This window comes from Heloderma suspectum, chromosome 5 (assembly GCF_057233095.1).
Source record: "Heloderma suspectum isolate Gila_16-S chromosome 5, 16-S_ref, whole genome shotgun sequence".
NCBI classification, from domain to species: Eukaryota; Metazoa; Chordata; class Lepidosauria; order Squamata; family Helodermatidae; genus Heloderma; species Heloderma suspectum.
In genome coordinates, this window is record NC_139462.1 from 2,120,229 (window position 1) to 2,229,923 (window position 109,695).

Sequence of the window (109,695 nt, forward strand, 5' to 3'; positions counted from 1 at the left end):
GAAGTAAGTCCCACTACGTTCACTAGGATTTACTTCCTAGTGAATGAGTTTAGAATTGCAAGTTGCAACCTTTCTTTTTCAGGAATCTACTGCCAATCAAATTCATTGGATGATCCCAAGTTCTAGTATTATAAAACATGGAATTTGCTTTTTTCACAGCCGTCGCACACCGGGTAGACATGTTGATCTAGCTATCCACCACAACCCTAAGAATGGTCATTCACTGCCAGCTCAAATCCCATCAGCATATATGTGAATTGGGGGGGGGGGGAGGTGCTTCAACATGTATCGTTTTACACTTACTTAAAACTGAACTGCATTGCCATTTTGAAAAGACTCTCCAGTGATGGTGACCTGCAAGGTCTGTGCCATGTTTGTTTTCTTGCCTGAGATCAACATGGCCTACATGTGCAACAAATGCAAGCTGATTGCACTGTTGGAAGAAAAAGTAAGAGGACTGGAGCGGCGAGTGTTGACCCTCCAGGGAATAAGAGAACACGAAGAGTTCTTGGACAGAATGGTGGAACTACAGCAGCAAAGTGAAGAACAGAAGCTAGAAGAGCAACAGCAAGCTGAGGCAGAAAAGGAAAATGCTGAGGCAAGGAAAAATGAAGTAGAGGATACTCCTTGGAAAAGGGTGACAGGAGAAGAAGAACTAGATGCCACTCTGCACCAATGGAAGCAGTGGAACTAGGGAACTGTTTCCAGGTACTTGAGGATGAGAATGGAGGACAGCCTGCAGAGGAAGAATTACAGGGGAACCTGCATGAGAGCGAGCAAGAGGCTGAACGTCAGTCAAGCAGAGGTGATGAAACCAAGGCCCACAACAAAAAGAGTAGTAGTAGTGGGAGACTCCTTGCATGGGAGTCATCCCACCAAGTTTCAGTTACACCTATCAAGTCATAATTTCCCTCCTGTATTAAGAGTTCAAGTTCGTTCTGTTTGTTTCCCATACTCTGGGCATTAGCGTATAGACATTGAAGACCATGTGCTTTATAGTCTGGCTTTCTTCCTACATGTTTCTGAAGACTATTATTGGGTGCTATTAGAGCTGTTCTCTCCGTTGTGGTGCATGAGCCTTCACCCATTGTTATCCCCAACTTTATGCCTCCCTCCCCTGTAGGATTCAGTTTAAAGCCCTCCTGATGAAGTTCATGCTGTGGCTAAACACATTCTTCCCAGCCTTTGTGAGGCGCAACTCATCACTTGCCAACAGTCCATCTTCCAGGAAGTATAGCATGTGGTCCCAGAATCTAAATCTCTCACGCTGGCCCCACCTTCGTAGCCAGTCATTCACCCGGAGTATTTTTCTTTCCCTTTCTGTCCCTCTTCTAGTTACTGGAAGGATGGATGAGAAAACTATCTGGGCCCCAAAGTTCTTGAGTTTCCTTCCCAAAGCTTCAAAGTCTGACGTGATTTCTTTGTAGCTCTGCTTGATGGTATCGTTTGTTCCCACATGGATGAGAAGAAAGGGGTACCTGTCAGTGGGCTTTATGAGTGCAGGTAACCTTTCAGTCACGTCTCTAATCCGTCCTCCTGGGAGACAGCATAAGTCACACAAGGCAATTCTCATTCATCTGACGCCATATCCCATGGACCTCTGTAACCCCCACAAAACAAAACACCCTTACCAAGTGCTTAAACTCTTGACTGTCTCTTTAAAGGCAGTATCCCATCAGCCAAGGCAGAATTGTCCTACAGGCAGCTCCATGCTGAGTCCCAGACTTAGAGATTTCAAAAGGTCTCTTACCTTGGTGCACGCTTCTGGGATGTTGAGTGGCAGTCCAAAATGATTCGATTCTCCTCAGCTTTTGGGATCTGAGTCACGGCACCAAATTGTTAAGGAAATATCCAAGTCAGGTTAGGTTGAACAGTCAGAAATTTATTAAAGCACATTGCAGCTGAGGGAGAGACAGGTGACCCTGTGCCTCACCAAATAAAAAGAAATAGGATGCTTTTATACAGACTGAAAGTTGGAGAACAAGGAAAATGCACTTCACATGCTCAAGAGCTCCTTTAGCTCAGCAACAGTCTTACCAACACAGCTGCCTCTTCAGGGATGAGCTACTTTGGTGAATAGGACTTTCCTGCTTATAATAAGCGAGTTACAATTATGTGCTCAAGGTCAGACACATACACACACTCTCAATCCCATCAGGCACCTTGGTTGGTTGCTTGAACTAAACTACTCCAGAGGCCTAGTCAGGCCTATCTTCACACTAAGAATTCCTAGGATGCCATTAAGGAGCACAGGAAGCTGCCTGATGTTGAATCAGACCCTTAGCTCATCTAGCCGAGTATTTTTGACATTGACTGGCAGCAGCTCTCCAGGATTTCCAGCACGATTCCTTCCAAGCCCTACCTGAAGGTGCAGGGGATGGAACCTGGGACCTTCCGCATGCAAAGCAGGGGCTCCGCCACTGAGCCACAGCTCCGCCGCACTGCTCTGCTGCTGCACACGGAGTTCATGCTTTCACTGAACTATACATTTATATTGAATCTCCTCTGGCCTGGTATTTTGTTGCCTTTTGTCCACTTTGAAGAGATCCATTTGGAGCGCATTACAGTCTGCTTGAGTAAATGGGTTACAGCAGTGCTCAGCCCTGATCATGTATGAGTATTAGATAGCACCAGGTCCAATGCAGTTCTTGAGAAACCTCATTGCTTACTTCCCTCCCTTGTGAAAACTGTCCATTTATTAATATCCTCTACTTTAATCAGTTACCAATTCATGGGAAACCCCATCCCCTTATCCTGTAATAGCTAACTTTATTCATGAGCCTTTGGTGAGTGGCTTTGTATAAACCATTTTTGAAGAACAAAAACAAGTATATAACGTTCACCAGATCACCTCATCTGGTTGCTTGTTGACAGTTCTCAAAAAACTCCAAAAGGCTGATGAAGCAGGACTTCCCTTTGCAGGAGCCATGTAAATTCTCCCTCAACAAAGCCTGTTCTTTCATATCTTTAGAGCGAGGACATTAATCATGCTTTCTATCCCTTTACTCAGGGCAGACATTAAGCTAAACATTATCCACAGGATGACTGTTCAGACACAAAAAGAACTTCAACAGGCAATAACAGCATGGCTGTTCTATTGGGTTGGTGATCTGGAGCAAAATTCCAGTACCTGGAAAAAATAGGACCCTTTCTTATCCCCCAGCCTGAAAGCAGGGATCCAGTCTGCATGGCCTGTGCTAGACCCACAATCAGCCCTACTGCAATGCATGCTTCTGCAAAGAGGGGCCAGCGTGGAATAGCACCCTAAGTTGTTTGAGGCACACAGTTGTAATGAGATGAGAGATTCTAGAAGAACTAGTTTGAGGTGAGGGGCCAGGAAGTATGGCAATAGGCTATATAAGGGAGGAAAGTTTTGCAATACACTCTGATTTTTCACATTTGTTTATTTGCAATACGCTCTTGCCAGAAAAGATGAAAGTTCCACAAGGAATTTTGGTGCCAAAAATGTACAAACACAAATGCATGTTAAAACACGACAACAGGCTGAACGTAGACTGATGCTACACATTCCTGTAGGCTTGGCTGGGTGCTCTGAGGCAATTCCCATTTCCCAAGTGGGTGAAGTTGCAGGTGAGCTCAGGGCTTCACTGCCATGGAAGGACCAATAAAGGACCAAGACATACTAATAAAAAGGAGCATGTGTAGAGTACATTTCTATCCTCAGGTCAGCTTGACTAATCACTGTCATTTTCCTCCAAGAATCTAACCACTGGAAGCCATCACCCCAGAGAACCAGTGTGGTGTAGTGGTTAGAGTGTCAGACCAGGACCAGGGAGACCCAGGTTCAAATCCCCACTGAGCCACAGAGTCCACTGGGTGGCCTTGGACCCGTCACTCTCTCTCAGCCTAACCTAATTCACAGGGTTGTTGTACAGATAACAGGAGGGGAGGGGAAAACCATGTATGTCACTCTGAGCACCTTGGGAGGAGGGTGGGGTAAAAATAAAATCTTGCATGGGAGCTGGGGCTACCCCATAGTTGTACCACTCCAGACATATTATTTCTTTCCCACTCCTGCCTCAATGCCTCTTCCCCTGATTTGTGTGTAGGGCTGACCTTGTTTAGTCCATCCCATGCAGATGGCAAAAGCCCCCCAGTGGGGTGCAGCCACGGCAAAGACTGCCCGCCATCACCGCTCGCTGTGTTAGTCACAGCAGCAGCAGGCGCTCCTGCCTAAGGCTGCACTCTTGCACCCTGGGCATTAACTCAGTGGGGCTTATTCGGAGCGACATGCTGCCTGCTTCCCACTGTTTTCCTGCCACCAAATCTTTCCCCGCTCCTCTTTGGCCTGGCTAGCAAGGCGTGATAAGATCAATGCCTGCAGCAAAGGAATGGGCGTGTGTGGCTGTTCTCCAGCTCTGAGCTGGCACACATGGGCGTGGAACGGCGCAGACTTGCTTGTGCCCTGAACACTGTGTAACCCACAGTATTTCTTGGAAAAGTCTGAGACAGGCAAGACGCTGCTTTTCCCTCCTTGTGCATGGCAGGCTCAGACATCATCCGCCTGTCTGGGGAGTTCTTCCCCTCAAGGGGTTTCCCCCATGGCCTCATGTGCAAAGCAGGGACTGCGCACGCGCACACACTGCAAGACGCTCCAAGCATGAGGAGGGGGGGAAACAGTCTCCCTGGTCCCCATTTTGAACGCTGGAGCTCAGCTCTGGGGCACGTGAAGCAATTCAGGACTAAAGGCTTGCTTTGACTGTATATTGCATTATGTCTTTGTCAGCCGTTGTGTGAGGGTTTACCCTCAAAGGCAGGGCATAATAAGGCATATTAAATAATGCCTCTGCGCATGTGCAGAGAGCACACTTCCTTTCACAACCCCGTATAGCCACAGCCATTCCCATATATCTGGGATGAGGAAAAGGCTTGCATGTCGTCTGCTTCTGCCTCCTCGTCCGCCTCACACAGATGCTTGGCTAAGAAATAACATGTCGTGATGGGGGTAAGAGCAGCACCTCTCGCCACCAGCCATGGAGGAAGCCCCGTCGGCTTCCTTGCGGGCCTCTGAAGTGGGCAGACACAGGGCAGTGAAGGAAGGCGGAGGAGCACACCTGCGGGTGCTGTGGGGGAAGTTGGAGCCACCTCCAGGGCAGAGATCAGGGCAGCTCACACAGCCAGCGCAAGGCAGCTTGATGTGGGAAGGGGGGGCAGAGGAGAGAGGAAGCAGAGAGGCGCTGGGGGCTGGGGCCCCCCACCTGGAAAGCCTCTTCCAAACTGGGCCTGTTCATCTCCTGAGTCAGACCATCGGCCCCTCTTGCCAAGTATTCTCTACCCCAGCTGGGAGCAGCTCTGCAGGGTCTTTTAGGTGGGGAGGGGGCTCTTTCCCACCACCTGCCACCTAGATTCCTCTTGCAGGAGAGGCCACTCCCAGGAATGGAGCCTGGGACCTTTGGCCTGGAAAGCAGGGGCTCCACCGCTGAACTATGGCCCCTGCTACGGAAAACGTTCCAGCCCTAGGTCACTCTTCCCATGGCAAATGCAGGATTAGAACCCACAACACACAGAGCCCGTTCCAAGCACACCCACTGGACTCATGCCACTGAGCCAGACATTTCTAGCCCGAAGCATATGTAAAAGGTCACAGCAAAGATCTATAGAAGTCCCATGCTTATTACCACCTATTAAAGATGCTCCACTTGCCCCGCCCCTCTCCGCCGAGGCTGGGAAGGCCTCCCACTCTCGGGGCAAAGCTCGGCAGTCGGCGGGGCTCCTTTGACCCGAGGCGGGCGCACGGGGGGGGCGTCGAAGGAGGCCAGGCTGAGCGTCCCCCTCCCCCTCGCTGCCGGGAGTGACGACGCCGGGCTCCCTGGGCTGCCTCCGCCTCCCGCGACGGGGCGGGGCGGGCAGAAGCCGCGGCACCGCCCCCGCTGCTCTACACCGCCCAGGTGCTGAGGAGGACCGGCCGTCGGAGGTTCTGGGAGGGAGCCGCCCCAGCCAAAGTTCCTTTCCCGACGCCCCGTCGCTTCGAGGGGCTCCGGAGCTGCCCTCGACGACCCGCAGGCACTCCCAGCTGGTCTCCGGGTCGGCGCCCAGGCGCCACCCATCCTCGGACCATGTTCCAGCGGCACCACCGGAGCAGAGTGACAGTCGCGCGGGGCTCAGCCCTGGAGATGGAGATCCGACGGGGCCGGTTCCGGCTAAGCCTTCTCGGGGACACCGAGCAGGTAGGCCTGGGGGAAAGCCGCGCGCCGCCTCCCGCCCCAGCAGCCGCGCGTGGAAGCCGCCGCCGCCGCCGCCGCCGCCGCCGCCATCACGGAGTTGGCCCCAGATCACACGGCGGGTTCTGAGCGCAGTTCGGGACGGCCGCGTGGGTGGGGACACAAACCACAACGAGCCTTTTGGCCCTTGAAAAGATCGCGGATTAGCCCGCGGTGCGGGGGCCGGGATCGGGGGGGCTTCCTGGGGCAGAGCGATAACTGTGAGACCCACCCACGCCCAGCCCCGGTGGAGACGCGAGGCGAACGGAGTGACCCGTTCCCAAGAGCAGCCACCAGGGAGGAGACACGCGTCTGGTCGCTGTGGGACGCGGAGAGCGGGTCGTAGCAGCGCTCCCCCGGCGCAGCTGGTGAGCGATCGGTAGATGAGCGGGTGGGGGAGCTGCCCATGTTGGCAACGTGCGAGAAGCAAGCATGTAGCCCACCTGCGGGGAGACTGACTTGCCTACAAGGGGTGGGTGGGAGAGGAGCATAGGGCGGTGAGGGGGACGGGGCGTGACACGCAAGGGCTGGGCTAGAGAAGGAAAGGCACTTGTTGGCAGTGATGGGGAGGGGGGAGTATCTCCCATCGTTTGGGACTAGAATAAATTTCCTCTAACCCTTAGAGAGCTTTGGGGCAAGAAGGCAACCTTGGCCAACTCACCGTTCAGATCATTTCTGCGGAAGATAAAAAAGCACCAGTCCTGATACAGAGCATTGGGGAACCCACTGTTTACATTCCTCCATTGGAAGAACTGACCATTTATTCCTCCTCTCAGCTTGTTCTTTAACCAGTTACTGATCCAGAAGAGGATCTCTTATACCATGACTGCTAATTTTACTCAGGAGTCCTTGGTGAGGGACTTTGTCAAAAAGCTTTGTCAAAAGAATTCTAAAATGTTAGCAAGACAGGACTTACCTTTGCAGAAGCCACGTTGATTCCTCTTCAGCGGGACTTGTCCTCCCATATTACTATTATCTATTACATTTCTATACCGCCCCATAGCTGAAGCTCTGGGCAGTTTACAAAGATTAAAAACCATTAAAAATACATTATACAAAGTTTAAAAACCATTTACATAAAAACACACAAACAGACAGTGGATACATAGACAACATATATCTAAAACAACGTGAAGCAATCAACCATGACCATAAGATAAATCCAAGACCAGATTAAACTCATCATGCTGCGAAATGCTGCATGATGAGTATGCTGCGAAATGCCGGAGAAAAGAGAACGGTCTTGACCTGGCACAGAAAAGATAGCAATGTTGGTGCCAGGTGGGCCTCGTCAGGGAGATCGTTCCAAAATATGCATAATAATGTATCTTTAATAACAAGTTCCACCAGTTTACTCAGGACACACATTACACTAACAAGCTGTCAGTTCCTGGATTCCTTTTCCAAAAATTGGCATTAGGTTGGGCTCTTTCCAGTCCCAGAGTACAGAGGCTTAGGGGCATATCTTCAGACTCATAGACTCATAGAATCATAGGGTTGGAAGGGGCCTACAAGGCCATTGAGTCCAACCCCCTGCTCAGTGCAAGAAGCCCGATTCCCAGGTGGTTTCCCATCCAAGTACTAACCAGGGCTGACCCTGCTTAGCTTCCGAGATCATATGAGATCACCCCAAGCAGGTGTGGTGTATTCAGTAGCTAATATTGTGGATAGAAGTTCACAATTTTGGATTTGAGTTCTTGAAGAATTCTCAGACGGATACCATCTGGACCTGTTGACTTGTTTGTTTTCAATTTGTCAATAAGGTTGAGAACTTCATCTCTTGCCACCCTATTTGCTTTAGTTCCTCAGACTCCTTTCCTGAAAGCATCTGTTCAGGCACAGGTATCTGCTCTACATTACTACCCCTTTAAGGGCGCAATCCTATCGGGGTGGCAGTAAGCTTCCAAACTCAGAGGCTGATGGCCATCCAATGCAGAGCTGGAGGAGCAGCGGAAGTAATCTTTACCTCTGTGCTCCTCCCGCCCTGTATTTGAGCTAGATGGGCTTTTTTGTCTGTCTAGCTGCGGCTCTGCAGAGCAGAAAGGAAGGGAAGGAGGCTGGGGAGGCCTGAGGGCATACTGTAAGCCAGCCTCCCCAGTCCCTCCCCTCCATGCCCACTAGCATGCCCGCTTTCCCTCCTCTCCAAGGTTGCCTTAAGGACCTCAGAGAGGCAGCCGGCATGGTTCTCTCCATGCCGGTGGGGAGGGGGCAGGAAGCTTGGACTCCTGGCTCCAAGGTCAGAGTACTGTCTGACCTCAGATCCAGGAATCCGAACTATACTATGGCCCCCAGACTCTGTCTAGGAGCCACAGGATTGCTCCCTAACTGTCTTGACATCCAGTGGCCTAGCCATGTCCCTAGCTGGGTTTCTGCTTCTAAATAATTTTTATTGTTCATGTTAGTAGTGATATGCTCCTTGAAATACCTTTTTGTATCTCATATTGACTGCTTGCATTTCCTTTGTGCAAGTTTGTGTTCTTTTTTGTTCTCTTTGTTTGTGCAAGACTTCCTGTTTCTGAAGGAAGTCTTCTTTTCTCCAATAGCTTCTTTAACACTGCTTGTTATGTTGATGACATTTCCTGACCTGTGGTATACATTCTAGCTCAGCTTCTATTATGGTGGTTTTGAGTAACCCCCAAGCATTCTGGAGAGATTTGACCTTCTTGGCTTTCCCTTTCAACTTCTCCCCCCCCCCCCCCGCATCTCCTTATTTTAGAAAAGATCCTCTTTTGAAGTCAAAAGTGACTATGTTTGACTTCCTTGACAATTTCCCACTTCAAGATCACCTAGAGCATTTTGGTAAGGGGGGGAAGTGTCGTGTTCCCAGTACTAAATTACTTTTAGGGCCTGGTATTGTCACCCACAGCTTAGCTTTGAATACTTATAAATCCCCTGTTTGTAGCCCTTACCTATTCACAGCTATTGGGAATGATCACCGCTATTATGAAGATAATTGAGAATAAAACTGCCATTATCATACTGCCTTTATACAAATCTATGCTGTGACCACCTTAGAATACTGTGTAGAGTTCTGGTCACCACACCTAAAAAAAGATATTGTAGAGCTGGGAAAAAGGCAGAAAAGGGCAACAAAAATTATCAAGGGGCTGGAGCATCTCTCCTTTGAAGGAAGGTTACAACAGCTAGGATGGTTTAGCTTAGAAAAAAGGGAAGTAAGGGGAGACATGACAGAGGTGTACAGAATTATGCATGGCATGGAGAATGTGGATGTTGTTGTTCAGTCGTTCAGTCGTGTCCGACTCTTCGTGACCCCATGGACCATAGCACGCCAGGCCTTCCTGTCCTGCACTCTCTCCCGGAGCGTGCTCAAGTTCATATTCATTGCATCGGTGATGCTATCTAGCCATCTCATCCTCTGCCGTCCCCTTCTCCTTTTGCCCTCAGTGTTTCCCAGCATCAGGGTCTTTTCCAGAGAGTTTTCTCTTCGCATTAGGTGGCCAAAATATTTGAGCTTCAGCTTCAGTATCTGTCCTTCCAATGAGCACTCAGGGTTGATTTCCTTTAGGATGGACTGATTTGACCTCCTTGCAGTCCAGGGGACTCGTAAGAGTCTTCTCCAGCACCACAGTTCAAAAGCATCAATTCTTCGGCACTCAGCCTTCCTTATAGTCCAGCTCTCACAGCCATACATTACTACTGGGAAAACCATAGCTTTGATTGTGATTGTGGATAGGGAGACCTTTTTCTTCCTCTCTCATAATACTAGAACCCAATCGAATCATCCCAGGAAGCTGATGGGTGGGAGATTTAGGACAGATAAAAGGAAGGACTTCTTCACACAACGTGGAGTTAAACTCTGGAATTCACTATCACAAGCCATAGTGATGGCCACCAATTTGGATGGCTTTATCATAGAATCATAGAATAGTAGGGTTGGAAGGGGCCTTTAAGTCCGTCGAGTCCAACCCCCTGCTCAATGCAGGAATCCAAGTCAGAGCATCCCTGACAGATAGCTGTCCAGCTTCATCTTGAATGCCTCCAGTGTGGGAGAGCCCACCACCTCCCTAGGTCATGGGTTCCATTGTCGTATTGCTCTAACAGTCAGGAAATTTTTCCTGACGTTCAGCCGGAATCCAGCTTCTTGCAACTTGAGCCCATGATACTGTGTCCTGCACTCTGGGATGATCAAGAAGAGATCCTGGCCTTCCTCTCTGTGACAACCTTTCAAGTACTTGAAGAGCGCTATCATATCTCCCCTCAGCCTTCTCTTCTCAAGGCTAAACATGCCCAGTTCTTTCAGTGCCTCCTCATAGGGCTTTGTTTCCAGTCCCCCGATCATCTTTGTTGCCCTCCTCTGAACCCTCTCCAGCTTGTTTGCATCCTCCTTAAAGTATGGTGGCCAGAACTGGACACAGTACTCCAGATGAGGCCTAACCAGTGCTGAGTAGAGAGGAACTAGTACTTCCCGGGATGTGGAAGCTATACTTCTGTTAATGCAGCCCAAAAGAGCATTTGCCTTTTTTGCAGCCACATCACATTGTTGGCTCATATTCAGCTTGTGATCTAGAACAATTCCAAGATCCTTCTCACTTGTAGTATTGTTGAGCCAAGTATCGCCCATCTTGTAACTGTGCATTTGGTTTCTTTTTCCTAGGTGCAGAACTTGGCATTTATCCCTATTAAATTTCATTCTGTTGTTTTCTGCCCAGCACTCCAGTCTGTCAAGATAACTTTCAATTCTGTTTCTGTCTTCCAAAATATTAGCTATCCCGCTCAATTTTGTGTCATCTGCTGATTTGATCAGCATTCCCTGCACCTCCTCCTCCAAGTCATTAATACAAATGTTGAGCACTGGGCCCAGGACTGAGCCCTGCGGTACCCCACTCGTTACCTCTCCCCAGTTTGAGAAGGTCCCATTGATAAGCACTCTTTGAGTCTGATCCTGTAGCCAACCGTGGATCCACCGGATCGTTGTTTCCTCTAGCCCACTTTGAGCTAGTTTGCTCATCAGGATATCATGGGGCACTTGGTCGAAAGCTTTGCTGAAGTCGAGGTATATTCTGTCCACAGCATTCCCACAGTCCACAAGGGAGGTGACCTGATCAAAAAATGAGATCAGATTAGTCTGGCAGGACTTGTCCTTGAGAAATCCATGTTGGCTTCGAGTAATCACTGCATTATTTTCAAGGTGCTTACAGATGGATTGCTTTATCATCTGCTCCAGAATTTTCCCAGGCTTTAAAGGGGATTGAATGAATTAATGTGGGGAAAGGCCATCCATGGCTACTAGTCCTGATGGCTATATGCTACTTCCAGTACCAGAGGCAGCGAGCCTATGTACACCATTTGCTGGGGAACATGGGTGGGAGGGTGATGCTGTGCTCATGCCCTGCTTGCGGGTTCCTGGTCGACAGCTGGTCGGCCCCTGTGTGAACAGAATGCTGGACTAGATGGACCCTTGGTCTGATCCAGCAGGGCTCTTCTTCCGTTCATATGTACTGACCTTTCTCCCTCACAAATTAATTGAAGGAGTCGGAAAGGGGAGAACATAACGCCGAAGCTCAGCCTTGGAAAACAGAAGTCATGAACACAGCTGGGCAAGGCAAGCATGCCTGTCCTTCGCCACCGAAGGGCCCCCCAGGCTGGGTCATGGCCTGAGGGAATTCCTTCGGCATGGCCCACTGAGCCTTCATCCATTCTTGTGGGCTTTGTCCCTCTCTAGGCCACCAGGGAATCTCCCATGTAATGCTTGCCCATGATGGGGTTCCACACTGGAAGGCCTCCGCGTTTGGGTCCCGGCCCACAGGATGCCTCCAGGCCCCGGGTGGTGGGGCAGGGCAGCGTGGCCAAGCAGCCAGCCAGCACACACCCTTCAGCATCTGAGCGTGTGAGTGCTTGGCAAAGCAGGGCAGCCTGTCTTCCGCCACCCCCCCCTCTCTGTTTCCAGTGCTGAATGTTGGAACTGGTGATGTGGGTTCCTGCACCTTGGCCGCAGGAATGATGAATGCCAAGGCCCCCCGCCCCACAACTGGAGGGAACAATGGGTCTCTTATCCTCCTGGCTGGGGCCTCCTCCTGTGAGAGAAGAGGCCCAGCACCTGCACCCCGCCCCACCCCCCAGCCGCAGGACTGATCCTGGGCCAGACTTCCTCAGATCTTGGGGATCATGACCCTGTCCTACTTCCTCTGGCCTGCTCCAGCCCAGACCCAATGCCTCCACCTGTCCCATGCCAGGCCCAAGATGCCTGCACCCTGGGTCTGGTCTGTCTGTCCATCTGTGGGTGGTTACCCTCCTCTCCTGCAATTACTAGGGTGGCCCCACTCCTTCTGACAAGGCTGCTGTGCCATTGTGTTCCGCCCAAAAGGCAGGAAATTGAACTGAAGGTGCTGGGCCCACTGGGGCTGCCTCAGAGTTCCTCACTTGGGGGACCAGGCAGGATCCAGAGTAACGCTGGACGTAGAGATCAAGAATGCAAAAGACGGCTGCATGTGAATGCAGCACTGCGCACTTTATCCAATCTGTCCCAGAGCCGTTGGTGCCCAAATACAGGATCAGCCTGTCCAAACTGGTGTTTAATCCCCTTGGCGGCAGTTTTTAAATAGGCCATTCAAGTGGCAACCAGGCCAGCTTAAACTGCTGAGAATCAAGGTCTTGAGAGGACAGCTGGAACAACCATTTGTTGATGTAAATCTGGAACATTTGGGGCACTGCAGTAAGACTCACCTAAATAAATGGATGGATTTTTGTGGAGAGGGAGATCAGTACAAATAAATGCATGATCTATACAGACATGCACACGTGCAGCATACCAGGCCTTCCAAGAACAGTCCTTCTTGTTACTTTAAGCAAATAGATGGTTTGCTCTGGACGGTCCTCTGGGGATCCTGGGTCAGCCTGGGTCATATTGCATATGCCAAGCTACTGTTGCTAAACTCGGAGGGAGCTTTCAGTTCCCCAGATCTTCCATTGTGTCCTTCTGCCTCTCCACTGACTCAAGCGATGTGGGGGGCAGATAGAATTGATGATCAGATCCCCACTGTAATATACAGAGCGTGACTGTATATTACTGGAGCGGACACCAGGTCTTGCAGTACTAGCCTCCAGTTTAATGCCGCCCTCACAGTGGGAGGAGCTCCGAGGGCGGGCAAGAGAAGCTGCTTGAAGCGCAGAACTTTGACCCAAACGGGCATCCTTACGTTCCGTAACTCAGTGGAGTGCAGGGCTGCCTGGGGAGCCCCTGGGGAGCGGCTGCCAGTCCAGAGACAGCAGCAAGCGAGATGGACTAGGGGTCTGGCGCCCTAGGAGGCCGCTTCCGCTGACGCCAGGCCATTTCCACCCTCGAGAGAGGAGGGCTGCCATCTCTCGCTCTCTTTGGAGTGCTGGGGGCCCAGGAAGGCATTCAGCAGCCGGGGAACACCTGCCAGACCACCGGCCCTTCATCGAGGACTCTCCCAGCATTCTGGCTGGGGCGGGACCTGGGGCCTTCTCTCCTCCCCCCGAAGTGAGGTCACCTCAGCATCTCACCGGGGCAGCGGCTTGAGCCCCATCTCCTGAGTTCCATCGTGCTGCCCTTTTCCATGGAGCTCCGGTTAATGTCTCCAGCCCTCCTCGGCGCACGTGGACCGGGGCCGCTGTTCCTCTCCATCTGCCTGGAATAACCATCCCCCGCTCTCCGGCGTTCGTGCTGTGAGTGCTGCTGCCTGTGTGGGCGACTCGGCCCCATCAGCACTCGGGCATCAGCAGGCTGGGGAGGCCCTGGGTCTGCCGAAGTGCGATCAAGAACAGACATTTCACAGGCGCTCCCGAAGAGCCCCGCTGGGCACGCCCGGTGACTGGCTGCAAAGGTGTGTGTGGAAACGCGAGAGTGGGACGTGGAGCATTGTGGAGCGAGGCCTTCCTGGCTGGAACCCTGGGACGGGAGCCCTCCCCGCTCCCGCCTTTCTGCAGCGCCCGGTTGTTCTTACTGTTTGGGGGCCTGCTTCCCCGTTTCCCAGAGGCCCAGCGGTAGTCTAAGATGCTTTCAGGCAGGGCTGCTGGAGGACTTGCATTCTGGCTGGAGACGGGGGCCTGGCCAACATCCTGTGGAACGCTTTGGTCAAGAAGACTGCAGTTGTCTCGTTAGTTGGGTCAGCCATAATTTGAATCGAACCATTCTCCAGAGGGCTTATTTCCCACCCTTTCAAGTGAGACGTCATGGAATCTGGTGTATGCCGGAGGTGCCCATAGAAGAGAAGGGAAACAGAAAGATAGACTCCAAAATCCATGTTAGAATAACACTCCAGATCTCTTCATCAAGCAAGATGGTACAAAAAGCAGGTGTGTGTGTGTGTGTGTGTGTGTGTAAGTAATAGGAGAGGGGTGGAATCATGACTAACATTAAGTCAGCCTTTTCTCCTTCTTATTCCCCCTCACTTTCCACTGCCAACCTGCTTTTTGAATTTTTTTAATGGCCAAAACAAACACCTTTGCTTTTAGAAAGATTAAAGAACAAGAAGCTGAGAGTAGGGACAAATGGTCCATTCTTGCAGTGGAATGATGTAAACACTGGGGTCCCTCAAGATCTGTATTGGGACTGGTACTTTTAACTTGTTCATCAATGATCTGGAGTTAGGAGTGAACAATGATGTATCAAATTTGCTGATAACACTGAATTATTTAGGGTGTTTAAAACAAAAAAGGACAGAGAAGACCTCCAAATGGATATCTCCAAAGGGGGGAATGGGCATTAAAATGGCAAATGTGGTTCAATGTAAGCAAGTATAAAGTGATGCACACTGGGGCAAAAATTCCTAACCACTTATTTGCTAACAGGGTCTGAGTTTGCGGTGACTGACTAGGAAAGGGATCTTGGGGTTGTGGCGGATAGCTCCATGAAAATGTTGACCCAGTGTACATATGCTATGAAAAAGGCAAATTCCATGTTGGGCATAATTAGAAAAGGAATTGAAAAAAACCCTGCAAATATCATAGTGCCCTTATACAAAATGTTGGTGTGACCACACTTAGAATACTGGTACTTAGTTTGGGTGACTGCACCTCAAAGGGGTTCTTATAAAGCTGGGCGCAGAAAACAGTACCTAAAATAATTAAGGGGCTGGAGCATCTCCCTTCTGAGGAAAGGTTACAGTGTTTGGGGCTTTTTAGTTTAGGAAAAAGGTGAGTAAGGGGGGGTGGCATGATAGAAGTGTACAAAATTATGCATGGTATGGAAAATGTGGATAGGGAGAAACCCCTCTCATGACACTAGAACCCAGTGGGGTCATCCCATGAAGCTGCTTGGTGGGAGATTCAGGACAGATGAAAGGAAGGGCTTCTTCACACAGCGCAGAGTCAAACTATGGAATTTGCTACCATAAATGTGGTGATGGCCACCAATTTGGACAGCTTTAAAAGAGGGTTAGACAAATTCCTGGAGGAGAAGGCTATCAATGGCTACTAGTCCTGTTGGCTCTATGCTACCTCCAGTGTCAGAGGCAGTAAGCCTATGTATACCAGTTGCTGGGGAACTTGGGTGGGAGAGTGCTCTTGTTCTCATGTCCTTCCTTTGGGCTTCTCAGGTGCATCTGGTTGGCAGCTGTATGAACAGAATTCCAGGCTAGATGGGCCCCTGGTCTGAGCCAGCTTCAGGGCTCTTCTTAGGTTCTTAAGGGAGCAACTTTAAAACATATATTCTGGAGGTGCCCCGAATGGCACCATGCAAGGCCAGCGTTTTTCCGCACATCAGTCTCTTGCTTAATGCCGTGTGCACCTACCTCCATGCTGCCTCGCGCTAATTTCAGATTCCATTCCAATGACATGGGCAGTGTCTTGATGCATAGGCAGCCTCGCTCTGCATAGCTTTCAGCGTAGCCAAGCAAATTATTCTTAGGCATTGGAAAGTCAGACTCTGTCTACTTGAGGATCATGACTGGCTAGGCAAACTTTGTGAACTGGCAGCCAGGGAATGGGGTAGCCTATCTAAAAGCTCAGCCCGAGCTCTGCCCTGTTCTCTTATCTTTCTCCAGAAGTCTTGCTTCTTCATTCTCCCACAGCTTGAAGGCATCATCCCTACAAAACATCTAGAGGGGGGGAAAGAACCCTAAAGATGGGGACCTCCAAAGCAGCCCCACATGGACAGTGGCCACAGAAAGCTGGATGACCATTGGAGGGAGAAAAAGAGAAACCAGGGGTGGGAGGATGAATGGTGTCTCCCAGACTAGGGCTTGAGTGGCTAGCTGGAACACTGAACAGGAGCGCTCCCCATGCACTGAGACAGCTTCTTGCAGGCCCTTCTTATAGTTGATGGACGTCCCTGTTGCAAGATGTAATGATGGCAAGTGGATGAGATGGTTCTACAAGGGAATGCAACAAATTTGTGGGAAAAGCAGAGGAGTCTATCAAGCGACACAGTTTTTGGGATCCTCCATGCTCAAAGGCCATTTATCTCTGAATACAGAGGCGGAGGAAGAAACGGGGAGGATCCCAGAGCCACCTGGCTGGCCTGGGGGCAAGAAGTGTCTGGAAGAGGTGGGCCTTCTCAGACCCAGCAGGGCTCTCCTGCTGGCCTCCATTTGGGTGATTTGGCAAAGGTCTGCTGAAATGGGCTCTCTCTTCTTTTTACCTAGGCATATATTTATTTATATTTATTTATTTTTTTTATTTATTATTAAATTTATTAATTGCCCATCTGGCTGGTCACCCAGCAACTCTGGGCGATGTACAGCATACAATAAAACAGTTTAAAACAATAAAATTCTACAGTAAAAACATTTTCTAAAATACCCTAACCCACCCCAAATGCCTGCCTGAACAACCACGTTTTTAATGCACAACGGAAGCTCATTAAAGAGGGGGCATGGCCGAGTTCCCTAGGGAGGGAGTTCTACAGAGTGGGGGCCACCACAGAAAAGGCCCTCTCCTTCGTCCCCACCAGTCTAGCTGTCCTGGCTGATGGGACAGAGAGAAGGCCATCCGAGGCTGATCTTGTTAAGCGGCCTATCTGGTGCTGCTGGAGGCACTCCTTAAGATAGGCTGGGCTGGAACCATATAGGGTTTTAAAGGTCAAAATCAACACCATGAATTTGGCCCGGAAAACAACTGGTAACCAGTGCAACTCCTTCAGCACTGGAGTGATGTGATCTCGCCAGCGGCTGCCTTTAATCAGGCGAGCCGCCGCGTTCTGTACCAGCTGCAGCTTCCGAACCGTCTTCAAGGGTAACCCCACGTAGAGCGCATTACAGTAGTCTAAATGAGAGGAGACCAGGGCATGTACTACCGATGGGAGCAGATGGTCAGGAAGGAAGGGGCGCAGCCGCCGTATCAGATGGAGTTGATGCAATGCTGTCTGGCTCACAGCTGACACCTGAGCCTCCATGGACAGCTGGGAGTCCAAAATGACCCCCAGGCTGCAGACCTGGTCTTTCAAGGGTTGCCGTACCCCATTCAACACCAGGTCAACATCCCCCAACCTCCTCTTGTCTCCCACCAAAAGTACCTCGGTCTTGTCAGGGTTCAGCTTCAGCTTATTCCTCCCCATCCAGCCACTCACCGTCTCCAGACATTTGGACAGGGATTCTACGGCCAACCTTGGTGAAGATTTGAATGAGAGGTAGAGCTGCGTGTCATCCGCATATTGATGACACCGCACCCCAAACCTCCTGATGATAGCCCCCAGCGGCTTCACATAGATATTAAATAGCATCGGGGAGAGGATGGAACCCTGTGGCACCCCACAAGTGAGTGGCCATGGGTCCGAAACCTCCTCTCCCAGTGCTACCCTCTGGTACCTGCCGGAGAGGAAGGACTGGAACCACCGCAATACGGTGTCTCCAATGCCCAACCCCTCCAGGCGGTCCAGGAGCTGAGAGGTCGAGGAGAAAGCCGCTGAGAGGTCGAGGAGAACAAGGAAGGAGCATTCACCCCTATCCAGAGCCCTCCTCATATCATCCACCAAAGCGACCAAGGCCGTTTCTGTCCCATGCCCAAGCCTGAAGCCCGACTGAAATGGGTCTAGATAATCAGTTTCTTCCAAGTGTGCCTTCAACTGCATCGCCACCACCCGCTCAGTCACCTTGCCCCAAAATGGCAGATTTGAGACTGGGCGAAAGTTGTTCAAAACTTGGGGATCCAAGGAGGGCTTCTTCAAGAGCGGTCTTATCACTGCATCCTTGAGGGCTGATGGCATCACTCCCTCCTCAAGGGGGGTGTTCATCACCGCCCTGATCCCCCCACCCAGTCTCTCTCTGCAGCCCATAATGAGCCAAGATGGGCAAGGATCAAGTAAGCAGGTGGTCGGCCTTACAGATGAAAGCACCTTGTCCCCTTCATCAGAAGGAAGAAGCTGGAACCGATCCCACAAAACCAGTTTGCCACAGGCCACCTCTTGCTCACTAACTGTATCCACAGCGAGCGGAGTAACGCTCCTAATCTGATCAATTTTATCTGCATCGTGCCTTGCCAAGGCCTCACAGGAGGCCTTAGAATGCTCCAGTGGTTCCAGAGCCACAGGACCAGGCTCCGGACCACTTGGAACAGCCTCCTGGGACAGCACTCTGCAGACGCGGTGGAGGCAGCATAATATTCCTTTTTTGCTGCCTTCACCACCACGTGATAGGCCGAAGATACAGCGCTAGCCCGTGTCTGATCGTCTTTGGAGCGAGATTTCCGCCACCGGCGCTCTAGCCGTCTCACCTCCTGTTTCAGAGCTCGCAACCGCGGATTGAACCATGGCGCAGTCCGAGCCTTGTTCAGGGGAGAGGGTATTTCGGAGCCACCTGACCTAATGCCCCAGGGATTGCAGCATTCCAGCCACCCACCGGGGTCTCGACCGAGTGGCCGTTGGCGTGCCCCAGAGAATCCCCAAGCGCGTTCAGGAATCCATTTGGATCCATAAGACGCCTGGGGCGGACCATTTTAATGGGTCCTCCACCCCTCCGGAGGGGTTGTGGAACCCAGAAGTCCGACGTTACCAGATAGTGATCTGACCATGACAAGGAGGTGGTGGATATACCCCCGACTTCCAGATCACTCCCCGCTTCTCCAGAAACAAACACAAGGTCTAGTGCATGACCGGCTACGTGGGTGGGCCCAGTTAGAATATGGTGCAGCTCCCAGGAGGCCAGGGTCTCCATGAAGTCCCGAGGTGCTCCCGTGAGGATGGCCTCCGAATGTACGTTGAAGTCCCCCAACACCAATACGTTAGGGGACTGCACACGCGCATGTATTTATTCATTCTCCTTCCTCCTCGCTTTCGGATTCTCTTTGATATCATTGCAGTTTGTGGAATGTGCGATGCTTAACCTGAATGAAGTTGTCGGTGGAACATGGAAATGGGCTGGGTGGGCTGAGGTGGCCTGAGGGGAGGCTGTAATAAGACTACAATTTGTATATAGCTTGTTTATACTCTGAATGTTTTGATAAACCACTGGATACGGCAAAAATTATAGAATACTTTTCCTTTAAAAGGTAGCTGGTGCTGCTTTTTCTGTCACTGAAGCTCAAGCTAAGGGGTGGGGGGTGGGGATGCATCTTTTCAGTTTCTGCTTCTTGTGTAGCTCTTCAATGCACAGGAGCCAGAACAAAAATGGTAACACTGCCCAATGGAGGCAAATTTCATAGAAGGTGTGGGTCCCCCAGGGCCCAAGAATGCCTGTAGAAGTGAAGCTGCTCTCCATGGATGTCTTCCCTGTCTTAATCCCAGCGAAGGAAAGCTGCCTGGGTTTGCATTCTGCAAATGCCCAAAGGCTCTGTGCTCTCTTTTGCACTTCAAAACCCCAGGAGTGAGTGGCAGTGGGCCCTGGTGCTCCCGCCTGCCTCACTTTGTCTGACAGATTCTAGGGTGGGAAGGGAAGGTGGGTTCTGTGTTCTTCTATACTTGGGTGGGACCTTGCAGATGGAACACACTGAAATAATCGGTATCGTTTTTGGTCATCTTGGGCAAGTGCCTGGTTGTTCCAGGTTGATCACCGGGGGAGCCCCACAGGCTAAAGCAGTGCCACAGTAGTCTTTTGTGCATTGTCCCAGGGAGCGCCAGGCTGGGCTGGCCTGAACGTGATGCAGCCGAATGAGACAGTGGACTGGGCTGGGCTGTTTCAGACTGCGGAGGGAGCTGCCATTTTAAATGCTCCCCCATCTAAAACACAAATGCAGCTCCTTCAAGAAAAAACCCCAAACCTCGCGTGCATTGGAGAGAAGAGGGGGATCTAGTCCAGCTTGTCCCCTGTTGTGCTAGCACTTATTTCAGATAGGAGAGCATTTGAAAAAAAAAAACTACTACTACTACTGTTTCTATACCGCCCCATAGCTAAAGCTCTCTGGGTGGTTTACAGAAGTTAAAACACCAAATACAATATAAAAATTTTAAAGCTATTTACATGAAAGCACAGACAATATCCACAAACAACATATAACTAGAACAACTTTGAACTGTCAGTCATAACTAAAGTCACATCCAGGACCCATTAAAACTCATCAAGTGCTGCCAAATGCCTGGGAAAAGAGATAGGCCTTAACCTGGTGCCGAAAAGATAATAATGTTGGTGCCATGTGGGTCTCTTGGGGAGCTCATTCCACAGATGGAGGGCCACCACTGAGAAGGCGCTGTCCCTCGTTGCTGCCCCCCGAGCTTCCCTTAGAGGAAGAAAAATGGCCACAGTGGGAACAGAATGCTGGGCAAGAGAGGGCGTTGGTCTGATTAGCATGGCACTTTTTATGTTCTTTGGTAATATTGCATAATACTGGCCTTCCTCTTAAGGCTGGTTTAAGAATTACTAAAATAATGTCTACATTAAAAAACAACAACACCTTGAATGTACTATATTAATGCTAAGCTTTTTTAATGAACTGAATCTTGGGGTGGGGGAACTGAGTGAACCCCCAGCAAAGCAGGTTCGATTTGATCCTTGTTTTCTCTGCTTTTCGCTGCCTAGGCAGCAGGGGGCAGTAAGGGGCAATTTCATCTCTGCGCCTTCTGGTTGGTTAGGGACGTGGTCTGGCCTGGCCTTCGACTGAGCCAGACCAACCCACCCCCTGCCCACCTAGCCCAGCGTCGTCGACACTGGCTGGCAGCCGCAGCTCTCCAGGGCTTCAGGCAGGGCTCTTTCCCAGCCCGCCGGGACTGAAGCGCAAACTTCTGCCTGCAGAGCGGGGGCTCTGCCATGGGGCTGCAGCCCCTCCTATGTTTCTGGCAGGTTGTCATTTGAGCCAGGTTAAACTGGGCTCAGCCCCTGAACCTGTTTCTAGGTCCAGCTCAGCCTTGGGACACATGTAATAACAGCACAAGAAAATGCCTCTGAGCATGTGCCAATTTCATCTCATTCCCCACTGGCCATTCTCTCTGTAGTTAGTGGGACAAGATAAGACTTCTGAGTCAGAGGGGCGACTGGGGCGGGCTTGAGTTGAGCTCAGCATCCCTGCTCCTTTCATAAGGGGCTCCCTGCTTGCCAGCCCAGGAAGGGCCATGCCTGAGGCATCCTTCCTGCAGCATCCTCAAGCACAGACTTCTCCAGGCACAGTCAAATGTCCAGCGGCAGTGGGGCTGGGTCTCTCCACTGTTCCAGGCAGAAGGCAACGGGGGGGGGAGTGATGAGAGAGGCCCCTGAGCGGCCCACCTGGAGGGGCTTTGCTCGCCCTCCATCCCAGATGCTAGGCGCGGTGGGGGCACCTGGCTGCACTTGCTTTTCTCCTTGGGTGGCACACACGACAGAGGCGGGTGTGGCAGCTGGCAAGAGGCAAAATTGCATCACTGCGGGGGTCGGCTGGCTTGTGCTAGCAGGGCCTGGGACTGGCAGAGGGCCCCCGGTGCCGGCTTTCGCATGGCCTGTGGGCACTGGCAGTCTGCTGGGGCACGCTCAGGTCCAAGTTGCCCCTCCGCATCTCGAGGCAGGCAGACTGGGATGTGTCCGTGGGAACTGGGCAGCCGGACTGGGGCTGAGGGTGGCAGTGGCTGGCATGGAGAGCCCAGAATGACGCAGCACTGAAGCATGGACTTGGCCTGGAGGTGGGGGTGCCGGCTGGCCCTGGGCAGCCCCTTTCGCCCAGAGCCCAGCCAGGAGTGTCCACGTAGCCTGGGTGGTGGGTGCTGCGCATGCCATGATGGGGTGGCCTGGGCTTCAGCCCAGCAGTGCGTTGGGGCACACTGTGCAGGAGGGATGGGCTGCATGGCACAGTCAAGCAGGCCCAGCTCTGGGTCAGAGCCCTGGCATGGTCTGAGGAGGGCACAGGAGCCTGCCTGTGGCCTGCTGGGCTGGGCCAGGCAGGGCCTGTTCTACATGGCTCTGGCTGTCCAGTGCTGTGCTCTGCCTGGGTGTGCCTCTTTGCATCGGGCACTCAGCTGCTTTCAAGGCATTTGGGTCACGGGCACTGTCCCTTGCCGCGGGCGAGCATGCGTGTGTGTGAAATTGGCTTGCCCTCTTCTTCCCTTGAGGCCAGAGTCTGGGATGAGGGGCTGGCCGCTCCCCTTCCTCCCCGTCCCAGCTAGTGGGAGGGGACGGGGTCTGAAGGCGGCTGCTGGAGCGGAGGCCAGGCGCGCGTTGGCCAGCTTGGAGGGGCGGCCCTTGTAAGAGGAGCTGGGACAGGAATGCTGGGCTGGGGGAGGGGAGAGGAGTCAGACAGATTTCCTGTCTATGGGGAAAGGGGCTTGGGACTGGAGCCCACGGGCCAGGAAGGACGGGGCAAGTGAGCTCTCGGGAGCGGAAGGTGCGGGGTGACGCGGCCAGGCCTGGCTTTGCTGAGCACTCAGCTTGGGAGAGGCAGCCCGGAGACTCCGGCAGGCACTGGGCAGCAGGGGGCAGCGTCTGCCAGCCCAGGGCATCGGGGAGCTGGAGATCCGAGCACAGACCTGGGCACCGGGCTGTTGCCGGCCAGGGCTGGCCCCTGTCTGCTTGCCCACCGGCCCCTCCATCTGCCCGGGAAGCCCCCCTCCTGGTGAAGGGAGGCCGCCCCATCTGCCGCTGGAGAGTGTGTTGCCAGGAGAGGGCTTGGAGCGGCCCCTGGTGCGGGCTGCAGAGGAGCCTGGTCCTGCCCTGCCTCGCGGGGTGCTGCCTCGCGCTCTGCCTCCGCAGCCAGGCCTGCCCTTTCAGGCACAGTGGCTGCTTGTTCTGCGGGTGGGAGTTTGAGGCACCGGGCTGGCATGAAAGAAAGGGCCTATTCTCTCCGCAGCTGGGCCGGGGGTGCGGAATCTGCTGACAGAGAGCGGCACAGCCAGGGGCGCCACACAGCAAGCCCACCCTGCCCCGCCGGGCCCCCCTCCTCTCCACCTCTCTGGGTGCTCACTTGGCTTCCTGGCCCCAGAAGGCGCCGGAGTTGACTCCAGACGGGGGCCTTGCAGGGGGCCCCTGGCGAGGCCCTCCTGGGGCAGTAGCTGCACACACAGCCCCCCACCAGCACATGGAGACATCGGGGAGGGGGTGCTTCACGAAGATGCAGGACAAGCTGCACATCCTGGAGGACCTGAACATGCTCTACATCCGGCAGATCGCGCTCAGCCTGGAGGTAATGCACCTGCGCAGTGCCTGGCAGCCTGCCAGGCAGCACGTTGCTGTCTAGCGCACCCAGGGAGTGGCGGGGATGGGGCTCCAAAGGTATGCAGACTGTGTGCGTGTTGCAGACTGGTGTGAGTATAGCGTGTGTTGTCCAAAGATAGTTAGAAAAGAAATGCCATTATAGCTTTGGTTCCCCTTAGATACTGCAAAGTTGCGCCAACTCCCACATTTTACAGAACTCTTCATCCAGCCACAACTTTAACCATGCTTGAGAGTCCTGTGAACCTCAAAAGCTTGCATTCTCCTGCAGCAGGCTAACTTGGCTGAGTAACAGTGAATGTATTTCTGTATTACTCTGGATCTCCTGAATGTTTGCTTGAACTTTTTGGTGACTCCTAATGGGCATCGTGGTGCCAAGAGGTGGATGAGGGAGGAAGCCTTAAGTGGAAAGGTGGAGAGCTGGGGCTGGTACAAGGCATTCAGCCATCCCAAGCAGCCTTGCCTTGGAACTTTGTTCCAAGAGGCGTGCCCCGGGACACCTTGCAGCGTGGCACCGGGGGCAGAAGCGATCCAGGGACCCTGTCCTGCCTTTGTCCTTCTTGCCGTTGCTACTACATATTTATACAGCGCCAGCCGTGCACACACATCCCGCAGGGAGGCTGCAGAGTAGTCTGGGCGCACCTCTTGGGTTAGGCGCAGATTCTTCGGCACTTCCCCCAGGCGCTTGCTCTGTTGTGTGGTGGGTCAGCCCTAGACAGAGACCGCCCGCGCCTTTGGAGGCATCCAGCATGCTTTGGCTTGGCGCTTGTGAGTGCGTCCCAGACATTGCATTTCGGGCTGCTCTGTGTTCTTGGCGCTTTGGGGCATCCCGTGCCTGTACTGTAGGTCCCCTCGGAGTGGTGGCTGTTGCTGCTGTTCAGCCTCTCTCCAGATGGTGGTTTGGGGGTAGCTTTGTGTGTTTCAAGATTTACGTTTGCCACAGTTCATCCTGTTTGATGCACAGAAGTATGCTTATGAAACAACTTGGTTGCCAGAATTCACTAGCCAAAGCAAAAAATGAAGGACTTTCTGCCTGAGCCCTGTGAAGTGCTGGCAAGTGGTCCTCGCAACAATGTGGGTGTTGGGAGCAGGGCCTCCCTGCGCAATGGAACGATGGGCTTGGTCGCCGTTTCCCGCCCACAGCTGCTATGGCTGACTTGGCTTGCCGGGGCTGTCTCTGGCAAGGTGCTCCAGGGAGTGGGCTGGGTGGCCAGCCAGGAAGCAGCACTGCTCGCAGGCTTCAAGGAGGGGGCCGTGGGCCCTGCCAGCGTGCAGGGCCAGCACATCTGGAGGAGGCCTCCCTTTCTGATTGGTGAAGTTTGGGAACCCAGGAACTGTGCCTTCCGAGAACAAGCCTGCTGCATGGGGCAGGGCAGGAGGTGGCAGCAGCAAAGTGGGGCACCTTCGAAGTCTCTCTTCCCCCCCCCCCCCCGCCGGTCTTGTGCAAAAGTGGACAAGTTGTGTCCCTGCTGGCTGTTGCGGATCATGCGCAGAACAGTGAAAGTACCGGGGGGGGGGGGCTTTGCAACCTGGAGTGGCCCTCACAGAGCCAGGGTGGGAGCCCTTTCCCTGCCTCAGGGCAGCAGGGCCTGCCCTGTGGGCCCATCCAGGACTCCCCAGCATAGTGTTGGCCCTTGCTGGAGGAGAACCCAGGCTCACTGGCATGTCCCAGGGAGGAGAGCCTCCCACTCCCGCCCCAAGCCTGAGGCGGAGCTGGGCAGAATGGCCGTCGGCTCTGCATGCCAGTCAGGGCAGAGCCGATCTGGCAGGCGAAGGGGCCCAGTTCCCTAGGCCTTTTCCCGCGCAGGCCTGCCCAGTGACGTGAGTGGGAGCAGGGCTTTTGCGAAGGGCCCGTTGGTCTCGGTGGGGCTGCCCTGCCTGATGCTGCCTGTGGCTGTTGTGCCAAGCACAGCTTCTACCTGAGCACCCAGGGCCGGGACTGGGAAACAGGATTCTCCCCCCCTACACACACCCCCAACATGACAAGAAGGGGGGGTGCTCAGCTTCTGAGCGACCCCTGCTTCTCTCTGCACTGGGAAGCTTCAGTGGGGCCAAGGGATGCTCTGCAGAGGAGGCCGGGGTGGGGCTGGGGCTGCAGCTTTTGTCCAGGGGGGTTGGACTTGGCCTGGGGGGGGCAGCTGGTCTGAATCCAAGGCCCTTGCGGCTGAGGGGGGGCTGTTGGGGGGAAGTGGTGGGGGTGAGCAGTGAGGCAGGGAAGGCACAGGGCAGGGGGGCGCCCGCCCCCGCCTCTGTTGCGCTTCCTCTCCGAGGCTGGACTGGCCATCGCGCCCAGTGCGGGGAGCCTCTCTCACCCCAGAGGCTCTTGGACGGCTTTAGTTGCTCAGTGCTGAAGGAGTGGCACTTTGCCTGTGCGCAGAGGCACTGTTATTATTCCACACTGGCGCTGGAAGGAGGCTTTGGCGCTGAGTGTGCAGAATCCTGGGGCGGTGCAGGAAAGACACTCACGGGCCTGATGAGCGCCCACCTCACCCCCATCCATCCATGACTGTCCTGCAAGCACCATCCAGGCCTCGGCTTCTCGGCCATAAGCTCCTGGAGGCCAAGGCAACGGCAAGTGCCACAAGCTGATTGGCCGGGGGGGGGTCCGTCGCGAGCTCCCCCCTGCCCGGCCCCCCAAGCCGAGCCCCCCCTGCGGCCCATAAGGTCAGCCCGGGGGCCCCAAAGGATGGAGGGCAGATCCGCCGCGACCCTCCCCCGGCGGCCCCGGGGACCGGAGGTCCCGGGCGCACCGCGCCCAGCCGAGCAGCCCTCAGCCGGCGGCGCTGTCGGCGCTTCCTCAGCGGCCGCCGCGCAGCCCCTGCCCGGGCCGCGCCGCCTCGCCTCGCCATGCGGCCGCCGGCCCGCCCCTTTGGCTCAGCTGTCGCCCGCTCCTCGCCTCGCCCGGCCGCGGCGTCCGCTGGGCCGGCTCGGGGCCGCGGGGAGCTGGGGCCCGCGCCGGCAGCATGGAGCCCGGCGCGGCAGCCAAGGTGAGCGCCCGCGGGAAGGGCGGCGGGCGCGCCGGGGCCTCGCGTTCGTCGGGGCCTCCCGGAGCCTGCTCCGGGGCAGCTTCCTCCGCCTTCGGGAAACGCCGAGTTTTGCTGCCTCGCCCCGCGGGCGCCGGCCATGCTGGCGCATCCTCTGCTGACGGGACGGGGGGCTGTCGCGGAGGGGCGAGCGGCGGAGGGCGGCGGCGCCTCCTTGGCCGGGACAAAGGCCTCCGGGCCAGAAGGAGTCGCGGCGCCCTCCCCGCACGGCCGCACCACCCTGAAAGGAGCCCCCCCGCTCGCTGTGCGTGACTGGGAAGAGGTGGCGGGGCTCCCGCGCCCCCAGGGAGCTGCAGCCTCTTCGTTGTTGTTGTTGTTCAGTCGTGTCCGACTCTTCGTGACCCCATGGACCATAGCACGCCAGGCCTTCCTGTCCTGCGCTCTCTCCCGGAGCGTGCTCAAGTTCATATTCATTGCATCGGTGATGCTATCTAGCCATCTCATCCTCTGCCGTCCCCTTCTCCTTTTGCCTACGGTCTTTCCCAGCATCAGGGTCTTTTCCAGAGAGTTTTCTCTTCGCATTAGGTGGCCAAAATATTGGAGCTTCAGCTTCAGTATCTGTCCTTCCAATGAGCACTCAGGGTTGATTTCCTTTAGGATTGACTGATCTGACCTCCTTGCAGTCCAGGGGACTCGTAAGAGTCTTCTCCAGCACCACAGTTGGAAAGCATCAATTCTTCGGCGCTCAGCCTTCCTTATAGTCCAGCTCTCACAGCCATACATTACTACTGGGAAAACCATAGCTTTGATTAGACGGACCTTTGTCGGCAAGGTGATGTCTCTGCTTCTTACTATGCTGTCTAGGTTGGCCATAGCTTTCCTCCCATGGAGCAAGCGTCTTTTAATTTCATGGCTACAGTCACCGTCTGCGGTGATCTTGGAGCCCAAGAAAGTAAAATCTGTCACTGCTTCCATTTCTTCCCCTTCTATATGCCAGGAAGTGATGGGGCCAGATGCCATGATCTTAGTTTTTTTAATGTTGAGTTTCAAACCAGCTTTTGCACTCTCCTCTTTCACCCTCAACAAGAGGCTCTTTAGATCCTCTTCGCTTTCTGCCATTAGGGTGGTATCGTCTGCATATCGGAGGTTATTGATAATTCTCCCAGCAATCTTAATTCCGACCTCTGATTCATCCAACCCGGCATTTCTCATGATGTGCTCTGCATATAAGTTAAATAAGCAGGGTGACAATATGTAGCCTTGTCGTACTCCTTTCCCAATTTTGAACCAATCGGTTGTTCCATGTCTGGTTCTTACTGTTGCTTCTTGACCCTCGTACAGGTTTCTCAGGAGACAGGTAAGGTGGTCTGGTACTCCCATCACTTTAAGAATTTGCCACAGTTTGTTGTGATCCACACAATCAAAGGCTTTAGCGTAGTCAATGAAGCAGAAATAGACGTTTTTCTGGAATTCTCTTGCTTTCTCCATGATGCAGCGAATGTTGGAGATTTGATCTCTAGTTCCTCTGCCTCTTCTAAACCCAGCTTGTACTTCCGGTAGTTCTCGGTTCACATACTGCTGAAGCCTAGCTTGTAGGATTTTGAGCATCACCTTGCTGGCATGTGAAATGAGCGCAATTGTGCGGTAGTTTGAACACTCTTTGGCGTTGCCCTTCTTTGGAATTGGAATGTAAACTGACCTTTTCCAGTCTTGTGGCCACTGTTGAGTGTTCCAGATTTGTTGGCATATTGAATGCAGCACTTTAACAGCATCATCTTTTAGGATTTTAAATAGCTCGGCTGGAATACTGTCATTTCCGCTAGCTTTGTTGTTACTAATGCTTCCTAAGGCCCACTTGACTTCACTCTCTAGGATGTCCGGCTCAAGTTCAGTGACCGCACTATCATGGCTATCAGGGACATTCAGATCTTTCCTGTATAGTTCTTCTGTGTATTCTTGCCACCTCTTCTTAATCTCATCTGCTTCTGTTAGGTCCCTGCCTTCTTTGTCCTTTATCATGCCCGTCTTTGCACAAAACGTTCCCTTGAGATCTCCCATTTTCTTGAAGAGATCTCTAGTCTTTCCCATTCTGTTGTTTTCCTCGATTTCTTTGCATTGTTCATTTAAGAAGGCCTTCTTGTCTCTCCTTGCTATTCTCTGGAACTCTGCATTCAGTTGGATATATCTTCCCCTTTCTCCCTTGCTTTTCGCTTCCCTTCTTTCCTCAGCTACTTGTAAAGCCTCATCAGACAGCCACTTGGCTTTCTTGCATTTCTTTTTCTTTGGGATGGATTTTGTTGCTGCCTCCTGAACAATGTTACGGACCTCCGTCCATAGTTCCTCAGGCACTCTGTCTATCAGGTCTAATCCCTGAAATCTATTCCTCACCTCCACTGTATATTCATCAGGGATATGATTTAGGTCATACCTGAACGGTTTAGTGGTTTGCCCGACGTTCTTCAATTTAAGCCGAAATTTTGCAAGAAGCAGCTCATGATCTGAGCCACAGTCAGCTCCAGGTCTTGTTTTTACTGACTGTATGGAGCTTCTCCATCTTTGGCTGCAAAGGACATAATCAATCTGATTTCGATATTGACCATCTGGTGACGTCCATGTGTAGAGTTGCCTCTTGTGCTGTTGGAAAAGAGTGTTTGCTATGATCAGCGTGTTCTCTTGGCAAAACTCTATTAGCTTTTGTCCTGCTTCATTTTGTACACCAAGGCCATGCCTGCCTGTTATCCCGGTGATTTCTTGACTTCCTACTTTAGCATTCCAATCCCCTATGATGAAGAGGACATCTTTTTTTGGTGTTAGTTCTAGAAGGCGTTGTAGGTCTTCATAGAACCGATCAACCTCAGCTTCTTCGGCCTCAGTGGTTGGGGCATAGACTTGAATTACTGTGATGTTGAATGGTTTGCCTTGGATTCGTACTGAGATCATTCTATCATTTTTAAGATTGTACCCCAGTACTGCTTTTCCCACCCTTTTGTTGACTATGAGTGCTACTCCATTTCTTCGAAGGGATTCTTGCCCACAATAGTAGATATGATGGTCACCTGAATTAAATTCGCCCATGCCTGTCCATTTGAGTTCGCTGATTCCCAAGATGTCGATGTTCAATCTTGCCATCTCATGTTTGACCACCTCCAGCTTACCTTGATTCATTGATCTGACATTCCAGGTTCCTAAACAATATTGTTCTTTACAGCATCGGATTTTCTTTTCACCACCAGACACATCCACAGCTGAGTGTCCTTTCGGGTTTGGCCCAGCCGCTTCACTCTTTCTGGCGCTACTTGGAAATACCCTCTGCTCTTCCCCAGTAGCATATTGGACACCTTCCGACCTGAGGGGCTCATCTTCCGGCGTCATCTCTTTTAGCCTTGTGATACGTTCCATGGGGTTTTCTTGGCAAGAATACTGGAGTGGGTTGCCATTTCCTTCTCCAGTGGACCACATTTTGTCAGAACTCTTTGCCATGACCTGTCCGTCTTGGGTGGCCCTGCACGGCATAGCTTATGGCTTCACTGAGTTACGCAAGCCCCTTCGCCACAACAAGGCAGTGATCCATGAAGGGGCTGCAGCCTCTGCCCCCAAGCTTTTCTTCCTAATCCCCGGATGGCTGCTTGTGTTAACATGGGGGGGTCACTCAGCACATGCTCTTTTGCATAATTTCATGTATTTGAAGAAGGAGAGCTGTTGGTGATGTGAATGCCCCATTGGGGGATCTGTGCCGGAACCCCTTAACAGGCACCTGAGGGTGGCTGTGCCATTTCCCACCTGAGTGGCCACGCCAGCCATGCAGCTGACTCAGGCTTCCCGTTCCTGATGGCCAAAGTGGGCAACATCCTGCTTGACCCCCTCCCCGCTCAGAATCAGGAGGGGCCTAAGGCTGGCTTCTTGCCCCCTCAGGCACCCCCGAGGTGCCCTTCCGAGGCAGGGGGATCCACCCTAGTCCCTGCGGCGAGTGTTGGTGAATGCAGCCGGACGGGGGATGCTGGTGCTGCCGGGCTGTGAAGCTCCTCAACCCGTGTGTGGCAGCTGGCTGTGCTGCTTGGGGAGGAGGATCCAATGAGATCTTTTCCGAAAGAAGGGATTGGTGCTTTGTGTGTCCCAGAACTGGCCTCTGACAGTAGGTTCTGGGGCCATGCCTAGAGGTGGGTTCTGGAGCTAATCATCTCTGGGACCAGTGTCCTCCTGGGGTGGGGTGCCATGGGACTTTGAGGGAAGTGTTGCCTTTTTTGTCATGCAGACCTTTTGGGGTTTTAGGGGGAACCCTCTGAGCTTTATGGAGCAGTGGGTGCAGGTGTTTTAACACAAAAACTCGGGGGCTCAAAACCTCAGGGCCAGGGGCCAAATCTGGCCCTCCAGGCTTCCCCGGGGGTCATGCCCCCACCCCAGCTTTTGTGCAGCCCCCCCCCCATTCTAAAGGCTGAAATGCCTCTCCCATGGCTTAGTGACTGGCGGGAAGAGCTTAAAGCTAAACCCTGCTGGTGTTTCTGGTATTTCTGCCCCCGCCCCTTTTGCCTTTGGTCCCTCCCACAACTGGAATGCCTCCCCCCCTCCCCAGTCTTCTCCAGAATTGAATTGGGCCCTTGGGCTGAAAGAGCTCCTGCATCCCTGACCCACATGAGCTGATGAGGAGGACCTCAGCCAGTTCTGAACACCCTCAGGCATAATTTGCCCCCACCCCCGGACTCTTTTCTGTTAGCAGAGGCAGCAAAGCTTCCCCCCCTGCCTGGCAGAATGGGGCCTTCCCTGCAGATGGCCTGGAGTACCTTTCCCCTAATCCCAGAGGGATGATGGAGCGAGAGCCCTCTGCACATGCTCAAGGCATTCTCCTTTTGAACTTTACTTTGCCTGAGACCTGCCATCTAAAGCAAGTGGCTTAGCCATGACTCAGAATAAGACCTGCTTGTCTCCCAAAGGACTCAGCTGCTGTTGAAGCTGAGCTACACACACACACACGCCATTCCTGTGAGTAGACCAGGGCGGGGGGTTCTTATATGTGACACACATGCACACTGCCACCAATGCTGTTCCGAGCCATTCTGTGTCACTCCCCAGGGCATCTAGGTTCTTACTCCATGTACAACAAGAATGATCTCACATGGCTTTCCCTGACCTCACGGCATCTTCCAGAACCCCTCCCCACATGGTCAGAGCCCCACCCAGCACATGCCCTGTCCCCATTTCAAGGGGTCCTTGAGCTGTCTGCCCCAGTCTTATTGGAGCCCCCACCTTAGCTCCATTCACAATGCCCCCATCTCTCCCCCCACCCCACCCAGGGCACAGACATCCAGAAGAAGATCGACCATGAGATCCGCATGCGCGAAGGGGCTTGCAAGCTGCTGGCTGCCTGCACCCAACGCCCACAGGCGCTGGAGGTCACCAAGAGCCTGCTGGTCTGCAACAGCCGCATCCTGGCCTACATGGCTGAGCTGCAGCGCATGAAGGAGGCACAAGTCATGCAGCACATGGCCCGACGGTGAGCACGTGTGAGAGAAACTGAGAGAATACAGCAACCAGTTAGCAAAGGTGGCAGTGCTTAACTGCAAAGATGAGCGGTGCTGTACTCAGGGTTGGTTGGGCGCCAATCGCCATACATTGAGGCTCTTTTCTAGTGGGCCGGCACTCTGCACAGGCTCAGAAGCAATCTGGGACTGCAATCTAGTGAGGTCTGGCTCTGGAGAAAAAGCTTGGGGGTAGTAACAAGGGGGACTCCAGCGGGGAGGGGGGGTGTTGGGCATCGGGGAACATACAGGAGCCAGTCCTAGGGGCAGGAGCCACCGGGCTGCTTCAGACAGTGTAGTGCAACACTGCAGAACCAAATGTTGCTGAACTACGCCTCCCATCATCTTTGACCATTGGCCATGCTGGATGGGGCTGATAGGAGTTGGACTCCCTCGACATCTGGAGGGCTGCAGGGTCCCCGCCCCTGGTGGGAAGGGACTTGCCTTTGCCCTTCATTTGTGCCACTGTTTTTGGACTCTGGCTTGCTGCTTTGAAAATTGCCCCTGCAGCTTTAGCTTTTGTTTTATTGTGTATTGCCTTTTTAAAAATTGATTTGATCAATTTTTTCCCTGTTTTGTTAGCAGCTCTGAATGTCCTAGAAATGAAAAAGTCACAGCCTTCTGGTGCTTTTTGACTCTTTGCATACATTTTTTCAGTCCTGTGAGGTAGTACCCCCTGAGTTGTGTAGTTCTGGGCCATTACAACTCTCTGGTTAACAAGTAATATATATAGGTAAAATATCCTGTACATAAATCATAACTCCAAAATGCTAACATGGCCAGATGAGGCCACCATAAAAATGAAAGAAACCAAGCAAAAACATCAGCAAATATGTAAGTTGTACAATTTAAAAAGCAAATTAAACAATTATCCACAACAGTTATCTTAAAATAAAGCCTGCCACTACTTTAATGTCAGACTAAAACTCTTGGAGAATTTGCCAGTGTTCCTTTGAACACATTTTTTGCCCTGATTTTGGCTGCTGATATTGTGCATCACAAAGTGGTTGAGACGAAGGCTAGATGGTAAACGGCAGAAAATCTGGGACAGATGCAACTGAACATGGCTTAGTGCTCGTTTGAGAGCTGTTCCGTGGCTGTGTTGAAAAGAAAGAAATCTTACCAGGATTGCACCAGGGCTGCATCTGCAGAATGTCATCCAGCAGAGCTATAAACGGTGGGCGGGGTGCTGGTGCAGCTGGCCAGGCACGATCCCTTGGAACCATCTGCTGCCCACTGTAACACGCTTGCACGGCATTTTGAAGATCAAGTTGGTCAGATCCACCTTGACTTGGATGCCAGGTTGGGTGTGGAGTCTGTATAACTTTATTTATTTAAAAGATTTGTATCCCATCCTTCAACTTGAAAATATTTAAGGTGTTTCACAAAACAGTATTAATTGACAGCACAGTCCTATGGATGTCTGCTCAGAAGTAACTCCTGTGTTAGCCTAAAAGAGCAATTAATAATAATAATGATGATGATGATGACGACGATGATGAGGCCATAATGAATGGCTGTGTCAAACATTAGAGCAGCTGCCGAAATAAAGCTTCGCTGATTTAAAAGGCCTGGGAAAATGGAATCTCCACCCAGCTCCTAAAATAAAGCAGATTGTGCGGCTGCCAGGCAGGCCTCCCTGGGGAGGGAGCTCCCAAGAGGGACCCCTGCCAAATAGCCCCTCTGCAGCCCCTTCGCTCCTGCTGGCTGCCTCAGCTGCTTGGACGGGGCTCCGTTGGTCTTGCCCAAGGGTGGTCTTGATGGGCGCAGGTGTCTGGAGACCGTCCGCTCAGACCTGGCCTGCTCTGTCCCCCAGGCCGCCGGGGGGCTCTGGCTGGCTGTGCTGATCTGGCCATCAGTGCCCCCTCCTCTCCAAGGCCCCTTGGAGGAGGTGGCCCTGGGGTTCTTCCCCCCAATGACACTGTGCTAGAGAGACAGGAGCAGTGTGACCCTCTGGCATCTGCTGGACCTCTCGGTGGCTTTCAGCACCATCCGCATGGTGTCCTTCTCGGCCGCCTGGCAGGACTAGGAGCACTGCACTGCTGTGGTCGCGCTTCCTCCTAGAGGGCTGGAGCCAGGAGGTGGTGCAGTGGGACTGCTGTGGAGTCCCTCGGGGTTCAGTTCCTACATGACACCGCTGGCAGAGATTGTCGGGGGACCGTGCTGAGGACACCCAACGTGTTTCCTCAGAGTAGGGTGCTGTTACACTCATGGCCTGCTTGTGGGTTTCATGGGCGGCTGGTTGGCCACTGTGGGGACAGAATGCTGGACTGATCCAGCATGGGTCTTCTTAAGTTCTTTCTGTCATATGCATTTATTTTATTTAATGTATTCCTTGGCCACCTTTCAAGACCATGGTCTTCCTACAGTGGCTTACAGTGGGCCTGTTCATGCATCACTGTGCGTCGGACAGCGCTGCGCCACCTCCATCTGATGCAGCGGCTGCACCCCCACCTTCCCAGCCATCTGCTCCCATTGGGAGTACACGCCTTGGTCTCCTCTCATCTAGGCTACTGTAATGCGCTCTACGTGGGGTTACCCTTGAAGACGGTTCGGAAGCTGCAGCTGGTGCAGAACGCGGCGGCTCGCCTGATTAAAGGCAGCCGCCGGCGAGATCACGTCACACCGGTGCTGAAGGAGTTGCACTGGTTACCAGTGGTTTTCCGGGCCAAATTCAAGGTGTTGGTTTTGACCTTTAAAACCCTATATGGTTCTGACCCAGCCTATCTCAAGGAGTGCCTCCAGCAACACCAGACAGGCTGCTTAACAAGATCAGCCTCGGATGGCCTTCTCTCTGTCCCATCAGCCAGGACAGCTAGGCTGGTGAGGACGAGGGAGAGGGCCTTCTCTGTGGTGGCCCCCACTCTGTAGAACTCCCTCCCTAGGGAACTCAGCCATGCCCCCTCTTTAATGAGCTTCCGCCACGTATTAAAAACGTGGTTGTTCATGCAGGCATTTGGAGTGGGCTAGGGTATTTTTAGAAATACGATGTTTTAAAGTAGTTTTGTTTTAAAATTGTATTGCTGTACATTGCCCAGAGTGGCCAGGTGACTGGCCAGAGGGGCGATTAAGAAATTCAATAAATAAATAAATAAATAAATAAATAAATAACAACAGCCCACTGTGGGTTAATTTACCCTGCAGGGGCTGTCACGTTGTGCTGGGCACCTGCAGGTGCCATTTTTGCATGGCGCCCGTGGGCACCCAGCTTGCCATGGCTTGTGTCATGTGAAGGGTTTGTTTGAGGGTTAGACAACCGTCAGCCCCCAGAGGTAAATTAAGCCACTGTGGGCCATCATGAACCAAGTCACTCTATAACAGTAAAATTAAGTATAAAATTAAAATTTTAAATATTTAACATTAGCCAGTACCATAAACCTTCTCAATTAAAAGTCAGGAAGAGAAGATGTGTCTTTAAAGAGCCAGCGTGGTATAGTGGTGAGAGTGTTGGACTGGGAGTCAGGAGATCCGGGTTCTAGTCCCCAGTTGGCTATGGAAGCTCACTGGGTGAATTTGGGCCAGTCAGAGACCCTCAGTCCAACGCACCTCACAGGGTTGTGGTTATGAGAATAAAATGGAGAGGAGGAGGAGGAGAATGTAAGCCACCTTGGGTTCCTTGCAAGAGGAAAAAGGGTGGGATATAAATGCTATAAATAAATAAATCCCTCTTAAAAGCAGCTACAGATGGGGCCAATGTCTCTCTCCTGGGAGGGATTTCCACAGGGTTTCCAGGGGCCACCCCTGAGAAGGCTCTCTCTCTAGCGCCCACCATTGTTCTCGACCTTAGTCGTAGGCCAGTAAGTTGGGCTGCTGAAGATGGTCTTGAAGCATCAGGGGGTTCATATGAGAGTAGGTGGACCTGCAAATAATCTGAATCCAAACCGTGTAGGGCTTTAAAGGTCAGCACCAGCATTGGGCCCCGAAAAGTGCTGGTAACCAGTGCAGGATTGGTACAATATGATCTGGCTGCCTAGCTCCAGCAAGGACATGAGCAGCTGCATTCTGTACCAGCAGAAATTTCTGAGTCGTCTTCAAAGGCAGCCCCACAAAGAGTGCATTACAGTAGTCAAGTCTGGATATAACTCAGCCCTAGTTACTTGGGGATGCATAACTGAGGCCAGGTCCATTTGTTCTAGATAGGATAGATGGCAACAAATATGTGAATTGTACAGTTTTTAAAAGCAAATTATTCAAAGCAGATATCCAGGTGAAGCAGTGAGATCTCTGAACATGTAACTGGAATCTTGAGGAATGTCTGCTCCCATATGAGCCCTCCCGTTCCCCCCGCCACTGGCTTGTAATATCTGAAAACCCTGCTGCAGATACTATGTTATGGAGAAGCTAGGCTAAGCCTCCACCAGGAGCAGGGCTTTTTTTGTGGCAGCCCCAGGGCCGTGGAACTCACTTCCAAGAGACACTGATTCAGCTTCCTTCCTGTTGCCCTTTCTGAAGCAGCCGAAGCATTTGCTTTCCCAGAAGGCCTTTGATTTATTATTTTTGTTGTTGTCAGTCTTGCTTGCTTCTGTCTTTTTTTTTTCCTACTATTTTTCTACTATGGAGGGAGCAATCTGATGGCCGCTAGACACTGTCTAGAGGGCCATAGGATATGCTGTTTTCCAGGTACCGACTTCAGAGCCCGAGGTCCGAGGTCAGTTCCCAAAAAACCAACCTCCCCCCTCGTCCACACTGCCTCAGAGGCAGCGCAGAGAAGCCTCTTCCTCTGTGCTCGTAAGAGGAGCAGAGTGACGGAACAGGGGCGTTCCAGGGGGCATTCTGGGGCAGGGAGACCAGAACTGCGCAAACGACACATCCAGTGTGTCGCACGGCAGCTTTCTCTCCTGGTCGGGCCCCCTGCCGCTAGACAGCCGGAAATGGCCGTCTAGCGAAAAACAGCAAGGCGGGAGAGGCACAGAGGGAACGATCCCCCCGTGCCTCTCCTGCCTTGCTTTGGATGGGCAGTCACCTCCGAGGTCACAGCTGCCTGTGTAGTTAGGATTGCGCCCTAAATCTGTTTTAATGGGATTTTGTTGTTTTGTTTGTTTATGTTTTAAATTTGCAAACCATTATGAAGGTGTATGAACAGCAGCATAAAAATCATTTAAATAGATTAAATTATAAATAAAGAGTTCAGCTGTTCTAGTAATCCTGTTTCCCCTACTTTCTAACAGATGCTTAATTTTCTCTTTTGCCAATAAAGGATACAGTCATGATCCTTGACTGTTCTTTAACTTTTGGTCAGTGCAGTAAATTGTGTGCTTGTATATAGAATGGGAGTCCAGCAGCAGAAGGGTTTTTTTGACAGTGCTCTATTTCTGCCCCCCCCCCCCAATAGCCCTTCAGACGCTGGGCCCATGGGTGATCGCTTGCCGTGTCGGGGCAGAGTCTGCGTCTCAGGTGAGGAGCCCCTGACTGGCCAGGCAGAACGTGCCTGCCTGGCTCAAGCCCTGTGTCCGCACGCATGTGTGAGCGAGTGTTCGGGGGGGAGAATGCAAGGGGGGGAAGGGGGAAAGAGCACATCCAGCCCCATTCTAGGTCCAAAAACTAATGAAGGAGGTGGACTGCAAGCAGCAGTGCAAAGTTCTAAAAATACACTGATGCAGTTTCTAGAATGGAAGGACTGACTTGGATTCCTGCATTGAGCAGGGGGTTGGACTCGATGGCTTTGTAGGCCCCTTCCAGCCCTACTATTCTATGATTCTATGACTCTACAGCCTCAGGAAATATGTAGGTCTTCACCTGGTACAAGGTAGGCACCAGGCAAGCCTTTCTGGGATGGGCATTCCACACTGGGTGCCACCATTGATCAAGCTGGCCTGGCCCTGTTAATAATCTTCTGCCCTTTTTTGGGCCAGCTGAAGTTTTAGGACCATCTTCAAATGCAGCCCCACATATAGCACATTGCAGTAATCCAAGCAGGTGGTTACCGGAGCATGGATAACTGTGGGTAGGCGGTCTCTATCCAGAGAGAGTCGCAAATAGCTGGAGGGGGAGGGGAGCTGAGTGACTTTAAATGGAAATACAATGCCTGGGAAACTCCAGGGCCCTGATCTGAATTCCTCCAGCTGTTGTTTGTGATTATGATGATTTAAAGCAGTTTCCACCACTGCACTCTTCTGTCAGTTTGCAGCCTGGGTTCCCGCCAGTGCTTTCGAAGGCACCCAAAGATGTAAACATATTCTTAACTGTCCCACCAAAAGCAAAGCCTCCTTGTTAATATTGAGTGTATTGACTACAGCAGCTGGAGCTGGGATAATAGCTCAAAATGGAAAGCAAGAGCTTCATACTCCTGTCTGGACCAGACATGCTCGGAATGCATCAGAAGAGAATGAAAGCAAATGGTTATTTAGATGGTTGGTCTCCATGTATGCTCATCTTTGAAATGCCCCCTCCCCTGGATGTCATTCATTGGAAGTATATAAGTGGGGTAGAATGATTCTTAGGACTGCACTGGTAAACCAGTCAGCTTTTAGTCACTGCTAATTGTGTACGTGGTATTCATAAGAGGCTGGCAGACTTTAACTTTCTTCCTTTTTCAGATCTCCGGATCCCCCTGATGTGGAAGGACACAGAATATTTCAGGAACAAGGGTGGTACGTCCTTCCTGGTGGTAGCCTCTCAGCTGGTGTGTCTTAGTCTAGCCCCTGCCTCCAACTTGTTTTGTATATGACACACTTGATGTGGACAGATATAACATTATTTGAAGTGTGTGGTTGCTCTGGAAGCACACTCGCCATCTGCTGTTCAAGCAAACTGCTACCAGGACTGAGCTTGGGAAATACCTGGTTCTGTAAGTTCGCAGCAGAAGCCGGAGAAGGTATAGCACTGATTGTCTAGTGCCTGTAATGTCACAAGCACACACTTGCCCTCCCCACTTACGGAGCAGTTTTGTAACTGACTCTATATTGTTTGTGTTTTAAAAAGGGAAAGAAAAAAGGATGAAAGTTTAAATGAATAAATATACCTGTGGCACTTAAAATAAAAAAGGCGGGCAGCCCACCTGAAGCATAGGGGGAAAGGCAAGATTGACTTCTGAACCAGTGTTTGATGTGTTGCTGGTATGTTTTGCTCACATGATGAGGATGAGAGGCATCAGGACTGCCCCCTGGGAGCAAACCCTGCTCTGCTGCCTACTCTAATGTTCCATCTGTGCAGCCCTGGCTTTGCCTCCCCCAGGGATCTGTGCAGTTCTGGAGGGCCCACGTGGGCCCCTGTGTTCTTTCCACCCTGGCCTTTGCATCCCAGAGTTCCTCATGCATCTAGGGCACAAATGTAAATAAAGCTGGCTGTTGTGATTCCCAGCTGCAAAGGAGCCCTGGTAATGGTCATGCTGCCCAGAGTCTGGGGATTTGAAGAGGTGCTGCCTGTGGGTGCAAAAAATATCCTTTCTTTCCTTGCCAGATTTGCATCGTTGTGCGGTGTTCTGCCTGCTACAGATTGGCACAGAGATCTATGACACAGAGATGGTGCTGGTAGACCGGACGCTTACCGACATCTGCTTTGAGAACACAATCCTCTTGTGAGTCGCTGCCCCGCCCACCTGCCCGCCCATGCTCTCTCTCTCTGTCACACACACTCAGACACACCCCTACCTACCTTTTTGGGCAGCGCTGGAGGGAAATCTTTCCCATTCTGCAATCTGGAAAGAATGGATCAGTGGGCAGAAATGTTTGCACAAGGTTCATGTTACAAAAGTTTGGCTTTTGAAGAGGAATTGGGCATTTTTTGGAGAAGAGGGGAAAGGGGGCTGAGAGGGAAGAAGGGGAGACAATGAGAGGCACGGCAAAAGTCTGAGGCCCGTGGGACAGGACAAGCAGGGAATGAGCATGCAGACCTGCTTGCCTTGAACTGAACCCCTCCAAAGCAGTCTCTTCCAACTGGCTTTTATACAGATCTTATCGTAGGACAAGCTGGACCCTTGTCATTTTTCTGGTAAGTCTCAGCCCTCTGTTGAGCATTCTGTTTGGGGGTGGTGAAAACACTTGCCCAGTCTGTCTTGGGCTGAGCTGCGGGGAGGGAGAGAAAAGTGTTTCAGTGCTAATTAAAAGATCATTTTTTTCAAACACAGCTGTTAAGAATGGCAGCCACTACAAAGGTATAGTGAATGTTAGTTGAGCTGTGATAGGTTCAGCTGTCTGATAAGTCATTTCCTACATCAAAACCATGCCTGTTATACACACAGAATAGCGCTAAGCTCACTGGTGTGGATGGAACACAGATGGAAGTATACACAGGAAACGCACCCACCTTCCAACCGCCTGCAAAGTCCACTGCAGTGCCACTCTAGCTTACCGTGGAAGAGTGATTCTTTGCCAGCGCTAGGAGCTGTCTGTCTGGAAGCACCCTGCTCACCCAGAGGGTCTCCCAGTTTCACAACACGTCCCGCATCCTGTGCTGCGGCGCTCCCCCAGGCAGCTGGGATTCCCTCGGACAAGACGATGGCGGCTCTGCGGCCCAGGGGGCGGAGCATCTCCGCGCACCATGGCCACGCTGGGTTGCCCTTGGGCTTCCTTCACGGCTCCTTCCCTCTCTCTCTCTCCCCAGCACGGAGGCAGGCCCAGACTTTGAGCTGAAGGTGGAACTGTACAGTGCCGGCCTGGAGGAGGACTCTGCACTGGGCAGCACCCCCAAGAAGCTGGCCAGCCGCTTGAGCAGCTCTCTGGGGCGCTCGTCCGGGAGGCGGGTGCGAGCAGCCCTGGACGGGGGAGGGCCTGGCAGCCCTACGAGCAACGGCGGCAACAGCCCCCTGCTGCTGCCTGCCCCCAGCGTGGCGTGAGTACCTGGCCGCTGCCCACCTGCTCCTGTGGTGCACGCCCCCCCTCCCGCACCAGGCTTACCTGCTCTGCCTGTGCTCTCTTCCAGGGGGCCCAAGTATCAGCTGCTGGCATGCACCACCCTCCGCCTGGCACAGGTCCAGGATGCCTTCCGCACCCATGACCTCATCATCACTGGCAACGGTATTCATGGCAAAGAGGGCCTGGGGGTGCAGGTTGAAGGGGCTTTGAAGGGGCCCCGTGCTGACAGGAGAGGTGGGCCCCTTTCCCTTGTCACTGGAGGAGCTGCGGTGCCCAACTGACGGTGATGGAGAACGCTTCCGATGGCCTGGAAGGCCGCTCTCGAGAAACGGGGGGGGCGGTCACTGGGGGTTGGGGCATGAGGAGAGGGAGTTGCCCTCCTGGAGCCTGGGCCTGCCTGCTCCAGGAGACGGGCGGTGTCCTGTGCCCCCCTTCCCTGGGCTCCAAGGCTGCTGGGGATGCTGCTGCTCAGCCCTGTGTCCAGCTGACCCTGCGCTTCCTTCTCCCAGAGGAGAGCTCGTTCTGGCTCCCCCTGTACGGCAGTGTCTGCTGTCGCCTGGCGGCCCAGCCCAACTGTGCACTCCACCAAAGGATGTGCGGCTTCCTGAAGGTGCAGGTAAGGGCTCTGCGGGGGGGGCAGTTGAGGAGCAGGACGCCAGGCTGTGAAGTCCCATGTCCCCACTGGGCGTTACATTGGATGGTGGGCCCAGGGCCAACCGCCCTCCCCGACAGGGCAGTTCTGAGCCTCGGGCCACTGCGAAGGCTTGCGATGGACACATGTAGCTTGTTTCCAAGCTGCATGAATCCATTCTAAGCCACTGTAGCAGTTTGCTGACAATCTTCAGCGGCAAACTGCAACTTCCTGCTTTTCCTGAAAAAATTAAACTAACCAACCGCAATAGGGGGCGGAGGGCCTCCCCGGGGCCGCACACGTGGCCTGCGTCCTGCGTGCTGCTCGCCCTCGCGATAGCCTGGCAGCCAGACCCGAGGCCTCTTCTCCCTCTCCGGCACCCCTGCTCCAGCCTGGGAGCGGGATGGGGTGGGGCTGGGGCAGCCGGATGCAAGCTGAGGCTCCCCCCGCGCCTCCAGGCCCTTATCTGTCAGACGGGCTGCAGCCTGCCTGGGCCTGCTTGGGGGGGGGGGGCAGCACAGGGACCAGCAGCAGGCTGTCTGGACATCAGCATTCCTCTCCTCCCCCACCCCGCCTGTGCAGCAGGGGCAGCCGCCCGGCTGGCTGCGGCTCTTCTGCCTCCTGCGTGGCTCCAGCCTCTTCTGCTACCGGCACCCCAAGGATGCAGAAGGCCAGGAGGAACCAGCCTTCACCATTGCCATCAACAAGGTACGTGGGCGGGTGGTGTGGGAGCCCCAAGAGCAGGCTGGGAGGCGAGGGAGGGGCGCCTCAGCTCCATGGCTGCAGCGTCCGTCTCCTCCACAGTCGCAGGTCGAGCACCTCCCCCCCACGCGCGCTTTGCCCGAGTCATCCCAGGGCCCACCACCTTCTGGCCACAGTTCTGCACGGCCCTTGGCGTGACTCACCCCTCGATGTGATTCGCTCTAGAATCTGCTGTAGAGCGATTCCTCACCCCCCACCCTTGCAGGGTTTTTGCTTTTTGTTTTGTTGACATTTTATGATACCAGCAAGTTCCAGAATGTAGCAGAAAGAGATCAAAACCAGAATAAAACAGGAGAGCAATACAGCATTCAACTTTCCTCTAGGTAAGCGTAAGATCACTCCAAGGCCTGAGATCAGAGTGCCCTTCCAAAGTGGCGTGTGGAGAGTAGAGACCGAGTCGCACGTGTGGAAGATGCTGCCAAGCTGTGCAGGAGGAGGCCCCTGTAGCCACACCTCTGATCGTTCTGATCAGTGTGTCCCTTTCTTGGGAAGGGATCAGGATCACTTTGCAGTGAATGTGCCCCCGCTGATGTCCAGTGCTCTGCGGTCCCTGTGGGCGCTGCTGTTAGAAGGAAAGTGATGAGGTCTTTATGAAGACCAGTTTTGTGTTCAGGCCCCTAAACTGAGAGTACAGCTAGAGTGAGAGCTGGCTGCTTGTGGGTTTTCCAAAAGTAAACATTGGGTCCTTGGCCCCAGCTGTGGTCGTGGGAAGAACCCTTTTGGAACTGTACCGGCAGTGGCGCCTCTGCCCTGCCCCTGCCTTGCCTGCTCCAGCTTCTTCTCATTTTTAACAATCGTGAACCTGGCTGGTAAATAGGCAGGTGTGCAGACCAGCTCCATATACAGAGGGGAGGGGAGGGCTGGGCCATTGTGTTGCCCCAGCCGTGGGCTTCGACCTCTTAATTTAGAGGTGCCAAGATAGTGATAAATCAGACCCGGGTTTACTTACAAGGAGTACTTTACTGAGTAACTTACAGCACACAGGCGTACCCAATGGTTGGATCAGACAGCTTCTCTGAACCCAGAGCTATAGGGTACAATGGGTTTTTTACCATACATGTTAGCAATCAGGCAGCATGACAGCAGCAAGTGCCCCCTAGCGTTCATTCCCAGCTTAGACTAACCAGGCTTGGTTCTCAGCACAGCCACCTGTAGCTTTAAGGTAAAGAAACTTTGCTTCCCAGGCAGAGTGCTTGGTAACACTCTTACTCATTAGTATGGAATGTGCTAGACTGCGCTATTGGCCCTTTGACTCATCTCCACATGCTCAGAGGCTTACTAGCAAGGGAATTGCATTAATAATGAGCTTAAGCAAGCATTATGGATCTCTAGGCCCCTCTAGCACTACAGGTGACTTGATTACGCTCCTGGGACCAATACATTCCAGCCCTAGATAATCAAAGGACAATAGCAGTCTATGCGTCACAATCTCTTCTTACCCAGAGGGCCAGATCTTCTTTGCCCTGCCGTTTGATCACCAGGGCGTTGACATCTACTTAAATGTATTCTTTAAAATGTGCCAGCCATATTGGCAAGCACACAAAGCTATAAAGCTGCCAATAACAGTCAGAATTATTGCAACCACTCACTTCCACGCACCCCTCCCGATTCTTTGAAACCAGTCTGAAATCAGTTCAAAGAGGTACTCCCCTTCTAGGTGATATATCTTCTCACTTTGCACATACAAAGCCTTTACACCGTGATTTATCACACTCTGTCATCTTTATCTCAATGGCTTCTAGTGCCTCAGCAGTGTTGTTCAATACCATTTCCATTGTCCTTCTGAAAATATTCACTTCATACATTATTGTGGCTACTCCACCCCCGGGTACCCCCTCTTTTTCTTTCTCTTTGTCCACTTCTTTTCCCTTCACCTGTTCCTTCTCCTTGCCTTTCTCCTTCTCCCTCTTTTTATGTCTGCCACTTTCTCTTTCTTTCTTTCCACTTTCTTTGTCCTTACTCATGGATTTGTTTGCCTCCTGCATGTTAACTTTGAAAGCTCTGTCCCGGGTGGCACCACCATTAAACCGCTGGGAAGCACGCTCAGTGTCATTCAGACAGTAAAGACATATGCAAATATTACATAGTATTCAAAAAATCATAAAATGCACACAACAAACTTACATTGAAATCTAACACCATGACTGGAAAACACTTCTTGCATGGTGAGGCATGATGGAGCGGATCCAGCAATCATACTGCTCCTCCAGGCCACATGGTCGGCCCCTCAAGATCAAGGAAGGGGCATGCTCATGCATGCAAAGACTTCCAGGCCACCGCTTTTGCATCGGCAACTCCACGCTGCATGAGTTCTGGCAGAGGGAAGTCCAAAACTCACGGATCAAACTCGGCCTGCCGTACACTGAGCTGACTGCAAACACAGACACACAATCCACAGCAACGAGAGTTCAAGTCCACGAAAAGCCTCACAGTACTTTTCATGGCAAGTCCTTAACAATCTAGAGTTCCAGTCCATGTGCAGAGTGTCTCTTAAAAGCCCAAACGATGATGGATCCAAACAGAGCAGGCTTTGGGCAATAAAGACAACATGTTTCCAGCAAAGGCTCATAGAATCATAGATAGAATCAGAATAGTAGGGTTGGAAGGGGCCTACAAGGCCATCGAGTCCAACCCCCTGCTCAAGGCAGGAATCCAAGTCAGAGCATCCCTGACAGAGGGCTGTCCAGCCTCGCCTTGAACGCCTCCAGTGTGGGAGAGCCCACCACCTCCCTAGGGAATTGGTTCCATTGTCGTATTGCTCTAACAGTCAGGATGTTTTTCCTGATGTTCAGCCGGAATCTGGCTTCCTGTCACTTGAGCCCATGATTCCGTGTCCTGCACTCTGGGATGATCGAGAAGAGATCCTGGCCTTCCTCTCTGTGACAACCTTTCAAGTACCTGAAGAGCGCTATCCTATCTCCCCTCAGCCTTCTCTTCTCAAGGCTAAACATGCCCAGTTCTTTCAGTCTCTCTTCATAGGGCTTTGTTTCCAGTCCCCTGATCATCTTTGTTGCCCTCCTCTGAACCCTCATCCAGTTTGTCTGCTCCGGCCTTTGCATCAGCTTAAGGGGGAAGGTGTGATTGTACACCCCTTCCAGATCCCTTGACAGACAAGGGCTTTTAGCCTTTCAGCCAGACATCTGCCTAAACAGAGCGGCACTCCTCAGCTTTCTAGCAGTGACACTTCAACCTGGGCAACCTTTCTGTAAATCTCGCTCTGCCTCTGTCAGGTTCCCATAGACAGCTTCCAGCCTCCCTGCCCACCAAGGCTAGACTAGTGGCGGACCGGGAGTTGGGTGACTTCCCTGGCTCTGCTCTGAGAACACCGACAGAGATAAGCTCACACAAACTCTGACATTCTAAAAACTGAATAGGCCTAAACTCTTCTAGGCTACTTTTAATCATATCTTGGCTATAACGTTGCTCTCATAATGCTTCTTCACTCTAAAAATTTACTCCCCTCCCGCCACACTGTCTCGGCTTGGTTGCTCAGAGATTGGTGAAGGGAAGCAACTGTCTAACCTAGGGAGCGTGTAAACACATTGCCAGTGCTTCTAAGCTTTCACTGAGTCTACTTGAAAATCTAAATCTAAATTATTTCAAACACATTAAAAACAACAAAACCATCTCTTTTGCAAGGAGAAAAGGAGAGCTCTATGATCCCCTCCTCTTTGCAAAAGTAAACTTACAGTTAAAGGGCAGTTTTGAACTGCACAGCTCTTAACACCAAGGGAACAACAATTATACCTTTACACGCTTCTTAAACATGGACTAAGGAAACTGAGGGTTGTGTGGGCGGAGGGGACTTTTGGGGCTATCAGTCACTAGACAGGCTAGCCAGGGATTCACAACATGATACACACTCCCTTCTTTTCCCTTAACCTGGCACGCAAAACAAACTGCCAGAACTTAGGATGTTGCAGGGAGATGGGGGGCTGCATTATACTTGCATTATACTTGCAGCCATCCATTTTCTTTAGGAGGAAAAGAAGATATCGTAGTGGCCGTCTATGATTTGCAGGACTTCAAAGTAAAACTTTACAGTTTGTACTTGTAAATCCCAAGTTCAAAACAAGACACAATGAGGTATAGGGCAACCAAATCTTTGCTTTGTCAGGGGCAACAAATGACTCAGGTCATCTTTTTCTGCTGGGGTCTCAAACAGGAAAACAGTCTTAATTTGCAGTTGTAACATCACCTACAGCATCAGCCAGCCAGCTATGCCTGTCTCAGTGTTTTTGGAGACAGCCACTACGATATCTTCTTTTCCTCTCAATCAGGTTGGGTCTCCCAGCTTACAGCTTGTTGGCAGCTTGCAGGAGCATAGTAGTAGCGTGTTTTTGGCTTGGCCAGGAATGTATTGCCAGGTTTCTCGATCTCTTCAATGCACACACTCAGGCAGTCCAACACTGGACACTCAAATCAGTGAGATTTCATTGCAGGGAATCCAACGACAAAAGTTTAAGGGTTACACTCTTCAGAAATCATATAGCTGATGGCCGGTAGCTACAAGCTCTATGAAATTCTAACACAGTTCAAAACTAAACACTGTTACCTTGACAGAGATCTTCAACGTGGTCTCTCTGCTTCATTCTGCCTTGGGACCGTCCTCTGGCGCACTTCCCACTCTAAGAGGGGTCTATCCCGTGCCCTGGGCACTGATTCTTCACCTTTACTCCGTTCCTCGTCTTCATCTTCTGGGTCTTCATCTTCAGTTTCCACTTCCTAGGGATTTCACCCCAATTAGGCGAGGTGATGATGCTGTACACTTCAGAACACTGGGGGCACTTCTGAGCTTGGCGTACCAGGCTAACAGCTACGTCTTTGGCTTCACGCTCCCACGCCGCATTAGAGGCCAGGCTGTCCTGCAACGTTTCTCTAATTAACAGCCTTAGATCTTTCTCTTTTTCCAGCTTGGCCTTGAGCTGTTCTGCTGTTTCCTCTCTCCGTTCTGATTCCTTCTGCCCGACAGCTCTTAAAGCTGTCAGCATTAACCATGCTTGAGGTCCTGCATGTCGCTTCTCTTTAGCTGACCACGTTTCCAGCTGCAGAGATTCCAATGCAGTTTCCAGACCCACTGGTGTGCTGTCCTCTTCGACCTCTGGCCATGCAATCGGGCCACACAGGACTGCCAGTTGCTTTGTGGCTGGACCCCACAGCTCCAACGGTGGCCAGCCCGGGAGTCGGTTTAACACGCCGACCCCCCGATCCTCCTTCCCTGGGAATCTGAACACAGCAGTATCCTTGGCGCCCTGCTTGCTGAGTCAATTGTGTTGCCCCGGCCGTGGGCTTCAACCTCTTAGTTTAGAGGTGCCAAGATAGTGATAAATCAGATCCAGGTTTACTGATAAAGGAGTACTTTATTGAGTAACTTACAGCACACAGGTGTACCCAGTGGTTGGATCAGACAGCTTCTCTGAACCCAGAGCCATGGGGTACAATGGGTTTTCTACCATACATGTTAGCAATCAGGCAGCATGACAGCAGCGAGCGCCTCCTAGTGTTCATTCCCAACATAGACTACCCAGGCTTGGTTCTCAGCACAGCCACCTGTAGCTTTAAGGTAAAGAAAGTTCACTTCCCAGGCAGAGTGCTTGGTAACACTCTCACTCATTAGTATGGAATGTGCTAGACCGCGCTATTGGCCCTTTGACTCATCTCCACATGCTCGGAGGCTTACTAGCAAGGGAATTGCACTAATAATGAACTTAAACAAGCATTATGGATCTCTAGGCCCCTCTAACACTACAGGTGACTCGATAACACTCCTGGGGCCAATACAGCCATCCCACACATGGCTTTTTGTTTTGTCCAGGTTTCACAGGCACACCCATTTTGCGTTCTGGTTTTGAGACATCTTTTCGATGTCTCTTCCCCATCCTTCACCCCATCCACACACTTCTGGACACCGTCACCAGCTAAGGGTGGCTGTGGCCATCTGGCTGCGACCCAATTTGGCACTGTTTTTGGATGGCCTGCCTTTCCCCTCTGTACGAGGGAGGATGTGGAGAACCCTGCACGGGCCATACCTGGGTGCAGTGCCCAAGCCCATGCAAGAGGCGGGTTGGGGGTCACCACGAGCAATGCACGGAGGATCATCACAGCACTGTGGGCCAGCATAGGAACCCCCTGGGCTGGTCCTGGATGCCCAGCATTTTCTCTGTGCTGTGCAGGCTGCGCCCTGCCTTGAGTAGGGCAGGGGCTGGACCATCTGCAGGCCCTCCTCCACACTCAGTTGTCAGGTCTGGGGCTTTTCTGGACCTGCAGCCTCTTTGCACACAGGAGACACGCATCCGGGCCACCGAGAGGGACCCCAAGTATCACTTGCATAGCATGTCTGTAACGAACCGCTATGGGGGTGAGGAAGTGACCCATATGCTGCTGGCTGAGACCCGGGCTGAGACCCAGCGCTGGATGGAGGCCTTTTGGCAGCACTTCTACGACCTGAGTGAGTGGAAGGGGCCCTGGCTTTGTGGGCAGGCCTCGCAGGCAGGCAGGCATTTGTGAGGGGAGGCTCTGGGGGAATCTCCCACCACTCTTCCTGGGGGAGGGGCTGCTTTGGAGGCATTCCCAGGGGGGTGCTTGAACAATCACAGGGGTAGAAGCCATCGTGGCTTCTCCCCCTGCCCATGCTGCGCACCCGCCCCCTGCTCGCACCATTACCTATGCTGCAGCGTAGGTTGTCCTTTTGCCCGAACCCAGCACGCGGCCGGGGGGGGGGGGGGGGACACTTGGTACCCACCCTACAGCAATTCATGGCTTGTAGGGCAGGTATTAAGCAACCTCTGCTATGCCGCGTGTCGGGTTCAGCAGCAACCTGTTGGGTTCAGCAGCACGCAGCATGTGCAGGGGCGGGGGGAGAAGCCACGATGGCTTCTTCAACCCCCGTGATTGTCTGAAGCCAGACGCTGTCTGTGTCTTTAAAAGCAGATGTAGAAGTAAAGACAGATGGGGACTGACAGTGCAGGCAATGAGGTGGGGTGGTTCGAGTGTGATTGGGTGGGGGCATGACTTGGAGGCCCACGGAGTGACCCAAAAGGGCAGAACTGACCAAGAGTCTTGTAGCACCTTAAAGACCAACATGCCTTCATTGCAAAGATGCCACAAGACGCCTGGCGGTGTTTGCTGCCCTTCCAGAAATCACTGCCCCTGGGGGAAACACAGCCCAGGCGCCCACACAGGGCAGGCGCAGGCTGCGAGCCAGGGAGGGGGCTGCCATCCCCGACCCATCATGTGCGTCTCCTCACAGGCCAGTGGAAGCACTGCTGCGATGAGCTCATGAAGGTGGAGGAGCCGTCACCACGCCGCCCGCCAGCTCTGCTGCCCAGGCAGGGATCCCTGTACCACGAGATGGGTGCGTGCCCGGAGACGAGGGCTCTGCTGTGGCCCAGAGCGCCTTCCATATTGGCAGCCTTGATGCTGCTGCCGCCGCTTGGTGCTGCGCCCACCCCTGCTGTCTGGGCACAGGCAGGGTGGCACATGCCCTGTGCGCGCCCATGAGGAGACCCAGGCCTGCTCCCCAGGGCAGCTTATTCCAGCCACCCGAGAATTGGCCCCCATGTCAGAACACCCCCGCTTGAGAAGCCTGGAATTGGGCTGGGGGTGGAACAGAACACAGGAAGGCCTCTAGCCCCCTCTGGTGAGGTGGGTTTCCCTGGAGACCCTCTGACGGTACCACGGTCCTTGGGGAACTGGAGGTGGGGGTGACCAAAGGGTCTCTGTCTTTTCTGCCCCTCCTTCCAAGTGCCCATCTCTGGGGGCCCGTCTTTCTCTCTGGTTTCCGTGACGCCCACCGCGCCTGCACCCCTTCTCCAGATATATGTGTCTGTAACTCTCTGCTCTCCTGCTGCTTTCTCTCTGCATGTCTCCCTTTTCTGTCTCTTCCTCTCCGTCCTGCCCTCCCTGCTCGCCCCAGCTCTCCCTGGCCCTGGGGGTCCACCCTCCGGCTGCGAGGGGCTCCTGTTGCAGGACAACGCTGTCTCTGCGGAGATTCGAGCGCTGCTGTCCTCCTATTACAGTGAGAGGTGACGTAACCCCTCCCAGAGGCGGGAGGTAGACAGGAGTCCTGTGAGCCCCCCAGGGGGCCCAGCTGGCAGGGAGGAGGGCTGGAGCAGTGCTTGGTGGGTGGCGGGGCAGGGTGGGGCCGCGGACCCTGCAAGGCGTGGTGTGGCGGTGCAGCCCCGGCGAGCTTCTGCGGAAAAGGAGCCCTCTGCTGCGGGACTGGCAGCCTCAGCATAGGGCTGGGCGGGCGGAGCAAGCGGCCCCCGTGAATGTCTGGGCCAAGCCCCTGCGGCACTGTAGGCACCCTGAGGAGCACCTCCCGCCTGCACCACGGTAACCCCCCTCTCCTTCCAGCTATTGAGCCTGTGGACGACATCGAGGCCGTGACGGAGATCCTGGCGCGCCGGGTGTCGGGCCTGGGTCGCCCCGCATGGCTGTCTCTCTTCGAGGGCTCCACAGGCAGCGTGGCTTCGGACAGCGACAGCAGTGCCAACGCCAGCCCCTGCCCCCCGCGCCCGCCCTGGGGCCGGCCTCGCACCCTCTCCCTCGACGCCAAGCTCAGCATGCTGAAGGGTCGCTCGGACCGCCCACCACCACCCCCCGCCCCCAGGCCCTCCGGCTCCTCCAGCAGCGGCAGCCCAACCCCTGAGGCAGAGTGGCCCCCACGGCCCCACACCCGGCCAAGGTTTGACCCTCACTTGTGGCTGCAGTCCCAGGTCTGAGGAGGCGACCCGGCAGGGTGGCAACTGGACAGCAAGGGACTGAGGGGCCAGCTCCCTCCTGCTGCCGACCAAGGAGCAGCTGCCCTGGGCCAGCCCCCCGCCTCCCCCTGCTCTGCCTTCCTGCAGGGCAGGGCCCCACTGGAGAGGTGGAGGCAGCTCCCTGGAGCAGGTGGGAGCATGGGTGCTGGGCTTGTGCCAGCCATCCAGCAAGCTCTCAAGACTGCTCCATGCTTCCAGGACAGCTGTGGCCCAACTTGAAGTGAGTTGGGGGGCAGAGGCCCATGCCTGAGGGCCATGATCCAGTGGACTGACCTGAGAAGCACCCCCCTCCTTCCTCCCTTGGTGAGAAACTGGAGTGCCGCGGTCTGGAAAATGTACGGCACCGTGGGGCAGGGCCTTTTGGAATCCCCGAGAGCAGGCAGCTCACACTTGCCCTGTCCCGGAAGGCCTCCTCCCCCAGAACGAGGGGGGCCCAGCCTGGCCTCAGAGTCCCGCACACACTCTTTCTCTAACCATCTCCCTGAGCTTCAGGGATCTGTACCAATGCAGAGGTAGCGGAGTGGGCTGGCTGGCAGGCAGGCCCCCATCCCCGGTTGGTCCGTCTGCGCCAAGGGGCTGGGCCAACTCCTCTTTGGTATGCATTAAAATGTATTTAACAGTTCCTTTGTCCATGCAAGCTGGCTTGGCAGGAGTGGGGGGGCTGGACAGGGTCGGTGGCTCTTCGGAGCTCGTGGCCTTTGAGGTCAGGATCACGGATCAGGAGCACCGCAACTGCTGAAGGGCCGAGCGCAAGGCCGCTGGGGAGGCCAAGAGATCCCTGAAACCTTCCTGGGAGCGTTTGCTGGGGCAGGCAATGGCTGGTGCAGGCCGTGTGGCGCCTCGAGGAGGGGGCTGAACCAGTGGCTGCTTGCAAGGAGCACCATGCCAAGAAGGGCGGGGCGGGCGTGCCTGCCCTTCCTGGGGCAGGTGCTGAGCAGCCGCATCACCATAGCACCCAGGCAGATGGGAACGCTCAGCCCAGCTGAAGACAGACCAGCCAGGAGCCTGGCAGGAGCGACTGCCCCAGGCATGTGTGCTGGCTGGGGCCCCCGCCCAGGGACAGGTGCTGCTGCTCTCCCCTGGAGCCTCCCCTCATGACATGCTGGGGGGGGGGGGTGCTGTAGCATTGGCCTGCAAACTGAAGACACACACACACACACACACCACCCTGCACTGCTCACGCCTCCAGCAAGGAAGGAAGGGGCCTCCCCGGCCTGCATCCTTCCCCCTCCCTCGGCCTGCATTCCCACAGAGACCCGCAAACAGCAGGCTCCCGCCTTTGCTTTATTGGGGGAGGGGGGCTGCGTCTTGGAGCAGGGGTCCGCTGCCCCCAAGTCAGAAGTGCAGAGGGGCTCATCCAAGCAGAAGCTCAGCTGGGGACTGCAGGTGCTGGAGTCGGGCAGCTCTCATCTCTGCGGGTGGAGGGAGGGATCCCCAGCGTAACCTCTGTGTCCCACCACGGCCTGGTTGCCTGTGTGCGCCTGCTCACCTGGGGAGAGACGAGCCATTCGGCGGAGGCCGGATGGAGGAGAGCTTCCCCACCCGACTGGGTGCAAGCCAGGCCAGGGAGGGGCAGGGGGCGCAGAGGACAGGGCAATACCTGCTCCAAGGTGGCACGATGCTTCTTCTGGGAGTTTGGCATCAGCGGATGAGTTGCTCTGGAAAAGGAGCCAAGGTCACTGAAACAGATGCCTTTGGGCCCTGGCGAGGAGGGGCCCCTGATGACTCATCTCCTATGCCCCCCCCCAGTGGACAGTTACCTGGCCTGGCTCTTGGCCTCCTCTGTGCCAGCCCCCCTCTTCCAACGCTGCCACCCCATCAGGTCCAGAATGTGGGACTGTTACAGGCTGGCTGGGAGCAGGGATTGGAACGGGCGCATCAGCTGGGGCAGGGAGGGGGGAAGAGACAGCGCTGAAGGCTGTGCCCTCACAGCCGCCCTTCCCACCCATCCCCAGGCCAAAAGTGGGGGGGGGTCAAACAGCCACATGCCAGTTCAGGCAAGCCACACCTCACCCCCCCAGCCCCCCCATGAAGCTGGCTTGTGGCCTCTGGGGCTCCAAGATTTCCAGCAGAGAAAGCTCCCCCGCCCCCCGATCCCACTCAGGGCCCTTTGCAGGTGAAGCAGGCACTGTCTTCCCACTAAGCTACAGGCCCCCCCACCCCAAACAGCCACAGAGCCTGCCAAGGGTCAGGAACTGGGAAGGGGCTCTGGTGGAAGAGTGGGAGAAGGCTGAGGCCCCAGGAAGGAATACCCCTTCAGGCCTGGGGGGGGGGCATGCCCTGATGTGGGTTTCCAGATTCCCACATCTAAAGGAAATGGGGGGCATACCTCTTGTGGGGTTCTCTTCCAGTAGAGGCACATTTGTGGGGGGAGAACCCAGGCTGGGCTCCCCCCAATTGTCTGGGCTGCAGAGAGAGGAGGTGTCTGTGGAGTCAATGTGGGGCAGGGCTTCCTCACAGGGAGCAGCAAGTGGAGAGCAGGCAGAGGAGAGGGGTCCAGCTCTAGGCAGAGGGGGTTCAGTTGGGGTCACAGGCCTCATTTCAGGGGAGTGGGCAAGGCTGGGGGGCTGAGGCGGGATTGCCATGGCACGGGACCTTGTAGGGGGAGGGCTCCCTTGAGGGGGGACACTTGTTCTGTGGGGGCTGGGAGGTCTGCCAGGGGAGGACAGCTCCATGCCAGCAGCGTGGCCATTGGAGGGCGGGGTGGGGTGGGGCAGGCCCAGCCACGGCGGGGGGCCTCCAGCCCCAGGCGTGTTGAGCAATGGCGCTGCTTGGGAGCCGGCCCCAGCTGGAGGAGGGGTGGTGGGGTGGGTGCTGGTCCTGGATGGGGCCCCCAGGGCCAGCAGGGTGGGAGGCAGTGGGCCCCTGCCCTCAGGGTCCCTCCTCTCTGGAGCTGGGGTGGGAGACCGGGGTCCAGCCCAGGGTTTGGTGCTGACAGCGGGTGGGTGCTTAGATTGATGGGGGCTCGGAAGAGGAGCTGCAGGAGGAGAGCGGGGCAACACCGAGGGCTGGAAGTCTCCCAGCAGGGGCGCAGGGGCAGGATCCGGGCGGCGGAAGATGTAGGCCGATTCCGTGAGGCTGCGCTGGTAGCGGAGGAAAGGCCGCCGTGGCGTTCCTGATCCAGGACAGGGGCGGGGGTGAAAGAACAAAGATACACCGGGTCCAAAACTGAACAAATTGTGCTTAATCTTTTACATTTCCTGGAGGTCAGGGGGAATGGGAAATTTGGTGGACAAACAGACTGGAAATGTCACACTATTTACATGACCTAACCCAAAACAAGTACAATGAAGGTGCCCAGAGGTTATCCCACCCATGGGAATGGGCTTCTGCTTGCCAAGAAAACGCCCCTCCAGCCTGGTTCTTCGCAAGAGTGTCAACTCTTCAGTTTCCACCACCAGGAACCCACTCCCCCAAAGGTCAAATAATAAGGCCCGGCGAGGTTCTCCCAAGTTCCGGGGCACAGCAGCCACACTGCTCTGGGCCAGCGCAGGGAGCTCTGTGAGTGGTGCACACGAGGGCACTTTCATTGGCATCCTGCAAACTCCCAGGCCTCCCCACGGCGGGGGGGGGGGGCCACACGGCCCAGCACGTGGCACAGCTGCCATGGCCCTGGGGAGGGCCCCACTCACCTGGCTGCCCCCCCGTGGAAGATGGTGGTTCCGAGGGCCCCCCCGTGGGGCCCGACCGTTCCCTCTGCTGGAAGAGGCCCCATGGATTGACTGAGCGCTGTGCAGCCAGCGCACCTGCCTCCTGCCAACGAGAAGAGCAGAGGCCCGCCACAGTTCCAAGTGCCATCCGGGGCGGGCTGCAGGGAGTGGCACGCTATCCGGCCCACGGAGGAAGCAGCCAGCCGGACCCCCAGAGAAGCAGGGTGTGGGGGCAGCCCCCTGCCACTGTTTGCACCAGCAGGGGGGTCTCCTTTCTCTGGCAGGAATATCATGGAGCCATCCTAGAGCTAACCTGCATGTCACCACAAACCTGCCCCGTCAAATTTGTCCTGGTGTTTTGGGGGACCCCCACTGGGGCAAGGGCCCCTCTGCACTGCCAACAGCCTAACCAAACAGCTGGCCCAACCGAACCTTTCTCACGTGCTCAGTTTAAATCACAGGAGTTTAGCGATTGGACCCAGCACGGATGTGACGCGCGGTGTGCCTGGCTGCGGCTTCAAAGTCGGGGGGGGGGGGTGTCTGGATTGATGGCAGGCGCAGAACTGACAAAAGGAAGCCCTGCCCCGCACAGCCCACCGTTCACTGAGGGCAGCCGCCCCCAACTTGGCACCCTCCAGATGTGTTGGACTACAGCCAGGGATGATGAGAGTTGTAGTCCAACACATCTGGTGATTCGACTGTTGCAAGATGCACCAATGGCCCTGAGCTTCAATGGGTTTGCAAAGGGGCATCCAGGAAGAGAGGCCAAATCTGCCAATGCAGCCATCAGCCATGGTAGCCAAGTGGGGCCTCCGTGTTCAGGGGCAGCCCACCTCACCACCAGCTGGGAAGGGGCCATCATGCCATGCCTGCAACTCCTAGACAGACAGCTGGCTGGCTGCTTCTGGGGATGGCTCTGGCCTGGATGGACCACATCTGGGCTAGCAAGGCAGCCCTCCTGTCCTTGAAGGCTCCCAAGCCATGGAAGCATGTCCCATCAGCCTCCACTTGGGGGTCCAAATATTTGAACCCCCCCCCAAGATGTCCCTTTGAATCTTGACCGCAGCTGTTCTGCCACAGTATCTGTGGGGGACCTTTGCTCCATCTTAGGAGAAGGGGCATGGCACACGTTCTCCCCAGGCCCCTTTCACTCACCGTGGCCTTTTCTGCAGAGCAACTCTGAGGAGTTTGTTCAAAGAGTGGCTTCTCTCGCACCCAGTGCTGCTGCTCCTGTTGGAGGAAAGAGACTGGAAATCGGAGAGGTGGACAAGGCTGCAGGCATACATTCCACAGGGGAAGCGCCTCCCACCTGTGTGATTCTTGCCTGCCAGTAGGGCTGGTAAATCCCGCAAAGGCAGCCCCTTCTCTGCCTGGATCCCTTGCTCCTCCATGGGAAAAGGCCACGCTTTCTCCCCCCCACCACCAGCGGCACAGCCACAGGCTTCCAGACCCAGGGGGTGCAACCTGAAAGAGGGACTCACCCACTGAGCCTCTTCCCGCCTGCGCTCCTCGGCCTCCAGCTGGGCCTGCCGTTTCCTGGGGGGAGAAGTCGAGGCGACTGAGCCAGCTGGAGCGGGAGGGAAGGAAACGCGCTGGCGATTTTCTTCAGCGTCTCCTCGGGTTGGGGCTTAACCGAGGGTGGGATGCTTTTACTGTGGGCTGCTGGATGGCTGGGGCTGGGTTTGTGAGGTGCCTGTTTGTTTCTGCAGGGCCTTTAGCCATGAGTATGGGGGAAGTTGCTGATCATCAGCGAAGACTGAACTGGGGGGGGGGGTATCCCACTGCAACATGCCATTCCACAGCGAGACAAGGGCCTGGCAGAATCACCAGCTCCCTCCACTGGAAAATCCCAAGAGCATTCAGGGATCTGCTGGATTCCATTAGTCTCCTGGGGTGGACCATTCCAGTGGCCCCCCACCCCCACCCCTCTGCCACAGGGCAAAGCCGGCACTGCAAGGCCAAAAGTTACAAGGAAATGGTCTGACTGCAACAACAGGGCCATTTCACACCTGTGCGTGCTATTTTTGGACCATCCATCTCGCCAAACGCCAAATGAAGGATGCGCCCAGCTTTATGTGTGCAGCCGGTGACCAACTGAGGCAGTCCCATGGCTGCCGGCTCGGCGAGTCCCAAGCCGGCAACCCAGAGGCACCCTTGGCATGCCTAATAAAGCCCCCCAGAACTACCACCCTGGGTGCCTGCGCACCATGCCTGAGCTGACTTCGGCCAGGGAGGTTGTTGGGCAGTGGGGTGGGCGGCACCCCCAGCCCATTTTTATGGCTCAGCACAAGGTGGGATGGCTTCCTGGCAAGGGAGACAGAAGACCTATGGACCACAGCGACACCCCCCACCAGCCCACACTGTGCTGCACCGAGGACCCAAGAGGACAGAACTGGGTCGGGCCAGCTCCACCCAGGCCATCCAACCAGGTTGCAGGGACTCACGCCTGCCGGCTCCTCATCCATGATTAAGTCATGGATGAGCACGGTCTCATTATGGGCCAATCTGGCATTTAGCCACAGTGCTGCAAGGTTGGGAGGGCCAGTGGGGAGCTGCCAGGGGCCTGAGAACAGGGGGAAGGCACAGAAAGAGAACAGGGTGCAAACCCTTGTGAGTCCTATTGTCTGGGGGACCCCACAGCCCCAGCCTGCCGTATCTCACTCGCCCCAGTCACTGGGATAGAGGCACCGCCCACACACAGGTCCCCAAGGCAGCAGCATCCAAGCACATCGTCACTAGACCCCACTTCACCCCCCAACACTCATCCACCATAACAGCAGCAGGCCAGGCAGTCACCATCTCGAGTGCATACGCACGCACACCCCCTCGGAACACTCTTCCGCGCCCAGCTGAGCCCCACACTCCCCATGCTCTCCAGCAGCATCCACGTTAGAATGATGGGCTCTACAGCCACCGGCAAAACCAGCGCCAGGCTTGCTGCCCCACTAATGCAACTGAGGTCAGCTCAGAGCATCACCAAGGGCAGCGCTCCAGCACCACACTGACACGCCTGCCGCTACAGACCCCCACGCCATCACCCCCCCTGCAGCCCAGCCTCTCAGCCAGGAGGACCCTCCCCCACTGGCCCCCACCAGACTCACCCTGGGTGGTGGCGGCAGCAAATTCAACCTAAACTGACCCCCCATACCCCGCCTCTCACTTGGGGCAGCTGGAACTCAAACCCCACGCACAGCCCTTGACATCCGTCTTCATCAAGAGGTCAGTGCACCTTCCTTACGCTGGGATTTGGTTGCTGAGAAAAAATAACCAAGGGCAGAGGAGGGCAGAGGAGGGCCGAGCAAGGGGCTCTGCAGGCACGTGGGCCCAGCCCTGAAGGGCCACCCCGGAGCACTGCCGCCTTCCTCCCGCACTCCAGGAGCGCAAGGAGTGCAGGCAGCGGCCATGTCTGTGCACAGAGCCCGGCAGGCTGGTATGTGCTCTGGGGGAGCATAGCCGGAGCCTGGAGGTCGCGGCTGCTTGTCTGTGGAGAAGCAGGCAAAGGTGCCCCTGCCCGCAGGCTGCCGGGGACGGGATGGCGCCAGGCCAGTGCCGCTCACCGCTGCTCCTGGACCAACTGCTCCTGCTCCTGGGCCCGCTGCTCCCGCGCCGCCGCCTCCTGCCGCTCCTCCTCCATACGCTGGCGCTCCCAGCGCCGCCGCTCCTCCTGGGCCCGCCGCCGCTCCTCCTCCCGCCGCTCCTCCTCTTCCCTCTAGGGAGGTGTGCATGCGTACAGGGCAAGATGGGCAGGATGGGCCCTCCGTCCCCCTCGCCCGTCTCTTCCCCTTGGCACAGCACAGCCCCACCTCAGGCTGCCCATCCACAGGCCGTTCCCGCCGTTCGTGTGGCGCGCCTGGCAGCCCTCAAGGCTGGGGGAGCTCAGCTGCTTCCTCCCAGAGGTGCCCCCCAACAGCCCACGCACACACCCCTCACCGCAGCCTGTGCCCAAAAGGAGCTCCTCTTGGTGCGGCGGATCTCCAGGGCCGGATTTGTCTTCTTGTAGTTGGTGCCCTGAGGAGAAAAAACTCCTGTCAAAGTGGGGCGGGGGCAGAAGAGCAGCTCATGCCCAAGCTCAGTCCAAATCCCTCTCTCTCGAAGCGGGGGGCGGGGGAGGCACCCACACAGCCCAAAGCGCTTCCAAAGGGGCCAGGGTGGCCTTTCTGCGGGAGGCAGAGTGGAGGGGCTGATCACTCTGCCTGCCTGCAGGGACTGGCACTCCATGGCCTGCTGGCTGCAACTGTCATCCAGACGCCCTGAGGGGCTGTGGCAGAGTCCCTGGCAGTTTGGCCCCCTTTCTGCAGGGCTGCCAGAATGGGGGAGCGCTTGACAGACCCAAAGGCAAAGCGCAACCTTGAGACCGTGCCAATGGGCTGCACCTCCAACCCAGGGAACTGCCCCCAGGTGCCAAAGAGAAACATCTGCCAGGTGGGAGAAGAAGCGCTTTTGAAGCCAGGCCCCGCTGCCCTTCTGGCATCTCCCCCTCCTCCAGGTGCCACAACTGGCTGGGCTGAACAGAGCCCAGGACAGAGGTCTACAAAATGATGCCTGGTGTGGAGAATGTGGACAGGGGGACATTTTTCTCCCTCTCTCAAAATACTAGAACCCAGCGGGGTCCTCCCACGGAGCTGCTTGCTGGGAGCTTCTGGACAGATAAAAGGAAGGGCCTCTCCACATACTTATGGGATTCGCTACCACAGGATGTGGTGATGGCCGCCAATTTGGATGGCTTCAAAAGTGGGTTGGAGAAATTCCTGGAGGAGAAGGCCATCAATGGCTACTAGTCCTGATGGCTATGTGCTACTTCCAGTGCCAGAGGCAGTGAGCCCATGTACAGCAGTTGCTGGGGCACATGGGTGGGAGGGTGCTGTTGCACTCATGCCCTGGTCGACAGCTGGTTGGCCACTGTGTGAACAGAATGCTGGACTAGCTGGAGCCTTGGTCTGATCCAGCAGGGCTCTTCTTGTGTTCTTATGAGCCCTGTTCCACTGGAACCAGGGAAGAATTCATAGAATCATGGAATAGTAGGGTTGGAAGGGGCCTACGAGGCCATCGAGTCCCACCCCCTGCTCAGTGCAGGAATCCAGGTCAGGTTGCTCCCCTCTCTTCTCTGGGCTGGGCTGACATAACAAAAGGGCCCAGAGTCTAATGTTGCTGATGCTCCCGACACACACATTGCAAGATCGCACGAAAGAGACAACCCCACTCAAGCAGTAATGCTGGACTACAACCCCCACCACCCCCATCCAATGGCCATGCCAGGGCTGATGGGAGTTGGAGCTGAGCAGCATCCCAGCACTTGCGACATGGACAGAGCTCCATCCTCACTTGACGGGACTTGGGGCTGCCGCTGGCTGCTTCCCAGCACCCCCTGCTATGCCTCCTGCTCGTGTCCCTCTTACCACCAGCTCCTGAGGGTCACCAAGCGGCACTTTCTTGCGGGCGGCACCCCCTGCTGGAGCAATCAGGGCCACCATGTGCCTCAGTCCATCCTGGGTCACCTCCTCAGCCCGGCTGGCCTTCACCACCAGGTGGGCTTCCTGCAAGGGAGGGGGAGGTGAAACACCGCTGTTCTGCTCCGCAACACTGATCTAGCAGCAGCGGCAGACTAGGTGCTGCTCAGCACCACAGGAGGGCGGCATGTCCGGTGAGCTAATGTTAGGGACGGTGTGCGTGTGCATGATTGTACACTCGGACTTCCTCTCTGGAGATTGAGCGGGCTGCTCCTGCCCGGCTGCGCTGTCTCGTTCCCTTTAGATGAGCAGGGCAGGAATAGGGTGGGCAAGGGGAGTGGAGAGCAGGACGCTGGGCCAGGCAAGGCCCAGGGGGGATCGGGGGGGCTGCTGGGAAGAGGGGCGGTCTGGCCACCTGAGAACAGAGGGCCATTCCACGCCAGGACGCAGGGCGGGAGCAGCAGAGAAATGACCGGGGGGGGGCATTCCGTCCTGGGAAATGTGAAGATAGTAGTGCCTTTGAACATGGGCAGAGTGCACTGCCACGTCTCTTAATACTACTCCCGAAAGCCTCCTTTGCCTGGGCTCAGGCTCTCAGCTGCTCCTCCCTTTTCCCAGCCACGCAAACTGCCCCCTCATCAGGGAAGGCTTCCAAAGTGCCTGCAAGGTAAGGAGCAAGAGAGTGAAGCTCATAGTGGGCCCCATCCACTGCCCCCGCTCTCTCTCCATGCCTCTCTCGCTGAGTGAAGCCCTGCAAACCCCTCCCCACCCCCAAGCACCCAACCCCAGCCTCCCTCCCACCCATGGGCCCAGGTAGTTGCCAGGGCAATGGAGGGGGAGGGGGCTGAGAAGAACATAAGAACGAAGCAGTTTCCACCCCCCACCCCACCCCACCCCTGATCTTTAGTTCCTGGCCCCAGATTCCTGGAATGTGTCAGCTCTTGGGAACCAACAGGCTGCAGCTGGTTTTCCTCTGGCTGCCGGGACCAGAGGAGGCTGGGAGGCACGCTGCAGCGTGGGGGAGGAAGGCAGGCGTCCAGATGGCAGAAGCAGCCCTGGTGTGCAGAGGGCCAGGGGATGGAGGAGCAGCGCCTGCTCTCAAGGGCTGAGAGACGCCGTCTGCCAGGGCTGGAGGTGGCATGACAGTGCAGCCCCTGGCCGTGGGGCAGGGAAGGCAGGAGGAGGGCCAGGCAGCTGCTCCCAACCCCACTGAGGACTATTGCCAGAGCGGCCAGCACTCCTCGATCCCTCCGAGGGCGCGAGGCACAAGAGAAGGGACATGTCCAGAGCAGCTCAGCACCCTGGGGAAGGAGCCAAAGGTTGCCAGGGCACTCTCGTAGGAAGCCTGGCAGAGAGCGAGAGCAAGGGGCGCAGGCCAGTCCCTGCTCTCTGGACCGCCCACACACAGGCCCAGCCAGTTCTTGTGTCAGGAACCCACCTTAAAGAAGGTCCGGATGGCCGGCAGGTGGCCGGCACATGCTTGACGGCGCAGCTCCGAGACCGTCTCACCAACCTAGAGCCAAACAGAGAACTTAGTCATCACTGCACGTCTGCCCACCTTCTCCTAAAGGCTCTTGGGGGCAGCGGGGTGGGCAGCAGCACATTCTTAAAGCAGGAGGCCCAAGCTGGTGGCTCAAATGCGCAGCTGTGGCTTCCTCATGCGCAGGCTTCCCACCCCCAACTGGGCTTTGTGCACAGAGTTTGTGGCACGATATCTAGTCTCAGGGTCATGCATTGTGGGGTGAGGGTGGTGGCACAGGATTGCTGGGGGGGGGCAGCTTGAGTCAACTAATTCTGAGGAAACCCAGATGTGACCCCCCCTCGTGCTCTGTTTCCCCCAGCTTCAGCTCCAGTGAGGCAATGCAGCGGGGAGGGGATCTTTTCTCTGCTTTGAGGTGGTTGTTCTTTAAACTCATGGTGTCTGAGCACACCAGCAGCTCTGCAGCACGGTGCACGGCTCCTGGCAATGCTGGCGTGTGCCCTTCTGACTCAACAGTTTTTTAAGAAAATGAAGTCCAAAAGTCGGGGAGGCATTCGTGGTGGGGGTAGGGCCACACAATACTTTTTGGGTGGAAAATCCAAATCCTCCCCCCCACACACACACCAGCCCCCCAGACCTGTTCCTACAAATGAACAATCCAACAGGATGTTCTCCGCTACGTGCCCCACTGAAATAAAGGCGCCGCAAATGAGCCCGTTTCCTTCTGCGGGGGTTGTGGAGGAGAGCGGCTGAGGCAGGGCACTGTGCCCCATGGCTCGACCTGCCTGCCTTCCGCTCCTCTGCTTGCAGGGGCGGCCCCCCTTCGCCCATGGTGGGCCCGTCTCTGGGTGTCCCGCACACGCCAGCTGGGCCATCTCAGCACCACCCCCAGGCACGCTGTGCTCCGCGTCCAGGATGTTTGGCCTTCTCTGGCTGTGTCTTTTCCTCTCAAGGAGGAAGGCACAGGAGGATCAGAGAGACCCTCCCAGAGAGCGGGCGGGAGGTGGGGAAGACAGTGGCGCTGTGGCAGGAGCGGATTCCAGAGGTGGAGCCACCGCACCCGCGGAGACTCCTTTGGTGGGTTCTGTGGGGCTGCTCCTTCCCGAGGACCACCCTCCTGCGTGGGCTGGCCGCGTCACCCTCCTGGAGGGGAGTGAACCACCACAGTCTCCGCAGCCACACTGGGCGTGTGGCCTGCGCCTCGGAGAGGTAAGAGCTGCCCCAGGGGGCAGGAGGGGCAAATGGCTACCTCTGCTCTGTGGGGCTTGCTGAGGCATCGCCCCTCCTACAACAGCCCCACACACACACACACACCCCGCTGCACACGCATGGATGCGCTCGCATGCCACTCACCCAATGGATGAGGACCACATGCTGCTGCCCTGTAGTGGCATCTGGTAGGCGGCACAGCCCATACATGATGTGGCTGCTCTGGAAGTGCCTGGCAAGCTCATCGGGTCCCCCAGCTGGAGAGGGAGATGGGGTGAAAGGGGGAGGGGCTCGCACCGCCTCCAGCTCCTGCCTCTAGCCAGCCAGACTGGCAGTCGCAGCGTGCAGCCTGAGGCCTTCCTGGCACGGTGCAGGGCCAGAGATGCCAGGGCCAAGGTGGCACACAGCCCTTGGCCACTGCTTGGACCCATGGCCAGGACAGCGGGTTCCACATGGCCACTGCCTGAGGCAACCCAGCCCTGCCCAGGACTAGAGCCACCGATCCCTCCCAGGGTTCTTTGGAGAGCCAGGGGGCCACACGGGCAGAGGCGACAGAGAGGTCAGTGCCGGGACTCCCACGTGGCATGTAAAAAGGTCCTCGGCCCAGTCCCTGGCAGAGTCCAGAAAGACCCCTCTCTGCCCGAGACCCTGCAGGCCATCAGCAGCAGGCAACGCCAGTCATACTGAGGTACATGGACCCGGGCAGTCTGGCTTGGAAGAAGGCCGCTTCCGGTGTCCCTTCTTCCCGAGACACCCGGACTCTGCTCTGAAGCGGGCTCCTTGGGAGGCCCTGGGCAAGTCCCTCAGGCTCCGCTGCCCATCGTTCCTGTGGAGGCAAGGCGGACGGTGGCATGGGAGTGTGAAGTGTCTCACCTCCAGAGTCCAGGAGCTTGAGCTCGTTGGATTTTTCATATGCAAAGAGGGCCCTGGTGGGGGAGAAATAGGGGCCCTGATGAGGTGCTGAGGACAGGGACTTGGGATGACCTTCCTCTCCGCCTCCCCTTTGCCGCCCATAAAGCTCCCCAGGCCAGGAAGGCACCAATGTCAGCCTCACGGAGTGCTCTGCAGGCCCCACGGCTCTTTGGGGCCCTGTGAGCTCCCACTCCCCCCCTCCTCTGGGCATGGGGCTCCACTCTGGGGCACAGGCCAGCTTCTCTGAGGCTTCTGGCAGCCTGTCCCGAGCCCAGCACCCTTCTCGATGCATGACAACTGGAACCGGAACGCCGCCCCTAGGCAGACACGCTGCGGCCTCCTCCCAAAGAGGACCTGCAGGGCACGGCCAGGGCTCTGGCAACCCCACCCCGCCCCCACCCCATCCAGGTCCGCCACCAAGCTGACCGCCTCAGTCCCACCGGGGCTTTGCCTGCCTTGTCTGAAGACCCTCCGGCCTTGGGCAGCTCTGGCCATGCCTGCTCCCACCGGGGTGCGATGAGGAAGGAGCTCACAGAATCCAGCCACAGGGGACTGGCATGAACTCCTTGTCTGGTGGGATGTGGGGTGGCAGACGCGTTCAAGGGAGCACCGCTGCGTCTGCAGGGGTCCGTGTCATGCTGCCCACCCATCTCGCCAGCCCACAGCCAGGCTGGTCCCTTGGGCAAGGCAGGCAACGGCAGTTCCCACACTCAGCCCCACCAAGTCTGGGTGACACAGCAGGGGAGGAGCAGCCTGCAGTCACAGCACACCCAAGGCACGCGGCTGCAGACCGGGCAATGGGGCAGCGCAAAGGGAGGCAGCAGGGCTGCACCCAGAGGCGTCAGGAGGCTGGCAGGGACAAGCCCCAGCACTGGTCCTCAGCCCCTCCCCCAGTGCCTGTCACTCTGGCAACCATCTGAGAGCCAGCATGCACTCGCTCCCCCCCGCCGCATGGCTCCTCGGTTGGCTCGCCACTGTGAGGCCTGGCCCAAACTGGGAAGACCTCTGTCTGGCTAGGCCACCGTTCCCCACCTGGGTGCCCTCCAGATGTGTTGGACCACGCCGCTCAGCACTCCTAAGCATGGGCTAGGCTGGCTGAGGCTGATGGGAGCTGCAGTCCAAAACATCTAGAGGGCACCAGGTGGGGGACAGCTGAGCTGGGCCAAGTCTGCTTCCCCCCCGCCAATGCCCCTCCCCAGCTCCCAGAGGGGCTCCCTGCCCCCAGACCAGCCTCTCCAGGAGAAGGCCGAGGAAGCAGTGCCAGGGGCGGGGGGCACACACCAACAAGGCTGCACCAGGCAGGGCAAAAGAGCTGGAGGCAGAAGACAAGGCCCAAAGCAGCTGGAGCTGTGCAAGAGAAGTTCCCTCAGGATTGTGCCCCATGCAGACCTGGAGCAGCAGCAGCAGCAGGGTAATGGGGATTGTTTGGCTGAGGCACCCAGACAGCTTCAGCTGTCCCTGTGGGGGGGGATACACATGGGGGCGGCTCCGCTTAGGAAACAGGCAGCAGGGGCGGGGGCATGGCAGGGGCTACAGCGACACGAGCAGTGGGCAGGGAGACTGTAGCCGCTTCCTCTCAAAGCATGGTACTCTGGATTGTCCCTCTGGTTTTAGACAAACACAAGGAAGTCCTTTTTCACCCAACACATCATTAAAGTTTGGGATTTGTTGCCTGGGGACCTTTTAACGGCTGCCAGCATCATAACTGCCTTTCCAAAGACATGCTTTAGTCAAACGTCAAGAGGAGACGGCCAAGCAATGGCTCTTAGGCACAGCAGGTAAGTGGAGCCTCCAAGATCTGAGGCTGTCTACCTCCAAGGACCACTCCCAGCCCCCTGCCTGGGCTTCACAGCCCATCAGCGGCCCATCACCTGCCTGCCCTGCTTGTGGGCACCGCAGATGCGCTTCCCACTGGCCTGGGCTGAGAACGAGATGCTGGCCAGGTGGGCCCAGCGCAGGCAGGTCTTCTGCCTTGGCCGGCCTGCTCCCTGCCCTGCCGCTCCAGCAGAGCGCCTGCTTCCTTGGGGGGGGGGGGGGCTCCTGCAGAAGAGGGGCTTGTGCCAGCAACACCACCCGCCCGCCCCGCCCCCTCATGCTTGGGCTCACAGCCGTCCGGGGAAGCCCGACAGACCGGTCCCCCTCCCCTCCCCGCCCAGACTCGGGCGCTGGATGCATGAAGCGGCCTCCACTCAGGACGAAGGGGCTGTGGGCCGGGCTCCGCCCTCCGCCCAGCCACAGGGTGCCCAGAAGGGCCCCAAAGCCACCACGCCAGGGAAGCCTGGGAGGGCGCCCCCATCCCAAGCATCTCTTTGCATGGGGGCGGCTCCCCCTGGACTGAGAGCCCACACGCTCCCTCCTCCCTCATGCCTCCCTATAGGGTCGGGCCCTGCTGGCCAAGATCACACTGCAGCCACAGCTACTTCAGGGCCCAGTGCTGGAGCTGGCCCAGGATGAAAGAGCGGCTGGCCCCTCCCCCCTCCTGGAGAAGCCCATCCCCGCTCCACCCCCCCCACACACACTCCTGCGTCTCCCCTGGCTCCTGTCACACACACCTGTGGCGGCACGCACACCGGCTGGCCGTGTCTGGGCCCAGCCACGCTGCACATACCACCGGGCAGGGGGTGCTCCTCTGCCAGAGCAGGGCTAGGGGGAGCGGGTGCAAAGTACTCCAGGAGAGGCTCCAAGGAGAGCACCTGCCCAGATGCCCCACGGCTGAGGGCAGCCCCACACCACTCGCCAACTGTGGGCCATGCCACGGGCTCCCTGTGCAACACTGCAGCCAATGCAGCCAATGCTGGGGAGCTGCGCTGATGTCGCCACTCAGGTCAGCTGCCTAGGCACCCAGGCCCTGGGGGGATGGAGCCTGCGAAGGGTCCAGGGGCCTCTGCCAGGAGGGAGGGGAAGGGTCTTGCCGCTGTCCTGCCTGAAGGGGACAGGGCCTCCACACCACAGCCAGCTTTCTCTTCTGAGGAGCTAACCAAAGGGGTCAGCGGAGGAGGGGGCCACGTCTCCCACAGCCTACCCCTCCCCCGCCAGCCCCTGCCCCTCTCCTTGAAGTCCCCTCCCCCCAGCCCCACCCTCCTGCTGCCTCTGCTGACATCACCCTCAAGCAAAGGCCGAGGCAAAAGGCAGGCTCAGCCAAGCCGGGTTTCCTGCTGGGGAGGGGAAAGAGCAGGGATGTGCTGCTTGCAGAGGGGAGGGCAGCAGGCTCAGGCTTTCCCCCAGTGCACTCACAAAGGGGCAGGGGAAAACACAGATGAGAAAGACATTCTGCACATGCTCAGGAGCACGCTCTTCCTGGAGCTCTTGTGCTGCACACAAGTTTTGGGCTGAGCTCTGGCACAAATGCAGCCCTGCATGGGTGCCCTCCCTGCATACTTTTTGCATTCTGATTGGAGAAGACCATGGCAGGATCTCTGCTGATCACCAGCAAATGGCTCCCCAGTTCGGACAACTTTCATCTCTCTGCTGCAGCAGCAGGCAGGGCAGAGGAGGGCGTTTTATTTTCCAGACCAGGGCAAAAGGTGAACATTTAGCCCTTGCCTGGGTAGAGACAGCTTGCTGCTTTCTCCAGTTATGAAGACTCTTCACAAGCTACAGAGAGGCAGGTCTTCTTCTGGACACTTCCAGACATGCATCTTAAGCACACCTGTCAGGAAAGGTCGTGCAAGAAGCGCACACATTTGCTTGCTCGTCCTGCTAGGAATGGGAACCCCGTCCTGCTGAAGGAAGCAAGCTAGTCCAGATTCCACCCTGGCCTACGTCCTGGCTCGGACATGCAGCTGGGCAGCAAGATGGTGGCAAAGAGCTTCTCCTCCACCTGAAGTCCAGGTGCCGGGGATCCTGGCTAATCTCCTAGAAGCCCTCAGCCCAACCAGATTCCGTACTGCACAATCCTGAAGCTGAACGCGGGGGGCGGGGGAGCCAAGAGCCTTCCTCCAGGACAGAGGCTTCCTACTGACTAACCATCCCTCCTCCAAAGACGACCACTCCCTCCCTGACATGGACACCTGGAAGGAAGGAATCTGCAATGACATTGCAAGCATGTGTAGCCGCGGGGCCCTTGTGCCTGAAGAGAACCCCTGTGTAGCTCAGCAGGTCTGGGTCGGGGTCCTACCTGGAGGGGAAGGTGAACTGGGAACAAACAAGCAGCAGAATCACCCCGCCTGCAGCTGCCACGCCTCGGCTCTGTCCCTGAAGGCGCTGTGCACAGGATCCCGCTCTCAGGGGGCAGCATGGCTGAGGAAACGGGGCTGGCACAGCTGGCTTCCCTCCCCACATCGGAGGATTGGGCAGCTTGTGGCCCTCTGAGTGCTTTTGGCCAACAACTCCCATCAGCCCTAGCCAGCCCAGCCAATGGGGAGGGCCAACGGGAGCTGTAGGCCAAAACAACCAGAAGACCACAAGCTGCCCACCCCGTGCTGGGGGAAGCCAGCTTTGTTCCTGTGGCAGATGCCACCTGCTCCACCTCTTCCTGGCCGCTGCTTGGTCCAGCCAAGCTGCCCCCTCCCCGCCCCTCCAGTTCTTTGGGTTTCTGCAGGTTGGAAAATAAGTCCAAAATCCACCCATGTTTCATAACCTGCGTGCTGCTTGTCCTCCCCACAACAGTCCCCACTGCTGACTCAGTCGGATCTTCCCCTGGAACATGACTGGAAGGCAGCAGGATTAGGCAAGAGCTGCGCTAGGAGGGGAAGGGCTAACAGCAGCCATGGTGATGGCCCGGGGGAGTGCAGGTGGCCGCCAGGGGTTATGCGGTGACAAAGGGAAGCTGACATTTACCCAAAGGGCTGAGAGAGGTTCCACTCCCTCCTCTGGGGAAAGGGCCTGGGGGGCAGGTGCTGTGCCGTGGAATCTCCTGGGACTGGATGCAAAGGGGGGCCAGGCACCTCCTGGCTGGGCTGGCAGCCAGCCCTTTCCCCTCCCCACCAGGTCCATGCTGCCACAAACACCCTTGGCCAGACTCACCCACCAAGTCGTGGAACCTGTTGAACTGACAAGGGTGAGGTGAGTGGGAGGGCAGAGCCCAAAAGCAGGACATCCTGAGAGACCCAGGGCCCTGGGTCCTTGCCGGCCTTGCCTGGCACACCAGGGCCCCGCTGCATTCCACCCAAACCGGCCTGGAAGAGGGGCTGGCTGCCAGGATCTGGGGCCCCTATTCCTAGCTCAGATTCCCCCCCCCTTGCATTTACAGGGGAGGTGGGGGAGAACCACAGAAGAACCACACTCTGCAGCAGCCACGTTTTGGGGTTGGGGGGGTTAAACACACACACACACACACACACACACACACACGAAAAGCAGCCCATGACCAGCACAGGGGTTCCTTTCCTGCTCAAAATAGCCCCCCCCCCCGCGCAGCTACTTTTCTCCTTGGAGGGGGAGGGGTCATATGGGGCCAACTGGAGGCATCGCCAGGATGCCTCTGTCTGTCTCCTGCTCTGGGGCAAGCGAGGAGCGGAACCCCAGCAACTGGAGGGCAGGCATGCCCTGCGCCTGGCAGCAGCAGGGATGATTCTGGATCCTGCCCTTACTTCCCAGCAGTGAGCCCCGACATCCAGGCAGGACCCAGGCCAATCTCCTTGCGCCTCTCAGGAACAGGTCTCACGGGGTTTGCGGGGGAGGGCTCCGGCTGACCTTGGCCGCGGGGCTCGCTTCCCTCTTCTCCTTGCAGGAGAGGGCGGGGTCCCGATCTCAACGCTTTGCCTACCCCCAAGGAGCCCTGCTGCCTGCCTGGGGCTGGGGACCACCCGGGAGGCGCCCGCCACCAAGTGGCGCCGTCCCTCCGCGGGGGAGGCGGCTTGGTCCTGTCCCGGAAGGCTCCACGTGCCTGGCCGGCGGAGGCTTCGTTCAGCGCATGGGTCTGAAGGAGAGGCCCGGGCCGGGCGGGGAGTCGGGGGGCTCCCTGCTCGCGAAGTCAGGCTCACCCTGGGGCAGCCTTCCCCGACCTGGTGCCCCCCCCCCGATGTTTTAGACCACAGGTCCCAGCATTCCTGGCCACTGGCCATGTTTGCTGGGGCTGATGGGTGTTAAAAGTCCAATAAAACGTTTGGAGAGCACCAGGTGGGGCGACGCTGCCCTAGGGTGGGATGGAGGGGGGGAGAAGGAGAAGAGAGCAGGGGACGACACCCCCACCCACCCCGACGGGATGCCGCTGGGGATTCTGACCAGCCCGGGGAGGGGAGCACTCGCCCAGGCCGCGCTCCCCCTCGCTGCCCGCGCGCCTTTCCCGGCCCACTCACCAGCTGGCCGCCGCTCGCCCGCTCGCCACGTCGCCCTTGGCGGCCAGCAACGCCAGGCTGTGCTTCTCCAGGTCCACGGCGCTGCTGCCCATCTCGCGACCCCGACCGACGGCCGCACCGCCTGGCTCTCCGGACGCCCCGCGCCGAGCTGGCGGCAGTCCGGGAGGAACACGCCCTAGGCGGGGCCACTCCCGCCCAGCCCACCACGGGGAGGGCGCAGCCCAGAGCCTGCCTTTGGCCCGCCTCGTCGGGGCGCAAAAGGAGCCCGGCGACGGGGAGGTGCCAGGAGCGGGGCGGGGCGCTGCAGGAAACTCCCAGCCAGAGGCCTCCCGAGCGCGGAGCGCCTGCCTTTGCCCCAAAGCATGGGCGGGGGCGCCTCCGAGGATGCGCGGCGTCCCTTCAGGGGACAGCTTCCCCTTCACGCGTATGCCCCTCTTCGGTTTGGGCTCAGAGTTCGGCTGCGTGGACTGGCACGCGCCAAACACACCGGGCAGCGGAGACACTGCGTATGCATCGTCTCGATTTTGCACGTTTGGCTTGTGTCTTTCACTATCTTGCCCTCGCCCTCTGTGTTCACACGATACGGAAGTCACTTGATTCCCTCACTGAATGGTTACGGCCCTGGACAGCCGCCCGCGGTGTCCCAGACCGCTGATTTGCAGCCCCTGCGAAGAACCCGCGATGGGCCTCTGCAGGTGGGCCTAGAGACCCCGGGGTCCGCTGCGCGCACGGCTGAGGACGAGGGAGCGCGAGGCCTGGGAGAGCGCAGCGCGTGTGCGCGCAGGAGGAGCCGCGCCGTCTTCCAGCAAGTGTCCCGTGTTGCGGCCCTTTGCGGAGGGAAGAATAATGCTGAGCCCGCCCTGCATGGGAAAGGCTTTGACCTAAAGAGTTCAAAGAGTTTAGGCCTCGCCCAGCAGAGGCTGCAGCAAATGAGGCATGATGGCATGGGAACAGGGGCACTAGCCCATTTTTTATTAAATAAGTAAGCTTGGGCACAAACAGCATCACTTATGTCCAGCCGACACAAGGGCCACCTTGACATCCAAAAGATCAGCCCGGGCAACTTCCCCAGGAAGAGACTTTGAGGCATCAGAGGAAATCAGACACACTGGAAATTGCCACCTCATCTTGGCAGGAGGAAATAAGCCACAGTGCACACACACCAGCTGCCAAATACTGGCCATGCAGGGTTTCCTTTGGCTACCGTGTGCTGAAGCGTTGGTCTCAATAGGCTCTCACTCTGAGAAAAGCAGTCCTTGCAGCAGCACAGCCACAGGGGAGCAGGAAGATGCCTCCCTTCCCATGATGCCTCCTTTCCTAGCTAGGAAGAAGATGGGTATCTTTCATTCTGTGGTTGGCTACTGAGTGAGTAGCGATGTTACAGAGAAAATGCCCTTTCTTAGGCGTATGCATGTCAGTCATGAAAATGTGTGAGTGCGTAAGAATGTAAGCAAACTGTGCACACCCATGGTCAGTATACCTCAAGGGCAACCAAAATGTAGAGGCTAGCACAATTCCCCTATGAGGAAAAGTTGCAACATTTGGGACTCTTTAGCTTAGAAAAAAGGCTAGTGTGTGTGTATGTGTGTGTGTGTGTGGGGGGGACACAATAGAGGTATATAAAATTATGCACAGTGTGGAGAAAGTGGATGGAGTTACCTTTTTCTCCCTCTCTCATAATATTAGAACCCAAAGGGGTCATCCCATGAAGCTGACTCGTGGGAGCTTTAGGGCAGGTAAAAGGAAGGAGTTCTTCACACGGCTCATAGTTAAACTATGGAATTTGCTACCACAAGATGAAGTGATGGCCACCAACTTGGATGACTTTAAAAATTAGACAAATACATGGAAAATAAGGCTAGCAATGGCTACTAGTCCTGATGGCTATATGCTGCCTCCACTATCAGAGACAGGGTGCCTCTCAATATTACCTCTTGCTGGGGGACATGAGGGTGCGCTAGATTCTGGACTAGAGAGGCCTTTCATCTGATCCAGCTTCAGAGCTCTTCTGATGTTCATCACACACACACACCCCTCACAAATGCACAGATACAGTGTTGGCTGGATGGGGCCAGTGAGCAGCTGCTGTGCTGAGTTGGCAGTATTAGTTATTGTAATGCAAGCAAATGTTGCGGATTTGGCTGACCAGGGAAGTCCAGGGGTGGCATCAATGAGGAAGTCCTCCATTTCCTGCCATTCTGTGCACTCCGCCCTCCAAAAGCCAGTAACTCACACACTGAGGCTTGTGCTCATCTGGGGATGCACTGTGTGCGTGTCAGCAAAAGCATGCTGTGAAGGGAGTTCTGCCGAGAGGGGGAAGGCGCATGGCAGGGCAGACAGCAGCCTTTACGATTTCTCTCACCTTTCCCCAATATTGTGACTGTGATAGTAACCGCCGCTGTTGGGCCATGAAGTAGTCTGTGATCTGGCAAGGCCTGTTCTGAGGGCCGGGCGTTTAACACCCCATGTCAAGACATGCGCCTGATCACCATGCAAATGCGCGGAAAGAGGCCTCTGGGGAGGTGGGCTCATGTATCCTCTACTGCACTTTAACCAGCATGTGATCGTACCACCTCAGCAGTTAACGCGCGACAAAGGAGGGCGTTCTTTTCCTGAAGCCCCGACGGCAGGTCAACAGCCGTGCGGCCCGGTCGGCCGCAATGAGCAGGGGGCTCCCGCCCAGGGGGAAGCTGGGAGGCTTCAGGCAGGGGGCCAGGGCGCCCCCTCGGGCCCGGAGCCGGCCACAAGCCGGCGGGGCGGGGGCCACCTCCGGGGCCTCGCGGCAGCTGAAGGAGGGGGGCGAAGGCGCTTCCGCAGGAGCACTACGCGGCCACGCGGGGCGGGGGAAGGCAAAAGGAGCCGGCAGGGCTCCGGCGGGCCGAGCCCGAGGCGCGTCAGCTACGCCCTTGCGCCCGCGGGGCGGGGCGGGGCGGGGGCGGGCCCGCGCCCGGGCCCGGGCCCACCCCGGCTCGCCGCCAGCCCACATCAGGGCCCCCTCCCGACGCAGCCTCCGAAAGGAGGCCTGCTGCCGGGCGGAGGGGGCTGCCCTGCTGGGGCCTCCCCCGGGCGGGGGAGGTCGCCTCAGGCTCTGCGGCTGTGGCGCACCTCTTGGAGCGCCGGCTCAGGCCCCCGCTTGGTCTCGGCGCCCGCAGCACTGCCTACAAGTTCCGCGGATATTCTTTTGCATCGCCAGTACGAGTACTCGTCGGAAAGACCGCGTGTCTGAAGATGGATGAGGCTGGGCCGGCCGTTCCCGGGGAGACTCCTTGCTTTTGGGCGTGGAAGAGCGAGGGCGAGAGTGCCCAAGCGCGCGTGCAGAGCGCCCTCCTCTCTGCTCGCCCAGCCCCCACCCACCACCCGGCGCCGAGGCGGGCGCCGCGGAAGGGCCGGGGCGAAGTCCCCCTCCGCGGCCCGCGGCGCGGCGCTCGGGGCTCCCGCGGCCCCTTTGTTCGGGCTGGCGGGGGCGGCGCCGGCGCCCATTGGCGGAGCGCGCGGGGCGTGGCCGGCGCGGGACGTGCGCTGGGTGTCCGGGCGAGGCGCGGGCGGGGCGCGGGCGGACGAGCGGCGGCGAGGCGCGGGCGGGCCGGCGGCGCGATGGGGCGGCGCCCGGGAGGCGCCCGGCGGGGGCGCGCGCCTCGCTCTCCGCCCCGGGGGCCGTGAAGGGGAGCCGCGCAGGGCGGGGCCGGCGAGCAGTGGCGGGGGGGGGGCGGGCGGGCGGAGACCCTCCCCGGCTCTGCGAGGCGCCCCGGCCGCCCGCCCGCCCGCCTGCCGCGGCCACTCTCCGAGGAGGGGCTCCGCGGCCGCCCCGGCGCGGAGGGGGGGGAGGGAGGGGAGCTGGCCGCCTGGCCGCCGCCCCCGCGCCGAGCGCCCATGGATATTGACGTGGACTACGAGCGCCCCAGCGTCGAGACCATCAAGTGCGTGGTGGTGGGCGACAACGCGGCGGGCAAGACGCGCCTAATCCGCGCGCGGGCCTGCAACGCCACCCTCACCCAGTACCAGCTGCTGGCCACCCACGTGCCCACCGTCTGGGCCATCGACCAGTACCGCGTGTGCCAGGAGGTGCGTGCGTGCGGGCGGGCGGGCGCCGCGGGGCGGGCGGGCGGGCGGGGCGGGGCTGCCGAGCACGCCCCTCCGCCTGTGCTGTCCCGCAGGTGCTGGAGCGCTCCCGCGACGTGGTGGACGAGGTCAGTGTCTCGCTGCGGCTCTGGGACACTTTCGGGGACCACCACAAGGACCGGCGCTTCGCGTACGGCAGGTGAGGGTGGCTGCCCGGGCGGGGAGGCGTTGCTGCCTCGGCGCGGAAGGCTGAGCGCCGCTCCCGGGCGCGCGCTCCCCACCCCAGCCTCGTTGCGCCCCTTGCCTGCTGGCAGCCATAGGGGCCCACCCGCCATCAGAGGAGCAGGTCAGGTGGGTGGCTGGGGGAACGCGGGGCCCCTGAAGGCTGCCAGACTCGTGGCTCCGCGGTGGAGGGCGGCTCTCCCCCTCGCCCTCTGAGCCGAGTACTCCTCCCGCTCCTTCTCCTGGTCACAGCGGCCGGCAGGTGGGATTGCAAAAGCCAAATGAGCGAGAGTGGCTCCTGGGGGTGCAGCTGGCCGCTCCAGCTGCTAAGAGTGATGGCTTAAGCCAGGTGCAGCGCTAGGGCACGAGGCACCTTGGGGGCTGGGCGCTGGGGCACGGCCTCCCACCTCTGCTGCAGGCCCCTGGGGGCGGGTTGGGAGGAGCACAGAGCTGCTGTCGGGACACCTCCAGGTGTGTGAACCCCTGTGGCCCCCTGTGGCCCTGCTATTGCTGCTTCCCACTCCTTAGGGGAGGGCCGGGCCTCGCCTCTGAGGGAGGGAGGTTGCCAGGCTGGCTTCCCCTTTCCTGCCAGACCTTTTCTGGCCCTGGGAACCCATCCTGGACTCCTGCTGCCCTGGTCTCACGTTTCCTGTGCCGTGGTCCTGTGGCTGATCCCTTCTAAACTCTGGTGGGCGGCACTGCAATTCACGTCTGGCACGGAGACCGCTGTTGTGCTTGGCCAGCTGGAGGTGGCGTGGCAAGGCAGCTTTCCTGAGAGGCCATGTCCCAGTCGCTAGCCGTGGAGCTCCCCCTCTTTCCCCGCATCCTGTGGATTGGGACCTTTCCACCACTATGCACCCTGTCAAGGGCAGACTGCCGAGTTCTGGATCTCTGACCCGTGCACCCATCTGCAGCCCCTGACCTCCTGCATGCGCTGAGGGACGGGTGCTGAGGGACGGGTGGCAGGAAGGAGGCTACTCTGTGCTTGGCAGGGGACAGGTGTTGCCAGCAGAGGCTGGCCCCTGAGGCAATGTGAAAGGACCTTCCTGGCTGGCCCTGCAGTTGCAGTTTGTGCCTTTTGAGGGAGTGGGTTGGGCACTGCAGCTTTGGGGAATCCAGCCTTGCAATGTGAAGCGGTCCAGGGGCAGCCGCCTGCCCCCCTCCTGAACACTAGCAATGGTGTCTTCATGACAGGGGGGGGGGGCTGAATTCGGAGCTGCTGTTATGGCACCCCTGTGCCGAAAATGCAGCAGCACGCTCCCAGAACACGGCTACGGGGCGCCAGGGCAGCGTGCAGGGCCCTGATTCATCTGGCAGAATTCAAAGGACAGAGCCAGGCTTGGGGATCAGAAGTCTCCTTGCCCCAGCCGAGGAAGCAAGAACGACAGCCATCTGTGACGGGGGCGCATACTTGATGCGGGGGGCCACTGTGCTTGGAGTCAGTTACTGCAACTGTAGCAAAGCCACCCATTGAGCAATGGTGGGAAGAACTGTGGCCGCTAACCTGCTGGCTCCCGGGCCCTGTCACGGCCAGCTGCCCTGGGCAAAGTCAGTGCGTGGGCTTGTCCTGGCCCTTGGCAGCTCCTCCCCGGGCGGATGGGGTGTCTCCCGCCGTGGGCGGAGCCAGCCTGTGCTGCGTCCCGCCCCGTCGATTGCTCTCCGCCCCCTGCAGGTCGGATGTTGTGGTGCTTTGCTTCTCCTTGGCCAACCCCAACTCGCTGCGGCATGTGAAGAGCATGTGGTACCCCGAGATCAAGCACTTCTGCCCGCGCACCCCCATTGTGCTGGTGGGCTGCCAGTTGGACCTGCGCTATGCGGACCTCGAGGCCGTGAACCGTGCTCGCCGGCCGCTGGCAAAGTAGGGGCGCCAGACCTCTGACCGGCTGGGGACAGCAGAGCCTGTGGGCGGGGCGGGCAGGCTCACAGGGCTAGGCCCGAACGTGGTGTCCCCTGGCCCCGTTGCTTCCTGGGGGATGCCTCCCCTCCACACGCTGTTTTCCGGGGGGGGGCGGCTCAGCCGTGGCACTTTCCGAGGCGCGTTCTCACTCAGCAACGCCCTGCTGGGTCTTCAGCCTGAAGGGGCTCCTCTAGACATCCTTCCTTAAGCGGACGCTTCGCCCTGAGCACTGTCCTTTGCCCTCTCTCCCTGCAGGCCCATTAAGCCTTCAGACATCCTCCCACCAGAGTGTGGGCATGAAGTAGCCAAAGAGCTGGGCATCCCGTACTACGAGACCAGCGTGGTGGCCCAGTTTGGCATCAAAGACGTCTTTGACAACGCTATCCGGGCAGCCCTCATCTCACGCCGCCACCTGCAGTTCTGGAAGTCCCACCTCAAGAAGACGCAACGCCCCTTGCTGCAGGCCCCGTTCCTCCCCCCCAAGCCCCCCCCACCTCTCATCCACATCCCAGAACCAGCTGCCCAGGAAGGGCAGGGGCCCAATGCCCTCTTCCGTGAGCCCCTGTGTGCTGACGTGGTGTTCTGTCTGCAGGGCGGCCATCGGGTCTTTGCCCATCGGGTCTACCTGGCCACGTCGTGCTCCAAATTCTATGACCTCTTCATGCTGGACTTGGTGGGGGAGGCAGCCAGCACAAAGGAGCCAGCCAGCAGGACTAAGAGCTTGGATGCCGCCAAGGGCTCTCTGGGGGTGGCGGCGACCGCTGCATCCCTCCGGGCCTCGCACAGCGACAACCCCCTGCGCTTGGCTGGGCCGCCTCGGGAGCTCTCCAGCTGGGGCCGTGGCTTTGTCAGCATGTGTCGGGAGGGGGTGCGGGACCCCATCACGCAGCATGAGAGGGCCATGACGGCCATCTACATGGATGGGCTGGTACAGCTGGGCCCTTTCCGGGTGGTGCTGGAATACCTGTACACGGGGCACCTGGAGCAGCACTGGGCCGACCTCATGCAGGTGGCCGCCATTGCAGAGCTGCTGGAAGTGTTTGACTTGCGCATGATGGTGGCCAACATGCTCAACAAGGAGAGCTTCATGAACCGAGAGATCACCAAGGCCTTCCACGTACGCCGTGCCAGCCGCATCAAGGAGTGTCTGAGCAAGGGCACCTTTGCAGGTAGCAGGGTGGGGGCATTCCCTGGGGCATGGCAGGCAGAGTTTGCACCCTAGAGGGGAGGGTGATGCCCGAGGGCCGGCAGTCTCTCCCACCTGCTTTGGGCAGTGCAGGTTGGGCGCTGAGCCTGCCTTCTTGTCCTCTGCAGATGTGGTGTTTGTGGCCGATGATGGTTCGGTGCCAGCACACAAGCCCTTGCTCCTCTCCAGTTGTGACTTCATGGTGGCCATGTTTGGTGGCGCCTTCCGAGAGAGCTGCGCTGCCGAGGTGAGGAGCAAGGGCTGAGGGGGGTCCTAAGCAGGGGAAGGGAGCACGTCCGCGGGGTGCATGGGCAGCCAGGGCCCAGCTCTTCTGCCAAGCCCCTCGCTGGGGCTGGCTGGGCCGGCTCTGCTGCACTGCGGCTTCGGTTCCTGGGGCTGGTCTGTGTCTGGGTGGGACTTGGTCCCTTCTGTCTCAGTATTGCTGGCTGGCTTTTGAGGGCCGGATCAGAGCTAGAAGGTGAACTTCTTTGTTCTTGTGGCGGAGATCCCAAGCCCCGTCTTCAGGGTCTAGTCAGGGCTGTAGGGAGCTGCTGGTGTGCCAGTGGAGCCACGAGCAAGGGGGGAGCTTTGCCCCGGGGTTCACAAGGCTGGCTTCTAAAGCAGCATGGGAGCTGTGTCCCTTTTCCTGCAGTTGCAGGCCACTTGCCTGATGGGCAAGGGTCCTAGAATGTTTTGCCTGGGAATAGGGAGCTGTAGTGGAAGAGCCAAGAGCAGGAGCTGGAGGGGCATTTGTGCGGCGTGAGCAGGCCCTTGTGGTGCCTGGAGCCCCCTCAGGTTGGCGTCGCAAAGGGCTGGGCTGCTGCGGGGCAGCCTGGTGGGTGTCCTTGTCCTGACAGCTGAGCCAGGAGGGTTGGCAGGTCAAAGGTGTCAATTGCAGAAGAGGGTCAGGCTTCAGATCAGGTGTGGATTCCCTTTGGTTCTCCCTTGTCTCCGCATGGCCCAGGGTGGGGGGTGAACCCTGCCCCCCCCCCAGTGCAGAGCAGAGTGGCAATTCCTGTGCCTCGTGTCCCACTCGGAGCTGCTCTTTCCCTTGCTTGGCCGCCGCCTCCCCCTCCTCTCCCCTCCCTGTAACCCAGACCCTTTGGCAGCAGGAATGCCAGCTGGTCCCTGGAATGTGCTCCCCAGCCAGTCACTGCTGCCTTCCCAAAGGCAGAGGCAGCTGCCGCCAGCCAGGCCGAGATAAATTGGGCATCTCAAAAATAAAGGGTCACAGGGATCATGCGGGGCTGTGTCAGCAGCCAAGGCCAGGCCTGGCAGGCTCCTTCCCGCCCCCCCCCCCCCGTGCCCTCAGTCTTTCTAGCCTGAGGCTCTTTGTTCCCCTCGGTGAGATGAAGAACACTGTGAGGGAAAACGTTGCTGGGCCTTCCTCCCCAGGAACTGGAGTGGAGCCAGGGTCGAGCTCTGGAACCGACAGAAGCGTGGGATGAATGCTTCTGAGCATGTGCAGAGAAAATTTCCTTTGAGTTGTCATTCTCCTGAGGCCAGGAGAAATGGGGTTCTGGTCTCCCAGGAGGCTCATCTCCAAAGCTGTTCCTGGGCAGGGGGCTCAGGAGTAAGCAAGGGGCAGCCTCCACTTGGGAGAGCTGCATGGAAGCACTTGATACCATCGAGTTGGTGGGCTGATCTCTTGGCGGGGGGGGGGGAGGTGAGTTGCAAGTGAGTCTGCTAGTGGGGCGACTGCCAATGACTTTGTGACTTAGTGGAGAAAGCAGGGGAGATGGCGGATCATGCCCGGGGCAGCGGAGGAGGCTCCCCAGAATGGGAGGGACCGGGGCGCTGCTCCATTGCCCCTCCGTGTTCCACCCCCACAGGTCTCCCTGCCAGGCACCAATGCTGCCTGCCTTCGTGCTGTGCTGGAGTTCCTCTACACGGGGCTCTTCGTCCCCAGCCCAGACCTGGATGCCATGGAGCTGCTGGTGCTCACCAACCGCCTTTGCCTGACCCGCTTGCAGGCCCTGACCGGTGAGTCCTTGGCTGTGCTAGACTAGGGCTGAGGGGAGGGCTCAGACTCCCGCCACCCCACCAGCCTGACCCATCTGGCGGCCGCCTGCCTGAAGGCCTCTTACATCAGCTGTTGATCAGATAATGAGGCTGTGGGCACGCCGTGTCCCCAGGATCGATGTGTCCCCAGAGCCTTCTCGGCTCACCAGCAGCAGAGCGAAGGGGTGGGGGGAAGAGGTGATGGGTGCTTGCCCTGCATGGACAAGGTTAGGGAGAACCACATCTAGCCCCAGGCAGGCCTCCCTCACGAGTCCTTGGTCCCCCCTGGAGCACCAGGGTGCATTCCCGGAAGGGGTAGCGGGCCTCTGAGCACGCAGAGAGCTCCATCCTGGAAAGCTCTGCCGTTAGGGACAGGCAAGAGTGCGCCTGCCTGAGGCCCTTTCCTGGTCTTCTCCTCAGAGCAGTATGCGGTGGATGAGCTGGTGCATGCCAGCCTGCAGCAGGTGGAAATCGATGCCCAGGTCATCCTCTACCTGGAGATGACACAGGTATGGATCAGCCGTGAGCAAGTGGGGTGCACACATCCTGCCATTTTTCACTTTGAAAAGAGAAAGACGGGCTGCCTCTGGTGCGACCCCAGTTGTGGAACCTTCCCTGGGCACCACCCAGATGATTTCAAAATACCTCCTGGGGCTGAGCGGAGCGTTTCTTGTGGGCAGGGGGAAGTGGGTGTGGGGTGCTGCCATGCTACCAGCAACATTGCCGGGGATGGGATCTGGCGCCACCTGCCTGCAACGCCCTGGGCAGCGCTCCCGCCGCTGCAGGAGTGGAGTCTGGAGTCATTCCGTGGGAAGAGCTGCTGCGCTGCAGGCGTGTCTCACGGGGGCCACGTGCACGGGGGGGGGGTGTTCTGCTCCAGATCTTGTTCACCTCCTCCTCTTCACAGTTCCACAACGCTCGCCAGCTGGCTGCCTGGTGCCTCCATTATATCTGCACCAGCTACAACAGTGTCTGCCGCCGCTTTCCCCGCGAGATGAAGTGCATGTCTCCAGGTAGGGCTAGCCTGGCCTCTCGTGGCAGGCCCACCAGGCCGGGGGAGGAAGCCGCCCCTCCAGGCTGGGAGGGCGCATCAAGGGTCCTGAGCGGGACAAAGTGGTGGGGGGCACTGATCCGGTTCTACGGACAATGGAGTCTGGCAGGGATCGGAATCAGGAGGGGGTGCAGAGATCTGCACCCCTAGGCGCTGCCTTCCCGGTGTGGGAGGGATCATTTTGCATCTCCACAAGTCCTCAGCGGGGCGACTCAGCCACCTTGTCCAGCTATTGCCTGCTGCCCTGCTCCAAAGCAGCCCCCCCCCCGATTCGGGCCGCTGTGTCCCTTCTGCCATGCAGGCCCAGCACTTCAGAAGGATGGCTCGTGCCAGCAGAGGGAGCCAGGGGCCGCTGGGAAAGCACAGAGGGTGTCGGAACGCGGAGCAACGTGATGCCCTTTGGCTCGCTTGCACAAGCGCCCCTGCCCCAGCTCCCTTGCTCTGTGACCTCCTTCTGTCAGGGAACTCATGCTCTCCACTTGTGGCACAGGGGGGCAGGAGGCCTGGACTGCATGCACTTGGGGGGCGGGAATTGGGCTAGGGGGAGGCCTCCACTTTGGTCCTTTGAGGGGTGTACGCCCTTGCGCTTAGAATCATAGAATAGGCTTCTGTTGCAAACCTTGGCAGGGGGGTGCAGGACACACCATCATCACCTTGGTGGATGATATGAGGAGGGCTCTGGATAGGGGTGAATGCTCCTTCCTTGTTCTCCTCGACCTCTCAGCGGCTTTTGATACCGTTGACCACGGTATCCTCCTGGACCACCTGGAGGGGTTGGGCATTGGAGACACTGTATTGCGGTGGTTCCGGTCCTTCCTCTCCGGCAGGTACCAGAGGGTAGCACTGGGAGAGGAGGTTTCGGACCAATGGCCACTTACTTGTGGGGTGCCACAGGGTTCCATCCTCTCCCCGATGCTATTTAACATCTACGTGAAGCCGCTGGGGGCTATCATCAGGAGGTTTGGGGTGCAGTGTCATCAATATGCGGATGACACGCAGCTCTACCTCTCATTCAAATCTTCACCAAGGTTGGCCGTAGAATCCCTGTCCAAATGTCTGGAGACGGTGAGTGGCTGGATGGGGAGGAATAAGCTGAACCCTGACAAGACCGAGGTACTTTTGGTGGGAGACAAGAGGAGGCTGGGGGATGTTGACCTGGTGTTGAATGGGGTACGGCTACCCTTGAAAGACCAGGTCCGCAGCCTGGGGGTCATTTTGGACTCCCAGCTGTCCATGGAGGCTCAGGTGTCAGCTGTGAGCCGGACAGCGCTGTATCAACTCCATCTGATACGGCGGCTGCGCCCCTTCCTTCCCGACCATCTGCTCCCATCGGTAGTACATGCCCTGGTCTCCTCTCGTTTAGACTACTGTAATGCGCTCTACGTGGGGTTACCCTTGAAGACGGTTCGGAAACTGCAGCTGGTACAGAACACGGCGGCTCGCCTGATTAAAGGCAGCCACCGGCGAGATCACATCACTCCAGTGCTGAAGGAGTTGCACTGGTTACCAGTTGTTTTCCGGGCCAAATTCGAGGTGTTGGTTTTGACCTTTAAAACCCTGTATGGTTCCGGCCCAGCCTATCTTAAGGAGCGCCTCCAGCAACACCAGACAGGCCGCTTAACAAGGTCAGCCTCAGATGGCCTTCTCTCTGTCCCATCAGCCAGGACAGCTAGACTGGTGGGGACGAGGGAGAGGGCCTTCTCTGTGGTGGCCCCCACTCTGTGGAACTCCCTCCCTAGGGAACTCCGTCATGCCCCCTCTTTAATGAGCTTCCGTCGTGCATTAAAAACGTGGTTGTTCAGGCAGACATTTGGGGTGGGTTAGGGTATTTAAAAAAAAACAAATTTATGGTAAAATTTTATTGTTTTAAATTGTTTTATGGTGGGTTGTACGTCGCCCAGAGTGGCTGGGTGACCAGTCAGATGGGCGATTAATAAATTTAATAAATAAATAAATAAATAAATAGCGAGGCTGGCGTGCAAGGAGGGTTTTCCTGGGGCTGCTATTGGAGCCATCTCCCTTCTTGGTCCCCCCCAGAGAATCAGGCACACTTCGAGCGCCACCGTTGGCCACCGGTCTGGTACCTGAAGGAAGAGGACCGCTACCTGCGCTTGCAGAAAGAGCGCGAGCTGGAGGAGGAGATGCTACGCAAGCAGCATCCGCGCAGCAAGTGGTGCTTCTGGCGCTCCCGCCGTGCCAGCCCCATCTCCTGAGCGCCTGGGTGTGCCTCTCCCCCAAGGGTAGGGGGAGGACAGCACACAGCCGCCCTGTCCTGCTCGTGCCTTTGCTGGGGAGGGGGGTGCCACTTGGGTCTCGGCAGAGTGGGGACCTCTGCTGCTGGGTGTGAGGGGAGGGTGCCTCTGCCTTGTTTACAGCCTCCCCCCTCCCCGCCAGCTCTGTGCCTCTTGCCATGGCTGCCCTGACTTTACTCAGTGTTTACGCCCCTGCCCTGCTTCTGGGCTGAGCACCCAGCAAGCAGGTGGGCGCCCAACCCGCTGTCTCTCTAGTTGCTACCTCTGATCTTAGCAGTGTTCTGGGGACACCAGGGAGGTTCCTGCTTCGCCAGGTGGCTGGGAGCTGGTTGTGCAGGTGAGGGGAAGGGCAAGAGTGTTTCTGGAGGGGTTCTGACAACCTCAGTGGCCTTTGTCACTGCATTGTTCCAAGGCTCCTACCAGCTTAGAGGTGGCTGGAACTGGATTTGGATCACAGAGCCACATGGCTGCAGTAATGAGGAGGGGAATACTGGGGAGGTTTGCATAAGGGGGTGGGGTGCAGGATTGGGGGGGTAGAGTTTCTTCTAAGGCATCTAGTTGTAGAAGCTTGCTTCCTGTCTTATGCTTGTCTGCTGGGGAAGGGGGCAGTGTGGAGTGTGGCACCCCCTCTCCCATGTCTGTGCCTTGGACATAACACAAGCCTCTTCCCTTGATTGGCCCTCTCGGCCGAGGGGCAGTGAACTGCTCTTTCTCTCCCCACCCTTCCTTAGACACTTTGGTGCATTAAGGGAAGTCGTAGTTGAATGTGCTTCAGTGAGAGGAGGGGCTTTCAGTCCACCCCCCCCCAAATCTGCACAAATGTTTTTACACTTTTTTCTACGTGTCCCCATTTTTTCTCCCAAGACCTCAACCAAGCACAAACTTATCCAGGGTGGGGCCACCTGCGGCACTCACTCTACTGAAGGGCTTTGATGCACGCCGGTCCCGACAGGCCTGTGGCATCCATGTTTCTAACCACTGTGAGCTGGGCCAACCCCTTTCTTACACACTTCAGTATTGGACTGTTTTAACCTTTAATAAAAGCCTTTTGTATTGTGAACCGGTGTGAGAGTCTGCCGGGGCAGGGGCATGTAAAAGACACACGGGAGGGACAATTTCTGTGTGTAACAGTAAGAGTGGGACTCGGAGCCCCTCCCTCCTGCAGGGGCACCAGGCATCTGAGCATCCTGCGATTCCAGCTGCCAGACAAGCAGTGCTGGCCTTGAACAGCCTGGGGCAGCAGTTCTGCCTCTTGCTCAGAAGGGCTGTGTGGAGAAACCTGGCATTGAGAGGCTCCAGCAGCTGGAAGTCCAAAGGGGCTATTGCCCACCAAGCGGCTTCCCCATGAAGTCCCCTTGCCAGGAACTGGTCCTGTGCAAGAGCAGGACAGCAATCTCTGTGTGGGATCCTTCCTGAGCAGGGGTTGTCCTGCTGGAGCAGAGCAATGCCAAGGTAGTGCAGTTCATAGAAATGCTCCAGAGGTGGCTTCTGAAGTGAGTTTGATGCTAGCTGCAGGGAAGTCTAGCAAAGGGCTGGCTTATTGGGGGAGAAATGGGGGCAGAGCCTCTTTGTGGCCAGCCTGCTCTGACACACGGGCCCGTGCCAGACTGAACCACCCGCACTGAAACAAGGTCACACGAGCACAGAGCTCACTGCCTTTGCGTGTGCTGGCTTTTGGCCCAAAGGTTCCTTGCTGCTGTTGTGGGGCCAAGAAGTGCCAGGTTCCACAGAGCCTGTCCTGGGTTACCGTTGTAGCATGCTGTTTGGTAACATGAGCCGGTTCAGGGGAGTCCATGCTGCGGTCTCACCTCCTGGGAACTGGAGTAGCGCTGGCATAAAATTGCAGCCTGCCACATTGCTAAATTATGCCCAGTGCAGAAGCACCCATCCCACAAGAAGGAACATGAAGAGGGGGAGGCATAAGCATCCATCCCCCTTGAGGCAGATTTATTCCCCTTCTATGGGGGAACTGATGCAAAGACATTGTTGTCGAAAGTGAAGGCAGGTCAAGCTGTGATCTGTGCTGCGAAAAGCAGGGTCTGTGCAAAAGCCAGGCACTCTTCCCCACTCCATCACCCCCCAGCTGGTACTCCTGGAGGCAGGGAAAGACTCCTGCAGCACACTAGGTATTTTTGAAAGAAAAGTCAGGCAAATGCATCAGCCACTTCCGCATTGTCATCTGGTACTTAATGAATAACATTTTTATTCATCTAGCAACTACTCTTCAGTCTCCCAGCCAGAAATACTACACACAATTTTTAAGTGCTCCCTTTCGTGGAATGATTCACTTAGATGAAAGTTAGGTCAAAGTGTACCTTCACAGGGTCTTCTATTTGACAGTTCACTCTTCTCCCTAAGCCTGATGCTTCCGCCCAGAGGCAATGCGGCACTAGAGGAGGGGAGAGAAGCGGCAGTGCCCCTGACTCTGTAGTACTACTGTGGTCCTGCTCTGTCGTCAACAGTTTTACAAGACTGTAAAAGACAGGAGGCCCAGAAGGGCCGCACAGGAAGGGCTACCGCTGCAGAAGAGTAGCTCTCCTCTCCCCACGCAGGCAAGAACAGGGAAGGTGATTGCAGGGCCTGCCGAGGGCGCCACATCCCAGAGGCCAGATTCCATTACACTTTGGCCCGGTGGGTGAGGGAGAGGAGTACTGGCCATATCACTGAGCCATGGAAAGGCCAGGCCTGCAGGGGGCGGGGGCGTGTTCCTGTGTTTAGGCCTCCTTTCATCATGCGTACAGGGAGAGGTGGACTTCAGCCTATGTTCCAGCAGTCGGTCTGGGTGACTGGGCCATCTTTCCCACATTTAATCAACAGAATGTCCCAGTTGTCGCCCATCTACCTTGAATAACTGTCTCTCTAATAAAGGTGGATACATTTTAATATTAATAGTAATACAGCCCTTCTCCAGTTTGCATATCTTTCCCAGTATTGGGGAAGATTAGGTTCAGTTCTGGAAGTTTTATGCCTCCTTTTCTGGACACCAAGATTGGTAGCAGAGCAAGTTTACCCCTATAGGCGAGATTCCTTCTGGTAGTGCTGGGGGGGGGGGGGGGGGAGAGAGAGCATGGAGGAATACTCCTGGCTCTTCTCCACAGCAGCCTGGGAGGCTGAGGGTGCTCTAGTTCTAGAACAAACATACCTGAACCACCAGGGATGCTGGGACCTGCAACCATGCTCCCTCAGCTCAGCAGGGCTTGGGGTGGAACAACAGGCCACACCAGTCTGGGCGTGCCCTTGTTCCAGAATGGGGGGCAGCTGTGGAGCCTACATAGCTGGAAGGGGGGGGGGAGCTATGTCTGAGAAGGAACGCTGGCCTGAGCCACAGTTCAGTTGTGCCTGGCCTGAGCCCCTCTGAGTACTGCAAGATGGCTGGATAGCACCTGTTCCCAGGTCTCTGGCTCCAGGTGGCGCCTCACTCACAGCCAGGAGGGGCTACACCTGGACATAGCGGATTATCTCACTGAGCTCGAAGCCGGTGACAGCAAACGTGCTGCCCTCGGGGTTGCAGAAGCGGGCGCCACAGATCAAGGTGTCGGTCACACATTCCACATGGCAGTGCTCAATCTGCAGGGAGAGGGGCATGTATCACTCAGGGCTGCGATGGTTTCATTTGTGCAGACAAAGCTAAGAAGGGATCTGGCTGGGGCATGAGTGGCAGGGAATAAGCAACAACAGGCTCTTCAGGGGTTTGTCTGCCCTGGTGCTCCCTGGGGATCCCCATTCTCTGCCCTCTTTGCTGTTGCATTAAAAGCAAATTGGGTTCCTGCTTCAAGATCATGCAATTCCTTAAGCACCCAGCAAGGTGGGAAAATCCCTTTGGTGTCAGGTAGAATGGGCCAAGGCAGCCAAACTAGCATCTCTTGTCTTGTTCTTACGCTGCTGCAGAAACATTTGCAACTCTCCTTGGAGACTTGGCACCAAGGTGACGCCAGTTCTCTGATATTTTTAGGGCAGATGTTCCTGGTTACGCCAAGTTACCCAGTACTGGCCCAGGGTGAGCATGTTGTGTAGACACCTCCCAGATGAGTAGAGGAACCAGCACTAATGGCCAAGAGTTCTTGCTGGACACATTCAAGGGGAATAGCAGACTCAACATTCAATGGGGCAATCCAGGCTATGTCTGGGGGCCTGCAACCCAGGAAGAGGCAGGAATTGGGAGGATTCTGGTAAGCTGCGTGGAGAACGGTATGTTGCAAGGCCCTTCCTGGGGAGCAGTCCTGGGCCAGCCCTCCTGCAACCTTACCTCAATGCCCTCGGTGTCTGGACTGTGGCTCAGTCTCCAGACGTGCACAAAGGAGTCCTCAGCAGCAGACAGAAGCTGTGAGGGGGGAGAAGAGGTGGAGTTGAAGGAAAAAGGACTCTAAATATGGGCCACCTGCTTTGGAAGCCGGGCTTGGGCGCTCCCCTCCAGCATCAGGCAGCTCTCCCAGGTGGAGCGGGCAGGGCTCTCTTAGAAGACTTGGAGACAGCAAACGGGGGTGGGGTGGGGTGGCCATCACCAGACAGTGAGAGCAGAAGTGCCAAGCCAGAAGCAGCTCCTGTGCAGATGCCTGCAGGAGGCTCACCGCCAGGCATGGTATAATGGAAAAGAGGCATCCGAGAGATCCCCCAGAGAACAGCAGCTGTATCAGAGTTCCCGGCCGATGGACAGCCATCATCCAAGTATTCATCTAACCCTTCCTGAAAGGCATCACTGTGTCCTGCAGCAACGTGTTCCATAGTCACCTCTGCCTTGCAGGAGTGAAGTGGCTCTTTTCATGCATCTTAGGACTGGCTGCCTGACACTGACTCACAGCCGTTTCGCCCATCCCAAGTGGCTTGTGCACTCCCTTCCCTGCTTCGTTCAAAGCCAATAGTCTCTCCCCTGCAGGATATAAGCTGCAGCATATAACATCCAAACCTCCTGGAAGACCCAAGCAGTTTAAGCTAGGGATGGACTCGCCTTTCCCGATTGTGGTGCCAGATCCAGGGCACAGACCCAGCGTGCGTGAGCGCCAACTTCAGCTCGCAGGGTCCCACTTGCTGCCTCATACAGACGAATCTGCCCGTTCCCATAACCAGCGGCAATGACCCCATTCCACAGTTTCACAGAGGAGCAGGTGCACCTGGACAGGGAGGGGAAGAACTGGGAGCAGGGGCTGTCCGTGTTCTACTCCTGGCCCAAGAGAATGGCTGTAGCTCAGGAGCAGAGCACATGCTTTGCACGCAGAAGGATCTCCAGGTAGAGCTGGGGAAGGCCTCTCTGCCTGAAACTCGGAAGAGCCACTGTCACTAGTCAGTGCAGGCAATACTGAGCTAAATGGACCAGTGGGCCTGGCTCTGTTTAAGGCAGTTTCCCATGTTCCTAATCTCACAGGCCTTGACGCCATTTCAAGCCCTCAGAGCTACAGACCAGAGCATGGCTTCCTCCCTATGGCTTGGGGAGGGGGGGGCAGGAGAAGGGTGTTCTGCTTCCTCCTTCTGTTTCTGCCATTAGCCACCAGCTCCATTCAGGGCATCCTGAGAGGAGCACTTGGGACCTGGTCCCAGGTGCATTTTCTTCTCTCTGAGCCATGGCTTGCAAGAGACCCAAGTCCCCCCTTTACCCCAGAACAGCCCTCCCTTTCCACCCTTACTCAGAAGCTGGGATGATTTTGGTGACCAGAGTGAACTTCTCTCCAGAACACCAGGCGCACAGGGCTCCAGAGTCGTCTGCCGTCACCATGTCAGCAGCTCCCTCCTGCAACAGGAGGAAAAACAGTCAGCCTGTGGCCCCGCAACCCTCATCAGCTAAGCACAAACTCAAAACCCGGGTGGTCAGGCCGTGCGGCAAGGGCCTCCCACAAAGCATCAGGAGGATTCAGTGCAAGGAGCCTGTGCCCAAAATGGGAATCCCTTTGCTCCCCATTAAGTAAAAGGTGATGCTGGCATGGAGAACGCAGCCATTTCCAGCACCCAAAGCAAGGCGAGGCGGCTCCCAGACAAGGAGCGACTAAGCACAAGTGGTCTTGGGATCCCTGTGGGAGCCACAGGCAGAGATGAGTGGCCTGGCTGGGAGCTTCAGATCCTGCCTTACCGGCTGCTCACACAGCTCTGCACCAATGTCCGTGATGGAGCTGCGGTGCTTTTCTAGGACTTCGCTCAGCATGATGTTGGTGCCTTTGGGGGGGATGTCAAAGATAAGGACAGACCCAGAGGATGTTCCTGTGGCGGAAAAGGAGACCAGTTGAGTGCTGGGACTGCTGCAGGTAGAAGGGGCTCCGGTCCCTTGAGGGCCAGCCCCTGCCCTTGGGGGGGGGGGGCACAGCCATCACCCAGCCTCCCATCCCAGCTGACGTTTACCCTGCATCCTCCAAGACCAGCCTTCTGAGCCACAGTGACCCCTCTAGGACAACCCTTCCTGCACCGTGTTTCACAGGAACCTGCCTTTGCACCAGCTCCCTGAAATCAGCTGGTGTTCCTGACTTACCCAGCAAAGCTGCACCGCCCATCGCCCCACTCCCAAAATGTGCCTCCTGGGAATCCAGTCACAGCTTCAATTTGTTCTACAACCACTGCCACCTGCTCCCACTGCAGATATGCCCCCACAACCTTCCCCTCCAAAACTGGGGCTCCAGCCATTGTGTCCTACAGTGGCCTCTCACCATCACAAGAGATCCCAGGGACTCCCAGCCAGCTAGTGCCTTTGCCTTTCCCCAACCTCCCTGCGCTCTGACCTTCGCATCACCCAGAATCCCGTCCCGTTTGCTCACCTACGCAAATGAAGCGCTGCCCAGTCGCGGCAATCCCACGAGTGAACACAGCCTGCCCTGGAAAGGGACAGACCGACAGATCAGATGGCGACAGCAGAGCAGCGCCACAGCTTCTTGTCGGTGAACACACTGCGCGAAAGGGAGATGCGCATCTCCAAACACACTGCAGATGTGGGCCAGAGATCTCTTCAGTACGTTCCCACTCCGTGGCGCCAAGTATTTGGAGGTGTGCGCTGCTGTGTTCCCAACAAGAAACTCCAAGGTCCGTTCAGGAACATGTGCGCATGTGTGCGCGTGCCTCTGAAAAGCTGGAGCCTCAGGGCTCTGCTGCCCCCCCGCCCCATTCTCATTCGACCTGCTCAGACACACATGCCCACCCTCAGTGGGGCAGGCAGGACAACAGCATTGAGAGAGAAGAGGCACCCAGAAACCTGGAGGAGCAGGATTCCTAACCGTAAAACACAGCCAAAGGCAAGGTCCAAAAGGGATCATCTTCTCCAGGGAGTGACTGGTCTCTCCAGTGCTCAAAGAAGTACAAAGGCCTTAGCAAGCTGCCTGTTAGAAATTAAGGGGAATGCTCCCTGCCTCGGACCAAAGGAAAGAATCTGCTCTTGCAGGAAATGTGGGATGAAAGGGTTCCAGGACAGACAAGGGCTGCCTCCTTGACCTGGGAGCGACAGAGCCTGGAGCCGCTCCTGAGGTAGCCACAATCCACAGAAGACCCTGCGAGGAAGAGAGTGTGACACAGCAACCCACACCCGACGATGGAAAGAGTACCTGGCGAAGACTCCATGCCCTCCAGAGCGTGCCAATACACCATGATGGACCCATCTGACTCATAAATCTTGGAGGAAGGGGAAAAGGAGAAAGAGAAGAGACTCTGGTGAGTCTAGCAGGCAGCCCCCAATCAGAATCTGATCCACATCCACCCCTCCCCAGAAGAGGACAGGAACTGGGGCTCAGAGAGTCACTGACCAGCAGTCTTCCTTGGTCAGAAAGCTCAGTGGCCCACCCAAAACGCTCAACACCTCAGCACAGTCTCTCACCTGGATACCCTTCCGCAAAGTCAGGACTAAGAGGACCCGAGAAGGGAGGACACACCAGGCAGCCTGGGGGGTGGGGGACAGGGAGGGAGGATACATGAGTGACACCCTTCTCCGCCTGAACATTTTATCAGGGAATTCAGCCACAGAGCAAAACATTACACATGGACAAGAGGATGCTTCGGACCTCATAGAAAGCACCTTCTTTCCCTTCTGATGGAGTAACCAGAGCCCAACACTTGAAATCTAGGGAACATCTAGGTTCAGGAGAGCTAAAGGTCTCCCTGCAGTGCATGATTCCTACATTAGCTTCCTCCCCCACCTCCACCCCTTTGCCATGTCAGGGGTGAGGGAAGTGCATCAGCCCCCCTGTTCAATCAACATCGGGATGCAAGAAAGCAATGCCCCGAAGAGGCAGAGGCAGATCCTACAGCGGGAGTGCAACTCCATGGGAAGTGAGACGGGGGCAGGCTGCGGACCGGGGCCTCAAAGGGACAGAGAGGCCCACAAGCCACGCAGCAGAGCTCGAGCAGGCCCAGGCAGCTTGCCCTGGCATCAAGAAGCTGCTCCCTCGTTCCAGCTGTACTCTCAGTAGCGAGGGAAAGGCATTCAGCTCATGCTCAGAGGCACTGTCACCTTTACTGTTACTTCGTGTGTTCTGGGATTGGAACTGGCCACTGAAAACAGGCAGCAGGGCCGAGCAGGGGCACCTCCCCGCTTAAATTAAGCCCTGCATGTCTGGCCAAGCTGACCGCTCTTCATGCCAGCCTGTTCCCATTGCTCCTTCGATTGGCTTGTTCAGGCCTAGCCAATGTGTATGCCCTAGGGTGCTTACACTGGCTTCTCAGTGGCAGCAGGAGAGCAGCTGCCCCGTGGGGGATTGATCCAGCAGGTGGCTGGCCTGGCACTGGCCCAAGAGCCCCCCCACCCCCTTCCAGCCCCATTACCTGGGTGATGATGGAAGCACCAACTCCCAGGCTGCCCTCCTTGGCCTGCAGCTGGCGATGTGAGATGCCAAGGCCATCATCAGAGGCGCTCACCATGCTGACAGTGCTGCCGTGCACACTGGCAAAGTAGGTGAGCTGCTTGGCGGGCAGGGGCAGCACACTCAGGTTGTTGTACAGGGCCAGGGTGCTGTCCTTCAGCAGGATGCTTCTGTCCTTGCGATACATCCTGGTTTGGGGAGACGGGGCGGGGGGAGGAGTCAGGCCAGGGCCAGCTCCATCAGGAGACAGAGGGGGCACCCCACACAGGCAGCAGATCTTTGGCACCGAAGGTGGCACATAGGTGGCCAGGGCGAGAGCTGATGGCCCCATTTTTGACCAGAGGGCCAGGAAGCTGCCATGGACCAGGTCAGCCTCCATCTAACGGAGCATGTCCAGGTCAGCCTCCATCTAACGAAGCACGTCCCAGGCTGACCCACAGTGGCCTTCTCTGCCCAGCTTCCTCTTCCTCCCCTCGCTCCTTCCCAGGTGGGGGCTCTCACGGCCGTGGGGCAGGTAACAGAGGCAGGGAGCATTTTTCCTTTGGAGCTGCGGGCTGTGGATGGGAGGAGCGCTCCTACGCAAGCCCACTCAGAAGGAAGCCCACGGGGGTCAAGGGCGACACTTTGCGGGGCGCCCGTGGCAGTTTCTGGAATTTCCACAGGGGCCCACGGCGGCTGGGGCGCCTGCGCCAGCCTCAAGGCACCCAAGACTCGGAAAAGAGGCTTCTGGGGAAAGGCGGCTGCTTCCGGGCGGCACCTCCGCTCAGGGCTGGTCAGGACATCGGCAGAGGGCGAGATGGTGGCCCGGCCGCCTCCCCCACTACCGGCGGGAGCGGCAGCCGGCGCCCCTGAGGGAGCAGCACCCGCGCCCCGCGGGCGGGCGCCGGCGCTCCTCGAGGGGCGGACGGGCTGCGCGTGACGCGCGCGCAGCCCGCGCCGCGCCCGCCCCGCTCGGGGCACCGCAAGCCCGCTTCCGCACATTCCCCTTGCCGCCCGTGTGGCGATGACGGCGAGGGGCGGCGGTCCCCGGCTGCGTGGCCAGAGCCAGCGCCCCCGCCGCCGCTCCCTGCAGGGAACTTCCCGGGGGCTCTGCGCGGCCCGGCGCGGCGACCAAGGCCGCCTGGCTCCGGGCAGGCCCGCCCCGGCCGTGACAGCGCGGCCCGCCCGCCGCCGGGCTGCGGCTCTTGGGGGTTCCGGAGACCGGCCGCCCGCCGCCGGAAGGAACCCCTGCAGGCGCCGCGCCGCGGGCCTGACGAGCCGGCGTTCTGGGAGCGGGGGAGCCGCCCGCCCGCGCGCCCCGCCCAGCACCGCCCCGGCTCGGGGGGCCGCGGCCAGCCGGCAGCCTCGCACCTTGGGGCGGAGGCTCGCGAGCGGCCCTGCGCTCCGGCCGTCGCCGCCTTTCCTCGCGCTCCGCCGCCGGCCCGCTCGCCGGCTGCCCTCGCGGCCAGGGAGACGGCGCACGGGCGCGCTGACGTCGAGCGAGCGAGCGGCCGTTGTCCCGGCGACGCGGGTCCGCTTCGGCTGCGCGGCGCTGCCCGGCCGGCCGGCCTCTCCGCCGCGGGGCGAGGCCCCCCGCGCAGGCCCGCTCCGCAGGCGCACGTGCGACGAGCCAGGCGAGCCGGACCCTTCCCTGCGTCTCCCCTCGCCTCCCTCGGGCCGGGCCGGGCCGGGCCGGGCCGGCCGGGCGCGTCCTCCGGGCAGGAGCGCAGGCGGGCGCGGCGCCCGAGGCGCTTTCCGGCTGCGCGGCGGGGGGCTTTGGCCTTGAGCGCTTCCGGGAACGCCCGGGTCGCGCGCAGAGGCGGCGCGCTGCCGTCGCCGTCCCTTCGCCCGTGCCGCGGGGCCCCGGCCCGCTGGCCCCGCGCCCTCCAGGGCAGGGGCAGCGTGCCTCCGCCCGGCGGTTGCCGGGGACGTGGCGGGGGTGCCGTGGCACTCGTGTCCTGCTCGTGGGCTGCCCGCGGCAGCGGGGTGAACAGAGCGCTGGACGGGGTGGGCCCTTGGCCGGATCCAGCAGGGCTCCTCAGCGTCCCCTGTGGCTGAGGCAGCGGGGGTCGCGGCAGCGCTGCAGTTTAGTCCGCTGCCAATATCGCGGGCTAGAGGCGGCGCTTGGGCTGAGAGAGGAGCGACTGGCAGCCTGGGGGCCTTACGTCGCTGGAGGGGGCCCCAGGCAGGAGGGTGGCACAGCCCTGCAGCAGAGCACAGTGTCGGCTATTCTCAGTGCTTCCTGTGGGAGGCAGGTTTGTATGGGGAGGGGTTTCTAGCCCCCATCCCTCCCCATGCAAAATACTCCCCAGGTTGCTTCAGAGGGCAATCTACACCAGCACCCCTTGGAAGCCCCCCCAGCCCGGAGTTGCACGCAGAAGCCTTGTGCGCCACTGAAGGTCGTGCACGTGGGTTTTGCTTTTGTCCCTAGCAAAGGCTCAGTGCAGAACCATGCTTAATGTTTGTGTTTCCAAGTGTTCAGAACACCCCACGTGCATGCGCTAGTTGTAATCCCCCAAACAACACTGCAAGATAGGTTTGTGGTGTTCTGTCCATATTGCAGATGGGGAGGCTGAGAAGGAGAGCATGGCTTGCCCAAGGCCCTTATGGCAGAAGTGAGATTCAAACCAGGGGCTTCTTGGAAGCTGGGCAGCGCATGTCAGTCTCGCTTTGTATATGTTTATGGCTCCCATTTGGAGAAGCAAAAGGAGGGGAGAGGGGCTCCATATGGCAGCCCATCCGGGGGGGGGGGTTAGGGCAGGGGAGGGGAGGGCACAAAGAGAGGTGTGGCGGGGGGCAGATGCATCATACTGCTGGTCCCCCCCACAGTGCCCTGGGGGCTCCGGGCTCCATTGCTCCTTTTGCCCTGTCTTTGAAGCAGCCACCCCGAGGCTGTGCTTACCTTGGCATCAGGCTTCTGGCCCCTGCTCCATGTGTTGCAAGGGGGCAGCCAAGTCGGCTGCAAGGCCTCGTTATCCTGGCAAACAGAGGCTGAGCCAGCTGCCAGGCTTGAGCTGCACTGTGCACCACGTTGGCCAGGAAGGTGACAGCAGCAGGGAAGAGAGTACCCCCCCCCCTTAGGTCAGCACTCCAGATCTGAGGACCCAGTCCCCATTATGGCGAGCCACTCTGGCACAGGCGGGAAGAGAGCCAGAACTGAGAGGCCTCAGGGACCTCCACACACGGGTTCGAATCCCGTAAGCTGGAGAGGGGCTCTGGCTCAGCTGGGGAGCACCCGCTCTGTGTGCAGAAAGCCCCAGGGTCAGCCTCCGCCCTCTTTAGGTGGAAGGTGCTGGGTGTTGGTGCTCCTTTCTCGAGTCAGCCAGTCGGAGGTCCTGTGGGCTTCTGGTGCCCCTTTGGAACAGGGAGGACAGTGATGTTGTCCTGAAATTCCCTTTATGGCCTTGGCACTGTGTGTGAGGATCGGTATAGCAGGGTGTTTCCAGCAGCTCTCGGTTCCCCCTTCCAAGCCTTGATGCTGAGAGGCATGTTTTGTGTGCCCTGCAGAAGATGACGTCCCGAGACCGCGTGGCTCAAGCCAAGTCTCGGGCCGAGAGGTCCCGCCCTCCCACAGTACCCATCCCCCAGATCGAAATCGTCCCAGGGCGCTTGTCAGAAGGAGACTGGCTCTCTCTGCTCTGCTTCGAGGAGGCTGAAGATATTGCAGGGGACATCCTGGCAGGGCTGATGGACCAGGTCTTGGAAGAATGCTACAAGGTCTATCTGGCCCGTCAAGTGAGTGTGTGTGTGTGTGTGTGTCCCCCACCGCGACGGGCCTTGGCTCCCCACTGGAACCCCGTTGGTGTGACACTGTCACCCCCCAGAGAAGAGGGAAGTGCTGTGCTCAGGCCTGCCAAGAGCCTGGGCAACTCCTCTGGAAAGGCCCCCCTCATCCTGCTGTGCTCCCTTTGAGGCATGAAGAAAGGGCACTCTGCCCTCACCACTTGGCTATTCCACATCTTCCCCAGCTAGGCCCAGCTAGTGCAAACTGCTTCTGGGTTACTAAAGCCCTGGATGTTCCATCCTGCACAGCCAGACACGGGACCCAGATATGCCCCCGGGTGTTAAAGCCCAAGCTGACCTGGAAAGCATTCTCCAACCTTTGCCTCTGTGTGAGGGACAACTGCATTTTCTCTCTGCAGCTGAGGCTTCTCTAGCCAGGCCCCTTGAGAGAAGGTTTGGGCTTCTTTCAGAGGCTTCCACCCCACTTCACCCCTGGGCTTCCAGCCATTTCCTCCCACACCTGGGGCTGAGCAGATGAGGAGGAGAAGCTTGCAAAGGTTATTACTCCACTTTCTGAACCATTCAGTAAGGAAAAGGCTCACCGCTCCTAGAGGAAACATGCTGTGGGGATTTTCTCTGCTTGCTTCTCCCTGCCATCTCTCCTTCCAAGCATCAGCAAGCTGAGTTTGGCTGTCTTGATTATTATCACTATGGTTTTGCCTCACCTGGCACTTGAGTCTGTTTCCTGCCTCCCAGCTGAGCAGAGCAGAGCAGAGCAGAGCAAGCTGCTCCAGTTGGTCCAGGGACTATAGAAGCAAGCAAGCTCCCAGAGAGCAAGTGATCAAAGCAAACGATCATGGGGAGCAAACGGGATGGCCAGGGGAATTCGGCAGGGGAGGTCAAGGGGGAGGCCCCTAACATTTTTTTTTCTTTTTTAACTAACTTTTTTTTCCATTTATTTGTCTTGTAACACACACTTCCACACCAGTGGGACTCTGCTTTTTACCTCTACTGAGTAGAGGAGCAGGCACAGGCTAGTCTAGAACAATCACAAAGCTAGACACAAAAAGGGAAAAGAGGCTATGGAAGGACAAGATTCTCCAGTGGTGGTGACCTGCAAGGTGTGTGCAATGTTTGTTTTCTTGCCTGAGAACAACATGGCCTACACCTGCAACAAGTGCAAGTTGATCACGCTGCTGGAAGAAAAAGTAAGTGGACTAGAGCAGCGACTGTCGACCCTCGTGGGAATAAAAGAACACAAAGAGTTCTTGGACAGAATGGTGGAACTACAGCAGCAAAGTGAAGACCAGAAGCTTGAAGAGCAACAGCAAGATGAGGCAGAAGTGGGAAATGCTGAGGTGAAGAAAAATGGAGTAGAGGATACTCCTTGGAAAAGGGTGACAGGAGGAGAAGAACTAGACGCCACTCTGCACCAGTGGAAGCAGTGGAGCTGTGGAACCGATTCCAGGTACTTGCAGATGAGACTGGAGGACAGCCTGCAGAGGAAGAATCACAGGGGATCCTACATGAGAGTGAGCAAGAGGCTGAAGGTCAGTCAAACGGAGGCGATGAAACCCAGGCCTACAACAAGAAGAAGAGAAGAGTGGTAGTAGTGGGAGACTCCTTGCTGCGTGGCATCAAGACCCAAGTATGTCGTGAAGACCTGTGGACTTGCCAGGTATGTTGTCTCCAGGGAGGATGGATTAGAGACGTGACTGAAAGATTGCCTGCACTCATAAAGCCCACTGACAGGTATCCCTTTCTTCTCGTCCATGTGGGAACAAATGATACCGCCAAGTGGAGCTACGAAGAAATCATGTCAGACTTTGAAGCTTTGGGAAGGAAACTCAAGAACTTTGGGGCCCAGGTAGTTTTCTCATCCATCCTTCCAGTAGTTAGAAGAGGGATAGAAAGGGGACAAAAAATACTCCGGGTGAATGGCTACGAAGATGGTGCCGACGAGAGAGATTTGGATTCTGGGACCATGGGCTATACTTCCTGGAAGATGCAGTCTGGGACGTCAGTGACCGGGCAGGTTAGTAGGGAAGGAGGCGCTCTCTCAGGTATCCTGGTCCCAAGTTGTTTAGGGCTTTGTACGCTAGTTGTTGTTGTTGTTCAGTCGTGTCCGACTCTTCGTGACCCCATGGACCATAGCACGCCAGGCCTTCCTGTCCTCCGCTCTCTCCCGGAGTGTGCTCAAGTTCATATTCATTGCATCGGTGATGCTATCTAGCCATCTCATCCTCTGCCGTCCCCTTCTCCTTTGGCCTTCAGTCTTTCCCAGCATCAGGGTCTTTTCCAGAGAGTTTTCTCTTCGCATTAGGTGGCCAAAATATTTGAGCTTCAGTTTCAGTATCTGTCCTTCCAATGAGCACTCAGGGTTGATTTCCTGTAGGATTGACTGATTTGACCTCCTTGCAGTCCAGGGGACTCGTAAGAGTCTTCTCCAGCACCATAGTTCGAAAGCATCAATTCTTCGGCGCTCAGCCTTCCTTATAGTCCAGCTCTCACAGCCATACATTACTACTAGGAAAACCATAGCTTTGATTAGACGGACCTTTGTCGGCAAGGTGATGTCTCTGGTTCTTACTATGCTGTCTAGGTTTGCCATAGCTTTCCTCCCAAGGAGCAAGCGTCTTTTAATTTCATGGCTACAGTCACCGTCTGCGGTGATCTTGGAGCCCAAGAAAGTAAAATCTGTCACTGCTTCCATTTCTTCCCCTTCTATATGCCAGGAAGTGATGGGGCCGGATGCCATGATCTTAGTTTTTTTAATGTTGAGTTTCAAACCAGCTTTTGCACTCTCCTCTTTCACCCTCAACAAGAGGCTCTTTAGATCCTCTTTGCTTTCTGCCATTAGGGTGGTATCGTCTGCATATCGGAGGTTGTTGATAATTCTCCCAGCAATCTTAATTCCGACCTCTGATTCATCCAACCCGGCATTTCTCATGATGTACTCTGCATATAAGTTAAATAAGCAGGGTGACAATATGCAGCCTTGTCATACTCCTTTCCCAATTTTGAACCACTTGGTTGTTCCATGTCTGGTTCTTACTGTTGCTTCTTGACCCTCGTACAGGTTTCTCAGGAGACAGGTAAGGTGGTCTGGTACTCCCATCACTTTAAGAATTTGCCAGAGTTTGTTGTGATCCACACAATCAAAGGCTTTAGCGTAGTCAATGAAGCAGAAATAGATGTTTTTCTGGCATTCTCTTGCTTTCTCCATGATGCAGCGAATGTTGGCGATTTGATCTCTAGTTCCTCTGCCTCTTCGAAACCCAGCTTGTACTTCCGGTAGTTCTCGGTTCGCATACTGCTGAAGCCTAGCTTGTAGGATTTTGAGCATCACCTTGCTGGCATGTGAAATGAGTGCAATTGTGCGGTAGTTTGAACACTCTTTGGCGTTGCCCTTCTTTGGAATTGGAATGTAAACTGACCTTTTCCAGTCTTGCGGCCATTGTTGAGTGTTCCAGATTTGTTGGCATATTGAGTGCAGCACTTTAACAGCATCATCTTTTAGGATTTTAAATAGCTCAGCTGGAATACTGTCATCTCCACTAGCTTTGTTGTTAGTAATGCTTGCTAAGGCCCACTTGACTTCACTCTCTAGGATGTCCGGCTCAAGTTCAGTGATTGCACTATCATGGCTATCAGGGACATTAAGATCTTTCCTATATAGTTCTTCTGTGTATTCTTTCCACCTCTTCTTAATCTCATCTGCTTCTGTGAGGTCCCTGCCTTCTTTGTCCTTTATCATGCCGGGCTTTGCACAAAACGTTCCCTTGAGATCTCCGATTTTCTTGAAGAGATCTCTAGTCTTTCCCATTCTGTTGTTTTCCTCGATTTCTTTGCATTGTTCATTTAAGAAGGCCTTCTTGTCTCTCCTTGCTATTCTCTGGAACTCTGCATTCAGTTGGATATATCTTCCCCTTTCTCCCTTGCTTTTCGCTTCCCTTCTTTCCTCAGCTACTTGCCTCATCAGACAGCCACTTGGCTTTCTTGCATTTCTTTTTCTTTGGGATGGATTTCGTTGCTGCCTCCTGAACAATGTTACGGACCTCCGTCCATAGTTCCTCAGGCACTCTGTCTATCAGGTCTAATTCCTGAAATCTATTCCTCACCTCCACTGTATATTCATAAGGGATATGATTTAGGTCATACCTGAATGGTTTAGTGGTTTTCCCTACGTTCTTCAATTTAAGCCGAAATTTGCAAGAAGCAGCTCATGATCTGAGCCACAGTCAGCTCCAGGTCTTGTTTTGACTGACTGTATAGAGCTTCTCCATCTTTGGCTGCAAAGGACATAATCAGTCTGATTTCAATATTGACCATCTGGTGATGTCCATGTGTAGAGTTGTCTCTTGTGCTGTTGGAAAAGAGTGTTTGCTATGATCAGCGTGTTCTCTTGGCAAAACTCTATTAGCTTTTGTCCTGCTTCATTTTGTACACCAAGGCCATGCCTGCCTGTTATCCCGGTGATTTCTTGACTTCCTACTTTAGCATTCCAATCCCCTATGATGAAGAGGACATCTTTTTTTGGTGTTAGTTCTAGAAGGTGTTGTAGGTCTTCATAGAACCCATCAACCTCAGCTTCTTCGGCCTCAGTGGTTGGGGCATAGACTTGAATTACTGTGATGTTGAATGGTTTGCCTTAGATTCGTACTGAGATCATTCTGTCATTTTTAAGATTGTACCCCAGTACTGCTTTTCCCACCCTTTTGTTGACTATGAGTGCTACTCCATTTCTTCTAAGGGATTCTTGCCCACAATAGTAGATATGATGGTCACCTGAATTAAATTCACCCATGCCTGTCCATTTTAGTTCACTGATTCCCAAGATGTCGATGTTCAATCTTGCCATCTCATGTTTGACCACCTCCAGCTTACCCTGATTCATTGATCTGACATTCCAGGTTCCTAAACAATATTGTTCTTTACAGCATTGGATTTTCTTTTCACCACCAGACACATCCACAGCTGAGTGTCCTTTCGGCTTTGGCCCAGCCGCTTCACTCTTTCTGGTGCTACTTGGAAATACCCTCTGCTCTTCCCCAGTAGTAGATTGGACACCTTCCGACCTGAGGGGCTCATCTTCCGGCGTCATCTCTTTTAGCCTTGTGATACGTTCCATGGGGTTTTCTTGGCAAGAATACTGGAGTGGGTTGCCATTTCCTTCTCCAGTGGACCACATTTTGTCAGAACTCTCTGCCATGACCTGTCCGTCTTGGGTGGCCCTGCACAGCATAGCTTATGGCTTCACTAAGTTACGCAAGCCCCTTCGCCACAACAAGGCAGTGATCCATGAAGGGGTGTACTAATACTAGTACATGGGTGTACGCTAGTACTAATACCTTAAACCTGGCCCGGTAGCGAATAGTCAGCCAGTGCAGTTCCCTCAGCAAAGGAGTTACACGCTGAAAAGGGGCAGCTCCTGACAACAGCCGAGCTGCTGCGTTCTGCACTAGCTCCAGCTTCCGGACCAGCCTTAAGGGCAGACCCGCATAGAGCACAAGGAGCACATAGAGGTTACTAATGCCTGTACCACTGTGGTCAAGCTATCCCTGTCCAGGAGAGGCCGTAGCTGGTGAACCAGCCAAAGCTGGTAAAAGGCACTCCGAGCTGCCGCAACCACTTGGGCCTCCAGCGCCAATGATGGATCTAGGAGTAGCCCCAGACTATGGACCTGATCTTTCAGAGGGAGTGCAACCCCATCCAGAACAGGCAATGAGCCTATCTTCCAGACCTGGGAACCACTCACTCACAGGGCTTCCATCTTGCCAGGATTCAGCTTCAGTTTATTGGCCCTCATCCAGCCCATCACTGAGTCTAGGCACTGATTCAGGACTTGCACAGCCTCTCCTGATTCAGATGTCACAGGGAGATAGAGCTACATGTCATCAGCATACTGATGGCATTTAGCTCCAAATCCCCTAATGACCGCTCCCAGAGGCTTCATATAGATGTTAAACAACATAGGAGACAGGATGGTACCCTGCAGCACCCCATAGCTCAATTGCCAAGGGGCTGAGGAATAGTCACCCAATGTTACTCTCTGAAATTGGCCCCGTAGGTAGGACCACTGTAGCACAGTGCCTCCAATATCCATCCCACGGAGTCAATCCAGGAGGATATCTTGGTCAGTGGTATCAAAAGCCGATGAGAGATCGAGCAGAATTAACAGGGTTGCACTCCCCCTGTCCCTCTCTCGATGAAGGTCATCTATCAGGGCGACCAAGGCTGATTCAGTCCCGTAACCAGAACGAATGCCCAGAGTATGGGAAACAAACAGAACGAACTTGAACTCTTAATACAAGAGGGAAATTATGACTTGATAGGTGTAACTGAGACTTGGTGGGATGACTCTCATGCCTGGAATACAGCAATTGAAGAATATAACTTGTTCAAAAAGAACAGGAGGAACAGAAAGGGAGGTGGGGTTGCACTTTGTGTGAAAAATACATATCTCTGCACAGAAATACAGGAGGATGAGGTTGGTAGCCCCATTGAGAGCATCTGGATCAAAATAAATGGAGCAAAGAATAAAAGGAACCTGATGGTCGGAGTCTACTACCGGCCACCCAATCAAGGAGAAGATGAGGATGAAACTTCTGAAAAGCAAATAGCCAATGTTTTAAGGAAGCATGATGTAGTAGTAATGGGGGACTTAAATTTCCCCGATATTTGTTGGGAGACAAATTCTGCAAAACATGGCCCCTCCAGGAAATTCCTGACTTGTGTGGTGGATAACTTCCTCCTACAGAAAGTAGAGGAAGGTACTAGAGGATCGGCTATCCTTGACTTGATCCTAACCAACAGAGATGACTTAGTGGATCAAGTAGCAATTACAGAAACTCTGGGGGAAAGCGACCATGTTGTACTTGAGTTCTTGGTTCTAAGGGAAGCAAAAGCCTAGTGTAGTCAAAACGCATACCCTGGATTTTAAGAAAGCTGATTTTAATAAATTCAGAGCAGTGATCAGTAAGGTCCCATGGCAAGTGACGCTAACGAGAAAAGGAGTCCAAGATGGGTGGGAGCTTTTAAAAAGAAATTCTCAAGGCACAATTACAAACAATTCCAACAAGAAAAAAGGTGGAAGACAACAGAAGAAGCCAATGTGGCTTCACAAAAAGCTTAGGGATGACCTGGAAACAAAAAAGGACACATATAGGAATGGAAAGAAGGCCAAATAACAAAGGAAGAGTACAGGCAGGTAGCACAGAATTGCAGGGATGGCGTCAGGAAGGCTAAAGCTGAGAACGAGCTGAGGGTAGCGAGGGATGCTAAAAACAACAAAAAGGCTTTCTTCAGCTACGTGCATAGTAAAAGGCAGAGGAAAGAAATGGTGGTTCAGCTATTAAATAAGGATGGCAAAACGATAACAGATGACAAAGAAAAGGCAGAGGTGCTCAATTCCTACTTTCGCTCAGTCTTCTCCCAAAAGAGGGTCTATGACCCCCCTGGCAAAGGCGAAGTACAGGCTGAAGGGGCAGGAGTGCAGCTTGAGATCGATAGGCATATGGTCAAGGAACACCTAATTACTTTGAATGAGTTCAAATCTCCAGGGCCAGATGAACTGCATCCTAGAGTAATAAAGGAACTGCTGTCTGTTCTCTTGGAGAAATCATGGAGGACGTGTGATGTGCCAGATGACTGGAGGAGGTCTAATGTTGTCCCTGTCGTCAAAAAGGGTAAAAAGGAGGAACCTGGGAACTACAGACCAGTCAGTCTGACATCAGTCCCTGCGAAAATTCTGGAGCAGATCATAAAGCAATCCATCTGTAAGCACCTTGGAAAATAATGCAGTGATTACTCCAAGCCAACATGGATTTGTCAAGAACAAGTCCTGCCAGACAAATCTGATCTCATTTTTTGATCAAGTAACCTCCCTTGTGGACTGTGGGAATGCTGTAGACATAATATACCTCGACTTCAGCAAAGCTTTCAACCAAGTGCCCCATGATCTCCTGACCAGCAAACTAGCTCAAAGTGGGCTAGATGAAGCATTGATCCGGTGGATCCACAGTTGGCTACAGAATCAGACTCAAAGAGTGCTTATCAATGGGACCTTCTCAAACTTGGGAGAGGTAACGAGTGGGGTACTGCAGGGCTCAGTCCTAGGCCCAGTGTTCTTCAACATTTGTATTAATGACTTGGAGGAGGAGGTGCAGGGAATACTGATCAGATTTGCAGATGACACAAAATTGGGCGGGATAGCTAAAGACAGAAACAAAATTTAAAGTGATCTGGGTAGACTGGAGTGCTGGGCAGAAAACAACAGAATGACATTTAATAGGCATAAATACCAAGTTTTGCACCTAAGAAGAAGAAACCAAATGCACAGTTACAAGATGGGGGATACGTGGCTCAACCACACTACAAGCGAGAAGGATCTTGGAATTGTTGTCGACCACAAGCTGAATATGAGCCAACAATGTGATATGGCTGCAAAAAAGGGCCAATGCTCTTTTGGGCTGCATTAATAGAAGCATAGCTTCCAAATCCCTGGAAGTACTAGTTCTCCTCTACTCAGCACTGGTTAGGCCTCATCTGGAGTACTGTGTCCAGTTCTGGGCACCACACTTTAAGAAGGATGCAGACAAACTGCAGAGGGTTCAGAGGAGGGCAACAAAGATGATCAGGGGACCGGAAACAAAGCCCTATGAGGAGAGACTGAAAGAACTGGGCATGTTTAGCCTTGAGAAGAGAAGGCTGAGGGGAGATAGGATAGCGCTCTTCAGGTACTTGAAAGCTTGTCACAGAGAGGAAGGCCAGGATCTCTTCTCGATCATCCCAGAGTGCAGGACACGGAATCATGGGCTCAAGTGACAGGAAGCCAGATTCCAGCTGAACACCAGGAAAAACTTCCTTACTGTTAGAGCAATACGACAATGGAACCCATGACCTAGGGAGGTGGTGGGCTCTCCCACACTGGAGGTGTTCAAGATGAGGCTGAACAGCCATCTGTCAGGGATGCTCTGATTTGGATTCCTGCCTTGAATAGGGGGTTTGACTCGATGGCCTTGTAGGCCCCTTCCAACCCTACTATTCTATGATTCTATGATCAGGGACTTAACAAAAGGGCTTGTGTCATGGAGCATGCAAGATGGTGGTGGTTAGACATGCTCATCCACTCGCTCGCTAACTTGCTTGCACGCATGCTCTCTCATGCACACACACACACACTTCGTATGTTGATTACATTGCAGTGGAGGGCAGTGCTACCCTTGGATCCTTGATTGGCTAGGAATGCAGCAGGTGGTGAAACCGGTGGCTGTATGTCTCTGAGCCCTGAAGCAGTCAGGGATTCGGAGGAGGAGGCCTCTGCCCTTCCTGTCTAGCTGTGTCCAGCTCTTCTCCTATTCGGGCGGGGGGGGGAGACCAAAGAAGGGGATGCCTTGGGGAGAGCCAGCGTGTGTCTTTACACTACAGCAGGGAGAGTGCTCATCAATGTGGGAAGGGAGGAGTCACAAAGAAATATGATAGAGTATATCTAGCATTGCAGTAGAATGCGCTGTGGCCACATTCCGACCATGGGTGGTATTTACTCTAGCTCTGAAGGCTGACATCAGGGTAGCACATCATCCTCTTCTTGGCCCTGTACCACTGGAGCAGATTTCTTAAACAGTGTGGTGGCAAATGCCATTGGTGGGTGGCTTGGCCCTTCTGAGTTTTTGGTGGTTCAGGGGAGGCTCTGGACTGCATTGAGCAGGGGGTTGGACTCGATGGCCTTGTAGGTCCCTTCCAGCCCTACTATTCTATGATTCTGTGACTCAAAGACTGTTGGCTTCTCTGCTTTGGAAAGAGGCCCGCTGGCGGGGCAGTGGCTTAGGAATATATCTCCTCTTTCTGTGTTTCCTGCTTGTGCCAAACACTTGTCTGCATGCTGTGCAATCGATGTGGGAAGGAGGAGTGGATCTGAAGAAATATGTTCAGCATCTGGCTGTTCATGGGAGGGCAGCCTGGTGTGTGGGTGACTGACTGGTGAGTTTCTGGGACCTTGAGAACAGCTGGAGTATAATTGTGAAACTTGCCCCCCCCCCACTGCCTATGTGTGTCCCCTGCTCATCCTGTGCCCTGTCTGTGTCTGCAGTGCATCCCCTACGTCATCAACCAGGCGCGGGAGGCCATGCTCCAGATTATTGAGTGGCGCTTCCTGGTACGTGATGGAGGCGAGACTGATGTGCCGGAGGAGCCCACCTGGCAGGAGGATGAGGAGCCAGTGGCCTGCATCACAGACTCCTGGGCCCAGGGTTCTGTGCCTGTGTTGCAGGCCATGCCTGGCCTGGAGGAGGCAGAGGTATGGCGGGGGGACCATCTGCTCAGTATAAGCCGCAGTGTGGTAAGGATCCTTTCAGAAGGGGTGTGGGTGAGTTGAAAAGGGGTCAAGGGAGAGCTGGGTGGGTGGATGATGAAGGGTCTTGAGGAAAGGCAAAAGGGACGGGCTGCAAGTTCGGAGGTCAGCCCCAGTGAACTTGATGGGACTTGCCTTGGATCAGGCTGTGAGAGAAGCACATTTGAAAGGACTCCAGAAGGAAGGGTAGCTTCCCACCTCAGACTACATAAACATTAGGAAAAAGCATAGTTACGTTCCAGTAGGAATCAGACCAGGAAATATTGACCAGCAAATGGAAAATCAAACTGAGTTCTAATCCCAGGGTGACTCTGCAAATGTAGTTCAGAAGTGCAGTGAACAGTAAGGCTTCACTGTAAAGTAGCCGCACATTCGCTTTCAGATGGGAGTTGGTGTACCTTCCCAGCCTCAGCCCAGCGGTGCGTGGCTGCCCCAGCTGCTGCAAACTGGCCCAGAGCGTGCCTGCACTTCCATGGTGAAACGCTCTGTTTCAGGCGTCCTGGGAACTCTCCCCACTGGCACAACCCACTTTGGGGGCACATTTCATCTTTTTACCCAAGCCGTATCTAAAGCAAAGGTGGGCAACGTGTGGCCTGCCAGATGTTTTTGGACTGCAGCTCCCATCAGCCCTAGCTAGCATAGCCAATGGCGAGGGAAGATGGGAGCTGCAGTCCAGTGACAACTGGAGGGCCAAAAGTTGCCCAGCTCTGCTCTAGAGCATCTTAAAGTGCCCCAACACCATCTCCAAATAGGAACCCTTTATATTCATTTATCAGGATAACACCAACGCCATGAAAAAGGACTTCTGGGGGTTTTCTCCTCTTAACTGCAGTGAGTTGGGAGAATTCATAGATCAGCAAGTGTTAGTTTTCTTCAAATCCCAGCTTCCTTTTGGAACACCTCTTTGCATCTCCAATTTCAAAACTAGCCTCTTTTACTGTAACAGCAAGGCCTGGACTTGCAAAAGGCTCAGCAGCTGCAAAACTGGGGTAGGCCCCACTTACCCAGTGGAGGGCGGCCGCAATCAGCTCCTCCTGGCTTTGCAGCCCTTGACTTACCTTGCTCATGTCTTTCCCTTCAGGTCCCATTCGCTGAACTCCCAGAGGGAGCACCGATGGATGCGGAGGTGCTCAGGCCGGTGGATATTGCACAGGTGCCCCCAGGATCCCTTCGGTGGGAGGAGGAGCAGCTGCCCCAGCCATCCTTGCAAGAGGTCAGGCCTGCAAAGTCACGCAGCAGCAAGGTGCTGTTCACACCCAGAGCTGAGCCGCCGCCTGCCGTGACAGCTCCCACAGCCCCTGCAAAGTACGGGCTTTCTTATCAGCCCTACTGTGGGCCCCTGCACTCAGCCAGGTTTGATTACGCCGTGAAGCCCCTGGACAGTTCTGAGAAGGAGCTGCTTTTGCGAGAGCTCTCCCAGTTCCCCATGGAGGACAAGCCCCCGAGCACGCTGTGCAGCCACCCGCCACTCCTGCCTCCTTCCTGCAGCAACCTGCTGCGGATCCAGATGGGGCGGCCACCCACCATCAAGGATGTTTTCTATGATGAGTCTGGCAACATCATGCTTGTACCTCGCCTGGACCCAGCACGTTTGCCCAAGAGATGGATCAAGCCCACCGTGGAGGTCGTGGACCCTGACGTGGAGTCCCAGCGGCAAGAGGCTCTGAAGACCGTCTCAGGCCGCTGCAGGCAGCGGCGCCCCCTCAAGCTCCAAGGGGCTGGAGCGGGCGCGCTGGACCCGGGCAGCGTCCAGCCCCATGGAGCGCCCCAGGTGGTGCTTTGGGGTGGGCCAGCTACAGCCATAGGGAAGAGCCTTCCTGAACCGGTAGCCCATCTCCCCCCTCCACCAGGGAGCATCCTCGAGCCCACCAGCCTCGTCTTTGTCAAGCCCACCTTGTTGATGGAGACTGTTGAGCTCGCCCCAGGGGTGACAGTCAAGTGTGGCAGCAGCACAAGTCGGTGTCTCCTGCCTGCTGCTCATCGAGAGGAAGCTGGGAAGGTGCGTGGGGAGCTCCGGCCCGTGTGTCCGCAGCTGCCATTTGCCACAGCTGCTGGGGAGCAGCTCATCCCAGAGCCAAGACCCCTGCCACGGATGCGCCCTGGAGCAGTGTTGTGATCCGGACGTGAATGGCTTCTGTTGGCCCTCACAGATTAGCCCTGGGATGCAATAAAAGGGAGGCTTCTGGGCACTGCTCTCTCTCATTGGCTGTCTCAGGTTCTCTTGCTGGCAGCCAGATGCAGCCCCACAGACAGAAGAGCTGAGCCGTTCATTAGAACTGGAGGAGGTGCTGAGGTTCAGGCCCACCTTGCCACCTCATGCTCTGGCCCAAAAAGCCTGCCCCCAAAGGAAATACTCTGCATATACTTAGAGGCACTCACATCAGTATTTTCCGTATTACAGGACTAGAGTCCTAGCTCAGATTAAGCTAGTGGATGCAGCCTCCTGGCTGGTACCTCCAGAAAGGCAGCCTGATTTAGACCTGGCTGGGGGTTGCCTCCTGTCTTGGGGGAGCCAAGACCATAAGTTGGTGCTCCCCATTCTGAGAATATTAGTCCAATGAAGTCACAGCCCAGAGCTCTTCTAGCCAGGGTGATCCCTCCTCCCTGGATGCTCAAGGGGGCTTAAGCAAAGACTAGCTGAGTAAGCTAGCTGTTTAGGGTGCAGACACCCACGTCATGTGGGGCTCTCACAAATTTTTCAATCCAGTCATGGTGGGCAGTCTGTCCTTGTCTTTGAAGAGACTTTTTTACTGAGTTCATCATTCCGTTCACAACAGGGTTCATATAGTGTACAGGTGGGCAACCCACAGCCTGGGGACTGCTCAGGGGTGCCTCCCGTGGCCTGCCAAGTCTCTTGGTGCCCCCCCCACTTCCATCAGAATTGCTGATCTGTTGCTGTTTGCAGAGTTCTTTGAGTATCAAACATGTGGATGGGTGATCCTGTCGGCATTGTTTACTTGGACTTCCAAAAGGCTTTTGACCAAGTCCCGCATGAAAGACTCCTGAGCAAATTCACAGCCATGGAATGAGAGGTCCTCTTATGGATCAGTAACTGGTTAAGGAATAGAAAGCAGAGAGTAGAAATAAATGGTAAATTCTCCCAGTGGAGGGATGTAAACGGGTCTGTATTAGAAGCAATGCTTTTCAAATTGTTCAGAAATGATCTGGAATTAGGAGTGAGCAGTGAGGTGGCCACATTTGCCAATGACATGAAATTATTTAGGGTGGCTAAAAAAAAAGGGGTTGCAAAGAGCACCAAAAAATTCTTTCCACACTGGGAGAACGGGCATCAAAATGCCAAATTTGGTTCAATGTAAGCAAGTGGAAGGTAATGCATGGTGGGGCAAAAAAAAAAATCCCAACTTCACATATACACTGAAGGGATCTGAGCTAGGAGTAACTGACCAAGAAAGAGGTCTTGAGGTTATAGTGGACAGCTCAGTGAAAATGTCAACCCAATGTGTGGCTGCTGTGAGAAAGGTGAATTCCATGTCCAGCATAATTAGGAAAGAACATCTGGGACTGTTTAGCTTAGAAAAATGGTGAGTAAGGGGAGACATGATAGAGGTGTACAAAATGATGCATGGTGTGGAGAAAGTGAATAGGGAGACATTTTTCTTTCTCATAATTCTAGAATCTCATGGGGTCGTCCCATGAAGCTGATTGGTGGGAGATTCAGGACGGATAAAAGGAAGTACTTCACGCAGCACATGCTTAAACTATGGAATTCACTTCCACAAGATAAAGTGATGGTCACCAATTTGGATGGCTTTAAAAGAGGATTGGACAAATTCATGGAGGATAAGGCTATCAATGGCTACAAGTCCTGATGGCTGTATTGGAGGTAGCATATAACCATCAGGACTAGTAGCCATTGATAGCCTTCTCCAGGTAGCCATACACTACCTCCATTGTCAGAGGGAGCATGCCTATGTACACCAGTAGCTGGGAACATGAGCATGAGGGTGCTGTTGCACTCATGTCCTACTTGTGGGCATCCCACAGTTTGGCCACTCTGATCAGAATGCTGGACAAGATGGACCCTTGGTTTGATCCAACATGGCTTTTCTCATGTTCTTATGGGTGTACAGGCCATAAACACAAACCTTCCATCGAATTTCCCCTGATGCCATGGATTTACCCCCAACATT

General features: G+C 56.0%; 5 protein-coding genes across 16 annotated transcripts; 3 read left to right on the forward strand and 2 right to left on the reverse strand.

The window, feature by feature from the left end:
* The first annotated feature begins 5,802 nt into the window (after positions 1 to 5,802).
* RTKN (rhotekin) lies at positions 5,803 to 51,747 on the forward strand. Of its 4 annotated transcripts, none has more exons than XM_084855178.1 (13): positions 22,761 to 22,856; positions 23,319 to 23,651; positions 31,953 to 32,152; positions 37,510 to 37,571; positions 38,714 to 38,767; positions 39,576 to 39,693; positions 40,719 to 40,946; positions 41,037 to 41,131; positions 41,479 to 41,585; positions 42,183 to 42,308; positions 48,645 to 48,810; positions 49,612 to 49,716; positions 50,718 to 51,747. In XM_084855178.1, the coding sequence occupies exons 2-13, from the start codon at positions 23,547 to 23,549 to the stop codon at positions 51,083 to 51,085; spliced, it is 1,734 nt and encodes a 577-aa protein (XP_084711304.1). In that variant the 5' UTR covers positions 22,761 to 22,856; positions 23,319 to 23,546; the 3' UTR covers positions 51,086 to 51,747. The 4 variants fall into 4 exon arrangements, with proteins under 4 accessions (XP_084711302.1, XP_084711304.1, XP_084711303.1 ...); XM_084855177.1 differs by having other exon boundaries at positions 22,767 to 22,831; XM_084855176.1 differs by lacking the exons at positions 22,761 to 22,856; positions 23,319 to 23,651 and adding an exon at positions 5,803 to 6,188 and having other exon boundaries at positions 50,718 to 51,746.
* Positions 51,748 to 52,389: 642 nt separating this feature from the next.
* LOC146343494 (uncharacterized) lies at positions 52,390 to 70,311 on the reverse strand. 3 transcript variants are annotated; one of them, XM_084855175.1, is made up of 15 exons: positions 70,062 to 70,266; positions 67,366 to 67,471; positions 63,784 to 63,836; positions 63,055 to 63,167; positions 61,660 to 61,734; positions 60,171 to 60,308; positions 58,705 to 58,782; positions 58,332 to 58,483; positions 56,256 to 56,310; positions 55,930 to 56,004; positions 54,757 to 54,877; positions 53,454 to 54,239; positions 52,885 to 53,006; positions 52,725 to 52,782; positions 52,390 to 52,613 (listed from the first exon to the last, which is right to left on the reverse strand). In XM_084855175.1, the coding sequence occupies exons 4-15, from the start codon at positions 63,118 to 63,120 to the stop codon at positions 52,531 to 52,533; spliced, it is 1,809 nt and encodes a 602-aa protein (XP_084711301.1). In that variant the 5' UTR covers positions 63,121 to 63,167; positions 63,784 to 63,836; positions 67,366 to 67,471; positions 70,062 to 70,266; the 3' UTR covers positions 52,390 to 52,530. The 3 variants fall into 3 exon arrangements, 2 of the variants coding, with proteins under 2 accessions (XP_084711301.1, XP_084711299.1); XR_014791918.1 differs by lacking the exon at positions 67,366 to 67,471 and having other exon boundaries at positions 52,395 to 52,613; positions 53,454 to 53,626; positions 54,127 to 54,239; positions 70,062 to 70,253; XM_084855173.1 differs by lacking the exon at positions 67,366 to 67,471 and having other exon boundaries at positions 70,062 to 70,311.
* A 3,435-nt stretch (positions 70,312 to 73,746) lies between these two features.
* On the forward strand, positions 73,747 to 83,787 carry LOC146343495 (rho-related BTB domain-containing protein 2-like). 3 transcript variants are annotated; one of them, XM_084855134.1, is made up of 9 exons: positions 73,747 to 74,123; positions 74,216 to 74,319; positions 76,015 to 76,200; positions 76,495 to 77,408; positions 77,554 to 77,672; positions 79,258 to 79,408; positions 79,847 to 79,935; positions 80,334 to 80,439; positions 82,515 to 83,787. In XM_084855134.1, the coding sequence occupies exons 1-9, from the start codon at positions 73,932 to 73,934 to the stop codon at positions 82,688 to 82,690; spliced, it is 2,037 nt and encodes a 678-aa protein (XP_084711260.1). In that variant the 5' UTR covers positions 73,747 to 73,931; the 3' UTR covers positions 82,691 to 83,787. The 3 variants fall into 3 exon arrangements, 2 of the variants coding, with proteins under 2 accessions (XP_084711260.1, XP_084711259.1); XR_014791909.1 differs by having other exon boundaries at positions 73,849 to 74,123; positions 79,852 to 79,935; XM_084855133.1 differs by lacking the exon at positions 74,216 to 74,319 and having other exon boundaries at positions 73,944 to 74,123.
* A 1,114-nt stretch (positions 83,788 to 84,901) lies between these two features.
* WDR54 (WD repeat domain 54) lies at positions 84,902 to 92,939 on the reverse strand. Its single transcript, XM_084855206.1, has 10 exons — positions 92,842 to 92,939; positions 91,454 to 91,679; positions 90,510 to 90,572; positions 90,241 to 90,307; positions 89,464 to 89,520; positions 88,788 to 88,915; positions 88,348 to 88,451; positions 87,675 to 87,837; positions 86,976 to 87,050; positions 84,902 to 86,296 (listed from the first exon to the last, which is right to left on the reverse strand). The coding sequence occupies exons 2-10, from the start codon at positions 91,676 to 91,678 to the stop codon at positions 86,165 to 86,167; spliced, it is 1,014 nt and encodes a 337-aa protein (XP_084711332.1). The 5' UTR covers position 91,679; positions 92,842 to 92,939; the 3' UTR covers positions 84,902 to 86,164.
* On the forward strand, positions 92,495 to 108,883 carry C5H2orf81 (chromosome 5 C2orf81 homolog). Of its 5 annotated transcripts, none has more exons than XM_084855197.1 (4): positions 92,495 to 93,477; positions 94,978 to 95,205; positions 105,284 to 105,490; positions 106,626 to 108,883. In XM_084855197.1, the coding sequence occupies exons 2-4, from the start codon at positions 94,981 to 94,983 to the stop codon at positions 107,658 to 107,660; spliced, it is 1,467 nt and encodes a 488-aa protein (XP_084711323.1). In that variant the 5' UTR covers positions 92,495 to 93,477; positions 94,978 to 94,980; the 3' UTR covers positions 107,661 to 108,883. The 5 variants fall into 5 exon arrangements, with proteins under 5 accessions (XP_084711323.1, XP_084711326.1, XP_084711325.1 ...); XM_084855200.1 differs by having other exon boundaries at positions 92,741 to 93,104; XM_084855199.1 differs by having other exon boundaries at positions 93,280 to 93,878.
* Positions 108,884 to 109,695: the final 812 nt, after the last annotated feature.

Bases quoted from the DNA above. Each gene is read 5' to 3' on its own strand.
- RTKN (XM_084855176.1), top strand. From the start codon at position 6,078: ATGTTCCAGCGGCACCACCGGAGCAGAGTGACAGTCGCGCGGGGCTCA. The intron at 32,153-37,509 runs GTGAGCACGTGT...CCCCCCCAATAG, and splicing joins ATGCAGCACATGGCCCGACG to CCCTTCAGACGCTGGGCCCA. The intron at 49,717-50,717 runs GTGCGTGCCCGG...CTCTCCTTCCAG, and splicing joins ATCCCTGTACCACGAGATGG to CTATTGAGCCTGTGGACGAC.
- LOC146343494 (XM_084855173.1), bottom strand. From the start codon at position 70,153: ATGGGCAGCAGCGCCGTGGACCTGGAGAAGCACAGCCTGGCGTTGCTG. The intron at 63,168-63,783 runs GTGAGACACTTC...CTCCCTCTCCAG, and splicing joins CAAGCTCCTGGACTCTGGAG to CTGGGGGACCCGATGAGCTT. The intron at 54,240-54,756 runs GTGAGTGGGGCC...GTCCTGGATCAG, and splicing joins TTCCACGGGGGGGCAGCCAG to GAACGCCACGGCGGCCTTTC.
- LOC146343495 (XM_084855134.1), top strand. From the start codon at position 73,932: ATGGATATTGACGTGGACTACGAGCGCCCCAGCGTCGAGACCATCAAG. The intron at 79,409-79,846 runs GTGAGTCCTTGG...TCTTCTCCTCAG, and splicing joins CCGCTTGCAGGCCCTGACCG to AGCAGTATGCGGTGGATGAG. The intron at 80,440-82,514 runs GTAGGGCTAGCC...GGTCCCCCCCAG, and splicing joins GATGAAGTGCATGTCTCCAG to AGAATCAGGCACACTTCGAG.
- WDR54 (XM_084855206.1), bottom strand. From the start codon at position 91,678: ATGTATCGCAAGGACAGAAGCATCCTGCTGAAGGACAGCACCCTGGCC. The intron at 89,521-90,240 runs GTACTCTTTCCA...GTCCCTTTCCAG, and splicing joins GGGCATGGAGTCTTCGCCAG to GGCAGGCTGTGTTCACTCGT. The intron at 88,916-89,463 runs GTGAGCAAACGG...TTTCCGCCACAG, and splicing joins GCAGCGCTTCATTTGCGTAG to GAACATCCTCTGGGTCTGTC.
- C5H2orf81 (XM_084855199.1), top strand. From the start codon at position 93,765: ATGCAAAATACTCCCCAGGTTGCTTCAGAGGGCAATCTACACCAGCAC. The intron at 93,879-94,977 runs GTGGGTTTTGCT...TGTGCCCTGCAG, and splicing joins CGCCACTGAAGGTCGTGCAC to AAGATGACGTCCCGAGACCG. The intron at 105,491-106,625 runs GTATGGCGGGGG...CTTTCCCTTCAG, and splicing joins CTGGCCTGGAGGAGGCAGAG to GTCCCATTCGCTGAACTCCC.